Source organism: Heterodontus francisci, unplaced genomic scaffold, assembly GCF_036365525.1.
Source record: "Heterodontus francisci isolate sHetFra1 unplaced genomic scaffold, sHetFra1.hap1 HAP1_SCAFFOLD_56, whole genome shotgun sequence".
Lineage (NCBI taxonomy): Eukaryota > Metazoa > Chordata > Chondrichthyes > Heterodontiformes > Heterodontidae > Heterodontus > Heterodontus francisci.
In genome coordinates, this window is record NW_027141174.1 from 12,363,938 (window position 1) to 12,508,116 (window position 144,179).

Sequence of the window (144,179 nt, forward strand, 5' to 3'; positions counted from 1 at the left end):
GTTTTGTTTAACAATGCCTTTTAATCAATTTTCTCTCTCTCCCTCTTGCCTTCAGGAATTTAATTCTGAAAACTTCATCGTGAAAGTGAAAAGAGGAAAAGTCTGGGACGAGGAATCCTTGGAAGGAGCTTCCTCCAGAGGGGACGGACTGTGACCTTGTCCACAGACTGCACCCAGTGGGCCCATGTGAGTTGTGTCTGTTTATTAGCCCGAGGTTTAATTTCCTCTCTGGGGCCCTGGGTTAACAAGCTCCTGTTAGAATGGGACCCTGGAGTTTTAAACAGGTTGAAAGTCTAGGGTTAAAGGAGCAGCCCAAGGAGGGAGTACCATTTGCCACTTGCTCCTTCCAGCCCTGTCTGTGAGGTTTGCTAGTGTTTTGGGCAACGCTATGAAGCCAACAGTTAAATAAGATGCACAGTGCCCATTGTTAATTTTACTGTAGTTCTGAGGTTAGCTTTCTCTCTGTCTCCACATTCTTTCCCTGTGTCTCTGTCACTCCTCATGCTTTCTCTTCTTTGTCTCTGTTTCACACTCGCCTTTTCCATTTAAAACTTTCATAAATAAAACAACATACCACACACAGCAAAGTGATTTGTCGTTATTTGAAATGGTGCGACAAAATCAGCAGCTTGTTCCCAGTTTAAAGAGGGAGTTTTGCCCTTTCTGCGGACTGAGGGGAAATCTGGCTATTGTCACATTGCTACTTGTGGGATCTTGCTGTGCACCAAGAGCCCTGCAAAATTTTTTACACGACAACAATGAGGACGCTTTATAATTCAGCTTCCTGAGGGTATGAGTGTGGATTTCTTTGGGTTTTTACAGGAAATTTACAACAATTACAAGAGCTGAACCTGAAGCTGTATCAAAGCCTGTTGTAAGTTTAAAGATGAAGTTTAGCATTTGCTGAGGACTTTGATGGGATATCTGGCTATGATCACATTGTGGGATTCTGCTGTGCATATATTCCTGCATTAATTCCTACATTACAACACTGAGGCAGAAACAGATGGAGAGAAAAAGAGGGAGAGAGAGAAACAGCTGGAGGTAGCAGGGTAAACGCAGAGAGAGAGAAAGAGAGAGAGAGAGAGGCGGATTGTAGGTGAGGGAGAGAAGGCAGAGAAAGATGGAGAAAGACAGGGAGAGAGAAGTGAGAATGAAATCCACAATCAAAACCTTGGCAAACTAAATTTTGAAGTGTCAACATAGCTGGGATCTTGCTGTGCACAGCTTGCCTGCAGAATTTCCTGCATTGTAACAGTGACAACATTTAAGAAGGGAATTCATTGTGTGTAAACCTCTCTGGAAGGTCTGGAATTAAAGTCCTGAGCTTGAAGCCACTGTTATTCCCTAATAATGTTGGTGTTTTGGGCAGTTCCGTGAATTTGAGGGTGAAATTAAATGTGCAGCAGCCAGTTGTTATCACACTGCTGCTTGTGGGATCTTGCTGTGCACAAATGGAATGTTCCCTGTTTAAAGAGGGCGCTATACCCTTGCTGGGGACCGAAATCTGGCTACTATCACATTGTTGCTTGTGTGATCTTGCTGTGCACAAATGGAATGTTCCCTGTTTGAAGAGGGCGCTATACCCTTACTGGGGACCGAACTCTGGCTACTATCACATTGTTGCTTGTGTGATCTTGCTGTGCATTTAGTGCCCTGCAGCATTTCCTCCACAACAATGAGGACACTTTAAAATTCAGCTTCCTGAGGGTCAGAGTGTGGATTTCTCTGTGTTTTCCCTCCATCTTGCTCTGCTTTTCTTTCCCCTGCACTTTCTCTATTTTATCCATTAATCAATAGGAGCCACAATGAGACGTGTGGTTATTTTAAACGGTGACAGAAACACTTCAGAGGACGTTTCAATCCAGATGAAATCCCAGATCAAGAGAGAAAAAAAAACAGATGTGGATGCAGTGCGGTGGAGGGTGGGGGAGGGGGGCGGTCGTGGTGGGGCTGGTGGGAGCGGGAGCAAGTCAGGGAGAAGGGTGTTTGAGATTTACAAACTGCAGGAATGTTCCACTCTCTGGGATCTCTAAACTTACATCACAAAAAAACAGACTATCTGTGCATTGTCGTATTGCTGCCTCTGGGATCTTGATGTGCACAAATTGCCCGCAGATTTCCTGCGTTGAAAATTTGACGGCCACTTTAAAAATTAATTCATTGAGTGTTAATTGCTCCTGAATGACAATAATTATAAGAGATGAACGTGAAGCTGTATAAAGGCTTGTTATACGCTTAAAGATGGAGTTTAGCATTTGCTGACGACTGTGATGGTATATCTGGCTCTGATCTCATTGTGGGATCCTGCTGTGCATACATTCCCTGCATCAATTCCTACAATACAACAATGAGGCAGAAAAAGATGGAGAGAAAAAGAGGGAGAGTGAAGAACAGCGAGAGGTGGCATGTTAAATGCAGAGAGAGAGAAAGAGAGAGACAGGTGGAATGTAGGTGAAGTAGGGAAGGCAGAGAAAGATGGAGAAAGACAGGGAGAGAACCAGAGAAAGACAGAGAAAGGAATCCACACTCAAACCCGTGGCAAACTGAAATTTGAAGTGTCACAATTTCTGGGATTCTGCTGTGCACAGCGTACCTGCAGAATTCCCTGCATTGTAACAGTACTACATTTTAGAAGTGATTTCATTGTGTGTGAATATCTCCTGAACGCCTGGAATTAAAGGCCTGACCTTGAAGCAGGTATAATTCCCGAATAATGCTGGTGTTTTGGGCAGTGCCGTGAATTTGAGGGAGAAATGAAATATGTAGCAGCCATTTGTATTGAGAGTGAAGTTTTGAGAGTGGATTTCTCTGTCTCTCTGTATCTCTCTCTCACTCTCTCTCCATCTGTCTCTCTGAATGAGAGTAACAGGACGGACAGAGATGCAAGAGATTGAAGGAAACATGGAGGGAGTCAAAGGGGGAGAGGATGGGCAGCCGGATATTATCACACTGCTGCTTGTGGGATCTTGCAGTGCACCAATGGACTACAGCATTTCCAACATTGCAACAGTGACGACCACTTTAAAAATTCACTCATTGAGTGTCAAATGCTTCCGTGAATCAGCAATGAAATGGCTGAAATGTGAAGGTTTGTAAAGGCTTGATCTCATTCCCGAATATTGCTGGTGTTTTAGGCTGTGGGCTGAATTTGACACTGAAATGAAACACCTGGCGGCCATCTTAATTCAGATTTTCAGGGATGCGAATGTGGATTTCTCTCTCCATCCCTCTACTGGAGAGGGGATGGGGGTCACCAGTGTTTGTGTGTTTTTACAATGAGGCAGAAACAGATGTAGAGAGACACACAGCGAAATAGAGGGAGAGCGAGAAAGATTGCTGGAAATGACAGAGTAAACACATCCATACTTCCCAGTCTCTGGCTCTGTGTCGGGTGATGTGTGTGTAAGGCGGGGAGTCACAGAGAGCTTGTTTTATGTCAGTGAGTGAGAGAAAGTGCCCTGGTCTCTTGCTGTGTTTTATTTCTGCTCAAAAATACTTTGCTTTGTTCGAATCAATTTTATTTCTCTTATCCCCAAGGAGAATCTTTTCAGAAGCTGCAGCTGTGATGATGAAGAGGGCGAATCATTTGGCACGTGGAATCGTCAGACAAGAGCTTTAACCAGAGAGGGAAAATAATAATAAATATATATGTGCCATTGTCAAATTCATTTCTAGATACAGAAAAGAAGACTGTGTCTGTTTTCGGGGCTGATAGAAAAATAAAGTGCTGCAAATGCTCAGTATTACCAGCACGGTTTTATTTCAGATTTCCAGCATCCGCAGTATTTTGATTTTGTGTTTTCGGGGGTCTGTGGATTTTATTTCAAGGGAGGGGCTGGAGGGCATTCCGAAGGAAATAGTTGGGGAAGCACTGCTCCAGAACAGTCAATGTAATCCTGTAGATTTCCCTCTCTCCATCTCTTGCTGCAACTAGTTCCCTGCATCTTCTTGTTTGTTCCGAGCTCCGTTTCTTCACATTTTTAAATCCCTATCTCTGCATCTCTCAACATCCTTTCTATCTCTACCTCTCTCTAGAGTCTCACAAGTTTCCATTTTCATTCGCTTTCTGTGACTCTCTGCATCTTTATCTGTCTCTCTCAGTCCATTTCTTCTCTCACTCACTTCCAAATCCCTGAATCTTTCCATCTATGTTTCTCCTTTCCTGCAAGATTATCTCTGCATTTCCCTCCCCCCACTGTCCCGGGACACCCCTCTCTATTCTGTAAACGAATCTTAGTTCGTATCTCTGCCCCTCCACTTCTTTCTGTCTCGACGTTTCTTTCTCTTTGTCTGCGATCTTTCTCAATATCGACATGGCAGCTGCATTCTCTCTCTCTGCACCTCCAGCTCTCTCTGTGTATGTCTCCATTTCTCTCTCTCTCGGTCTCTCTCTGGATGTCTCCATCTCTCTCTCTCTCTGTATATCTCCATTTCTCTCTCTCTCTCTCTCTCTCTCTCTCTCTCTCTGTATGTCTCAATTTCTCTCTCTCTCAGTGTATGTCTCCATTTCCCTCTCTTTGTGTATGTCTCCATTTTTCTCTTTCTCTGTATGTCTCCATTTATCTCTCCCTATCTCTGTATGTCTCCATTTTTCTCTCTCTCTGTATGTCTCCATTTCTCTCTCTCTCTCTGCATGTCTCCATTTCTCTCTCTGTATGTCTCCACTTCTCACTCTCTCTCTATCTCTCCATTTATCTCTCTTTCTCCCTCTGTGTATCTCTCCGTTTCTCTCTCTCTGTATGTCTCAATTTCTCTCTCTCGCATTGTCTGTATGTCTCCACTTCTCACTCTGTGTTTGTCTCCATTTCTCTCTCTCTCTGTATGTCTCCATTTCTCTCTCGCTCTCTCTCTCTCTGCCCTTATATGTGTTTCTGTCCTCTGTTCTCAGTTTCTCTCTCACTGGTTTCGGACTCCCTGCATGTCATTCTCCATCTCCCTTTCCTTTTATTCCTCTCGCTCTCTGTTCTGTCCTAATCCCGGGATCTGTTGTCTGTGTCTCTATCCCTCTGTCTCGGGGTGGATTTGAACTCGCTGCCTTGGAGTTGTACAGGATGATTGTGAACCGGGATTCTGCTTTCCACCTCTTCCCAGATTTGCTCCCATTGAGGTAAAGAGGGGGGAGATGCTGAACGGGCAGCCTATTCACAACCACCCTCCTCCCCTGCACCCTAGTTTGCACCATTAGCACCAAGTCCAAGTCCAGCCCGGTGTTTCTTTGCCTCTCTGAGTATCTGTTCACCGACTGTCTCTGCCTGTCTCCTTGTGGCTCAATGGGGGAAGGGACATATCAGCCATAATCCAACATTGGTGGTACAGGATCAAAGTGGTGAATATCCTCCTCCTGTCCCAGTGCCATTCACTGTATGCATGTCTGTGTATGTCTCCCTCTGTTTGATTTCATGAAGCTGACTGGGAGAACAGGTGAAACGCCTTTCTGCAGCGAGGGATGTGTCTGGGCTGGGATCTTACTGTGTGTTAAAGGCTCAGAATGCCATTTAGCATCTGGGGGAGTGGGGGGTCATGGCTCTTTGCCCGGCCCTGCTGTTGGCCGTTCACAGATTAAAGGTGCCGAGGGTCTGGGAACCAGTTGATGCATTTCCAGTGGTTTATCCAGACCAGGAATTAAACTGAAGTAAAGAGTGTCGGGAGACGGTACCACACCCAGGAAAGTGATGGAGGTTGGAATTACACGGTGTGGCGTGGGGGCTGTTGGCTGGGATGGGAGGTACAGAGGGAGGCTGGCGGGGATGGCTGTTCACAGGGAGATGATACAGGGTGGGAATTAGTAGAGGGAGGCTTTTATAGGACAGGAAGGTATTTAGAAAGGAGGGAGTGTTTACAGTGGGGGAGCAGGGGGAGAATTAGAGGGCAATATTCACATAGGGAATGAGCTATGTTAAAAATGGGAGGGGGTGATAGATTCTCCAGGTTTAAAATGGGAGGTAGTCATGGGGATTCTCCAGGTTTAAAGTGGGAGGGGACAGCGGGGATACACCAAGTTTCAAATGGGAGGGGGCAGTGGGGATTCTCCAGGTTTAAAATGGGAGGGGACAGTGGGGATACTCCAGGTTTCAAATGGGAGGGGGCAGTGAGGATTCTCTAGGTTTAAAATGGGAGGGGACAGTGGGGATTCTCCAGGTTTAAAATGGGAGGGGGCAGTGGGGATTCTCCAGGTTTAAAATGGGAGGTGGCAGTGGGGATTCTCCAGGTTTAAAATGTGAGGGGGCAGTGGGGATTCTCCAGGTTTAAAATGGGAAGGGGCAGTGCGGATTCTCCAGGTTTAAATGGGAGGGGGCAGTGTGGATTCTCCAGGTGTAAAGTGGGAGGGGGCAGTGGCGATTCTCCAGGTTTCAAAAGGGAGGGTTTAGCGGGGATTCTCCAGGTTTACAATGGGAGGGCATAGAGGGGATACTCCAGGTTCAAAATGGGAGGGGGCAATGGAGATTCTCCAGGTATAAAATGGGAGGGGCAGTGGAGATTTTCCAGTCTGTTCATGGGCGGGGGGCGGGTTAGATGTGGGACTGTTCACCGGCAGGGTGGGTGTTAATTACATGGTGTGCTTTTCACAAGAGGGTACTAGATGGGGTGTCTGTTCCTGGGGGTATTTAGATGGGTGTCTGTTCACAGGAGGGTATTATATGAGGAGGCAGTTAACAGGAGGATATCAGATAAGGGTCTGTAGACCAGGTGTATTTAGATGGGAGTCTGTTCACAGGAGGGGAGTTTAGTTGAGGGTCAGTTACCAGACGGATATCAGATAGGGGTCTGCAGACCAGGGGTATTTAGATGGGAGTCGGTTCACAGGAGGGAAATTTAGATGGGAGTCTTTTCACAGGAGGGGTATTTCGATGGGATCCTGTTCACAGGAGGAGTATTTAGATGAGGGTCAGTTACCAGACGGATATCAGATAGAGGTCTGTAGATCAGGGGTATTTAGAAGGGTGGGGGCTATTCACGGGAGGGAAATATGCAGGGTGGAAATAATGCCTTTGGTAATTTGTTGGGGGGGTATTGGGGTATTTTGCAGGGGGAATATTTGCGGGGGAAATAGTTTGAGAGGGGAATTTTGCTGGGCGAAAAATTAATCTTAGGGGGAATAAATTGTAGAGGGGAAACATGGCAGGGGGGACATTGCAGGGGAAGAATTGCAGGAGGGGGAAAATAAATTGCAGGGGGTTAGATGGCCGAGGGGGATAAATTGCGTGGGCATAAATTGTGGGGTGGAAATTGCGGGGGTGGGTGGAAATTGCGGTGGGGGGGGGGGTTTGCGGGGGGTGTAAATTGCGGGGGGAAATTGCGGGGGGTGAATTTACAGGGGGAATATAAATTGCAAGGGGAATATAATTAGTGGGGGGGGTATAAATTTCATTGGAGGTTAGGGTTAGAAAAAGAAAGAGAAAAAGAAAAAGTCGATAAGAGAGAGAAAAGATGGAAAGAGAAAGAGAGAGAGAGAAAAAGAACGAGACAAAGAACGAGAGAGAAAGAACGAGAGAAAAGAGAGAAAGATAAAGTCAGAAGACAGAAAGAGACAAAAAATTGAGAAAAAGAGAGAAAAGGTAGAAAGAGACAAAGAAAGAGAGAAAAAAGAAAGAGAAAGGACAGAAAGAGACAGAGAAATAGAGAAAAGACAGAAAGTCAGAAATAGAGAAAAGATAGAAAGTCAGATAAAGAGAAAAGACAGAAAGTCAGAAATAGAGAAAAGACAGAAGAGACAGAGAGATAGAGAAAGGACAGAAAGTCAGAGAAATAGCGAAAAGACAGAGAGGGGCAGAGAAATAGAGAAACAGAGAAAAGACAGAAAGTCAGAAATAGAGAAAAAACAGAAAATCAGAAATGGAGAAAAGACAGAAAGAGACAGAGATATAGCGAAAAGACAGAAAGTCAGAGAAATAGCGAAAAGACAGGAAGTCAGAAATAGAGAAAAGACAGAAAGTCAGAAATACAGTAAAGACAGAAAGAGACAGAGTGATAGAGAAAAGACAAAGTCAGAGAAATAGAGAAAAGACTGAAGTATGTCAGAAATAGAGAAAGGGTAGAAAGAGACAGAGAAAAAGAGGAGGGAAAATAGTGGAGGAAAAGAACAGAGAGACAAAGAAATTGCAGGCAGCAAAGAGACAGACAGAAAACCAATGAAAAAGGCACACAGAGAATCACAGAGAGATTGAGAGAGAAGGACAGAGAAAGTCATTGAGAAAGACACACAATCACTCTGAGAGAAACAGAGAGAGAGAGAAACACAAAGTGAGGGGAGAGAGAAAGAGAGAGAGAGAGAGATGGAGGAACACAGAGAGGGAGTTCACAGAGGAAGAGAGAGAAACACCGAGAGAGAGAGAGAGAGAGAGAGAGAGAGATAAACAGAGATATTGAGAATGATTGTGAGGGAGAGATTGGGAGGGTGAGATTGGGAGGGAGAGATTGAAAGGGAGAGATTGAGAGGGAGAGATTGGGAGGAGAGATTGGGAGGGAGAGATTGGGAGGGGGAGAGTGAGAGGGAGAGATTGAGAAAGATCAGAAGGAGGGAGAAAGGCAGAGAGAGACAATAAAGATGTGATGCTCACCATCCCACACGGTCTGCGCTCCATCATTAGACTCTAACACCTTCCCTCCATCAGCTTGTCCATGGGGAAAAGATCCTGGAGAGGGTGATTGGGGTGGGACTTGGAGAAGAGTGTCAGGACTGGATAGAGAGGGGGGGATTCCGAGTGGACTCTCTCACACACACACACACACTGTAATCAGCTCCAATTCACCTGGGCACAGAGACACGGAGACTGAGAAACAGAAACTCACTTTCACTAAGTAGCCGCATGGAAAGAAAGAATGGAGGCTGATGTTGGCCGAATGTATCCCAGTGGTGCAGTGGTTAGCACCGCAGCCTCACACCTCCAGGGACCTGGGTTCAATTCTGGGTACTGTCTGTGTGGCGTTTGCAAGTTCTCCCTGTGTCTGCGTGGGTTTTTTCCAGGTGCTCCGGTTTCCTCCCACCGCCAAAGACTTGCAGGTGATAGGTAAATTGGCTGTTATAAATTGTCCCTGGTGTAGGTAGGTGGTAGGTCATATGGGATTACTGTGGGGTTAGTATAGATGGGTGGTTGTTGGTCGGCACAGAGTCGGTGGGCCAAAGGGCCTGTTTCAGTGCTGTATCTCTAAATAAATAAATAAATAAAAAATAAAAAAACCTGTCACTCAAAACAGACAGTCCACCCAAAATAAAGCTCATCCAACCAGCTCTCAGCTTCCTCCTTCTGGACACTCCCTCCCAGGTATGGGGCAGTCCAAAGTGAGTCTCTGTGTAAGCAGGGAATGGAGGAGAGAGTGATATTCCAGCCATATCCCAAATGGACCATTCCAGACAGAAACCTGTCTGTCTGTCTCTCTCTCTCCCGACCCATAAACCTCATTAACAGTATAGAAAAGCTGCTGTAATTTAAAACATGGAGGGGCCGCTTTGGATAATGGCCACTTAACACAAATTGTATTCAATGTCTTTCACTATTCACCTCCAGTTTACAGGAAGTTCAGAAAATGACTGCAAATGGCTGACTGCAATTACCTTAAAATTCTGGCAAAGAGTTTTTGCTGGAGACGCCTGTTTGACTGCACTATAAACATGCAGTTTTTATTCAGATTTTCAATTCCATTGTGTGACAAAGACTGAAACGAGAGGCAGGTTAATGATGCAGCCAAGAGAACGTTTACAGCTGGTGACATTTCACACAATTCTCACCCATATTTACAATTATATTTGTCAATGAGTGTTTGTCCTTTATTTGATGCTGCTGCATTTATGCATTAGCCTGTAATCAATCGATAAAACCTTAACATTTACCAGTTTAATGTTACAAGGGTTTACAAAGCTGGAAAATGGCGAATTAACCCCAATTGTATGAAAGATCTTCCACTTTTCAGCTCCACTTTATATAAAATTCAGCGATAACGACCTCCACATTCTGACAAAGAGTTTTTGCTGCTATAATAAAGTGTCACTTGTTTCACTTTCCTTCCTGGCTGTTTCTTTCTTCTGCTCTCGTGGGGGATTCATACGGAATAAAAACAAGAAATGCTGGAACCACTCAGCATGTCTGGCAGCATCTGTGGAAAGAGCAGCAGAGTTAACGTTTCGGGTCAGTGGCCCTTCTTAAGAACTCAGGATTCAGAAGGATTTTTGTTCATCACTTGTCCAAATTCAAGAGGTTCCAGCTCCTCTGCAGCTGCTGTCCTGGAGAAATGAATTGCACTCAACATCTTTCGCTCAGTTTGGAGACATGAGGAGTGACTGATTTCACTAGCAGAGGGGAGAAACTAATAGGCAGGGAGTTGTTCTGGTCTGGAATTCACTGCCTGACAGGTTTCTGAAAGCAGATTCAATGGTAACCTTCAAAAGACAATTGGATCAAAACTTCAATTACTTTGAGTTATCGCAGAGAAGATATCAGCATAGAAAAAGTGTGTGTGTGAGAGAAATAGATGTCATAACGCTAGTGATAAAGAACTCAAAACAACTTATGTTGAGAGTTTTTCTCTGTAAATAATTGAGTTTTAGTTGCTGCCGTTGCTTTATTAATGCATTACCTTTAATCAGTCAAAATAATTTTCCAAACAGGAGCATTTTAATGTTACAAAAGCTTACATAGTAGGAAAATAGCCATTTAACACAAACTGTATTGAAATTATTTTATTCAGCATCTCAAGTTTTAATAAAGTAAAGTCCTCAAACTTGTGGAAACTTTCAAACTCTCAGGAACAGCGAATCTCCCATCAGCAATGCCTCAGCATCTCCATCTTCTGGTGTCCCTGTCTCACTGCAGTTACTCCCCCTCTCACCATCCCCATCTGCTGGTGACCCTGACTCACTGCAGTTACTGTCTCCTCCCACCATCTCCATCTGCTGGTGTCCCTGTCTCAGTGCAGTTACTGCCCCCTCTCACAATCTCCATCTGCAGGTGTACCCGTCTCACTGCATTTTCTGCCCCTCTCACCATCTCCATCTGTTGGTGCTCCTGTCTCACTGGAGTTACTGTCCCCTCTTACCATCTCCATCTGCATCTGCTTGTGTACCTGTCTCACTGCAGTTACTGTCCCCCTCTCACCATCTCCATTTGCTGGTGTCCCTGTCTCACTGCAGTCACTGTCCCCCCTCTCACCATCTCCATCTGCTGGTGTTCTTGTCTCTCTGCAGTTACTGTCCCCCTCTCACCATCTCCATCTGCTGGTGTCCCTGTCTCACTGCAAGTACTGTCCGTCTCTCACAATCTCCATCTGCTGGTGTCCCAGTCTCACTGCAGATTCTGCCCCATCTCACCACCTCACAGTGAATGTGATTTACAGCTTCGTCCATTGGCTGAATTTGTTGACAACGCATCCACTCGGTGGCGCTGTACTGGCACATGCGCAAATGTGGCATGTTACACTTAAACGTCATAGGCTGCCACATTCTGGAAGCTGCCAGGACTAAAGGTGGCGCCGATCAAATAATCACAATGGCGGGTGGGGTGCGGGTGATGGAGCGGAGTGGGCGGGCGTGGGGGGGGGTGGGTGCGGAATGGGATTTGGTTCCAGTGTTTGAAACCCTTCAGCTCTTTCTATGATTTCACTAATTTAACAATCAGATTGAGAGGGTATTTCGCGGCCTTCTTCAGCTCCTGTCTGAATTTAGTGCTGGGATTATTCAATGGAGATGGAGGTTTTATTCATTCCCGCATTGTGGAACAGCCAGTAATCGGTGTCAGGGACAGAATCTGGAATCTTGCAATGGAGATCGGGATATGTTCAGAAGCAAATGGTGGAACTCCCTGCTTTCCAGGTCAAAGGAATGAGCATGGATTGCTCACTGCAGGTGTGGATATGTTCATTTCCGCATTGGGGTCAGTTTGTTAATGGTCCAGGGAGAGCAGCTGGGTTTGTTCAATTGTCGAGTGTGATTTGTTCATTCCACGTTCCTGATCTGCTAATTGTCGGTATATGTGAGGGAAGATAGGCTTTTAGGATGGAGATGTGAATTTGTTCATTCTCTATATTGTGGAACTGCCATTCTTGTGTTTCAGAATGAGGAGCTGGGATTGATCACTTCAGACAGAGATTTTCATTCCCGCCTGGTGGAACTGAGTGTTTTGAGGCAAGAGCAAGGAGCTGGGAATATTCAGAGAAGGCTGGGGAATTATTCATTTCCGCATTGTTCTACTGCCTGCTATCCCGGCCAGAGAGAGGAGCAGGCAGTTTTAAGTGGGGATGGGATCTGTTCAGTCCGCATTGTAGAACGGCCTGGTGTCCGGTGACAGAGAGGAACTGTGATTGTTCAATGGAGATTGGGGGTTTATTCATTCCCATATTGGGGAACAGTCTGTTATCCAGATCATAAAGAGGTCTGTGGTTGCACAATGGAAATGGGGACATGATTATTCCTGCATTGCAGAACTGCCTATTATCCAGGTCAGAGAGAGGAGCTGAGATTGCTAAATAAAGGCATGAGATTTGTTAATTGCCGCATTGTGTAACATTCTGGTATCTGGGTCAGAGAGAGGATCTGATATTGTCCAATAAGGATGGGGATTTATTCATTCCAGCATTGTGGAAATGACACTTTTCTGGGTCAGAAAGATGTGATTGGATTGTTACATGGAGATGGGTGACTTGTTCATTTCCGCATTCTGTAAGATCATAAGATCATAAGGTCATAACAACTAGGAGCAGGAGTAGGCCATCCGGCCCCTCGAGCCTGCTCCGTCACTCAATGAGATCATGGCTGATCTTTTCGTCGACTCAGATCCACTTACGCGCATTCTCACCGTATCCCTTAATTCCTTTATTGTTCAAAAAGATATCTGCCTTAGCTTTAAAAACGTTTACTGAAGAAGCGTCAACTACTTCACTGGGCAAGGAATTCCATAGATTAACAACCCTCTGGGTGAAGAAGTTCCTTCTTAATTCAGTCCTAAATCTGCTCCCTCTAATCTTGAGGTTATGCCCTCTTGTCCAAGCTTGACCTGCCAGTGGAAACATCCTCTCCACTAGTATGTTATCTATTCCCTTCATGATTTTATATGTTTCTGTAAGATCCCCCTCATTCTTCCGAATTCCAATGAATATAATCCCAATCTACTCAGACTCTCCTCATAAGCCAACCCCATCAACTCCGGAATCAACCTAGTGAACCTCCTCTCCAGTGCCAGTACATCCTTTCTCAAGTAAGGAGACCAAAACTGCGCACAGTACTCCAGGTGCGGCCTCACCAGTACCTTATACAGCTGCAACATAACCTCTCTGCTTCTGAACTCAATCGCTTTTGCAATGAAGGACAAAATTCCATTTGCCTTCCTAATTACTTGCTGTACCTGAAGACCAACCTTCTGCGATTCATGCACAATATCACCAAGGTCCCTCTGCATAGCAGCATGCTGCAACTTTTTACCATTCAAGTAATAATCCGTTTTACTATTACTCCTACCGAAATGAATGACTTCACATTTATTAACATTGTATTCCATCTGCCAGACCTTTGCCAACTCACTCAATGTATCTATGTTCCTCTGCAAAGTTTCACAGTCATCTGCAAACTTTGCTCTGCCACTCATCTTAGTGTCATCTGCAAACTTTGAGACCCAACACGTGGTCCCCAACTCCAAATCATCTATATAAATTGTAAATAATTGCGGTCCCAACACCGATCCCTGCGGCACACCACTAGTGACTGATTGCCAACCAGAGTAGCACTCATTTATCCCCACTCTCTGCTTCCTGTTAGTCAACCAATCCTCTATCCATGCCAAAAGTTTACCACTAACGCCATGCATCCTTATCTTATGCAGCAGCCTCGAGTGCGGCAGCTTGTCGAAGGCCTTTTTGGAAATCTAGTTATACCACATCCACTGGGTTCCCAATGTCCACCTTGCTCGTAATGTCATCATAGAATTCCAAAAGATTTGTCAAGCATGACCTGCCCTTCATGAACCCATGCTGCGTCTGCCCAACGGGACAATTTCTATCGATATGCCCTGCTATTTCTTCCTTGATAATAGGCTCATGCATCTTCCCCACTGCAGAGGTTAATCTAACCGGTCTATAATTCCCCATCTTTTGTCTTCCTCCCTTTTTAAACAGTGGCGTCACATCTGCTGTTTTCTAATCGGCTGGGACTACCCCAGAGTCCAGCGGATTTTGGAAAATTACCACCAGTGCACCTGCTATTTCTCCCGCCATCTCTTTTAGTACCCTAGGATGCATTCCATCAGGGCCAGGAGACTTATCAATCCTTAGCTCCATTAGCTTGCCCAACACTACCTCTTCCGTAATAGTAATTGTGTCCAGGTCCTCACCTACGTTCGTCTCTTTGTCAATTACTGGCATGTTATTAATGTCCTCCACTGTGAAGACCGATACAAAATAGCTGCTCAATGCCTCGGCCATTTCATCATATCCCATAACTAAATTCCCCTTCTCATCCTCTAAAGGACCAACGTTTACTTTAGCCACTCTTTTTCGTTTTATATATTTATAGAAACGTTTGCTATCTGTCTGTATATCCTGTGCTAGTTTTTTCTCATGTTCTTTCTTACTTTTCTTTATAGGTCTTTTTGTGGCTTTCTGTTGACCTTTAAAGTTTTCCCAATCTTCTAGTTTCATGCTGTTTTTTGGCCACTTTGTATGCCTTTTCTTTCAATTTGATATTTCTTCGACACCCATGGCAGATTACCCATTTTCTTCCAGTCCTTCCTTTTCACTGGAATATACTTTTGCTGAGCACTTTGAAAAATTGCTTTGAAAGTCCCCCACTGCTCGTCAACTGTCCCACCATAAAATCTTTGTTTCCAGTCTACTTTAGCCAAGTCCTCCCTCATTCTATTGTAATCCCCCTTGTTCAAGCACAGGACCCTGGTATTGGATTTTATCTTCACACTCTCCATCTGTATTCTAAATTCAACCATATTGTGATCACTCCTTCCAAGAGGATCCCTAACTATGAGGTCATTAATTATTTCTCAGAGCCGATCGACTGAACTCTGGGATGTGGCTCTCCACGGTCTACACGGCCATTCAGTATGTAAATTCCAACAGTTTGGGTGTCTTTTTCGGGGCTGTTCTACTGCACTCATGGATGTGGCTCTCCTCTGCAACTTCTTTAATCGATAATTAATCTCCAAATTTTTGAACCCTTCTCTCAGACCAGATCTACTGCAATCAGAGATCTGGCTGTCCTCTTTTTCTGTTGCAATTCAATATTGAAATTTCAAGTGGTAAGATGTCTCTCTCATGACTGCACTACTATACTATGGGATTTGGATCTTCTCTATCACTGAGACCATTCAAAAATTAAATTTCAAACGTTGGACCACCACTCAGGACTGATCTACGGCACTCTGGAATGTGGCTTTCATCTTTAACCACGACCATTCATCAATTAAGCTACAAATGTTAGAATACCTCATTGAGAGGTGCTCCACTGTTCCCTGTGATGTATCTATACTGTTCAACTGTGTCCATTTAGTTACGAATTTCCAGAATGTTCGAGTGTCTATTAAAATCTCACACTTCGTTGTGTTAATAACATGAAAAGAAAACGATTTTCAGAGGACTTGGACACCTGCAAATAGCTGGAAGGTTTGGATGTTGACTTTGTATACAATAATAGGAACCCCATTATTTTAAAGAAGTCAGCCAAGGGATTGATCTCCTCAAGAAAACACTTTGAGTAACAGTGAAGACACTGCTATGTTGCTACTTTGAGCCCCAGCAGACCTGTTACAGCACCCCTGCTGAACTACCTATGTGATGCCTGCAGCAGACGAATTGCCCTGAACGCCTACCTATCACAACTGTTCATCACCCTCACTCGGAGAGACTTCACAGAATCGTTATAGCGCAGGAGGAGGCCATTCGTCCCATGGTGTGAGCACTGGCTCTCTGAAAGAACAGTTCCCTCAGTTGCATTTCCCTGCCTTCTCCCGATAACCCTGCACATTCTTCCTTTTCATTTAACTGTCTTGCTCCCTTTTGAATGCTTAATTGAATCTGCCTCCACCACATTCTCAAGGAGCGCATTCCAGACCTCAATCACTCGCTCCATGAAAAGGTTTTTCCCCATGCCACTTTTGATTCTCTTACCAAACACTTTAAATCTCTGCCCTCTCGTTCTCGATCCTTTCACGGGAGAAAACATTTTCTTTCTATTTACTGTGTCCAGACCCCTGATGAGTTTGATTTTTGTTTTCATTCGTTCATGGGATGTGGGTGGCTTTGGCTGGGACAGTATTTCATGCCCATCCATAATACCCTTAAGAAATAGATGGTGAGCCGCCTTTGGTGCCGTTATTGACTTTGCAGCGGTTTGATACAACTGCCCATTTCAGAGGCAATTTCAGAGTCAATCAAATTACTGTGAGTCTGGACTCACCTGTAGATCGGACCAAATAAGGACAGTAGATTTGCTTCCCGAAAGCACATTAGTGAATCAGATGAGGTTTTACAACAATCGGCAATGGCTATCATTAGACTAGCATTTAATTCAACATTTATTGATTGAATTCAAATTCACCGTTTGCTGTGGGATCAGCCCTACTCTTTCTTTTACCAAACTTTTGCTATGTATATGCTTATAGAAAACTGTGGGATTTCCTTTAATGCTAGCTGCCAGTCTCTTTTCATACTGTCTGTTTCCTTCTCTTATTTACTTTTTCACATCCCCTTGGATCTTCTACATTCAGCCTGGTTGTCAATATTTTTTTCTATCTGGCATCTGACATAAGTAAACTGTTCTTCTTTATCGTAATCTCTACCTCGTTTGTCATCCAGGGGGTTCTGGATTTGTTTGCCCTAATTTTCCCCTTCCAAGCAACATACCTTGACTGTGCCCAATCTATCTCTACTTTGCAGGTCGCGCATTGTTCTTCCATCGGTTTTCCTGCCAGCTTTTGACTCCAATTTAACCAGCCCAGCTGAATTCTTACCCCACTGAAGTTGGACATCCCCCAGTTAACTATTCTTGCCCTGGATTGCTCTTTGTCCTTTTCCATCGTCAGCCTAAACCTTATGACACAATGATTATAATCCCCTAAATGCTCTCTAACTGTTACTTGATCCACTTGGCCCACCTAATTTCCAAACACGAGGTCGAGCAGTGCTTCCTTTCTCGTTCGACTAGCAACATACTGTTGCAGAACATTTTCCTGAACACACTCAAGAAGCTCTTGCCCCTCACGGCTCTTTACACTGCAATTATCCCAGGCTATGTTTGGATAATTGAAGACCCATTATAACTACCTTATAATCTTTGTACCTCTCTGCAATTGCCTTGCAAATTTGTTCCACCACATCCTTCACCCAGTTGGTGGCCTATAGACAACACCGAGCAATGTAACTGCACCTTTTTTGTTCCAGAGTGCGAGCCAAATCCAAGTTCATTCTGTCCTCGACCCCTCTCGGACTTCCTTTCTCCCTGGAACTGCAATGATCTCATTAATCAATGCCACCACCCCTCTCTCTTTCTTTTTCTCTTTCCTATCTTTCCTGAACACCTGTTATCCAGGTATATTTAACACCCAGTCCTGCCACTCTTAGGGCCAGGTCTCTGTTATCGCCACAACATCATATTTCCAAATGGAAATCTGCGCCTGTACCTCGTCAGTCTTATTAAGCACACTGTGTATATTCACATGCATGCACATTAACCCTGATACAGACTTTATTACTTTCTCCGTTACTCTGACCCCAACTAATAATGAACAATTCCCTACTCTTGTGCTATCTATCTACCCGAGCATTCTGAACTCTTTGGCATTCCTCTCTGATACTTGCTCCTGCCTCCTACAGCCCTGACAAGTTACCAGTATAACTTTCTCCAATCTGAGCTCCCTCTCAGGTTCGCATCCCCCTGACAATTTGGTTTCAACCCTCCTCAATAACACTAAAAAATCACCTTGCCAGAATATTTGTCCTCGACATGCTAAGATGCAACCCATCCATCATGCACAAGTCCCACCTGCTCCAGAAGCTGTTCTAATGTCGTAGAAATCTGACGCCCACCCTCTTACACCAATTATCCTGCCACGTGTTCAATCGCTCAAGTCTTCCACTCCGATACTCAGTTGCACGTGGGACTGGGAGGAATCCTGAGATTACTGCTTTTGAGATCCTGCTTTTTCATATCCTTCTTCGCTCCGTAAAATCTGCTTTCAGGACCTCATCCTCCCTCTTACCACATTTCATTCGCATTGTTTTTTCATATGCCCGAGTCTCTATCGTCTGAGGAATTTGAAGTTATACCCGTTATATATAAGTCTAGGCAGTGCTTCTAGTACTGACGCCTGGGCAACGCCATTCTATACTCTATGCTCTACCCTCTAGTGTCCAAACAACAAACGTTCACCGCTTCTCTCGGCATTATGTTATTCAGCTAATATCATCTCCATGCTCCCACTACCCCTTTAATCCATGAGGTTCAGAGATCCCAAATGGGTTTATTAAATGTTACTTGATTCCAAGGCTTTTTATCGTCCAAATACAAAGCATCAACCGTGCAATCCTCATCAACTCTCTCCAATGCATCAGCAAAGGGCTAGACGGCCATTGACAGACATGATTTACCATTAACATATCTGTGTTGCTTCTCATTTATAATCTCATGCTTTCTGAAAAGCACAATTTCCTTGTCTCAGATTATAGACTGGAAGGATGTCCCCAACATTTCACCGAGGTTTGCCTGATAGACCTGTAATTACATGGTTTATCACATCTCTCCTGTTTAAAAGAGGGTTTAACATTTGCCTCCTCCAGCCCTCGAGCACCATTTTATTGTGATTCAAGCTGTGTTTGATTGGAAGGAGTTAACTGCACCTGTCTGTTCAGTGACTGTGATTATTGTCAGCCTCCATGGACCCAAATTGTGACACTGGAGATTTCACCTCTACTATTAATAAGGGACTCCTTTCAATGTGCTACCCCATCGTGTTAGAGCGAACACCACCTCTGGCACCAACAGAGATCAGTGGCATCAGAGGCAGGGAGCGAATACATTTGAGTCTGAGAAAAATAGATTGGAATGCTGCAACAATGGGTCAAAATCTGAGAACAATAGCTTGGAATGTTACAAGAATGGGTCATAATCTTAAAACAATAGATCGGAATGCTGCAACAACAGACAGGAGTTTCTCCTGGGAGTTTGACTATCTTTCTGCATACTATGATGAGCTATCTTTAAACTGGCGGATTTTGCTCTCACTTTCGATTATTCAGTACTTTTATTACCCCATCCTGGCTACTGTTGCTGTACCTGGTAAGCTTCGCTATCCAGCTATTGAATATATAAACCATCTTCAACTGCATTACTTCTCCTGTCATTTACTTTGCCCTCCTTGTTGTTGGCATTGCTGGTAAGTATTTTCTAACTGCTCTTCTAAATTACTCTCATCTTTACTCCTGTTGGTGTCTCTGGAAAGACTCTAAATACAGCTATGAGATCTTTAAAAGTGATTCATTATATGCGTAGATCACATTTGAGACAATTACTCTACTTCTCATTTAAGCTTCGTATTTATTTATGTTTTTATTTACTCATTGGATGTGGGCGTCGCTGGCTAGGCAAGCATTTATCACAATTCCCAAATTGCCTATGAGTAGGTGGTTGTGAGTTGACTTGCTGCAGTTCATGTGAGGGAGGTACATCCACAGTGCTGCTGGAAAGGAATGTTTCTGGATTTTAACACAGCGACAGGGAAGCAACGGCGATAAAGCTCCAAGTCGAGATGGTGCGTGGCTTGGAGGGGAACTTGCAGGTGGTGGTGTTTCCGGCATTTGCTGCCCTTGTTCTTCTCGTTGGTAGAGGTCGTGATTTTGGAAGATGCTGCCTAAAGAGCGTTGGTGTGTTGCTGGAGTGCATCTTGTAGATGGTGCACACTGCTGCCACTGTGTGTCGGTGGTGGAGAGAGCGAATGTTTTTGGATGGGATGTCAATCAGCAGGTTTATTGCACTGAAAAAGGCCCTTCGGCCCACCGAGTCTGTGCTGACCAACAACCACCCATTTATACTAATCAAAAGAACAACAAGAACAAAGAACAGTGCAGCAAAGGAACAGGCCATTCGGCCCTCCAAACCAGCGCCGATCTTGATGCTGGCCGAAACTAACACCTTCTGCACTTCTGGGGCCCATATCCTTGTAGTCCCTTCCTATTTATGTATTAGTCAAGATGTCTCTTAAATGTCGTTATCATATCTGCGTCCACTACATCCACTGGCAGCAAGTTCCAAGCACTCACCACCCTCTGTGTAAAAAACTTGCCTCGCACATCCCCTCTAAACTTTGCCCCTCGCACCTTAAACCTATGACCCCGAGTAACTGACTCTTCCACCCTGGGAAAAAGCTTTTGACTATCCACCCTGTCCATGCAGCGCATAACTTAGTCAACCTCCATCATGTCGCCCCTCCACCTCCATCGTTCCAGTGAAAACAATCCGAGTTTCTCGAACCTCACCTGCATTAGACCTTCCGAAAAGCATTACATCACACTTGTCCGGATTAATCTCCATCTGCCATTTCTCCGCCCAAGTCTCTAACCGATCTATATCCTGCTGTATCCTCTGACAATCCTCATCATTATCCTCAACTCCACCAACCTTTGTGTCGTCCGCAAACTTACTAATCAGACCAGCTACATTTCCCTCCAAATCATTGATGTATACTGCAAAGAGCAAAGGTCTCAGCACTGATTCCTGTGGAACAACACTAGTCACATCCCTCCATTCAGAAAAACACCCATCCACTGCTACCCTCTGTCTTCTATGACCGAGCCAGTTCTGTATCCATCTTGCCACCTCCCCTCTGATCCCATGTGACTTCACCTTTTGTATCAGTCGGACATGAGGGACCTTGTCAAAGCCTTTACTACAGTCCATTTAGATAACATCGACTACCCTTCCTTCATCAATCATCTTCGTCACTTCCTCAAAAAACTCAATCAAATTCGTAAGACACGACCTCCCCATCACAAAACCATGCTGTCTGTCGCTATTAATCCTACATGAATCCCATATTCTCTGTCACATCTCCACTATTCTCCTGCCGACACTAGGGGAAATTTACAAGGGCCAATTTACCTATCAACCTGCAAGGCTTTGGCAAGAAACCGGAGCACCTGGCGGAAACCCACGCAGTCACAAGGAGAACATTCAAACTCCACACAGTGCAGTACCCAGAACTGAAGCCGTGTCGCTGCAGCTGTGAGGCTGCGGTGCGAACCACTGCGCCACTGTGCCGCCCGTGTCGTTTCGTCCGGGATGTTCATGAGCTTCTTGAGTGTTGTTGGAGAACTTCTTTCCCTCCGTATCTCACCCTGACCGTTGTTTTGGGCTCCATAGAGACACTGATGCCAGTGCTGCAAAACCAGAAACTACGCAAATGTATGGGACAATCTGCCGGCCATTACCGTAATGTCCCATGTTGTGCTCCATATTGGGCTGTGGATTCTTGCAGCGTTGACACCCGTTTTTGAAGCTTGATCTCTGTGTGTCCATTGACCACCTGTGTTAGTCAGTCTCAGGTCAAAATGCGTTTGGTAGCACCAGGAACGTCCCCTCCAGCATTATTTATAAGGTCCAGGCATTCTGCATGCAGGTGAAGGGCTGATAGCATACTTCTGCTATGGAAACGTTAATGGTGGTACTGTGAATTATTTTATTGCACCGTGTGGGGCGGTGAAGGTGGGAGGAATGGGTTGTTGCCAGTTGTTGCATACACGAGGCCAGAGGATTTGGTGACTCAGTTCTGGACGAGGTATGATACAGTGCATCTGGGTCTGTAGCAGTGATCACGGAATGGAACAGAGGAATCTCTGCAAAGAAAGAAGGGGAGGAGGAGGAGTCAGTCCTACCCAGCCAGCCTTCGCCAAGAGCAAATTTTTTACCTACAACCAACCCAGGATGAGTGTGTGAGGCAACTCCAATTTAAGAAGGAGATGGTCACAGAGCTGTTGCACCTTCGACAACAGGACCTGGAGATTAGAATTAGAATTAGGATTAGAACATGACAGCGCATTACAGGCCCTTCGGCCCTCGATGTTGCGCCGACCTGTGAAACTATCTGACCTACACTATTCCATTTTCATACATATGTCTATCCAATGACCACTGAAATGACCTTAAAGATGGAGAGTCTACTACTGTTGCAGGCAGGGCGTTCCACGCCCCTACTACTCTCTGTGTAAATAAACTACCTCTAACATCTGTCCGATATCTATCTCCCCTCAACTTAAAGCTATGTCCCCTCGTGTTTACCATCACCAGCTGAGGAAAAAGACTCTCACTATCCACACTATCTAACCCTCTGATTATCTTATATGTCTCTATTAAGTCACCTCTCTCCCTCCTTCTCTCCAACGAAAACAACCTCAAGTCCCTCAGCCTTTCCTCGTAAGACCTTCCCTCCAAACCAGGCAACTTCCTAGTAAATCTCCTCTGCACCCTTTCCAAAACTTCCACATCCTTCCTCTAATGCGGTGACCAGAACTGCATGCAATACTCCAGCTGCGGCCGCACCAGAGCTTTGTACAGCTGCAGCATGACCTCGTGGCTCCGAAACTCGATCCCCCTACTAATAAAAGCTAACACACCATCTGCCTTCTTAACAGCCCTATTAAACTGGGTAGCAACTTTCAGGGATTTATGTACCTGGACACCAAGATCTCTCTGCTCATCTACACTACCAAGAATCTTCCCATTAGCCCAGTACTCTGCATTCCTGTTACTCCTTCCAAAGTGAATCACCTCACACTTTTCCGCATTAAACTCTATTTGCTATCTCTCAGCCCAGCTCTGCAGCCTATCTATGTCCCTCTGTACCCTACAACATCCTTCGGCACTATCCACAACTCCACCGACCTTCGTGTCATCCGCAAATTTACTAACCCACCCTTCTACACCCTCTTCCAGGTCATTTATAAAAATAACAAACAGCAGTGGCCCTAAAACAGATCCTTGCGGAACACCACTAGTCACTGAACTGCAGGATGAACATTTGCCATCAGCGACCACCCTCTGTCTTCTTTCAGCTAGCCAATTTCTGATCCAAAGCTCTAAATCACCTTCAACCCCATACATCCGTATTTTCTGCAATAGCCTACCGTGGGGAACCTTATCAAACGCCTTACTGAAATCCATATACACAACATCCACTGCTTTACCCTCATCCACCTGTTCGGTCACCTTCTCAAAAAACTCAATAAGGTTTGTGAGGCACGACCTACCCTTCACAAAACCGTGCTGACTACCGCTAATGAACTTATTCTTTTCAAGATGATTATAAATACTGTCTCTTATAACCTTTTCCAACATTTTACCCACAACCGAAGTAAGGCTCACAGGTCTATAATTACCAGGGCTGTCTCTACTCCCCTTCTTGAACAAGGGGACAACATTTGCTATCCTCCAGTCTTCCGGCACTATTCCTGTCGACAATGACGACAAAAAGATCAAGGACAAAGGCTCTGCAATCTCCTCCCTTACTTCCCAGAGAATCCTAGGATAAATCCCATCTGGCCCATCTGGCCCAGGGGACTTATCTATTTTCACACTTTCCTAAATTGCTAACACATCCTCCTTGTGAACCTCAATCCCATCTAGCCTGGTAGTCTGAATCTCAGTATTCTCCTCGACAACATTTGTTTTCTCTACTGCAAATACTGACGAAAATGATTCATTTTACGCTTCCCCTATCTCCTCTGATTCCACACACAACTTCCCACTACTATCCTTGATTGGCCCTAATCTAACTCTAGTCATTCTTTTATTCCTGCTATACCTTTCGAAAGCCTTAGGGTTTTCCTTGATCCTATGCGCCAATGACTTCTCGTGTCCTCTCCTTGCTCTTCTTAGCTCTCCCTTTAGATCCTTCCTGGCTAGCTTGCAACTCTCAAGCGCCCTAACTGAGCCTTCACGTCTCATCCGAACATAAGCCTTCTTCTTCCTCTTGAGAAGCGCTTCAACTCCTTTCATAAACCACGGCTCCCTCGCTCGACAACTTCCTCCCTGCCTGACAGGTACATACTTATCAAGGACACGCAGTCGCTGCTCTTTGAAAAACCTCCACATTTCGATTGTGCCCATCCCCTGCAGTTTCCTTCCCCATTCTACGCATCCTAAATCTTGCCTAATCGCATCATAATTTCCTTTCCCACAGCTATAATTCTCGCCCTGCGGTATATACCTGTCCCTGCCCATCGCTAAGGTAAACCTAACCGAATTTAGTTTAGATTACAGATACAGCACTGAAACAGGCCCTTCGGCCCACCGAGTCTGTGCCGACCATCAACCACCCATTTATACTAATCCTACACTAATCCCATCTTCCTAAAACATCCCCAGCTGTCCCTATATATTCCCCTACCACCTACCGATACTTGGGGCAATTTATAATGACCAATTAACCTATCAACCTGCAAGTCTTTGGCATGTGGGAGGAAACCGGAGCACTCGGAGGAAACCCACGCAGACACAGGGAGAACTTGCAAACTCCGCACAGGCAGTACCCAGAATCGACCCGGGTCGCTGGAGCTGTGAGGCTGCAGTGCTAACCACTGCGCCACTGTGCCACCCCTTGTGATCACTATCACGAAAGTGCTCACCGACATCTAAATCTAAAACCTGGCCTGATTCATTACCCAGTACCAAATCCAATGTGGCATCGCCCCTGGTTGGCCTGTCTACATACTGTGTCAGAAAACCCTCCTGCACACACTGGACAAAAACTGACCCATCTAACGTACTCGAACTGTAGTATTTCCAGTCAATATTTGGAAAGTCAAAGTCCCCCATAACAACTACCCTGTTACTCTCGCTCCTGTCGAGAATCATCTTCGCTATCCTTTCCTCTACATCTCTGGAACTATTCAGAGGTCTATAGAAGACTCCCAACAGGGTGAACTCTCCTCTCCTGTTTCTAACCTCGGCCCATACTACCTCAGTAGACGAGTCCTCAAACGTCCTTTCTGACGCTGTAATACTCTCCTTGATTAACAATGCCACACCACCCCCCCCCCCTTTTACCATCTTCTCTGTTCTTACTGAAACACCTAAATCCCGGAACCTGCAACATCCATTCCTGCCCCTGCTCTACCATGTCTCCGAAATGGCCACAACATCGAGATCCCAGGTACCAACCCATGCTGCAAGCTCACCCACCTTATTGCGGATGCCTCTGGCGTTGAAGTAGACACACTTTAAACCAAGTTCTTACTTGCCAGTGCCCTCTTGCGTCCTTGTAACCTTATCCCTGACCTCACTACTCTCAACATCCTGTACACTGGAACTACAATTTAGGTTCCCATTCCCCTGCTGAATTAGTTTAAACACCCCCGAAGAGCACTAGCAAATCTCCCCCCCCCAGGATATTGGTACCCTTCTGGTCCAGGTGAAGACCCTCCTGTTTGTAGAGGTCCCACCTACCCCAGAAAGAGCCCCAATTATCCAGGAAACCAAAATCCTCCCTCCTACACCATCCCTGCAGCCACGTGTTCAACTCCTCTCTCTCCCTATTCCTCTCTTCGCTGTCATGTGGCACGGGCAACAACCCAAAGATAACAACTCTATTTGTTCTCGCTCTAAGCTTCCACCCTAGCTCCCTGAATTTCTGCCTTAAATCCCCATCTCTCATCCTACCTCTGTCGTTGGTGCCTATGTGTACCACGACTTGGGGCTGCTCCCCCTCCCCCTTAAGGATCCCAAAAACACGATCCGAGACATCACGAACCCTGGCACCTGGGAGGCAACACACCAACCGTGAGTCTCTCTCGTTCCCACAGAACCTCCTATCTGTTCCCCTAACTATGGAGTCCCCAATGACTAATGCTCTGCTCCTCTTCCCCCTTCCCTTCTGAGCAACAGGGACAGATTCTGTGCCAGAGACCTGTACTCCGTTGCTTACCCCTGTTAAGTCGTCCCCCGCAACAGTATCCAAAACGGTATACCTGTTGTTGAGGGAAACGGCCACAGGGGATCCCACAACTGCCTGCTGGTTCCCTCTCCTTCCCCTGACAGTAACCCATCTACCTACTTCTTTTACCTGAGGTGCGACTACCTCCCCATAACTCCTCTCAATAACCCCCTCCACCTCCCGAATGATCCGAAGTTCATCCAGCTCCAGCTCTAGTTCCCTAACGCGGTCTTTGAGGAGCTGGAGTTGGGTGAACTTCCCGCAGATGCAGTCAGCAGGGACACTCTTGGCGACCCTTACCTCCCACATTCTGCAGGAGGAACATACAACTGCCTTAACCTCCATTCCCACTATTCTTAAGTCCCAACAAATCTGCTGGAAAACCAAAAGAAAAAGTCAAAACTTGTTCGCTTAGCATTCCGACGGACAGAACTTTTTAAATAAAAAGTTTACCTTATCAACACACAAGGGTCCTTTTTTTTGGTTAGAGGAGGAGGGTGGGTGGGAGACAGGACACGTGTAGTGTCTCGGATAGAGCCACTCCCCAAATATATAGTTTTTACTTACCCAGCAGTCCCCTGGTCCTCCGAAAACAAAAGGGAATTAACTTCTAACTTGCACTGAAACTGACCAGCTGCAAGTTTGCTCCGCACCTCCACTTCTGTCAAAGTTGCTGCAACCAAAACTAAAAGATGCGCACCAGGGCAAGGATGTGGCGGCCAGTTTCAGTTTCATTGAACTTCTTTGCACCCGGAGCTATGCAGGCAGGAGCCGGCAATGTATCCAATGAGTCACTGCATACAGTTCATCGATGCGTCCGGGAGACGACAAATGTCATCTATACTCGGTTAGGTGATACACTGTTTCTCCCTCTGCAGGGAGCAGCACGATGTGAGGTCCCATGGCTTTGCCAGGAGAGCGGGATTTGCAATGGTGTACGTGGCTCTGTGGAACCTCATATGTCAATGGGGAAAGGTATAGGATCTGAAAGAACTCTCACACCATTACTGCACAGCCGCCATGTGACCATGCACAATATATCATTTCGGTGAATGTCCACTAATCTGGCAGTAGCCATGATCCCTTCATTCTGAAGCAGTGCATGTTCACAACGACTTCGACCCTCCAAGGAGCACCAAAATGTGGTTTTCCAGAGAATAAGGCCACCAACTCTTTCCATAGATAATGAATTCTCTCCGCCCAAACTCATACCCCTCTGTCCCCAAGCAACCAAAAATAACACAGGTTTAACGTGAAAAATGGAGCCAACAGATACATCGCAGAGCAAGCAATCGGCGTGATGAAGCACTGCTTCCAATGCATGAACCGCTCATGGGGAGCCCTGTAGTACACGGTAGAACAGGTGCACAACTTTGTGTTTTCTGCTGCACACTTCAAATCATTGCCATCGTGACAACAGGGGAATCGGGAGGCCACCTCATGAGGAGGATGTAGAGGATGTAATCTGGTTCCCATCAACACAGACAGGCTGTGAGACAGTTCCTGATAACACTCCAGTACAAATAGGGTAACTTTTATTCCACCAATGGATCCCCCATTCAGCAAGATACATCCATCTGAAACGCCCCATCACAGGAATAGAATTAACAATAGACGTAGACCATTCGGCTCCTCGATCCTGCACAACTATTCAATAAGATCAGGGAGGATCTGTTTGTGTTTCTAATTCCACAATCTCATCGACCCCGATAACCGTTGATTTCCTCACCTAACAGTAATCTATCGACCTCGCCTTGAATAATATTCAATACCCTGCCTCCAGCACCTGTACAAATAATTTTTTCTTGGACATCGAGGTGTCTGACAAACAACCATAGAAAAACTACAGCACAGAAGGAGGCTATTCAGCTCATCGTGTCTGTGCCAGACAAAAAAATACTAGCCGCCCAAGCTATTCCCACCATCCATCAGCTGGTCCATAGCCTTGCAGGTTCCAGCACTTCAGATGCTTGTTCAGGTACCTTTTAAAAGAATTGATGCTTTCTGCCTCCATCATCGTTCCTGACAGTGAATTCCAAACATCCACCACCCTCTCAGTGAAAAACGTTTCCTCATGTCCCCACTATTCCTGCTATAATCACCTTAAATCTGTGCCCCTGGTAACTGACTACTCCACCCGGGGAACCAGATCCTTCCTGTCTGCTCCATCTAGGCCCCTCATCATTATGTACACGTCAATTAATTAACCCCACAGCCTTCACTATTCTAAAGAAAACAAACCTATCTAATCTTTCCTCATAGCTGAAACTTTCAAGCCCTGGCAACATTCTTTTAAATCTCCTCCGTACTTCTTCCAGAGCAATTATGTCCTTTCTGCAATGTGGTAACCAGAACTGTAAGCAGCACTCCAGCTGTGACTCAGCCAGTGTTTTATACTGTTGCAGCATTATATCTCTGTCTTTGTATTCTATCCCTGACCAATAAAGAAAAGCATTCCATGCGCCTTCTTCACCACTCCATCTACCTCTGTACCTCCACCTTCAGCGACCTGCAAGGTCTCTCACCTCTTCTAACCCTCTCAATGCCCTCCCGTTTGCTGTATTTTTTCTTGCGTTATTTGCCCTCCCCAAATGCATTACCACACATTTATCTGTGTTTAATTACATTTGCCACTTTTCTGCCCGGTCAACCAAACCACTGAAATCTTTCTGGAGTCGATCCTCTTCACTGACGACTGCACGGCCAACATTTGTGCCATCAGAAAATTTACCAATCATATTCCAAATCATTCATAAATGCTGCAAACAGCAAAGGACCCAACACTGAAGGTTCTGAAGAAGGGTCAGTGACCCGAAACGTTAACTCTGCTTCTCTTTCCACAGATGCTGCCAGACCTGCTGAGTTTTTTTAACATTTCTTGTTTTTGTTCCCAAAACTGAGCCCTGTGTAACGCCACTGGAAACAGCTTTTCATTCACAAAAACAACGTCAATGACTAGCCTTTGTTTCCTATCTCTGAGCTAATTTTGGATCCAACATGCAACAGTCACCTGCATCCCATAGGCTTTCATTTCACTGATCAGTCTGCCATGTGGGACCTTGTCAAATGTCTTACAAAAATCAATGCGATGCTTTGTGAAGAAGATGTAATTTATTTCTGATTTCCTTTGAAATGCCTGTACGTTATAAACTATAAGCTTTATTTAATGAAAGAAAAAGAAGGATATCTCTTAATTAATGGCAAGGGCTTGCCTTCCTGTCTGAGCTCGCTGACACTGCCACAATCATTAGAGATCCGTTTGTCCAGCGATGGTTATGGTTCCAGGCCAGGTGTAGTACACGCAATGCACCATGCATGTCAACGGAACACCACCACACGTAACAGGCATTTGGCTCTCCAGCCATTTACTGTGGTTAAGTCCTGGTGTAGTACTGACTGTGGCCACGCTCCCTCAGTGACTGACCGCACTTACTTGGTGTCTGGCGATCCAACGATGGGTCTGGTCCCTGGCCTGGTATAGTACAAGAAGTAGGGGCTCCTTCCTGACTGGCTCGCCAGCCCCACCACCCTTACCTGGTGCTGGATCACCAGACAATGGCATGCTCCCAGGCCAGGTGCAGTACCGGCAGCGGCCGCATATCCCAGATTGGGTCTGGTGACCACAATGTAAAGAAATAGTAACTGTGGCTCCAGTGATGGCCTGGTCCCAGGCCTCGTTTAGTCCCATCAGTATTGCATGTTCAGTGACTGGCCCCAGTGAACCCGTCGTGCTTCGCTGGGTTCCAGGTCTCCAGCAATGTTCCTGCCTCCAGGCCTGGTGTCGAATCAGCAATGGGTCCTACTCCCGCACTGATCCAGGCGCCACGCCACACCTGCTGTTTGGGACTCCAGTGAAAGGCCTGGTTCTGAGGGCTGGTGTAGCATCGTCAGTGGCTGCTGCTTGTTAGTTGCTTTTGGCATCCCTGCAACATTTCTCGGGGATTCATTTGCCCAGGTTTTCAGGGCTGCTGCAGTAATGGCAATGGCCTCTACGCCTGAACAGGCCCCAGTGACACCACCACACTTATCAGTGGCCTGGTTCTCTAGCTATGGTCCTAGTCCCAGGCTTGGTTTAGTGATTGTAGTGGCCCCAAACCCAGTTCTGAAGAAGGGTCCCTGACCTGAAACGTTAACTCTGCTTCTCTCTGTACAGATGCTGCCAGACCTGCTGAGTATTTCCAGCATTTCTTGCTTTTATGCCCCATCCCTGTATGGCCCTGGAGATGCTGCGGTACTCAACTGAAGTCTGTACATTTTTTGCTGGATCTTCTCCTCGGGCTGGTCCAACATGGCCTAGGGCCTCCTTTCCCTGACTGTCACTGCTGACCCTGCATTACTTAACTGAAGTCGAGATTCCAGCCATGGTCCTGTTCACGGACCTTGTGTATTGCCAGCAGTGGCTCCCCTGCAGCCTGATGGTTCCCAGCCAGATTTTTTCACTTCCCTGGGTTCCGTGTCTCCAGCAATGCTTCTGGCCTAAATCCTGGTTTAGTACTGGCAGCACCCAACCTCTACTGTTCCCAACAAATCTGTCGCATTTTTATATGGTCCATGGCTCCAGCGATGTATCAACTTTCAGGTCAGGTGCAGTATGAGCATTCGGCCATTCCCTGCCTGGACCCGGTGACCTCGTCATATTTAACTGGAGTTCAGGTCACCACGATGGCCCTGCTCCCAAGGCTAGTTCAGTACCGGTAGTGGTCCCGGTCTCCAGCGATGGTCCTGCTCCGAGGCCTGGTGCTCTAGTGGTAGAATCGCCTGTATCCTGACTGACACTGGTGACCGCACCATATTACCTGGGGGCTGGACTTCAGCAGTAATCTTTTTTCCCAGTACCAGCAGTAGCCCCAACTCACTGACTGGCCCCAGTGACTCTGCTACTCTCACCTGGAGTCTGACGCTCATGCGATGGTCCCAGTCGTAGGCCTGGTGTATTACCAGCAGTGGTTACCCCTACATGATTGTTCCCGGTGACTCCACTGCACAAATCTGGGTCTGTATCCCCTACTATGGTCCTGGCCCATGGTCTGGTTTCGTACTGTCAGTGGACAACGCTCACTGGCTGACGCCAGCAACTCTGCCAGACTAAACTGTGGTCTGGAGCTCCAGCAACCCATCTGCTCCCATGTCTGATGTAGTATAGTTAGTGGCGCCGCTACCTGATATGTCGCAGTTTTGCTGGCACATTCATCTGGAGTTTGGTCTCCAGTGATGCTTCACATCCCAGGCCTGCTGTAGTACCAGCAGCTCCACTGCTCCCAGTAGCATTGCTAATAGAACTGAGCTATTAGTCCTGTGACTGTTTAACTCGTTTAAACAGGCGGGATCTCCATGATTAAATGTACCGGGACCAGGCACCAGGCAGTTAATTGCCCTAGTGCCGCTCAACTGAACTGTGGGATGGTACAAAAGACCGCGGAGGGGTTTCATTCACCTTTTTGTCCTGACATGGGGACCCTCGTTGGCTCCACTAGATTCAGCCGCTGTATCGAGCAGAAAGCCCTGTCAAAGATATAGTAATTTACTCCATCACTGAATGTGCAAAAAATCTACAAATGTCACCAGTACTTCTTCAAACTGCTGCTGTTATTTCCAAACTGGTGTAAAGTTCATCTTCTTTATAGTTAACTTAGTGACAATTGGGATTATTTGTTTAATTGATTTTTCAGTGGACTGATTTCCAATCATTGTTTTGCAATCATTGAATTCCGAACTGCCTGTCTCAGGCGAGGGAATCTCTCTGTCAATCCAGCACTGAACGTTCTGTACAGGACTAAAGTGCAGCAGATGCTGGAAAGTTGAAATTAAAAAAAAAAGAAAGTGCTATAGATGCTGAGCACGTCTGGTAGCATCTGTGGAGGGAGACACAGACTTAATCGTTTCGGTCGCTGACCCTTTGTCAGGACTGCGAGCTCTTTGAGACAGAACAGTCTTGAAACCAGGAAGGGAAAGGCAGAATGGGGAGGATTATAATCAGCGTTGAGTTGAACTACTTCAGCATCATCCTTTTGCCTTTTAATCTCTCCTTCCTTCCAAGTTGTCACAGGTATTCTAATTGTTCCTTCAGTATAAATCAATGAATCGCTAGACACAGTAACACATTTGAAAGTCTCAGTCAGACCTCAATCAAACTGGTAACTTTGCTCACAGCCTAATAAATAATGTGTCTGTTTATTTCCCTTCCTCACAGTTAACTTGATGACGATTGTCATCCTGTCTCGAGGCAAGTGTGGTCTTTCCAAATGTGTCACTCACTATCTGGTGGCCATGGCATCAGCGGATCTACTGGTCAATAGATTCGACGTGATACTGAGGCACATTCCCGTTGTTTACCATGAACAGTTTTATTTCCGGGAGTCCATCCACGTTTGCAATATCCATGCCGTCCTGCTTTATGCAGTCACAGACTGTTCTGTCTGGTTCACCGTCACTTTCACCTTTGATCGATTTGTAGCCATTTGCTGCCAGAAGTTGAAAAGAAAATATTGCACCGAGAAAACGGCAGCTGTGGTTCTGGGAGCAGTGACTGTGCTGAGCTGTTTGAAGAACATTTTCTGGTATTTTATGTTAACAGGTCAGTATATTTTGCACAACCAACCCTGGTTTTGTGCTGTAACAAAGGATGTTGTCTTCTCTCGGGTCTGGGCAACAATCAAGTTCCTCCATAACATTCTAACCCCGGGGATCTTATTTGTGGTGATTCTGCTGCTAAATGCTCTCACCATTAGACACATCTTGCTGAGCAGCAGAGGGCGCAGGAGACTTCGGGCTCACAGCAGTGCCAAGAGTCCGAGATACCCAGAGATGGAGAGCCGATGGAAATCTATCATTTTACTGTTAGTTATCTCAGCCAATTTCATACTTTTATGGGCAATGTTAATGGTGGTTTTGATATGCACCAGAATACGGTATATGAACTTTCATTTTGGGTCTGTGGCTGGAATTCCTGGTTATGTGCGGGAAATGGCCTTCATGCTGCAGCCCCTTAGCTGCTGCTCAAACACTGTGATTTATGCCGTAACCCAGACTCAGTTCAGACAGCAGTTGAAGAAAATGCTGAAATATCCCTTTATGTGATGTTAAGTTCATTCAATGATAAGAGGGACTGTAATCACTCACCGTTTCTAAAAGATTCTCATTTTATTTCACTTTTTCAAACAGCCAGGGGCTGGGTCTGTCACAGCAGGGGCAGGGTCTGTTCACAAGGTGACAGAATAGTTGGGCAGGGATTGTTGCTCATGCTAATGGGGTAGTTTGACCGGGCCTCTTCCACATGCTGTGGAGGTAGTTGAAGGGTATTGCTCCACATGTGGAAGGGGTAGTCCGCCCGGGCCTGTTCCACATGCTGACGGGGTAGCTGGTGGTTATTGCTTCGCATGCTGACAGGGGAGTTGGAAAAGGGCGCATGCTATCAGAAAAGAGCGAGTGTGGGACCAGTCATTATACGGTGACATGGCGGGGAATGGGTCTCTTTCCCATGGTGATGTTTCATGGCCGCGGGGCATGTTCTCAAATGTGAAGTGGGAATGGAGTCGGGACTGTTCTGAAAGGTGACGGGGCAGGGGGTGGGACCTGTTCCACATGGGGATGGGGCTTTGCAGCAGGTTCCTTTTCCCATGGTAATGGGAGCGTGGGGGCGAGTACTGTTCCTATGGTGACCAGAGTGGGGGCGTGGCTGTTCCCAATGGTGAAGGAAGAAGGGACTGGGGGCGGGGTCTGAGGTCCTCAGCCCTGCCCAGCTTGTTCATGTATTGGAGCAGAGCGACAGCGCGAGGGGGACCCGTCAGGAGCAGACCCACCTACCAGCCGTCTCCAAAGCAACTAGGATAAAAACAATTGAAAGAGAAATGATAGTGGGAATCTTCAACCTGAATTCTTCATCAGCACTTACAACACATTAGAACACTTTATAATTCTTTGTAACACTTTTCAATACTTTATAACGCATTATGACATGCTCTAACATTTTATAACACTTTGTTAGCCTTTATAATCCTTTACCATCCTTTAAAATTGTTTATAATCCTTTATCGCCCTTCAGACACTTCTTTGCACATGGTAACCCTTTATGACACCTTATAATCCTTCATAAATAGTTATAGCACAGTATAACACTTTATAGTAGCTAACATCTTTATAAAGCATGGTTAAACTTCAGAATCTTTAGAAGCTTTTCCAGTCTTTCAAATCGTTTATAATCCTTTAGAATTCCTCAAAATTCTTTAACTTCCTTTATAATCCTTTCCAATACGTTTTAATCATTTGTGGCCCTTAATAACCTTCATAACAATTGATAGCAATTTATAAACCTTTGCAGCTCTTTGGCCTCTACTGAGTGTGGCAGGAGGGCACAGAGTGTAAAGAAGGGTATTTGGTAAGTGAGTATTTTTAAGGCTTTAAAGTCTAGTATTTATTGTGTTTACATTTGACAATTAATTGAAATTACTGTTTAAGTTCAGAGGCAAGTGAGGTTTCTTAAAATTTTAAACAGGGATGTGCAAGCTCTCTAAGAGAAGCTGTAGCTCGTTAATTACGTAGCGAGCTTAAACTGCTTTCTGAGCTCCAGCAAAGCTGACAGATCATTGTTTTCAGAGAGTGTAAATTCAGTGGATTCTCAGAGCTGTGCGTTTGCAATGAGTGCTGCTGGAGGGCACAGAGCATGAAGAGGGAGTTTCCTCAGTGATGGAGTTCGGTTATGGGGGGGGGGACTACAAAGTAATTAAAAGGAAATAAATGTTATTAAATTAACAATAACGATGACAAGACAAGTGATATGTCACGTCTGCAGTATGTGGGAAATCCATGGCAACCCCGTCTGTAGGTAGTGTCTGCTGCGTGAGGAGCTAAGGCTCAAAGTCATTGAGCTGGCGGCCGAGCTGCAGATACTTCGATGTATTAGTGAAGGGAATAGTTACCTGGACACTTCGTTCCAGAAGGCAGTCCCTGAGGATAGGGTCACTTGTCTTGGTCAGTGATCAAGGACAGGAGACTGTGACTGCGAGTCAGACGGGGAAGGGGGTCAAGAATAGGTGGCACAGTGGCGTAGTGGTTAGCACTGCAGCCTCACAGCTCCAGCGACCCGGGTTCAATTCTGGGTACTGCCTGTGTGGAGTTTGCAAGTTCTCCCTGTGTCTGTGTGGGTTTCCTCCGGGTGCTCCGGTTTCCTCCCACATGCCAAAGACTTGCAGGTTAATCGGTAAATTGGCCATTATAAATTGTCCCTCGCATAGGTAGGTGGTAGAGAAATATAGGGACAGGTGGGGATGTGGTAGGAATATGGGATTAGTGTAGGATTAGTATAAATGGGTGGTTGATGGTTGGCACAGACTCGGTGGGCCGAAAAGCCTATTTCAGTGCTGTATCTCTGAATTAAAATAAATAAATATAGCAGACTGAGCATGGCACCATGGAACAGGAAGCAGTTCACGTGGCAGGAGAAGAATCAAATGTAGTTGTAGAAGAGGACAGTATAGTGAGGGGATGGACATTGTTTTCTGCAATAAAGGGGGAGAGTTCGGAAATGTGTTACCTGCGTATGTGTCAGGGTTCTGGACTCTGCTCAGGGCTGGACAGGAAGTTCAAGTGGGAGGGGGAGGATCCAGTGATCGTCGTCCAAATAGGTACTAACAACATAAGGAGGGCAAGGAAAGAGCGAGGAACAAGGCAACAAATTATAGAACAGAACCGCAAATGTAATAATGTCATGCATATTACCTGCGCTATGTGTAAACATAAGCAGGGCAAATGAGATTAGTGAAATGAATGTGTGGCTCAAAGAATGTGAGCGAAGTGGAATCCTATTCGTGGGCACTGGCACCAGAACGGGAGAAAGAGGGACAGTCTGCACCTGAACCATGCTGGGTCCAGTGCTCTAGCGAACCGCATACCCAGCAAAGGAGAGAGGGTTCCAAATTAAAGAGTGCAGGCAAGGGAAGAGAGAAAGGAATGAGTATGGAAAAGATAGACAGACCGTGACAGGAAGCGACAGGAAGGACAAATCAAAGCTTAAGTCAGCAGACAAGGCTAGAGTTTACAAAAGTAATAACAGGACAGAACTTAAATTCTGTATCTGAATTCACATAACATTCAAAACAAAACAGATGAGCTGTCATCGCAAATAGAAATAAATACGTAAAATCTGATAACCGTTATGGAGACATGGCTGCAGGATGACATAGCCTGGGATCTGAATCGTGAAGGGTACATGTCATTTAGGAAGGACAGGAAACTAGGAAAACGTGGAGGGATTAACTAATGATGGTATTAGCACATGTGCGATGAATGACCTATGCTCAGGAAACCAGAATGTAACTGCTCCCTGCCCCCGTTTCCTTCCCGCACCGCACCGCCCTAAGAATCAAGCGATGCAGGAGCACGTGGCAGAGTGGAGGGAAGTGGCACCGCCTCGAGCTAGCACTGGAGGGATGGGGGAGAGGGGGGTGGCGAGGTGTGGGGGAGAGAGGCGGGGTAGGCGATGGAGCGGTGCGGCCGGAGAGGGTGGCGCGTAGTGAGGGTTGTGGGGGAGAGGAGCCGACCAGGCGCGTTGCATGACGATGTACACGTTTGTGATGAAGTTGTTGGCGCATGCGGTAACCAGTCCTGGCAATTCGTAGCGCCACGCACGCGCAGAGAACTGGAGCCCATCTGCGCATGGGCGCATTTGGCGCAGACTGATGACGTCAGCGGCTGACTGCGGTGTCTGGAATCACTTTGCTTAAACTTAATTGAGCAATTAAGTAGGCATGGAAACAGAGCGAGCAAACGTGAACTGACAAAGTAGATTAAGAGTCGGTCAAGGGAGATTCGGTTGCAGACTTTAAAGGTGATATTTCAAAATATACAGAATAGATACATTCCAGCGAGAAAGAAAAATTCCAAGGGGAGAACCCACCATCCGTTGTTAATAAAATTAGTTGAAGTTAGTATCAAACTAAAGGAAAAAAACATAATTGCTCACAGTTGGGTAACAGGTCAGAAGATTGGACAGAACATAAAAAGCAGCAAAGAACGACTAAAAGATTAATAAGGAGGGGAAGTTTAACGTACAAGAGAAAGCTGACGAGAAATATTCAGACAGATAGCAAGAGTTTCTTTTTTATTTAAGAAACCATTAAACCAAAAGATTATTGGTCCTATGGAAAGTGCGTAAAGGGAAGCAATAAGGGAAAATAAAGAGGTGGCAGATGAATTGAACAGATACTTTGCATTGGTCTTCACAATAGAAGATAGAAGCAGCATTCCAGAACTAACTGTAAATCAGGAAATGGAAGGGAGGGAAGAACGTGAGAACATTACAATCACCAGGGGAGTGGTTCAGAGCAAATTGTTTGAGTTGCAGACTGACAAGTCCTCGGGTCATGATGGACTTTATCCTAGGGTCTTTAAAAGAAGTGGCTGGTGAGATCATCGATGCGTTGATTATGATTTCCCCAAATTCCCTACATTCGGGGAAGATTACATCAGACTGGAAAATTCAAATGCAAGTCATTTATTCAAAAAATGAGGGAGACAGAAAGCTGGAAATTAGCTGCCAAGTAGCTGAACATCTGTCATAGGGAAGATGTTATGCGTTATTCTTAAAGACGTTATAGAAGGCACTTAGAAAAATTGAACAGAATCAGGCAGCGTCAACATAGTTTGGTGAAAGGGAAAACATGGTTAACCAATTTATTGGCGTTTTTTGAAGAAGTGACACGTACTGAGGATAAAGGGTTGCACTGTACTTAGATTTCCAGAAGGCATTTGATATGGTGCTACATCAAAGGTTTCTGTGGAATATATATGTTCATAAAGTTGGGGGTAACATAATGACATGAAGAGAAGATTGGTAAGCTAACAGGAAACAGAGAGTAGGCAAAAATGGGTCTTTCTTCTGGTTGGCAAGTTGTAACGAATGGTGCACCACAGGGATCAGTGAACGGCCTCACCTTTTCACAATTTATATAGATGACTTGGATCAAGGGTCCAATGATATGGTTGCTGAATTTGCTGGTGACATAAAGATAGGTAGGAAAATAAGTTGTGAAGAGGACATATGGAGGCTACAAAGGGATACAGATAGGTTAAATAAGTGGGCAAATATCAGACAAATTGTGTTAACGAGAAAAAAATTTGAAATTGTCCATTTTGGCAGGTTGACTAATAATTAATTATTGATATAAATGATGAGAAATTGCAAAGTGCTATGGGTGTCCTCGTGCATGAATCACAAAAGGTTAGTTTGCAGGTACAGCAATTAATGAGGAAGGCGAAAATACTTTTATCATTTATTGCGAATGGAATTGCACACAAAAGTAGGTGATGATATTATTCAGCTATGCAGGACATTGGTGAGACTACATCTGCATTGCTGTGTACAGTATTGGTCTTTTTATTTGAGGAAGGACGTGAATGCATTGGATGCAGTTCACAGAAGGTGTACAAGAATGGCCGGGTTATCTAATGAAGAATGGTTAGACAGATAGGCTTGTATCCGCTGGATTAAAGAAAGGTAAGGGGCGACTTGATTGAAACAAAGAAGATTCTGAGGGGTCTTGACAGAGTGGATGTGGAAATGATGTTTCCTCTTGTGGGAGAATCTAAAACAAGGATCACTATTTATAAATAAGGGGACGCCCATTTAATGCATAGATGAGGATTTTTTTTTTCTCACAAAGCATCGTGACTCTTTGGAACTATCTTCCTCAAAAGGCCTCAGAAGCAGAGTCTTTAAATATTTTTAAGGTGGAGGTAGATTGATTCTTGATAAACAAGAGGGTGAAAGGTTATTCAGTGAAGGCAGGAATGTGGAGTTGAGGATACAAATCTATCAGCCATGATCGTATTGAATGGCGTAGCTGGCTCTAGGGGCTGAATGGCCAAACCCTGCTCTTAATTTGTATGCTCGTATGTTCATATGTAACTGGCTATGTCCCTAAATGCCGTTCCAGAACAGCTACAACACTGTCAGCTACGCGTCAATGTGGAAAACTATCCCGCTATGTCCTCTCCACAAAAAGCAGGAACAACTGAACCAGGTTAATTCCGACCACATCAATGTGCTGTCAGTCATCATCAAAGTGATGGAAGAAGCATAGAAACATAGAAAAAGAGGATCAGGATTAGGCCATTCGGCCCCTTGACCCTTCTCCGCCATTCAATACGATCATTGCCAATCATGCAAACTCAGTAACCTGTTCATGCTTTCTCCGCGTATCATTTCATCCCAGAAGCCCTAAGAACTTTTTCTAACTCTTTCTTGAATATATTTAATGATTTGTCCTCAACTGCTTTCCGTGGTAGATAATTCCACAGGATCACCACTCTCTGGTTGAATAACTCTATCCTAATCTCAGTTGAAATGGCTTACCCCGAATCCCTAGACATGGACCACTGGTCTTGGACTCCCCGACTATCGGGAACATCCTTCCTGCAACTACACTGTCGAGTCCAGTTAGAATTTTGTAGGTTTCTATGAGATCCCCCCTCATTCTTCTAAACTCCAGCAAATACAAGCCCAATCTCTCTTCATACCACAGGCCTGTCATCCCAGGAATCAGTCTGGTGAGCCTTCGCTGCATTAACTCCATAGTAAGAATACCCTTCCTCAGATAAGGAGACCAAAATTGCGCACAATACTCCAGACGTGGTCTCACAAAGGACTTGTATAATTGTAACAGGACATCCTTGCTAATGTACTCGAATCCTCTCGCTATGAAAGCCAACAGACCATTTGCCTTCTTTACTGCCTGCTGCACCTGCATGCTTACTTTCAGCGACTGGTGCACAAGGACACCCAGGTCTCGCTGCACCTCCCCCTTTCCCAATCTATCTGCCTTTCTGATTTTGCTACCAAAGTGGATAGCCTTACAATTATTTTCATTATACTGCATCTGCCATGTATTTGCTCACTCACTCAATCTGTCCAAATTGCACTGGAGCTCCTCTGCATCCTCCTTATAGCTTACACTCCTAGCCAGTTTTGTATCGTCTGTAAACTTGGATATATTACATATAATTCCCTCATCTATATCGTTCATATATATTGTGAACAGCTGGGGTCCTTGCACTGATCCCTGCGCTAATTCACTAGTCACTGCCTGCCACTCAGAAAAAGACCCGTTTATTCTTACCCTTTGTTTCCTGTCTGCCATCCAGTTCTCTATCCAAGTCAATACGTTTCCCCCAATCCCATGTGTTTTAATTTTGCACGCTAATCTCTTACGGGGCATCTTGTCGAAGGCCTTCTGAAAGTCCAAGTACATCACATCCACTGCTTCTCCCTTACCTATTCTACTAGTTACATCCTCAAAAAATTCCTATAGATTTGTCAAGCATGATTTCCATTTCGTAAATCCTTGTTGACTTTGTCCGACCCAGTCATTGTTTTATAAGTGCTCTGCTATTTTGTAATGGACCCTAGCATTTCCCGCACTACTGATGTCCGGCTAACCAGTCTATAATTCCCTGTTTTCTCTCCATCTTCTTTTTTAAACAGTGTGGTTACATCAGCTGCCCTCCAATAGATTGGACCTATTCAACAATCTATAGAATTAAATAAATAAAAAAGACCAGCAATGCATCTACTATTTCTAGGGTCACTTCCTTAAGCACGCTGGGATGTTGATTATCAGCTTCTGGGGATTTATCGGCCTTCAATCCCATGAATTTCCCTAACTCCATATCCCTACTAATGCTGATTTCATACAGTTCCTCCTTCTCACTGGACAATATGTTCCCCAGCATTTCTGGGAGGTACATCATGTCCTCCTTTGTGAAGATGGAACTAAAGTATGCATTTCATTGGTCTGCCATTTCTACGTTCCCCATTATACATTATCCCCCGTTTCTTACTGAAAGGAACCTACATTTGTCTTCATTAATCTTTTTCTCTTCAAATAACTGTAGAAGATTCTACAGACTGCAGGCTTACTCTCATACTCTGCTTTCCCCTTCTAAATACATCCCTTTGTCCTCGTTTGCTGAATTCTATACTGCTCCCAATCTTCAGGTTTGCTCCTTGTTCTGACCATTTTATATTTCTCCTCCTTGGATCTAATACTGTTCCTACTTTCTTTTGAAAGCCACGGTTGAGCTATCCTTCCTGTCTATTTTTGTGTCAGACAGGAATGAACATTTTTTGTCATTCAGCCAAGGGCTCTTTAAATGCTAGCCATTGCCTATTCAATATCAACACTTTAAGTAAGTTTCCCCAATCGATCATAGCCAACTCGCGCCTCATACCTTCATAATTTCCTGTATTTAGGTTCAGGACCCTAGTCTCGGGATCAACGATCTCATCTCCATCTTAATCAACAATTATATCATGTTAAGATCGCTCTTTCCCGAGGGACCCCACACAACAAGTTTTTTTAACTAATCTTTTCTCATTACGCAATATCCAGTCTAGAATGAACTGTTCTCCAGTTGGTTCCTCAAACTATTGTTCCACAAAAACCATCACGTACAGACTCCAGGAATTCCTCCTCTACAGCATTATTGCTAATTTGTTTTTTTCCAATCTATATATAGATCAAAGTAAATCAAAATTACAGTGACACCCTTATTGCTTGCAATGGTAATTTCCTGTTTACCATCCTCTACATCACCACTGTTGTTTGGGGGTCTATATAGAACCAACCCCTTAATGTTTCTGAACTCCACCCATACAGAATCCACATCAGAATTATTTGAGCTAATATTCTTCCTCACTATTGTATTGATTTCCTCTTTTGCTAACAACGCTTCTCCACCTCCTTTCACTTTTTGCCTGTCCTTCCGAAATATATCATTACATTGAATGTTCAGTTCCCATCCTTGGTCACCCTGCAGCCATGTATCCGTAATTCCAACTATATTGTATCTATTTATATATATTTGCATGGTTAACTCGTCTACTTTACTGTGAATACTCCACACATTGGGACACAACGCCTTTAGGCTTGTCTTTTCAACATTTTAAGCTATCTTATCATTCTTTTACACTGTGGCCTTATTTGTTTCTTGCCCATGATTTCTGAGCTTTCCACTTTTGACTTTATTGTTTCCTGTCTTTCAATTCTATCCTTGTTTCCTCCTCCTCAGTCTCCCCGCTCAGGTTCCCAACCCCCTGCCATTCTAGTTTAAATCCTCCACAACAGGACTTGCAGATGCCCCTGCAAGGTCATCAGTTCCCGTCCTGCCTGAGTGCAAGCCGTCCCGGTTGAACAAGTCCCACCTTCCCTAGACCCGGTCCCGATGAACAAAAAATCAAAATCCCTCCCTCTTGCACCGTTTTTCCAGCCACGCATTGATTTGGTCTATTCTGCCGTACCGATACTCAATAACACGTGAGACAGGTTAGTAACACTGAGATTACCACCTTTGTGGTCCTGCTTTTTTCATTTAGCTCTTAACTCCTTAAATTCATTTTGCAGGAACCCATTCTTTTTTCAGCCTGTGTCGTTGGTACTGACATGTACCACGACCACACGCTATTCACCCTGCCCCTTCAGAATGTCGCGTAGCCGCTCCGAGCAATCTTTAACCCAAGCACCAGGGAGGCAACATACCATTCTGGAGTCTCGTTTGTGGCCACAGAAACGCCTGTATGTTCCCCTTACTATTGAATCTCCAACCAGTATGGCTCTTCCATTCTTCCACCAGCCACCCCGCCCTCCCCAGCTGTTCAGCAGAGCCATCCTTGGTGCCACAAACTTGGCACATGCTGCTTTCCCCTGGGAGCCCATCCCCCAACAGTATTCAAAATTATATATCAGTTTGAGAGGTGAATGGTCACAGGGCACTCCTGCACTACAAGTCTGCACCTACGACTCTGCCTGGTGGTCAACCATCCACCTTTCTGCCTGTGAAGCTAATACCAGCGGTGTGACAACCACGGTATCTCTCCTTCTCTATCTGTCTGTCTGTCTATCTATCTATCTATCTATCTATCTATCTATCTATCTATCCATCGATCTACCATGTGTCTCCATATTTCCCGAATTTCCATCTATCTACCTGTCTATCTCTCTACCCATCTATCTAACTGTCTACCACATCTGTCTATTTATGTGTCTGTCTGTATATCTATAGCTATCAATTTTGTGTCTCCATCTTTTTTCTGCCTCCATCTGACTTCCTGTCTAGCATTTCTATCTACTTACCCACCTATCATTTCTCTCCATTTAACTGTCCGCTCATCCATCCATCCTTCTATCTATCTATCTATCTGTCTATCTATCTATCTATCTATCTATCTATCTATCTATCTATCTATCTATCTATCTATCCATCGATCTACCATGTGTCTCCATATTTCCTGAGTCTCCATCTATCTATCTGTTTATCTCTCTACCGATCTATCTATCTGTCTATCACATCCGTCTATTTATCTGTATGTCTGTCTATACATATTTATCTATTTTATAATTCCATCTTTCTTGTGTCTCCATTAGTCTAGCTGACTAGCATTTATATCAATCTTCCCCCTATCATTTCTCTCTATTTAACTATCTCTCCATCCATCCATCCATCTATCTATCTGTCTATCTATCTATCTATCTATCTATCTATCTATCTATCTATCTATCTATCTATCTATCTATCTATCTATCTATCTATCTATCTATCTATCTATCTATCTATCTATCTATCCATCTATCTATCTATCTATCTATCTATCTATCTATCTATCTATCTATCTATCTATCTATCTATCTATCTATCCATCTATCTATCGATCCATCGATGCATCTATCCATCTATCCACAAGAAATGCCGGAAATACTCAGCAGGTCTGGCAGAATCTGTGCAGAGAGAAGCAGAGTTAACGTTTCTGGTCAGAGACCCTTCGTCAGAACTGGCAAATATAAGAAATGTAGAAGGTTTTAAGCAAGTAAATCGGGGGTGGGGAAGAGATAACACAGGTGAAGATGCTGATAGGACAGGGTCACCGAGAATAACTGACCAGAAGGTCATGGAACAAAGACAGATGCTATGTTAATGGTGTGCTGAAAGACAAAGTGATAGGATGTGATTGACTGTAAAGCACGGTGCACATCAATCAGAAACATAAAAAACACATTAAAAGAAACAAAACAGTGGGTAAGCACACTGGAAAAAAAACTAAATAAACTGTAAAACTTAACATAAAATAACCAAATAAAAAAGGAAAACGAAAAGAGACGAAAAAAACTAAGCATAAAAAGGGGACCCTTCATGCTCTGAAATTATTGAACTCAGTGTTCAGTCCGGCAGGCAGTAGCGTGCCTAATCGGTAAATGAGATGCTGTCCCTCGAGTTGCGTTGATGTTCATTGGAACACTGCAGCAAATCCCAGGACAGAGATGTGAGCATGAGAGCAGGAGGGTGTGTTGAAATGGCCAGCAACTGGATGGCCGGGGTCATGCTTATGGACTGGGTGGAGGTGTTCCAAAAAAGTGGTCACCCAATCTGCATTTGGTCTCCCTAATGTGGAGGAGACCACATTGTTAGAAGCGAATACAGCATACTACATTGAAAGAAGTACATGTAAATCGTTGCTTCACTTGGAATGAGTATTTGGGGCCTGGGACAGTGAGGAGAGAGGAAGTAAATGGGCAGGTATTACAACTCCTGCGATTGCAGGGGAAGATGCCATGGGAAGGGGACGAGGTGGTGGGAGTAATGGAGGAGTGGGCGAGGCTGTCACGGAGTGAACGATCCCTTCTGAAATATGACAGGGGAAGGGAGGGGCAGATGCATTTAGCAGTGGCATCAAGCTGCATGTGGCGGAAGTGGCGGAGGATGATCCTTGGGAACTGGAGGCTGGTGGGGTGGAAAGTGACGACAAGAGAAACCCGATCGCGATTCTGGAAGGGAGGGGAAGGGCTGAGGGTAGAGGTGCGGAAAATAGGCTGGGCACGGTTGAGGGCCCTGTCAACCACAGTTGGGGGGAATCCTCGGTTGAGGAAAAGGGAAGTCATATCGGAAGCACTGTCGTGCAAGGTAGCATCATCAGAGCAGATGCGTCGGAGATGGAGAAGCTGGGAGAATGGGATGGCGTCTTCCAGAAGAAGTGTAGTTGAGGTACCTGTGGGAGCTGGTGGGCTTTAAATGAATATTCGTAGACAACCTATACCCAGAGATGTAAACAGAGAAGTTGAGGAAGGGAAGGATCGTGTCGGAGATGGACCATGTGAAGATGAGAGAAGGGTGGAAATTAGAAGCAAAGTTAATAAAGTTTCCCAGTTCCGGGCAGGAGCAGGAAACAGCATCGATACAGTCATCAATGTACCGGAAAAAGAGTTGGGGGAGGGGGCCTGATTAGGACTGGAGCAAGGAATGTTCGACATATCCCACAAAAAGACAGGCATAAATGGGGCCGATGCGGGTACCCACAGCAACACATTTTACTTGAAGGAAGTGAGTGGAGTTGAAGGAGAAGTTGTTCAATGTGAGAACAAGTTCAGCCAGGCGGAGGAGGGTGGTGCTGAATGGGGACTGGTTGGACCTCTGTTCAAGGAAGAAGTGAAGAGCCCCAAACCGTCCTGGTGGGGGATCGAGGTATAGAGAGATTGGGCGTCCATAGTGAAGAGGAGGCAGTTAGGGCCAGGAAACTGGAAATTGTCAAAATGACGTCGGGCGTCAGAGGAGTCACAGATGTAGGTTCGAAAAATACTGGACCAGCAGAGAAAAGATAGAGTCAAGATAGGAAGAAATAAGTTCACTGGGGCAGAAACAGGCTGAAACAATGGGTCTGCTGGGACAGTCCTGTTTGCCAATTTAGTGAAGGAGCAAGAAGCGGGCTGTCCGGGGTTGCGGGATTATGAGGTTGGAAGCTGTAGAGGGAAGATCTCCAGAGGAGATGAGATCAGTGACAGTAGCCTGATGTTCGGTGGTGGTGTCATGGTCCAGGGGAGGCAGGACGAAGTGTCTGAGAGTTGGCGTTGAGCCTCGGCAAGGTCGAGGACGGTGTGCCAGACAGCAGCAGCACAACCTTATCTGCAGGTTTGATGACAATGTCGGGGTTAGACGTGACAGAACGGAATGCGGCAAGTTTAGAGGGGGGCAGGTTAGAGGGAGTGAGGGGGCAGAGAAATTGAGACGGCCGATGCCTCGCCGACTGGTTTCAATGAAAAATGAAGAGCGGGTAAGAGGTCAGAGGGAGGGGTCCAGGTGGACGGGGAATGCTGGAGGCGCGTGAAAGGGTCCGCTGGTCGCGGGGACAACTCCTGGTTAAAGAAGTGAGCCAGGAGGCGCAGGTGATCTACGAAGAGCTCAACATCATGCCGAGCAGGGAATTCATTGAGGTGGGGGCATAAGGGAATAAAATGGAGCCCTTTGCAAGAGTACCTGACCTGAAACGTTAACTCTGCTTCTCTCTGCACCGATGCTGCCAGACCTGCTGAGTATTTCAAGCATTTCTTGTTTTTATTCCAGATTTCCAGCATCTGCAGTGTTTTTTTTAATATCCATCCATCCATCCATCTATCTATCGATCTATCTATCTATCTATCTATCTATCTATCTATCTATCTATCTATCTATCTATCTATCTATCTATCTATCTATCTATCTGGAAACAACCAGAGAGCAGGTTATATTAGACTTGGCATTGTGTAATGTGACATGATTAATTAATGACCGCAAAGTAAAGGCACATCTCGCTCGCAGTGACTACAATATGATTGAATTTTGCATCCAGTTTGAAAGAGGGAGCAGTTTGTCTAAGACTTAACGAAGGGCAACTACGTTTGCATGAAAGCTGAACTGGCTGAAATAACTTGGCTACTAGGCTAGCTGATAGATTAATCGAGAAGTAGTGGCAGATATTTAAGGGGATATTTCAAAATACTCAGAATATGTATATGCCTTGTGTAAAGAAAGATTCTAAGGGGAGGACCCACATCTGTCTTTAACTGAGGAAGTTAAGGAAACCATCAAGCTTAATGAAAAAGCATATAAGTGTGCAAAAATGAGTGGATGGTCAAAATATCAAGAATGGCAGATCGTGACTACAAGGTTAATCAGGAGGAAGAAATTAGAGCATGAAAGGAGGCTAGCTAGAAATGTTAACCCAAATACCAAGAGTTTCTACAGGTATTTAAAAAGGAAAAGAGTAAGTAAAGTGAGTGTAGTTGCTCTAGAGAGTGAGAATTGTGAGTTAATAGCAGACAATGAGGAAACAGCGGAAGAAATGAACAAATATTTTATTTTTATGTTCACAATAGAGGATACAAAAACATTCTGGTAATAGCTGCAAATCAGAAGGTGGAAGGAAGAGAGGAACTGCTGAAATTACAATCACCAGGAAAGCAGTACTGAGCAAAGTGATGGAGCTGTGGCCTGGCAAGTCCCCTGGTCCTGATGGGCTTCATCTGAGGGTCTTAAAAGAGGTGCTAAAGAGGTAGTAGATGTGTTGGTGTTAGTGTTGCAAAATTCACTTGATGGAAAGGATCCACCAGAATGGAAAGTAGCAAATATAACCCCACTATTCAAGAGGGTGGGGAGGCAGAAAACAGGAAACTATAGGCCCGTTAGCTTGACGTCTGTCGTGGGGAAGCTGTTGGAATCGATCATTAAGGAGGTTATAGCTGGGCACTTAGAAAAACTCAAGGTAATCGAGAATAGTCAGCATGGTTTTGTGAAGAGGAAATTATGTTTATCCAATTTATCGGAGTTCTTTGAAGGAGTGACATGCGCTGTGGATGAAGAGGAACCCCCCTGATGTACTGCACTTGGATTAGCAGAAGGCATTTGACAGGGTGGCACATAAAAGGTTATTGCACAAAGTGAGAGCTCACGGTGTAGGGGGTAGTATATTAACATGGATGTAAGATTAGCTCGCTGGAAGAAAACAGAGAGCATGCATAAATTGATCCTTTTCTGATTGGCAGGATGTAACCAGTGGAATCCTGTTGCGGCCTCAACCTTTTACAATTTACATCAGTCACTTCGATGAGGGGTGCGGTGGCAAGGTAGCTAAATTTGCAGATGACATAAACCAAGGTAGGAAAGTAAGTTGTGAAGAGGGCATATAGAGCTTGCAGACCGATATAGTTAGGTTGAGTGAGTAGGCAAAAAATCTGGCAGATGGAGTATAAAGTGGGAAAATGTGACGTCGTTCACTTTGGCAGGAAGATAAAAACACCAAGTTTGGCTTAAGCGGGGAACTACTGCAGAATTCTGATGTGCAGAGGGATCTAGGTTTTCCAGTGCATGAGTCACAACAAGTTAGTTTGCAGGTGCAGCAAGTAATAAAGTCGGTCAGTGGAGTGATATCCTTCATTACAAGAGGAATTGAAATCAAGGTAAAGATGTTATGATTCAGTTATACAGGGCATTGGTGCGACCACATCTCGAATACTGTGTGCAGTTTTGATCTCCTTATCTAAGGAAGGATATGGATGCGTTGGAGGCGGTTCAGAGGAGGTTTACTAGATTGATACTGGGAATGAACGGGTTATCCGATGAGGAAAGGCTGGACAGACTGGGCTTGTTTTCACTTGAGTTTAGAAGAGTGAGGGGAGACTTGATTGAAGTATGGAAGATCCTAACGGTCTTGACAAGATCGATGTGGAACGGATATTTCCTCTTGTGGGTGAGCCCAGAACAAGGGGGCGCTGTTTCAAAATAAGGGGTCACCCTGATAAGACAGAGGCAAGGAGATTTTTTTTCTCTCAGAGGGTTTGCGACTTTGCAGTTAGGTGCCTCAGAAGGTTGTGGAGGCGTGGTGATTGAATAATTTAAAGCGGATGTCGATAGATTCTTGTTAGGCAAGGGAATGAACTATTATCGACTGCAGATGGGAGGATGAAATTCGAGATTGAAATCGATCATCTATGATCTTATTGAATGGCGGAGGAGGCTCGATGGGCCGAATTGCCTACATCTTCTCCTAACTTGTCTGGTCTTATGGGCGCGCATTTTGAAATTGCTGTTTTCGGAGCCTTAATAAGTTGCTGCAGTGCATCTTGCATATAGTACACACTGCTGCCACTGTGCATTGGTGGTGGACGGAGTGAATGTTCGTGGATGGGTTGCCGACCAAGAGGAGTTCTTTGTACTGGATGGTGGCGAGCTCCTTGAGTGTTTTGGGCCTACACCCATCAGGGCAAGGGGAGAGTATTCCATCACAACCCTGCCTTGTTTCTTCTAGATGGTGGACCGGCATTGGGGAGACAGGCAATGAGTTACATACTGCAGAATTCCTAGCCTCCGACCTGCTCTTGTAGCCACGGCATTTATGTGGCTGGTCCAGTTCAGTTTCAGGTCAATGGTATCCCCCAGGATGCTGATAGTGGGGTTTCAGAAATGGTAATGCCAGTGAATATCAAGGGGAGATGTTTGGATTCTCTCTTTTTGGAGATGGCCATTGTCTGGCACTTGTGTGATGCAAATGTCACTTGCTACGTATCATCCCAAGCGTGAATGTTCTCCATGCCCTGCTGCACCTAGGCACGGACTGCTTCGGTATCTGAGGAGTCACAAATAGTGCTGAGCATCAGTGAACATTCCCACCTCTGACCTGACGATGGAGGAACAGTCAGGAGTGATTTTGATCAGTCTTTCCCTCTCTCTCTATCTCTGTCTACCCCTTCTCTGTGTTGGTCCCCCTCTCTGTGTTGTTCCCCTCCCCTCTGTGTCGTCCTTGCTCGCAGTGTACCTCTCTTCCTCTCTGACTCCACACTCTCTCTCTCTCTCGCCCCTCTCTCTCTCCACTCCCTCTCTCTTGCTTCTCTGTACTTCACTCTGTACCACCTGTCTGCCCCCTCTTTTACTCTTTGCCCCCTCTCTCTCTGCTCCTTTCTCTGTGCTGTGCTCTGTCTCTCCCTCTTCCTCTTTTTCTGCTCCCACTTTTCTCCCCTCTATCTCTTCTCCCTCTCTTTCCCCTTCTCTCATTCATCCCCTCTCTCTCTTGTTCCCTCTCCCTCCCCCTCTCGTCCCCACCCTCTCTCTTCACCTCACATCTCTCTCCCCACCCACCCTCTATTCTCTCTCTCTGCTCTCCCCTCCCTCTCCCACTCTCTCCCCGACCCTCTATCTCCCCAAACACCCTCCACTCTATCTCTCTGCCCCCGCTCCACTCCCCTTCTCTGTCTGTTCGACTCGCTGTTTCTCTCTGTCCCTCCTCCCTTCTCTGCCTCCTCCCCTCTCTCTCTGCAGATCTCCCTCTCCCCTTCTCTCTCTTCCTGTCCACCCACCCCCCAAACCCCACCCCCTGTCAGGCAAAACCCCACCTGCCAAGACTGATGCACACATGATTTCGTCACATGAACATTAAAACTTAAAATTGCAAACCCCTGACTGTAAGGATATTTGCATATTACTATCAGTGATGGAACAAAAGAGATCCAGTCGTTGCGTCCCCAATACAGAGAAGAAACGGTCAGACCAGTTTATGTCATAAAGGCATAGAGATATACCGCACAGAAATAGGTCTTTGGTCCATCGTGTCCATGCTGACCTTCAAGCACTTATCTCTTCTAATCCCATTTGCCAGCACTTCGACCGTAGTCGTGTATGCTTTGGCGTTCCAAGTGCTCATCTAAATTTTTCTTAAATGTTGCGAGGGTTCTGGCCTATACCACCCCTTCAGGAAGCGTGTTCCAGATTTCCAGTACTCTCTGCGTGAAAAATTATTTCCTCAGATCCCTTCTAAACCTTCTGCCCCTTACAGTAAATCTATGCCCCCTGGTTATTGACACGTCCGTTGAGGGAAAAGTTTCTTCGTATCCACCCTATCTATGCCCCTCATAATTTTGTATACCGCACTCAGGTCCCCAATCAACCTTCTCTGCTCTAAGGAAAGCAACCCTCGCCTCTCCAGTCTATTTTGATAGCTGAAATGCTCAAGCCCAGGCAACATCCTGGTGAATCTCCTCGGCACCCTCTCCAGTGCAATCATATCCTCCATATAGTGTGGCGACCGGAACTGTGCACAGTACTCCAGCTGTGGTCGAACTAGCGTTTTATACAGCTCCATCATAACCTCCCTGCTCTTATATTCTATGTCTAGGCTATCAAAGGCAAGTATCCCATATGCCTTCTGAACTACCTTATCTAACTGGGCTTCTGCCTTTGGTGATCTATGGACAGGTACACCAAGGTCACTCTGGCACTCTGTACTTCCTAGGGTATATTTCCTTTTGTTTTTATTACTTCCAAAATGCATCACCTCACACTTCTCACGATTACGTTCAATTTTCCACTGCTCTGCCCATCTTACCATCTCATCTATATCGTACTGCAGCCTAAGGCTTTCCTCCTTACTATTTACGACACCATCAATTTCCGTGTCATCTGCGAACTGACTGATCATACCTCCTATTCACGTCTAAATCATGAAGGTGCACTACAAACAGCAAGGGTCCCAGCACCGATCCCTGCAGTACACCAATGGCCACAGGCTTCCCAATCGAAAAAACAACCCTCAACCATCACCCTCTGCTTCCTGCCACTAATCTACAGTTGGATCCAATTTGCAAAATTGCCCTGGATCCCATGGCCTCTTACCTTCTTGACCAATCTCCCATTTGGGACATTATCAAAAGCATTACTGAGGTCCATGGAGACTTCAGCAACTGCTTTACCCTTATCTACACATCTCGTCACCTGATAAAATCCGATCAAGTTAGTTGGACATTATCAGCCCCTGATAACGCCGGCGGACTATTCTTGATTCATCCCTGCTTCTCCAAGTGGAGATTAATCCTGTCCCTCAGAATTTTGTTGCAATATTTTCCGTATCACTGATGTTGTTCAGACCACTGGCCTGTAATTACCTGGTTTAACCCTGCTACCGTTGAATAATGGTGACACATTCGCAGTCCTCTAGTCCTCTGGTATCTCTCCTGTGGCCAAACAGGATTTATACATCTGTGTCAGAACCACTGCTATCTCCTCCCTTGCCTCACGTAGCAGCCAGGGATACACCTCAGCTAGGCTTGGGAATCCTTCCACTTTTTAGCCTGCTAAAACCGCTAATACCTCCCCCTTTCAATGCTAATTTGTTCAAGTATATCACAATCTCCCTTCTTGATGCTTACATCTACATCGTCCTTCTCCATACTGAACATAGTCATATTACAAGCTGGCTGTTGAGATTTGAACTTCCAACAAAGGATTCGAACTGAGTAAACTCCTGGCTCCTGGTTTTATAAGACCTCTCACCAATCTGCCCTCATTTCGCTGTCACCAGCTTCGGAAACCAAAGAAGAAATATAACTTCAAAGAGAGAAAATGTCGCCTACGTGAACCAGGTTTAAAAGGAACACTGGGCCCCAACGAAACGCAAGACCATAGCTTCAAACAAGGACTTCAGCGAGATCGAGAAACAGTAACAAGATATTGCCTCTAACTATTTTACTTATCTTTCCTTCTGCTCTTTTTTGTCCCTATTTGGATGTTTATATTGTGTGTGCATGATAGCGTGGGTGCGCCGTATATCCGGAGGCGTTAACCATATTAGTGTTTATGTTTATGGTTCAATAAATTTCATTTTTCTTCTTTAAACCTAAGAAAGCATGTTTGTGCTCATTTTATTGCCCAATCATTGGAAAGCGATGTACAAGGATTCACCAAGGGCGAACACAAAACACAGCGTGTTTAAAATTAAACGCTGTTACTATAAGACCAGGTGAAGACAGTAACAGACCCGTAGACACCTTTATCACATGGCCATAACACCTCCTCTCTCTCGCCTTCTCTCTCCCCTGCTTTCTCTTCCCAGATCTTTCTCTCTTTCTGCCCTCTCTCTCTTTCTCCTCCCCTCCTCCTCTCATCCCTTTCTTTCCCGCCTCTGTTCCACCCTCTCTTCCTCTCTGTCACACTCTCTTTCTCTGTCCCCATCTCTTCCCCCGTCTTTCTCTCATCCCCTCGCTCTCTCTCCCCCACTCTCTCCTCTCCAGCTAATCCACCCTCCCCCCCACCCCGCGCGCCATCCCTGCCCTCTCTCTGGCAGAAGAGACAGAGCGAGACAATATAGACTTAATAGTACAGTTTTAGCGAGTGTGCAGCGACAGAGGGATCGGGGGGTACATGTACTTACATCTTTGAAGGTGGCAGGTCTTATGTAGAGAGTCGTCAGCAAAGTATATGGGATCTTGGGCTTTGATAAATTGTTGTGAGTACAAAAGCATGCAAGTTATGCTGAACCTTTACAAAGCTCTCGTTGGGCCACAACTAGAATACTGCATCCAGTTCTGGACACAATACATTAGGAAGGATATGTGGGATCTTCAGGGGGATCAGAGGAGATGCGAGTTCCAGGGAAGGGACGGTTTAGCAAAGTGAATTGGAAACAGCTACATCAAGTTGTCAGTGCAATGAGAATTAGTGAGGATTGATAACAAATATTTTCCCACAAGAACAAATATAGAGTCCCCTGGAAATCAAGGAGCAAACCGGGTAGGATAAGGTACAAAAGGGAAGCTTATGCCAGATACCGAGAGCTCAATACCACAGAAAACTGAGAGCAGTTAAGAAAGTTGAAGGGAGAAATTAAAAAGCAAATTAGGAAAGCTAAGAGGCAGTCGGAAAATAATATTACCAAGTAAAATCAAATATAATGCAAAGACGTTTTATAAATGCATGAAGAGCGAGAGGATAACTAAGGATAGTGTATTCAGGACCAAAAAGGGGATGTGTGTATGGAGGTTGGAGATGCGGGAATGGTGTTCGTCATGAATAATTTGTGTCTGTCTTTGTATAAGAGGGGGAATGATGCAGACATTGTAGTTAAAGAGGAGGGGTGTGAAATATTGGATGGGATAAACAGAGTGAGAGGGGAAATATGAAGGTTTGGCCTCTTTGAAAGTGAATAAATGGTCAGGCCTGGATGCATTGGAATCAGTTCAGAGAAGGTTCGTTAGGCTGATTCCTGGGATGAAGTCGTTGTCTTGTGAGGAATGGTTGAACAGGTTGGGCCGATACTCATTGGAGTTTAGACGAATGAGAGGTGATTTTATTGAAACCTACAAAATACTTACAGGGATCAACAGCGTAGATGCAGGTAAGATGTTTCCCCTGGTCAGGAGTGTAGAACCAGGGGACACAATTTCAAAAAAACTGGGAAGCCACTTGGGATAGAGATGAAGAGATATTTCTTTACTCAGAGGGTTGTTAATCTTTGGTTTTCTCCACTCCAAAGGTCTGTAGAAGCTCAGTCATTGAGTATGTTTGAAGCAGATCGTGACAGATTTCTAAATACCAGTGATATAAAGGGATATGAGGATAATGTGGCAAAGCGGCATTGAGGTGGATGACCTGCCAAGATAGTATTGAATGGCGAAACAGGCAGGATGGGCTGATGGCCTAGTCCTGTTCCTATGTCCCCAAGCTGCTGAAACTACGCCATCCGTTCCCCTTAATATTTCAACAACTTTGATCAAATCACCTTGATTAGCCTAAATTCCATGGAATGCATCCCTAGTTTGTATAATATCACCTCGTAATTTATCCCTTGGAGTCCAATTATAATTCTGGCAAATCTACGCTGCATTCAAATGGACATGGACGACCCAAGTCTAATTGGATCCCCAGTGTTTCTAGCTTTTCACCATTTATAAAGTATTCTGTTCTAAACTTTTTGCTGACATTGAAATCTATCTACCACAGTTTTGTCCATTCATTTCAGATATTAATATCCCTTTGTAATTTGATGCTTCCAGCTACACTTCTCTCAATGCTGCCTAGTTATGTGTCATTAGCAACATGGGTATGTGGCATTCTACCCCATCATCTTAAATTGTTAATAAATACAGCAAAACTGAGACACACACGGGTTTAGCACGAGTAGACAGGAGTGAATTATTCCATCCTAAAGCTTTTTTTTTAAATTCCAGATTTATGCTTTTTTAAAAGGAAAAAAAAAACATAATTCAAATTCACAACAGCCCAGCGTGGGATTTAAACTCCTGCTTTTTCAATCATCAGTTCTGGCCTTCAAATTAAAACCAGGAAAATATGTTAATTTTCTTACTGCTATTGTCTGTCTGTCTCAGGTTTTGTATATTGTTTCCTTCTCCTCTTCTTCCAAGTGTCTGAAGTTTTTGACGTTTGTCAGAAATTGGTAAACTACTTCATACGGTGTTCTGTAAATACCTTCAATTCTGTGGATCTGCAAGGGACACAATTCAAATTCTCACCTTATTGCATCAACCAAAACCTGCAAGTCAATTCAAACACCCCTATTTCCTGTCTCTGCAAAGATAGCTCACACTTCCACAATGCAGGAATGTCTGAATGGAAACAGCTTTTGACACATTTTCCAACACGTTTGCGAACACTTATCTGGATGAAGCTAAATTCAACTGACAAGATACCAAGCTCCAAATTGAATCTTCAAGATCTAAAAAGTGACACAAATGAAATCCAAGATCTCTCTGTCCCTGCACCCATTTTAACATTGTACCATTTAGTTTATATCGCTTCTCCTCAGCCTTCCTTCCAAAATGCAACGCATTGTGGGGGGTGGGGGTGGGGAGGTTGAGGGGGTGGATTTGCGGAGGGATTTGTGGAGGAGAATTTTGCTGGGGTAGATTGGGGGCGTGGAGCACCCACATTCTCCGTGTGTGGGAGTGGTGTAAGAAATCTAGAAAGACTGGAAAAGCCGCCGAGACAGAGCCAGAGAGAAAGAGAACGCCAGAGAAAAGAATTCAGAGAAACAGCTGCAGACAAGACCAGAGAGAGAGAGAGAGAGAGAGAGAGAGAGTCACAGAAACAACTAAAGGGAAAGCCATTGAGACAGATAAAGAACCAGAAATGAAGCTACTGAGATTGAGTAAAAGAGAAAGTCAGATAGAGAGAGAGAGAGCAAAAGAGCAAATGAAATAGAGAAAGAGCCAAAGAAAGAAAGAAGGACCGAATGAAAGAAAAAAAACTACAAAGAGGCATCAAAAAGGCAGAAAAAGAAAAGAAATACTGAGGTCGAGAGATGAAGAGTCGAGGACAAAGCTGAGAAAAGAGTGAAGGAGTTGGAGGGAGAAAAAAAATAGATAGAAATCCAGAGAAGCGACAGAGCCAAAGAAGAGGGGAAAAGACAGCAGGAGAAAAATAAAGTCAGAGAAAGAGAGAGCTAGAAAGAGATAAAAATCTCGAGAAAGAGAGAAAGCAAAAGAGGCAAAGAGAAAGAAACAGAGAGAGGGAGACAAAAAAAAGCCTGAGAATGAGAGACTTGCAGCCTGAGAGTGTGAGAGAGAAATAAAGAAACGCAGAGAAAGAAAGAGAGAAAGAGCCAACCAGAGAGTCTGCGAGAGCGAGAGAGAGACAGAGAGAGAGAGAGAGACTGAGAGTGAGAGAGAAAGAGACAGAAAGAGCGAAAGCAAGAGAAAGAAAGAGACAGTCAAAGAAAAAGAGGGAGGGGAAGCCTAAAAGTGAGAGAGAGGGAAATGAAGCGAAAGAGAGAGACTCACAAAGAGGGAGAGAGAGAGAGAAAAAGTGGGAGTGAGAGGGCCAAAGAAAAAAGAAAGAAAGGAAAGCCTGAGAGGGAGACAGAGAGACTGAGACAGTGAGAGAAGTGCACACACAGTGGGAGAAAAGAGACACACAAAGAGAGAGACGGAAAGAGATATTGAGATGAGGGAGGCAGAAAGAATGTGAGGGACATTACAGATTTAATACTTACCATCCCGCGCAGCCTTTGCTCCATCGTTGGACTCTCAACCCTTCCCACCATCAGCTCGTCCATGGTGGAAGTGGGGGGAGCATGAACATTGGCCAGAGTGTGATGAGGGTGGGAATTCGGTTAAAAGGTGAATGTAGGACAGAGAGAGAGATGGTCATTCAAGCTGGAATCGCGCTGACACACACACACACACACACACACACACACACACACACACACACACACACACACACACACTGTAGACAGCTCCTATTCACCTGGGCACAGAAACGCAGAGACAGAGATGCAGAAACACACCTTCAGACATCGCATGAAAAAGACAGAATGGGACCTGATGTTGTCCTCATATGTCCCAGAACCTATCATTCAAACACCAAGTCTTCCCAAAGTACAGCTCGTCCAACCATCTCTTAGCTTCCTCCACTTGAACACTTCCTCCCAGGTATGGGACAGTCCAAGGTGAGTCCCTGTGTACACAGGAAATGGGAGAGGGATATTTCAGCCAATGTCGTAAATGGTACAACCCAGGAACCTGTCTGTCTATGTGCATTTTTCTCCCTCCCACAAAACCTCAGTAACAACTGAATGTAGAAAATTAAAATAAATGCTTCAATATCAAACCTGGAGGGACATGTTTGGAAAATGGCCATTTCGCACAAATTGTACTGAATGCCTTTCACGAGACACCTCCAATTTACAGCAAGTGCAGCAATAACTACCTTAAAATTCTGCAAAATTGTTTTTGCTGGAGAGGCCAGTTTGCTGCAGTTTGATGAACAGATAGTTTCTATTAGGTTTCTCAGTTCCATTGGCTGACAAGCCCTCAAACTAGAGCCTGGTAAATGATGCAGCCAATAGAACATCTACAACTGGTGACATTTCACACTGCAATTCAGATGCATTATTTACAGTTGTATCTGTAAATGATTATTGGTATTTCATATGATGTTGTTACATTTATGTATTAGCCTAGAATCATTCAAAGTAATTTTCTTTACATTTACCAGTTTAATGTTACAAAGGCTTACAAAGTTGGAAAACGACCACTGACGACAGATTGTATGGAAGCTCTTTTACTTTTCACCTCCAGTTTTTATAAAGTTCAGCAATAATTACCTCGAAAATCTGGAAGAGATTTTGCTGCTGCAATAAAGTGTCACTTGTTTAACTTTCCATCTTCACTGTTTGTGTCTTCTGCTTTGCTGGAGTATTCAGAGGGATTCTTTCACATGTTGATCACTGTCCAATTTCAGGAGGTACCAGCGAATCTGCAGCTGCCATGGAGCAATAAAAACATTCAAACTCTTTCACTCAGTTTGGATAATTGAGGAGAGACTGTTTCCAACAGCAGAGTTTGATGGTTGTGGTGGTGGTGGGGGCGTGGGGGGGGGAGCGGAGGGTGGTGGTGGGTGGGTAATGATGCGCGGGGGTCAGGAAGCAATGAAAAGAATTAAAATGAATAATAATGGGATAGCAATACAAGGAGCGAATCAGGGGAAATAATTCACATTAAGTTGCTCTGGTCTGAAATTGACTGCAGGACAGGTTGGTGGAAACAGATTTAATATTCGCTATCAAAATACAATTGGATCAATACTTCAATTCCTCTCACTGATCGTAAAGAAGATAGCAGCACAAAAAGAGAAGTGAGCGATGTCATAACTCTCGCCATATCCATCGACTGGTGTCCCTGTCTCGCTGCAGTTGCTGCCCCCTCTCACCATATCCATCTGCTGGTGCCCCTGTCTCACTGCAGTTGCTGCCCCCTCTCACCATCTCCATCTGCGGATGCCCCCATCTCACTGCAGTTACTATTCTGTCTCGCCATCTCCATCTGCTTGTGTCCCTGTCTCACTGCAGATACTGGCCCATCTCACCATCTCCAAATGCTTGTGTGACTGGCTCACTGCAGTTACTGTCACCCGCTTACCATCTCCATCTGCTGGTGTACCTGCTTCACTGCTTTTACAGTCCCCCTCTCAACATCTCCATCTTCTGGTGTCCCTGTCTCACTGCAGTTACTATTCTGTCACAACATCTCCAGCTGCTGGTATACTTGTCTCACTGCACTTGGTTCCTGCCCCCTTCTCACCATCTCCATCTTCTGGCATCCCTGTCGCACTGCTGTTAATGTCCCGTCTCACCTTCTCCATCTTCTGGTATCCCTTTCTGACTGCAGTTACTGTCTCCCCTCTCGCTATCTCCATCTGCTGGTGTCCCTGTTTCACTGCAGTGACTGTCCCCTCTCGCCATCTCCATTTGCTGGTGTCCCTGTTTCACTGAAGTTACTGTCCCCTCTCACCATTTCCATGTGCTGGTGTCCCTGTTTCACTGCAGTGACTGTCCCCTCTCGCCATCTCCATTTGCTGGTGTCCCTGTTTCACTGAGGTTACTGTCCCCTCTCACCATTTCCATGTGCTGGTGTCCCTGTTTCACTGCAGTGACTGTCCCCTCTCACCATTTCCGTGTGCTGGTGTTCCTGTTTCACTGCAGTTACTGTCCCCTCTCACCATTTCCGTGTGCTGGTGTTCCTGCTTCACTGCAGTTACTGTCCCCTCTCACCACTTCCGTGTGCTGGTGTTCCTGCTTCACTGAAGTTGCTGTCCCCTCTCACCATTTCCATTTGCTGGTGTACCTGTTTCACTGCAGTGACTGTCCCCTCTTACCATTTCCGTGTGCTGGTGTTCCTGTTTCACTGCAGTGACTGTCCCCTCTCACCATTTCCGTGTGCTGGTGTTCCTGTTTCACTGCAGTTACTGTCCCCTCTCACCATTTCCGTGTGCTGGTGTTCCTGTTTCACTGCAGTGACTGTCCCCTCTCACCATTTCCATGTGCAGGTGTCCCTGTTTCACTGCAGTTACTGTCGCTTCTCACCATCTCAATGTGCTGATGTCTCTGTCTCACTGCAGTTATTGCCACCCCCCTCCCCTCACCATCACCATGTGCTGGTGTCCCTGTCTCACTGCAGTTGCTGCCCCTGCCACAATTGCACAATCACTGTGATATGCAGCTTTGTCCATTTTGCTGTGGGTCCAGGGTGGGTTTAGTTGAATCCAGCTGACCGTCTCAGTGATGCCTTTTTTGAGAAACACATAATGTATCTTCTGCAGAACCTCAGTAAATCAGATTATCCATATATTATAATCTCAGAATCAGATTTAAAATAATTTCAGGGCTCTGTGCTGTGAATGTAAAATGTACTTTCTGTTCTATGTGGAATGCAGAGAATGGAATATGAAATGGGATTTAGTTCCAGTGTTTCTATGTTCATAGTTCATAGTTTCTATTATTTCACTAATTTAGCAATGAGATTGTGAGGGTATTTCACCGCCTCTTCAGCTCCTGTCTGAATTTAGTCTGGGTCACTCCGTAAATACACGTGTTGGTGCAGGAACGGAGAAGCTACAACATTATTGATGCTTGTTCTGGGATAAAGAGAGGTCAGTGTAGGACGAGTAATACAGAATATGTGCAATATGCGCATAAATGTTATACACAACCCGAATCACCCAGAACAGTATAAAACTGCCAGATATATTGAAGAGTAAAATGATTGATTTTCTCCGATTCTCCATCTCTGGGTACTTGTGATTCTCTCCATTGTTGTGGCCCTGGAATCCCCTGCGGACTTTACTGGCGAATAAAATACGTCTGACAGTCAGAACATTGAGCAGTAAAATCAGAAAACCCGGGAAACAAGGGGATAAATTGCAGTCAAACCATTCAAATCTCCCCTTATGGGGGAAGTAAAGAAGCTTGATTTATGGCCAAAACCCATGGGAACATTATCAATAATGTACTGTTGTTCCAGTGTAATGTACCAGGGGAGAGACTGTAAACAACCCAGCACACTCAGTGTTCCTAGAACCACATCCGCCGCTTTCTCACTGCAATATTTTGTTTTCACCGTCTCACAACAAATGGCCACAAATCGATCAAAGGTGAAAGTGACTGTGAGCCAGACAGAAAGAACTGTGGATGCAGAACCTAGAACGACAATGAGACAATACACGGGAATAAATCTCAGGAATGAATCTGGGAAACACATTCCAACAATCCATTACAATATTGGACCAGTTATAACGATCAACCACTGCCATTCCCAGGTAGAGAGTGATACATTTGGAGAGCCCGCGTTTTTCTCGGGACAGGATCAAAATCGCCACAATGTTAACTGGAAGAGAGATAAAAGGAAGCAGAGAACTTACTGATCAGACCTGGAGACAAAGCAGCGGTTTGACAGAATCTGGGCTGAAATGTACAGCTTTGTTGCTGCATCGAGCAGTTAAAACTGATTCATTGACATGGGAAAGGCTTTGCCACAGTGAAATGTGTGAAGCACAATTATTAATGTATTGGGAAATTGATGCAGAAAGTGAATAAAGTTCGCAATGGAACAAATGAAAGCACTGAGTGAGGATGCAGGGTTGGTAGGTAAATGAGAAGAATGTTTGACAGAGATGGGGTAAATCGGAATTTGTCTCCAGACTGTCGGGGGGGTTTGTGGACAGCGGGAAGTGCAGCTGGTTTGTTGCTCTGGCGTCAGAGAACCGACTAAGACTGTAGTCTAATGGGAAAAGGCTTAAAACTGCAGCGCTGGCTTTGAGTGCTCGTATCAGCCATGATCTAGAATGGCAGAGCAGGCTCGAAGGGCTGAACGGCCTCCTCCTGCTCCTATGTTCCTATGATCCTATCAGGTTGGACGCGGCAGCTGACGGCGGAGCCAGTGAATAAGATTTGGTGGTGAGACAGAGAAAAGGACCTGTTGCATCTGGAAGGGAGACAGGAGCAGATGGTTTGGGAAAGTGGATAAACTGAAGCAATGGATGAGGAGACTGAGGATTCAATCTAGTGAGAGGAGAGGCTGAGATTCACAAGGAGAGACTGCAGCAGAGTGTTAGAGGAAATCAGGTCTATGGATCCCAGTAACTGAACTTAATTAATACATTAAAACAATTATCCCTGTGGTTATTGGTGTTGGCGAACAGTTCATTGGTTATCCAATATAGTCAATACATTTAGTTTGTACAGGCAATTAGCTATGAATTGAAAGAGATTTCTGATATCAGCCTCACTTTTCATTGATTTCAGCAGTAACAGAGATTTTAAATTTCAGTATTTAAATAATAAATTACCATCGGTAAAGAACTGATACTATTCTGTTTATTCAGTGAATCAGTAAGGAATAGGAACTTCCTATAAAAAAGGAAGACCTGACAGAAATAAACACAGAGGATCAAATCCAACAGTAAAATTAACACAATCTGATAACAGATACATTCAGCTCACAGTTTCTGTCACTAATTGTTCTGGATATTCCAGCACTTTATGATAGTGACTTATTCACACTGCTGCTTCATTATATTTCTCTTTACTTTTGTTTATCTCTTCCGCTCGTTTTCGTTTCCCCTGCTCCTTTTCCCCTTCCTTCTGTCAGTCTCCCACCCTATCTCTCTGGAGTACTCACACCCTGCAAACAGTTACTTAATGCTACTTTTCGTGTACGTTTTATTCTTAACATTCTACGCATGTGTTCTGTTCGCCAGGCCCGTATTCAATGATTCTATTCACAGAGGCAGTTTGTTCAATAGTGAAACCTCTGTGCATATTTTAATGTGTCTACAGAACACTCAGATCTCCTGCTCTTCAGCTGCACTCTTCATCCCATCTACCATGCATGGAATAAACAGGATGAAAAGCTTCTTTCAGACAAGCTTCACAATCATTGAAAATCCTTCTCCTGGAATTATAAAGTACACCGCTAGAATGTGAGATTGTTTAATTAATAAACACCAACATCAGCGTGCATCTAATAATGTACAGATAAATGGGAGACTCTTGATTCCAACTGATAGAAAATAAACCAATAAAACATCATATCAATGTTTTATATTTACAATGTAATAAAGTGACAGTGAAGGTTCCAGACTGAAGCAGAGAAGGAGATGTGAAAGAGTCAGCAGCAAACACAGTTTAGTAGCCAGACATCTGAAGCAGCATCAGACACACAGTGAATGGAAAAAAAATATTTTATAACAGTGATAACCAATAAATACTTTGAACTGCTAGTTAAATTGAACCTTGCTATGGGGGAGCGAGGACATTGTGCTATTCCTTGCAACACTAAGACCATGAGATGTCTCATTAATAATCAACGAAAAAGATACATTAATAAATCCAGGACCGGTTTGTTCAACATCATGAAACATTTAAAAGCTCCTGATGAAACATAGAGTCATAGAAAATAGGAGTAGGAGTAGGCCATTCAGCCCTTCGAGCCTGCTCCGCCGTTCATTATGATAATGCATGATCATCCAACTCAGTAACCTGTTCCCACGTTCGCCCCATATCCACTGATCCCTTTAAACCCAAGAGCTATATCTAATTCCTTCTTGAAAACATGCAATGTTTCGGCCTTAACTGCTTTCTGTGGTAACGAATTCCATCGGTTCACCACTCTCTCTGTGAAGAAATTTCCCCTTATCTCAGTCCTGAAAGGTTTACCCCGTATCCTTAGACTATGATCCCTGGTTCTGGACTCCCCCGCCATCGGGAACACGCTTCCTGCATCTACCTTGTCAAGCCCTGTTAGAATTTTATAGGTTTCTATTTGAACCCCCCTTCACTGTTCTGAACTCCAACCAATATAATCCTAACCGACTCAATCTCTCCTCATATGTCAGTCTCACCATCCCAGGAATCAGTCTGGAAAACCTTTGCTGCACTCCCTCTATAGCAACAACATCCTTCTTCAGATAAGGAGACCAGCACTGCACATAATATTCCAGGTGTGACCTCACCAAGGCGCTGAATAATTGCAGCAAGACATCCATGCTCGCATAGTCGAATCCTCTCGCTATGAAGGCCAACATGCCATTTACCGTTTTTACCGCCTGTTGGACCTGCATGCTTACATTCAGCGACTGGTGTACGAGAACACCTAGCTCTTGTTGCATATTCACCTCTCTCAGTTTAGAGCCATTCAGATAACAATCTGCCTTCCTGTTTTTTGCTACCAAAGTGGATGAACTCACATTTATCCGCATTATAATTCTTCTGCCATGCATTTACCCACTCACTCAACTTGTCCGAATCACCCTGACGCCGCTCTGCATCCTCGTCATAACTTGCCCTCCCACCCAGTTTTGTGTCATCTGCAAATTTGGAGATTTTACATTTAGTTTCCTCATCTAAATCATTAATACATATTGTAAAAAGCTGTGGTCCGAGCACCGATCCCTGCAGTACCCCACTAGTCAGTCCCTGCCATTTGGAAACGAAATACATTTATCCCTATCTTTGTTTCCTGTTTGTCAACTAATTTTCTATCCATCACAACACACTAACCCCAATCTCATGCGCTTTAATTTTACATGTTAATCTCTTACGTGGGACTGTGTGGAAAGCATTCTGAAAGTACAAATAAACCACATCCACTGGCTCCCCCTCATCAAATCTACTAGTTACATCCGTGAAGAATTGTAGCTGATTTGAAAGCATAATTTCCCTTTCATAAATCCATGCTGACTCTGTCCGATTGTACCACTGTTGTCCAAGTGCTCTGCTATAAAATATTTGATAAAGGACTCCAGCATTTTCCCCACTACGGACGTCAAGCTGACTGGTCTTTCATTCCCTGCTTTCTCCCTACCTCCGTTTTTAAACAGTGGGGTTAAATCAGCTACACTCCGAACTGTAGGAACTGTTCCAGAGTCTATAAAATCTTGGAAGATGACCACCAATGCTTCCACCATTTCTAGGACCACTTCCTTAAGTACTCTGGGATGTAGACCATCATTCGCTGGGGATTTATCTGCCTTCAGTCCCATCAATTTCCCCAGCACCATTTATCTACTCATACTGATTTCCTTCAGCTCCTCTCTCTCACTAAAGCCTGTGTCCCCCAACATTTCTGGTATGATATTTGTGTCCTCCTCTGTGAAGACAGAACCAAAGTATGCATTTAGTTGGTCAGCCATTTCTTTGTTCCACATAATAAATTCCTCTGTTTCAGACTGTAAGGGACTTACATTTGTCCCACTAATTTTTTTCTCTTCACAGACCTATATAGAATTTTACAGTCAGTTTTTATGTTCCCTGCAAGCTTGCTCTCGTACTCTGTTTTCCCCTTCTTAATCAGTCCCTTAATCCTCCTTTGCTGAATTCCACACTGCTCCCAATCCGCAGGTTTGTTTTTTTTTCTGGCGAATTTATATGCCTCTTCATTGGTTCTAATACCATCTCTGATTGCCCTTGTAAGCCATGGTTTGGCTACCTTTCCCGTTTGACTTTTGCATCAGACAGAGATAAACAATTGTTGTAGTTCATCCATGCTCTCTTTGAATTTTTGCCACTGCCTTTCCACCGTCATCCCTTTAAGTAACGTTTCCCAATCCATCATAACAAACTCGCCCTTCATACTTTCGCAGTTTCCTTTATTATGTTTCAGGACCTTAGTTTCAGAATCAGCTACATCACTGTCCATCTTGATGAAGAATTCTATCACATTATGGTCGCTCATCCCCAAGGGGTCTCACACAACTAGACTGTCAATTACTCCTCTCTCACTACACAATACCCAGTCTAGGATGGCCTGTTCTCGAGTTAGTTCCTCAGTATATTGGTGCTGAAAGCCACCCCGTATACATTCAAGGAATTCCTCCTCTTCGGTGTTGCCCAATCTATATGCAGATTAAAGCAGCCATGATTACAGATGTTCCCTTATCGCATGCGCCCCAATTTCCTGTTTAATGTCATTCCCAACATCACCACTACAGTTTTGGGGTCTATATACAACCCGCACTAACGTTTTTTGCCCATACATGTTCCACATCGTCAGAGCTAATATCTTTCCTCAATGTTGCATTAATGTTCTCTGCAACCAGCAATGCAACTCCACTGCCTTTTGCTTTTTGTCTGCCCTTCCTAAATACTGAATACCCCTGGATGCTTATTTCCCATCCCTGGTCACCTTGAATCCATGTCTCCGTAATCACGACTATATCATACCCATATATATCTATTTGCAGGATTAATTCTTGCACTTAATTGCAGATGCTCCTCGCGTTAAGGCACAAAGCCTTAAGGCTTGTTTTTTCACATTACTTGGCCCCTTTCTTCTATTTTTCACTGGTTCCCCGTTTGATGCTAGCCCTTGATTTCTCTGTCTATCACGTTTCTTATTCCCTGACTTGTCTTTTGCTCTTGTCTTTGATTCCGCCTTCCTCTGACTGCTTGCAAAGGGTCTGATTGGTCTGATGGTCTGAATGTTGATCCTAACTGACACATCTCATTCAAGTGCATTCAATACACAGAATAATCCAGTAACAATGTCATTGTAATTTGAAGCAAAACCATTCAAGACATAATGTAGCTGCTGTCAGACTGAAAGAGTAGACAATTTGGAGATTCCATCCGTCAATTGTTGGAAGTGTATAGCCAGCTGTGTAAAACACACATTGAGAAATAATACGGAGAGCAGAAGCACAGTTCACATCAATTTGCACCATTAAAAGCTGGAAAAGAGGCTGACCAGGAACTCCAGTTGTTCCAAGTACGGGATAATAAATGTGTCGTATCTGATGCATTAATGGATATCCCATTTCTGCCGGAAGCAGAGTTCTGTTATCCGAGAACCCAGAGCTCCAACAGGCATTCTGAGCTGATGGATTCCAATGCGTCCTGATTTATACAGGGAATAGGTATCCCCTGACACAGTTATACCATGATCATTGGTATTATTTACACTCACCTGTACAAACACATTACATTAGCAGCGTTTGCTTTGTTATATATAATATGGTGGCTAAAACACAATCATTACAATGCAAATTACATTTTCTCAGGAAAACCTCTCTCGGGAATAATCCTGAAATCTGTACTCATACTGGTGGGTGCTACAATTATGAGTGGCATCATTTACATTTTCCATATTGACCTTGTACACTCCTAGCGTTTATATTATAAATGTACCTGATCTGTCTTCAGTGTGCACTGAATCCAGGGACAAAATCAATCCACAAAATTTACTCTGTTCCTGCCTTTTCCCAATTAAAATGTGAACGTTGAGTCTCTAATTCGGGACCACACGCAGGGCTACAGCCTAGAATTACTGCTGGTGATATTAGGGGGCAGACAATGTACACATCATGTGGGAGCCAGTGGAGTTGTGATAATATCACTGGGCTAGTAATCCAGACGCCTAACCCAATGGTCTGGTGACGGCAGTTCAAATCCAACTATGGCAGTTGCTGGAATTTAAATACAATCAATGAACAAAAGTCTGCAATTGAAAGCTAGTCTCTTTAATGGTTGCATGAAACTACCATTGATTGTTGTACTAACCCATTTGGTTCTCTAATTCATTTCAGGGAAGGAAATATGCCATTCTTACCTGATCCGGTCTACATGTGGCTACAGAACCAGAACAATGTGGCTGTTACCTAACTGCCCTCTGAAACGGTCCAGCAAGCTATCAAGGGCAGCAAGTGCTGACCTTGCCAGCGGAGCTCACATCACATGAAAGAACATTAAAAAAATCTTCAATCCACTGTTTCACTGCAGAAATTTACCTGTTTGTTCTACAGTGGTTCTTGATTCCCGTGAAATTGGAACTGTGCCAACTCCTGACTCCTGAGCTCCAATTCACTGCTGACCAGACACCCAAATTCCACCTTCCCTCACCATCAACTGATCCAAATCCCTGCTTCCATGTCCAACTCACATCTCGTCCAACACCTTCAGCCTAACTGACCTGCTTTGAATCCCACTCCGTTAAGTAGTTAAATTCATAATTCTTATCATTCGGGTAAAATCCTGCCATGTCCTCACCACTACTCATCTCCAGCCACTCATCCAAACCTCCAGCAAACATGTGTGATCTCCCCAGATCTCTGGCATTGCAATCTTTCATCGTGACTGGCCCCGCCTGGTTCCAATATGACTGATCTGGTTGTAACCAGAGTATCGCCAGCAATGGCCTTTGTTCCCAAACCAACACTATTACCTCGAGTCCCAGAATTTTCCATTGTTCTTTCCTCCTCTTCGTCATCGATATACTGCCAGCTGGCGACACCATGAACAGATATGGGGTTCGCTGCCACATGTGTGCTGACAATACCCAGCTCCAGATCTCCATCAATATCTCGTGACCCTCCACTGCCTCTGTGCTATCGGACTCCAACAGTCTGTTTCCCATGATCTGCGATTTCCTCCAAATAAACATGGGCAGAGCGAAGCCTCCATCTTTGGTTCCACCACAAACTCCATGCTCGTGTCATTGATTCCATCGCCATTCCGAGCTGTTACATCAGGGTAATGATGTGTAAAATGTGATCACTGTCATCCCTGACCTGAGCTTCCGACCTGATGTTGCTTCCATCAGAAATGACGCCTCCTTCCACCTCCATAATAACTCTTGCCTCTGTCTCTGCCTCAGGCCAATCACTCATCCATGTCAGATTATTAGCTTACTAAAAGCTACTAGCCAGGGTACTCATTGTTAATATCTAGTTATTATAACTAACAACTAAAACTAATATTTCGCTTTATTAGAAACATACTTTGCAGTGTGGTAAAGTGGGAAAATGCAGGAAATAGGGCACAGTTTCGACATGATGTAAAGGTAGAGGGATTCTGGGAGATTTTGTCAAGTTTTAAAATGTTTACTTACAGCAAAAGGGTAAGGCTTTGAGAGCAGACAGTGAAAACAGCTTCTGCGTATATTTGTCTGGGACTGAGATAAGGAGCCTCGAAATGTGAAAGCATTGAGATAAAGCAGTCAACTTTATCAAAAGGATACTACTCTTGCCAATGACAAAGAATAGCAACCATCACAGAATGATCCTTGGTTGGTTAAGAAAGGCGTTCTTTAATACAATACTAATCACTGATTGGGAGAGAGGAGGGATAACCGGAATGCTGCCAGGATAAAATAAGTCCTGTCTTTGATATTATATGACAGAACATTTTCTAAAAACAACCAGAGACAAGAGAGAGAGAGAGATCAAACAAAAAATAGACGACCAAAAGCTGCAAGAGAAAGAGTTGTGCACTTTGCCGCACAGTCTCTAAGATGGGTGATATCTGTCTTAGGTTGTTAATTACTGCCATGGGTTTTGACTGTAGTTTACCTGAAAAAAATAACAAACTTGTATTTGCCTTTTTGTGAAGGCCTGCAAATATTTTCCCTTCAAGTTATTATCCAATTTCCTTTTGAAAGCTATGTTTGAATCTGCTTCCACCACACTCTCAGACAGTGCAATCCAGGTCACAACCACTCCCTGTAAGAAAAAAACACTTTGCCTCACATTGCCTTTAGTTCCTTCACCAACCACCTGACATCAGTGTCCTCTGGTTCTCGAACCCTTGCCAATGTGAACAGTTTCTGTCCATTTACTCTGTCTGGATCCTCATGATTTTGAACACCTCTACTAAACCTCCTCTCAAGTTTCTCTTCTCTATGGAGAACAACCCCAGTTTCTCCAATCTATCCACGTAACTGAAGCTCCCCGATCCCTGGAATATTTCTCGTGAATCTTTTCTGTATCCTCGCTAATGCCTCGACATCCTTTCCAAAGTGTGGAGTTCAGAATTGGACACAATACTCCAGATGAGGTGAAACCAGTGTTTTACAAAGGTCCATCATATCTTTCTTGCTTTTGCACTCTATGTCTCTTTTTATAAGTCCCAGGACCACTAATGCATTTTAACCGCCATCTCAACCTGTCCTGCCTCTTTCAGTGATTGGTGCACAGAAACATCCCCAGATCTCTATGTTTCTGCACCCCCTGTGACAATTATATCCGGTAGTTTAGATTGTCTCTCTTTCTTCTTCGTCCAAGTGGAGGTGGAAGATATGGGCATGGTTCATAATGAATACATTGCATCTGCCTTTCCAGAAGTGGGAACGAGTCAGACATTGTCACAAGGAGGAGGGGTTTGAAATATTGCATGGGAAAAACATAGTGAGAGGAAATGTTAAGGGGTTTGCATCTTTCAAAGCTGATAATTCGCCAGGCTCAGATTGCACAGAGGAGCCAGGAAGGAAATAATCGAGGCGCTGACCATCATTTTCCAATTCTCTCTGGTGACAGGAATGGTGCCAGAGGACTGGAGGACTGCTAATGTTGTGTCATTGATTAAAAAGGGAGAAAGGGATAGACTGAGTAATTACAGGCCTTTCAGCTTTTCAGTGGAAGGCAAATTATTGTAAAATAAATTCCTGATAAACAGTAGTAAACGTTATTTAGAAAGGTTCAGATTAATCAAGCACAGACTGCATGGATTTGTTAAGTGAAGACCGTGTCAGACTGGCTTGACGATATTTTTTGTGGGAGTAACTAGCAGGGTCGATGAGGGGAGCAGCTCATCACCACTGTCGAAGGGAAATTAGGCAATAAATTCTGCTCTTGTCAACGCTGCCCAGATCCCGTATATGAATTTAATACAGTGTCAAATACACAAACAGTACACGATGGGTACAAGGGAATGATTCACTCCTGTCTGATAATGTGTGTCTCAGTGACTCCATGTCTGTGTCTCTGTCACGTTTAAAGCACTAACAGTACATTAGTGAGGAGTCAGTCTCTGAAATAAGTGTCCCAATGCTGTGGCAACATAAAATAGCCAACGAGAACAAATCTAAAGTGGCGGACTGATGTTTCTGGATATCCACAGATGTTCTGAGAGAGGAGGGAGAGAGAGACAGACAGACAGAAAGAGAGACAAATAGGGAGAAACTGACCGAGAAGGTGATGCAGATGCAGAGAGTGATAGCAGGATATTTGTCACAGCACAGAGAAAGAGGAGGCAATTTTGCCCCTCAATGGTAGGCTATTGCAGAAAATACTGAAGTATGGGGTTGAAGGTGATTTAGAGCTTTGGATCAGAAATTGGCTAGCTGAAAGAAGACAGAGGGTGGTGGTTGATGGCAAATGTTCATCCTGGAGTTTCGTTACTAGTGGTGTACCGCAAGGATCTGTTTTGGGGCCACTGCTGTTTGTCATTTTTATAAATGACCTGTAAGAGGGTGTAGAAGGGTGGGTTAGTAATTTTGCGGATGACACGAAGGTCGGTGGAGTTGTGGATAGTGCCAAAGGATGTGGTTGGGTACAGAGGGACATAGATAGGCTGTAGAGCTGGGCTGAGAGATGGCAAATGGGGTTTAATGCGGACAAGTGCGAGGTGATTCACTTTGGAAGGAGCAACAGGAATGCAGAGTACTGGGCTAATGGGAATATTCTTGGTAGTGTAGATGAACAGAGAGATCTTGGTGTCCAGGTGCATAAATCCCTGAAGGTTGCTACCCAGGTTAATAGGGCTGTTAAGAAGGCAGATGGTGTGTTAGCTTTTATTAGCAGGGGGATCGAGTTTCGGAGCTACGAGGTCATGCTGCAGCTGTACAAAACTCTGGTGAGACCGCACCTGGAGTATTGCGTGCAGTTCTGGTCACCGCATTATGGGAAGGATGTGGAAGCTATGGAAAGGGTGCAGAGGAGATTTACTAGGATGTTGCCTGGTATGGAGGGAAGGTCTTACGAGGAAAGGCTGAGGGAATTGAGGTTGTTTTCGTTGGAGAGAAGGAGGAGGAGAGGTGACTTAATAGAGACATATAAGATAATCAGAGGGTTAGATAGGGTGGATAGTGAGAGTCTTTTTCCTCGGATGGTGACGGCAAACACAAGGGGACATAGCTTTAAGTTGAGGGGTGATAGATAAAGGACAGATGTCAGAGGTAGTTTCTTTACTCAGAGAGTAGTAGGGGCGTGGAACGCCCTGCCTGCAACAGTAGTAGACTCGCCAACTTTAAGGGCACTTAAGTGGTCATTGGATAGACATATGGATGAAAATGGAATAGTGTAGGTCAGATGGTTTCACAGGTTGGCGCAACATCGAGGGCCGAAGGGCCTGTACTGCGCTGTAATGTTCTAATTCTAATTCTAATCCTGTTCCATCATTCAGAGAAATAATGCTGATCAGTGATCTAAATCAATATACCCGTCGTTGCCCAATATCACTTAATACCTTTTGTGAGCAAAAATCTATCAGACTCAGATTTAAAATTAACAAGTGGCTCAGCATCAATGCTGTTAGTGGAAGTGTGTCCCAAACTGATTACCACACCTGCAGAGTCGAACGTGTTTCTTCATTAAACTACTGAGTGGTTTTAGACTATGTTTAGATTTTTAGACTCCGCCCACAAGTTCAGGATTCCACAGCCATGGGAATAGTTTCTTTCCATCGACCCTATCAGTTTCCCTCAATATTCTGAAAAAATTGATCAAATCACCACGTAATCTTCTAAATTCCAGTGACACAGAGTAAAGCTCCATCTACACTGTCCCGTTAAACAGTCCCAAGCCAATCAGTGTTGGGCTAGACACAGAGTAAATTTCGCTCTGCACTGTCCCATCAAACACTCCCAGGGCAAGAGCAGCATGGGGTTTGATACAGAGTAAAGACAAGGTCTATTGTATTATAAACAGACAAATGGTCACGTGCAGTACAAACTGAGACATCGTAGCGTGGCGACCAGAATTGCACATAATTCTAATGTGGCCGAACTAAAGCTCTGTACAGCTGCAGCATGACTTGCCAATTTTTATACTCTATGCCCCGACCGATGAAGGCAAGCATGCTGTATGCCTTCTTGACTACCTTATCCGCCTGGGTTGCCACTTTCAGTGACCTGTGGACCTGTACGCCCAGATCGCTCTGCCTGTCAATGCTCCGAAGGGTTCTGCCGTTTACTGTATACTTCCCACCTGCATTAGACCTTCCAAAATGCATTACCTCACATTTGTCCGGATCAAACGGGCGGCACAGTGGCGCAGTGGTTAGCACCGCAGCCTCACAGCTCCAGGGACCCGGGTTCGATTCCGGGAACTGCCTGTGTGGAGTTTGCAAGTTCTCCGTGGGTTTTCTCCGGGTGCTCTGGTTTCCTCCCACAAGCCAAAAGACTTGCAAGTTGTTAGGTAAATTGCCCATTATAAATTGTCACTAGTATAGGTAGGTGGTAGGAAAATATAGGGACAGGTGGGGATGTTTGGTAGGAATTTGGGATTCGTGTCGGATTAGTATAAATGGGTGGTTGATGTTCGGCACAGACTCGGTGGGCCGAAGGGCCCGTTTCAGTGCTGTATCTCTAATCTAAACTCAGTCTGCCACTTCTCCACCCAAGTCTCCAACCAACTTATATCCTGCTGTATCCTCTGACAATCCTCATCATTATCCGCAACTCTACCAACCTTTGTGTCATCCGCAAACTTACTAATCAGACCAGCTGCATTTTCCACCAAATAATTTATAAATACCACAAACAACAAAGGTCCCAGCACCGATCCCTGTGGAACACCACTAGTCACAACCCTCCATGAAGAAAAGCACCCTTCCACTGCTACACTCTGTCATCTATGACAAAGCCATTTTTGTATCCATCTTGCCAGCTCACCTCTGATCCCGTGTGCCTTCATATTTTGTGCCAGTCTGCCATGAGGGACCTTGTCAAAGTCTTTACTGAAGTCCATATAGATAACATTCACTGCCCTTCCTTCATTAATTATCTTCGTCTCCTCTTCAAAAAACTCAGTCAAGGTGGTGAGACACGACCTCCCCTTCACAAAACCATGCTGCCTCTTGCTAATAATTTCATTTGTTTCCAAATGGGAGTAAATCGTGTCCCGAAGAATCCTCTCCAATAATTTCCCTCCCACTGACGTAAGGCTCACGGCCTATAATTCCCTGGATTATCCGTCCTACCCATCTTAAACAAAGGAACAACATTGGCTACTCTCCAGTCCTCTGGAAACTCGCCTGTAGCCAATGAGGATAAAGATTTCTGTCAAGGCCCCAGCAATTTCTTCCTTGCCTCCCTCAGTATTCTGGGGTAAATTACATCAGGCTCTGGGGACATATCTACCTTAGTGCTTTGCAAGACACTCAACACCTCCTCCTTTTTTGATCATGAGATGACTGAGACTATCTGAACTCCCTTCCCTGGGATCATCATCCACCACGTCCTTCTCTTTGGTGGATACTGATGCAAAGTACTCATTTAGTACCTCGCCCATTTCCTCTTCTTCCACACATAGATTCCCTTCTCTGTCCTTGAGTGGGCCAACCCTTTCCCCAGTTACCCTCTTGCTCTTTATATACGCATAAAAAGCCTTGGGATGCTCCTTATTCCTGTTTGCCAATGACTTTTCGTGACCCCTTTTAGCCCTCCTGACTCCTTGCTTAAGTTCCTTCCTACTGTCTTTATATTCCTCAGGGGATTCGTCTGTTCGTAGGCGTCCAGCCCTTATGAATGCTTCATTTTTCTTTTTGACGAGGGTCACAATATCCCGCGTTATCACAGGTTCCCAGAACTTGCCAAATGTATCCTTCTTCCCCACAGGATCAGGCTGGCCCTGAATTCTAATCAACTGATTTTTGAAAGACTCCCACATGTCAGATGTTGATTTGCCCTCAAACAGCCGCCCCCAATCTAAATTCTTCTGTTCCTGCCTAATATTGTTATTATTAGCCTTCCTCCAATTTAGCATCTTCACCCGAGGACTACTCTTATCCTTATCCACAAATACCTTAAAACTTATGGCATATGGTGACTGTTCCCAAAATGATCCCCTACTGAAACTTCGACCACCAGGCCTGCTCATTCCTCAATGCCAAGTACGGTACGGCCCCATCCCTAGTTAGACTATCTACATATTGTTTCAAGATGCTCTCCTGGATGCTCCTTCCAAATTCTGTCCCATTCAAGCCCCTAGCACGGGGTGAGTCCGGGTCAGTATAGGGGAAGTTAAAATCACCCACAACAACAACCCTGGCGTTTTTACATATTTTCAAAATCTGTCTACATATCTACTCCTCTACCTCCCGCTGCCTGTTGGGAGGCCTGTAGAAAACCCCCAACATCGTGACTGCACCCTTCCTATTCCTGTGCTCCACCCATATTGCCTCGCTGCATGACCCCTCAGAGGTGTCCTCCCGCAGTACATCTTCGTACAAAGGAAGACATATTTGGTTGTAGGAGATCAGTCATCTCAGCAGCAGGGCATCACTGGAGGATTTCCCCTGGTTAGAGTCCTCGGCCCAAACATTGTCAGCTGCAGCCTCATTGACCTGCCCTCCATCGTAATTTCAGAAGTGGGAATGTTCAATGATGATTACATAGTGTTCACGTCCATTCGCACATCCTCAGATAATGAAACCCTGCAGAACATGGTGGAAATTCTGAGCAGGTCAGACCACATTTGTGGACAGAGATTTGTGGGATAAATTATTGGGAAAATACTGATAAACAGTAGTAACCGTCATTTAAAATGGTGCAGATTAATCAAGAACAGTCAGAATGGATTTGTTAAGTGAAGATCGTATCAGACTAGGTTGATGATTTTTTTGTGGGCATAACACGGTGGGTCGATGAGGATAACGATTCAAAAGTGCCTTCTCAAGAGAAATCGGGGATGGACAATAAATGCTGGTCTTGTCAGCAATGACCAGATCCTGTGAATGAATTTAATAGTGTCAGTTCCGGTGCATGTACAATACGCAATGGTAACAAGGCAACGATTCACTCCTGTCTGGTACTGTGTATCTCAGTGTCTTCCTGTCTGTGTCAATGTCACTTTTAAAGCACTAAATTTACATTAGTGAGGAGTCGTTAGTCTTGGAAATAAATGCAACAGTGCTGTAGTAACATAGAATGGCCACCGTGAACAAACCTAAAATGGCCGATTGATGTTTGTAAACTGATATTAAGTGACTGAATGGCTAATGTTGTGACTGCGTTTTCTTACTGAGGTTCTCAGTGAGGATTTAGACATAAGTTCAGAGAGAGAGAGAAATGGGCGGAGAGTCTGACAAAGAGTGGCAGAGGGACCGAGCGAAGCAGTGAGAGTTAGTGAGCGTTCAGAACAAATATATTCAGCACAAACAGCTGAGCCCCAGCACTGATCCTTGTGGCACTCCACTAGTCACCGTCTGCCAAATTGAAAAAGCTCTGTTTATCCCTACTATTTGCTTCCTGTCCATTAACCGATCCTCCATCCACGTTAATATATTATCCCCAACTCCATGAGTCCTATTTTTTCATTTTAATCTTTCGTATGCCTCCTTTCCGAAATCCACGTATAAAACATCTCCTGGTACCTCTTTAGCTGCCTGAATAATTGCATCCTCAAGAAACATTTCTGTTTTGGAATACCACGTGGCTTTGTTTGATTTACAATGGCACATTTGTCAAGAGTGTGCAAGTACAGAGGAACGTGATGGTAAAAGAGCAGTGATCTTTGAAGCAGGCAGGACAGATTGAGAGAACAATTAATAAAACAGATGTAAGTAAAACAGCATACTGCACTCCAAGTTTCACACAGACATACACACACCAGGTTCACACACACATGTGCGCTCGCGCACACACACACACATGCTTTCACACGCATGCACGCACTCACATGCAAGCACACACACGCACACGCACACACAAGTACACACACGCAAGCACACGCACACAAACACACTCACACATAGACTCATGCACACACACAGACTCACATACACACAAACACACACGCAAATGCACACACATGCATACACGTGCACACATAAACACACATGCATACATGCACACACACGTACGCACAATGATACACAAGCACGTGCATAAGCACACACAGAGATGCTCACACATACGCGCACACACAGACACACACACATGCATGCAAACATGCACATGGAAATCACACAAACACGCACACATGCACGCACACACGCACACACACACACACAAACACATGCGTGCACACACAGGCGTACACACATGCACATGCATACACACCCACACACGCACGCACATGGACACACACACACGCAGGCACACACACACACACACGCACAAATAGAAAGACAAATAGGTCACATAATGGGGAGGGATGGATTTGTCGAATTAGAATCTTGAGCGTTAAATTGGAGTATATAGTGCCGGGAGTTTGGTGACTTAGTTCTCTTCCCGGATGAATTTGGTTATTCTGAGGCTTCGGGCTGCAGATGTGGATAGCATATAGTCATAGGATCATGGAAACATGGAGCACAGTAATAGGCCCTTCGGCTCATCGTCTCTGTGCCGGCCATCAAGCACCTGTCTATTTTAATTGCACATTTTCCAGCACTTGGTTCTTAGCCTTGTATGCTAAGGCGTTTCAAGTGCACATCTAAATACATCCGATATTTTGGGAGGGTTCCTGCCTCCAGGAACCGACAGACAGCATGTTACAGCTCCCAGCCACGCTCTGGGTCATTCTTCTCTCCCCCTCAATTCCGTTCGAAACCTCCTGCCCCTTATTTGAAATCTCTTCCACCTGGCTAAGTGAAACATGGTTATTCCTATCTACCCGATCAATGTCGCTCATAATTTTGTATGCCTCAATCAAGTCCCCCCTCAGCATTCTCTGCTCTAAGAAAAAGAACCCTAGCCTATCCAGTCTCTCTTCATAAATGAAATGCTCCAGCCCAGGCAACATCCTGGTGAATCTCCTCTGCACCCTCTACATTGCAATCACATCCTTCCTATCGTGTTGTGACGAGAATTGTGCACTGTACTTCATCTGTGGTCCAACTAATGTATTATACAGCTCCATTTTAACCCGCCTGCTCTTATATTCCATGCCTCAGCTAATAAAGGCAAGTATCCCACATGCCTTCCTTGCCACCTTATCTGCCTGTGCTGCTGCCCTCAGTGAACTATGAACAAGTACACCAAGGTCCCTCTGACCCTCTGTACTTCCTACTATCCTGCCATTCATTGTATATTCCCTTGCCTTGTGAGTCCTCCCAAAATACGTCACATCACACGTCACAGGATTAAATTCGGTTTGACACTGCTCCACCCATCTTACCAGTCCATCCATATTGTTCTGCAATTTACAGCTTTCTTCCTCACTATTTATGACATACCAATTTTCGTGTAATCTGCGAACTTACTGATCATACTTCCTATGTTCACGTCTAAATCATCAATGTACACTACAAACTGCAAGGGGTCCAGCACCAATCCCTGCAGTACACCACTGGTCACAGGCTTCCACTCGCAAAAAAAACCCTCGACCATCACCCTCTGCCTCCTACCACGAAGCGAATTTTGGATACAATTTGTCAAATTGCCTAGCATCCCATGGGTTCTTACCTTCTTGCACGATCTCACATGTGGGACTTGATCAAAAAACCTTGCAGAAGTTCAGATGGAGAACATCAACTGATCTTCTGCGCACCTAGTCAATTCCTCGAAATGTACAATCAAGTTAGTTAGACACGATCTCCCCCTGGCATAGCCATGCTGATTATCCTTGATTCATCCCTACTTCTCCAAGTGGAGATTAATCCAGTCCCTCCGATTTAATTTTTTCCAATAGTTGTCCTACCACTGACGTTCGACTCACTGGCCGACAATTACCTTCTTTCTCCTTGCTACACTTCTTGAATAATGGTACCACGTTCGCTGTCCTCCAATACTCTGGTACCTCTCATGTGGCCAGAGAGGTTTTGAAAATCTGTTTCACATACCTGCTTGGGATACACCTCATGTGTGCCTGGGGATTTATCCACTTTTAAGCCCGCTAAAACAGCTAATACATCCTCCCTTTCGTATGCTAACTTGTTCAGGTATATCACCCCACCCCTGATCTCTTCACCTACATCGTGCTTGTCCATAGTAAACACAAATGAAAAGTAATCATTTAAAACCTCACCTATGTCCTCCGGCTCCACACACAGATTGCCAGTTTGGTCCCTAATTGGCCCTACTCTTCCCTGGTTATCCTCTTGTCCTTCACATGCTTATCAAACGTCTTGGGACTTTCCTCCATCTTACCCAACATTGTTTTTATGCCTCCTCTTTGCTCTCCTAATTCGTTGTATTAGTACCCCCTACACTCTTTATACTCATCGCGGGCCTCCGCTGTTTGCAGGGCTTTGAATCTGCCATAAGGCTCCTCTTCCTTCCTTATCCTATCCTCTATATCCCTCAGCATCCCGGGTTCCCTGGACTTGTTGGTCCTGCACTTCACTTTTACGGGAACATGTGGGCCCTGAACTATCAGTATTTCCTTTTTGAATGACTCCCACTGGAGTAGTGTAGACTTTCTCACAAGTAACTGTTCCACTTTGGATCGATCCTGTTTTATCATATTGAAATCGGTCTTTCCCAATTCAGTACTTTTATTTTCGGTCCCTCTTTGTCCTTTTCAAGAACGACCTTAAATCTTACAGAGTTATGGTCACTATCCCAGAACTGCTCCTCCACTGACTCTTCTATCACTTGTCAGACTTCATTCCCCAGGATTAGGTCCATTATTGCCCCTTCTCTTGTAGGCAGCTCAATGGGTTGGGTCAAAAAGCTGTCCTGTATGAAATTTAAGAATTCTGCCCCCTTTAATCTTTCTTTTTCACCATGACTATCGAGTTGATCTTGAGGAAGTTGAAATCCTCTACTATTTTTGCACTATTATTTATAAATCTCTTAGAGTTTTGCCGACTCATCTGCTCCTCGATCTTTCCCTGACTGCTGGAGGCCTGTAGTGTACTTCCAGCCATATGTTTGCCCGATTTATGGCCGGAATTTTACTCCACCCCAGTGTGTTACCTCACCAGAGCACGACCGATTCCCCTGGTGAGGCAACACAAACTTACCTTCAGCCCCAGCTCCTTGCTGTCCTCCTCAGTAGACTAGGCTGCAGGCGCTCTGGGTGGCGCGTCTGAGACTAAGAGCTGCCGGCCCGCTGATTGACCAGCAGCTCACTGAGGCGGGACCTCCTCCCTCAAGTGGGTGGAACTCCCGCCTCGGGCCAATTAAAGCCTGGGGATCCGTAAAATAAGGGGATGTATCTCCAGGCTGCGCAGAAGCAGGTTCGGCACCAACATTTACATCGCAGTACGGCTCCCATCTGCCTACTGTAAAATCCTGGCCCATGTTCTGAAGTTCTACGCATTTGACCTCATTTGAGGAACCTTTTAAGATATCATCCCTCCTTACTGCAGTAATTGACTCTTTGATCAACAGTGTAATGCCAGCTCCTCTTTTCCACCCTCCTCTGTCGTGCCTGAAGATTCTATCCCCTGGAATATTGAGCTGCCGTTCCTGCCCTTCCATCAAAATGTCGCTGTGATAGCAATAATATCATAATCCCAAGTGTAAAACAACGCCCTCAATTCATCTCCCTTGCTAGTCAGACTCCTTGCGTTAGAACAGATGCAATCCAGCCTTGTATTACTCGTTTGTGTCTTACCAGGTCCATATCTGCTCGTTCTTTCCAGATTGACTTAGTTTCCATTCCATATTTGACTGTGCATCACCCCCTACTGTACCACCACTCTGTATCCCATCTCATGCCAAATTAATTTAACACCCACCCCCCGCACAATTCCACCCCCCCCTCCCAGTTTTAGGTTTTCCTGGAGTACAGCGACAGAGATTTGTCATTCACAGGGTGCCTATCTGCAGTAATGATAGGCCTAGATGGGTATGGTCAGCAGGCAGTTTTTGAAGCTTGTAAGGTGGAATCAAACAAAGACAAACATACACTCATACACACAGCCAATCTCACACAAACATACATTCACATGCACGCATAACTCACACACAAACATACATACACTCACATAGACACACTCACTCACACAGAACCAAACACTCACATACACACACTCACTGCACACATTCACAATCTATACACACACTCACGGAGACATGCACTCTCATACATATTTAGAGTAATACGCAAACACTTTCAGGCAGACACTCATGCTCAAAATCGTGCTCTCTCTCTCTCGCTGTCACACACATACACACACACATTCGCACACTCACAAACATACATTAACAAACCAGTATTCATTTTCCCCGTTGTCTAGTGGAACTGTTACCCGTTTGTGGGGGAGAATTGAATGGTAGAAATGTGTCGAGGAAGATCGTGGTTTTATTTTCATAATCCCGGATGGCAGGCACATCTACCGTGAGTCTGCAAATACATCCAAAAATGAATGAAAATCATTCATTGCACAGAATAACAGGAGCTAACCTGCTCTGTTTAGTGTGATGAATACTTGTATACATCGAGACATCAGGAGGCCTTTCAGCTTGTTGAGCCTGTTCTGCAATTCAGTGAGATCAGAACAATCCAGCATACCACTTAGTTTCACTGGCGATCAAAAATCTATCCAGCTCAGATTTAAAATGATTAATTGAAGACTAGCATTCACTGCATTTTTCTGGAAGAGGGTTCCCCAAATCTACCATCCTGTGTGAGAAGAACAGTTTCTTCAATTCACTCCTGAATGGCCTGGCTATGATTGACGGGTGTATCCCACTGGCCTGGAATCAGCCACCAGCAGGAAAAAGGTTTCTCTCCATCAACCCTCCCCTCTTCTCTAAATAATCTGCATAATCCTCTATCATATATAGGCCGATACAATCCTTATCTCTGCAACATCCTCCAGGGACGAGATCCCTCCCTATTTTTGTAACCTCCTCGGAACACTTCAATCCTTCTTAACACTGTATCCACCACCATACGCTACTACCCGAGGTTGTCTGCAACTTCCTCCAACCCCTGCACCCCTCACTATCACTGTAACCTCCTCCACCACGTAAACCCACCTTTTCTCTGTATCATCCCACAGCACTACAGCGCTCCCTATCTCTGTAGGTTCCTCCAGGCCCTCCACCCGACCCTATATCTATAACATGCTCCAGCCGCTCAAAGCTCCCTATGGCTGTAACTTGCACCAGCCGCTAGAACAATTCCTTGTTCTGCAAACTCTTCCACCCTCGACAACCGCCCCCCCCCCGATCACCAGAATCTCCTTCAGTCCCTGTCACCATTCTTACTTCTGTAACGTCTGCGAGCAACTACTTCCCTCCCTATCTCTGCAACCTACGCCAGAGTCTACAATGCGTCACATCACTATAAACTCCTCCAGCCCTGACAACACTCCCTATCTCTGTAGCATCCTCCAGCCCCTGGAATTCTCCATATTTCTTAATCCCCCTCCAGCCCGCACAACCCTCCCTGTCTCTGAGAACTCCTCCATGTCCTACCGCTGGCACAGAAATTACATGTATTGAGATCCTTCAGTCTGTTATTCAGGACTTAAAATGAAGTTGAAGAGCAAGACCTCGAAGGTAGTAATCGCTGAATTACTTCCAGTGCTATGTGCTAGTGAGTGTAGAAATAGGAAGATAGGGAGGATCAATGCATGCCTTGAAGCATTCAGAAGGCAGGCTTCAGATTCTTCGGGCATTGCCCCAGGTCTGGGCCAAGAGGCACCTATTTAAAAGAGACAGGTTGTGGAGAAACAGGACTGGGAGCAAAGTCCTCATGGGGAGATTCACCAGTATGCTTGGGGAGTGTATAAACTAAATTGACATGGGCGCGAGCATATAAAAACGAAAATCCAAATAAGGTGCAAACTGTGAGAGTGTTAAACAGTATCAGAGAAGGGATTTCCTACCACGATATCTTCGGGGTTTTTCCTGCAAATGATTTAGGCAGTCCCAAAAAGGTGACTTGTTCTTTCAGTAACTGAGCATTTCGTGAATTAACCTTAAGACCAGCTTGGAACAATATAGTTAACATTTCGTCGAGACAGAATAAATGTTTGTCTACAGTAAGGGCAGCCAAAAGCAAATTATCCACGTACTAAAGCAAACTCTCTGGTCTTGAAAATCCCTTCAGTGTCTTTGCCAGACATCTGTGGAAAATAGTTGGGGCATGATGAAATCCCCGAGGCAAGCATGTCCAATTATAGCTTTAAAGGTAAATACAAACTTTTACTGATCCACTTTCTCAGCTGGAATACTCCAAAATTCATTTGAAATGTCCAGTGTCGAAAAGAACTTACATCCCAGTGATATCTGTTACAAAAGTGTTGGCGTTTCCCTCCCGACCAGTGAACAGACTGGTGTTACAAAATAAAGCGTGCTGTATTCAATAGTCAATCTCCAACTGCTGTCCAGTTTCTTTACAGGCTAAATAGGTGAGTTGCTCGTGAAAGTAACCGGCGCTAACAACACCCTGCTGAAGGAGGGATTGAATAGTATCCCTGACAAAAGGGTAACTCTCCAGATGGACGGGGTATTTTTCGACTGGTGTGTATGGGGTCCCATTTTTGGATTCCTCCCAGGTCATTCGGCTGCAATCATGCTTACACGTGATGAACAGTAGATGGTGCTGATCGGTTGGTCCCATCGCCCCAGCATCACAGTGGCTCAGAGGATCGGAGGGAGAAGGTTCCTTAATCGCGAACAGCGAATGGACATCTGAGATCTCGATGGTATGCTGTTCCCGAACAGCAGTTATTGTTATCATCAATTATAGCTCCGTATTGGTTCAGCACATCAGTTTCCAAATTTCCCCTCACATCTGGAGTGGGCATTAAAACAGGGGTCGGAGGGTTCCAGGTCAGGTCTCCCACACCTAGTTGAGAAGCATCTCCTGTATAAGCTGAATTTATCATATTTCCATTGAAATATTCCATTTCTGTTGAACCCCGTGATGTAAGTGAAATGTTTGATGCCCCAGAACATGGTTAACAAATGCCCTTCACCAACAGAATGAATCAGTTCAGCCCAACACACAATTCTGGAGTCATTCAGAATGGGGAGCAGTTCCTCCTGGTTTTCTCTACATAGGACAGCAGCCAGGCTTTTCTCTGTGCCCCCCACTACCATGTAAAATGTCTTGTCAGGGTTAGGTCAGATACAGCAAGTTGCCTGGGTGACTGATTTCTTCAACTGTGTCACTGCTTCCATGTTCTCTTCAGTCCAACCGGGTTAAACCTGGTCATCATCACCATTTGGAAGTTCATAAAGAAGACTCGCAGTCTCTGCAAATCGTGGGATGAGGGTGCACTGATAGGCCACAAGGCTACGGATAACACACAGGGCATTCTTTGAGGTGGACCGGGGATTTGCTGGATGAGGGTCCATTTACACCATTCCTTCCCTCAGCAATCTTCATACATTCCATCCAGAACGTGCAAATGCTCTACTTTATTGTGGCACAGTAAGCGTTGCATTGAAAGGGGTTAACTGAACCTGTTTGTTCAGCGACTATAATTAATATCAGTCTCCACGGACCCTAATTTTGTCACTGGAGGGTTTGCCTCCTCTATTAATAAGGGAATGTTTTCAATGTATTATTCCATAGTGTCAGTGGGAGCATCAGCTCTGGCACCAGCAGGAATCAACGCCTGCAGTGAAAGGGAGAGGCTAGATCAGAATCTGAGAGTAATGGATTGGAATGTTACAACAATGGACAACAGGAGTTTATCCTGGGAGCTTTACCTTCTTACTACAGATAATGATTGGTACTCATTTGACCAACGGATCGGTCTCGCAATTCACATTATTCAATACATTTATTATCCATTTCTCGCTATTGTTGGTGTCCCTGGTAAGTCTCTCTATCCAGCTATTAATTATCTAAGCCATGTTTACCTGAATTACTGCTCCGGTAATTTACCATGTCCTCCTTGCTGATGTTGTTATTCCTGGTGAATCTCTGTCGCCAGCTATTAGCTCTATGAACTCTATTTCAGTTCTTGTAATTTACTCTCTCAGCTTTGCTGCTGCTGCTGTCTCCATTTCCAGCTTTGAGATCTGTAAATGCTGGATCTCTGAAATACTCTTATCTAATGTAAATTTTGGGGCGACTGAAGCCAGTGTCATTTGTCTGCATCACGTGGACTTTAGTAAGGTATTTGACAAGGTTCCACATGGCAGACTGTCAGTAAAATGAAAGCCCATGGAATAAAGGGGAATGTGGCAGGTTGGATCCAGATTTGGCTCAGGGAGAGGAAACAAAGGGTAGTCGTGGATGAATGTTTACTGTGAGTGGAAAACTGTTTCCAGTGGCGAGCCAGAGTTCAGTTTAGTTTAGAGATACAGCACTGAAACAGGCCCTTCGGCCCACCGAGTCTGTGCCGACCATCAAACACCCATTTATACTAATCCGACACTAATTCCATATTCCTACCACATCCCCACCTGTCCCTATATTTCCCTACCACCTCCCTATACTAGGGACAATTTATGATGGCCAATTTACCGATCAACCTGCAAGTCTTTGGCATGTGGGAGGAAAGCGCAGCACCCGGAGCAAACCCACGCAGACACAGGGAGAACGTGCAAGCTCCACACAGGCAGTACCCAGAATTGAACCCAGGTCGCTGGAGCTGTGAGGCTGCGGTGCTAACCACTGGGCCCCTTGCTGTTTGTGGTATATATTAATGATTTAGACTTAAATGTGGGAGGCATGATTGGAACATTTGCTGATGACACAAAAATTGGTCGTGCAGTTGAAGAGGATGGCCATGGGTTGGTTGAGTGAGCAGAAAAGTAGTAAATGGAATTCAATCCAGAAAAGTGTAAGATAATGCACTTGGCGAAGGCAAATAAATTGAGGGAATACACAATGAACTGCAGTGTATTGAGAGGCGTCGAAGAAGTGAGAAACCTGGCTTGGAGTGCATGTCCACAGTTCCCTGAAAGTGGTTGGACAGTGGTGAAGAAGGCATGCAGAATGTTTTCCTTTATTGGCCGAGGTATAGAATTGAAAAGCTGGGATGCAATGCTTGAACTGTATAAAACGCTGGTTAGGCCACAGTTGGAGTATTTCATAGAGTTCTGATCACCACATTACAGAGACGACATAATTGCTCTGGAGAGAGTACAGAGGAGATTGACAAGATTGGTGACAGGGCTCGAAAGTAGCAGCCAAAAGGACTTATTGGGAAGATTAGTGTTGTTTTCCTTAGAACGGAGGAGGCCGAGGGATGACTTAATTGAGCTGTACAAAACTGAGGAGCCGAGATAAAGTAGACAGGAGGGACCTCTTTCCCCTGGCGGCTGATTCAATTACCAGGGGGCACAGAATTAAGTTGATTGATAGAAGGAGTAGAAGGGACATGAGGAAAAACGTTTTCACCCAGAGGTTGTTGGGCGTCTGGAATTCACTGTCAGGAACGGCAGAAACACTCAGTTTTTTATTCATTCATGGGATGTGGGCATCGCTGACCAGGCCAGCATTTCATGCCCATCGCCAATTGCCCTTGAGAATGTGGTGGTGAGCTGTCGTCTTGAACCACTGCTGTCCATTTGGAGTAGGTGCACCTACAGTTCTGTTAGGAAGTGAGTTCCAGGATTTTGACCCAGCGACAGTGAAAGAACTAAGATATAATTCCAAGTCAGGATGGTGTGTGACTTGGAGGGGAACTTGCAGGTGGTGGTGTTCCCATGCATTTACTGCCCTTGCCCTTCTAGTTGGTGGAGTTTGCGGGTTTGGAAGGTGCTGTCTAAGGAGCATTGGTGCGTTGCGGAATTGAATATTGTAGATGGTACACACTGCTGCCACTGTGCATCGGTGGTGCTGGGAGTGATATTTGTAGATGAAGTGCCAATCATGCGGGCTGCTTTGTCCTGGATAGTGTCGAGTTTCTTGAGTGTTGTTGGAGCTGCACCAATCCAGGCAAGTGGAGAGTATTCCATCAGACTCCTGACTTCTGCCTTGCAGATGGTGATCAGGCTTTAGGGAGACAGGAGTTGAGTTACTCGCCGTAGGATTCCTAGCCTCTGACCAGCTGTTGCAGCCACGGCATTTATATGGCTACTCCAGTTCAGTTCCTGGTCAATGGTAGCCCCTAGGATGTTGATAGTGCGGGATTCAGCAATGGTAATGCCGTTGAATGTCAAGGGGAGATGGTTTGATTCTCTCTTGTTGGAGATGGTCATTGCCTGGCACTTGTGTGCCGTGAATGTTACTTGCCACTTATCAGCCCAAGACTGGATATTGTCCAATCTTACTGCATTTCTACACGGACTGCTATAGTATCTACGGAGTCATGAATGGTGCTGAATATTGTGCAATCATTGGAGAACTTCCACACTTCTGACCTTATGATTGAAGGAAGGTCATTGACGAAGCAGCTGAAGATGGTTGGACCTACGACACTCCCCTGAGGGCTTCCTGCAGTGATATCCTGGAGCTCAGATGATTGACCTCGAACAACCACAATCATCTTCCTCAATTTGTTTCAAAGGTACCTGGAAATGCATCTGAAGTGCTGAAACTGGCAAGGCTCTGGACCAGCTAGAAGGCGGGATTAGATTGGGCAGCTAGTTATCTTTGGGCCGGCACGGGCACGGCGGGCTGAATGGCCCCCTTCTGTGCTGTAATTGTGCTTTGGTTCCATTGCTTATCCTCCAATCCCTATCTGTGAAACACAAATCCCAAGTTTTACAATGTCTGAGGCTGAAGTAGGCTGTCTGCAACCTCTGTGTTCCACTAAAACCTGAGCTGAGTTCAACTCCATATTCTCCCCATCTCCAATCCTGCATATTACCACCTCTGCAATATCACCCGTATCCACCTCTGTCTCAGCCAATTTGTTGCATAAGCCCTCATCCGTACATTTGTTAAATCCACACTTGACTATTCCAATTCTATCCTGGTTGCCCTCCCAGTTGTAAACCTTCATAAATCACAGCCCACCCAGAGCTCTGCTGCCTGTATTCTAACTCACACCAAATTACGATATTCTATCACTCCTGTGTTCATTGAGCTACATTGGCTCCCAGTCTGGCAGCACTTTAATTTTAATATTCTCATTCTTGTGTTTGAATCCGTCCATGGCCTTACCCCTCCAATTAGTCCCATTCCTCTGTCCATTCCCATATTCCTGTAAGTATTTTGCCTTTAAGTCTTCATTCAATTCTTCTTTTAAAGTCAATTGTTTTTCCCTCTGCATCTTTCCCTCGCTACGGTTTTCGACTCCACAACACATCTTTGCTGGCGGGACGGAAGCTGGGATCCATAATAAGATGTGAACCTCACAGCCAGCCACTTCTAGTGTGGCCTGAACAGTGCCCCATGCTGGGCAGGGCTGTAGCCCAGTCGCACCCTGAATGTGCTGCTCATATAGGGTGGTATTTCAATGTGACGTCAATGTACCATTCAGACAACATTGATGTACGTCTTTGAAACTTGGTCTGTGCATGTCCATTGACCGCCTGTGTTAGTCACTCTGAGCTCAACATGCATTCAGCAGCACGAGGAACCCCCTCTGCGGTCAATTAAAAGGACCAGGCATCCAATTTTCACAATGGCCGTTTGACTTACTTCTGATATTTTAAACTTATTGGAGGTGCTTTGGATATTTTTTTCTGGAGTTTGTGTTGTGAGCTGCTGCGGACATTCAGGGAGGACAGTGGATTCTGTGACCCAACTCTGGACGAGGTATGGGGACTGCAGCTACAGTGTCTCTGGGTTTGTAACATGACCAAAAAATGGAGCACAGGCTGTCGAGAAGGCGAACTCTGTAAAGCGGGAGGAGGAGAGGACTGTGCCCGACCCACTCCGGATTTTACAAGAGCACTTTCCTATATACACCTTACCCAGGAGCAGGGTGGAAGGTGACTCTGATTCAATAGGCAGATGTTCACAGGGCTGCATCACTTCCTGCAACACGACCTGGAGCCTCCCACCAGGGTGAGGATGGAGCTGTCTGTGGCTATTGACGTCACAGTTTGTTGCTCTTCACTGCATCCTGATCTTTCCAGGCAGGCGTGGGCGGCATATTCAACATAGAGTCACAGAGAGTCATAGAGCCATTTACGCTACCGAAGGAGTCTATGCAGTCCATCGATTCCATGCCGGTTCTCTGTAGAACGATTCAGTCAGGCCCACTCACTGCTCACTCCCCGTAGCCTTGCAAGTTCATTTCCTTCAAGTGCTCACCCAATGTCCTTTTGAAATCATAATGGTCTTGGCTTCCATTACCTTCATGGTCAGTGAGTTCCTGCTCATTATTATCCCCTGCATAAAAATATCTTCCTCATATTCTCCTTCCATCCTTTACCCAAAACAATCCATCTGCGTTCCCCACTGCTTGTTCCATTAGTTAATGGGAACAATTTTCCTGGTCTACCTTCTCTAAGCATGTCAAAACAACGTAAGAAATAGGAGCAAGAGTAGGCCATTCAGCCCCTCAAGTCAGCCCCGCCATTGAATACGATCATCGCTGATCTGTCCCAGGCCTCAACTCCTCTTTCGGGCCTACTCTGCATAACTCTCGACTTCCTGAGTGTTCAAAAATCGAGCCACATCCTCCTCAAATTCATTAAGTTACCACAACTCTCTGATGTAGACATTTCCAGAGATTCACCAGCCTCTGAGAGAAGAAATACCTTTACACCTCAATTTTAAATGTTTGATCTGTTATTCTGTCACCATGGCCCCTAGTTCGAAATTCTCCCATCAGTAGAAACATATTGTCAACATCTACCCTGTCAATCCACCTTAGAATCTTACATGTTTCAATCAGATCACCTCTCATTCTTCTGAACGCCAATGGGAAAAGGCCTAACCTGTTTAGCTGTTCTTGATAAGACAACCCCTTCATCCCAGGAATCAGCCAAGTGACAATTTTCTGAACTGCCCCCAATGCTGCTAATTCCTTCCTTTAATAAGGGGACCAAAACAGCACGCAGCACTCCAGGTATGACCTCACCAACACCCTGAACAGTTGTAACAAGACTTCCCTAGTTTTAAACTCGATCCCCCTAGCAATAAAGGTCAGGATTTCATATGCTTTCCTAATTACTTGTGCACCTGCATGGCAACATTTTGTGTTTCATGTACAAGAACACCCATATCCCTCTGTGCTGCAGTATTTGGTAGTCTTTCTCTATCTAAATAATAATCTGACTTTTCATTCTTCTTACCAAATTGTATGACATCACACTTTCCCAAATTGAACTCCATCTGCGAAGTTGTTTTTCCCCATTCACTTAAGCTATCTATATCCCTTTGCAGATTCTTCGTATCCTCATCACAACATGCCTTCACATCTACTTATGTAACGTCAGCAAATTTAGATACACTACACTCTGCCCCTTCCTCCAAGTCACTAAAGTAGAAAGTAAATAGTCGAGGCTCTGGGACAGATCCTTGGAGCACCCACTAGATACGGCTTTCCAACCTGAAAAAGACCCATAAATCCCAGCTCACTGCCTTCTGTGTGTTAGCCAATCCTCAATCGATGCCAACACATTATCCCCAATATCCTGAGCTCTTATTTTGTGCAATAACCTTTGATGTGGCACTTTATCGAACGCCTTCTGAAAATCCAAATGCACTGCATCTACCAGTTTCACTTTATTCACTCTGCTTGCTATATCCTCAAAGAACTCGAACAAAATTGTCAAAGATGATTTCCTTTTCATAAAACCATATTGGTTTTGTTTGATTGCATTATATTTTTCTAAATGTCCTGCTGTTTCTTCCTTAATAATGGACTCTAGCATTTTCCCAATGACAGATGTTAAGCCAACTGGTCTATCGTTTCCTGCTTTCTGTCTATCCCCTTTATTGCAGAGGGGCATCACATAAGCATCTTTCCAATCCGCTGGTATCCGACCGGAATCCAGTGAGTTTTGATACATTCTGACCAATGCCTCCACTATCTCTGCAGCCACTTCCTGCAAAACACTTGGATGCAGGTCATCAGGACCTGACAATTTTTTTGCCTTCAGTACCAGCAGTTTTTCCAGCACCTTTCCCCACGTGGTACAGGTCGTTACAAGCTCCCTCTCCCATTTCCACCTTTTTCATTTATTATTGTTGGGATGTTTATAGTGTCCACCACCGTAAATACCGAAGCAAAATATTGGTTTAAATTGTCGGGCATTTTCCTGTTCCCTGTTATTAATTCGACAGTCTCATCCTCTAAAGGCTCCACACTTATATTATCGACTCTCTTGTTTTATATATACACGTTGAAGCTCTTATTGACATTAATGTGCTGTTGTCCATTCACCAGGAAAAATGCCGTGAACAACGGATGCCACCGCCACCCCCCCCCCACCCCAACCCCCAACGTTGCCTTGATAGATGTCACCAAAGCCTTTGACCTCGTCCGAATACGTGGTCTCTTCAGGCTACTAGCAAAGATTGGATGTCCACCAAGATGCTACGTATCATCACCTCATTCCATGACAATATGAAAGACACAATTCAGCATAATGGTTACTCATCAGACCCCTTTCCTATCCTGAGTGGCGTGAAAAGGGGCTGTGTTCTCGCACTTACATTGTTTGGGATCTTCTTCTCCCTGCTGCTCTCACATGTGTTCAAGTCTTCAGAAGAAGGAATTTTCCTCCACACAAGGCCAGATGGCAGATTTTACAACCTTGCCCATCTTGGACCGAAGGCCAAAGTACAGTAAGTCCGAATCAGGGAACTCCTCTTTGCTGACGATGCTACATTCAGCACGTCAGAAATGTTCCATCCCACAATATCGGCTACCACACTCTGGAAGTGGTTCACGAGTTCACCTCCGTGCGCTCAACCATCACCAGCAACTTATCTCTCGATGCAGAAATCAATAAGCGCATGGGAAAATCGTCCACTGCGATATCCAGACTGGGTAAGAGAGGGTGGGAAAATGACGCACTGACACGGAGCACAAACGTCCAAGTATTTTAAGCCTGTGTCCTCAATACCTGTCTCGATGGCAGCGAGGCCTGGACAACGTCTATCAGCAAGAGCGACGTTTCAACTCATTCCAACTTCGCTGTCTCTGAAGAATCCTTGGCATCAGGTGGCAGGACAGTATCGCAAACACAGAAGTCCTCGAGCCACCATCCCCAGCATTTGCGCCCCTTTGAGCCAGCGGTGCTTGAGATTGCTTGGCCACGTTAGCTGCATGGAAGATGGCAGGATCCCCCAAGGACATATTGTAAAGTGAGCTTATCGCTGGTATCTGACCCACCAGCCGTCCATGTCTCCGCTTTCAAACGCGACATGAAGTCTTGCTACATTGACCAAAAGTCGTGAGAGCCAGTTTCCAGCGATTGCCAGAGCTGGTTGACAGCCATAAAGGCGGGGCTAAACAGAGGTGAGTTGAAGAGACTCAGCAGGTGGCAGGAAAAGAGACAGCAGTGTAAGGAGAGAACCAACTGTGTAACAGCTATGACAACCAACTTCATCTGCGGCACCTGTGGAAGAGTCTGTCATTCGATAATTGGCCTTTTTTAGCCACTCCAAGCGCTGCTCCACAAATCACTGAACACCTCCAGGCGCTTACCATTGTCTCGCGAGAGAAGGAGGCCAAAAAGGAAAGACGCTGTTACTTTTTTATATATTTCTTGTCAAATTACTATCATAAACAATTTTCTCCCTCTTTATCAGAATCTTTAGTCATCTGATGCTGGCTTCTAAAACAAAATCCTAATCCTTTCGTCTACCACAAGCTTCCGCTGCTTTGTCTTCCTTTATTTTTGATTTTCCCCGCCCGATTTAGACAACTCTTTTGTCATACCTATGTAATTGCACTTGCTTAAATTGAAGACACTAGGTTGAGACCCGAGTTGCTCACTCTCAAATTGCATTTGAAATTCTACCATGTACTGATCGCTTCCCCCTGGAGGATCCTTAACTACGAAATCTCTTATTGACCTACCTCACGACGCATTACCAACTCTAAAATTGCCTGTTCCCGGGTAGATTATTCAATTATTGTTCTGAGAGACAATCCCTGATGCATTCCACAAATTTGTCTTCCCATGCTACCCTTGCCAATTTGATTTGTCCAGTCTGTATGCAGATTAAAATCACCTACGATAATTGCAGTGCACTTCTTACACGCCTCCATTATTTACTGGTTAATATTTTGTCCTACAGGGAGGCAACTCATCGGGGGCCTATTGACCACTCGACAAGTGATTTCCTTCTCTTGCTATTCCTTATTTCTATCCAAACTGATTCGACATCACGATCGATTACACCTATATCCTTATTCAAAACTGCACTGGTCCCTTCTTGATAGCAAAGCAACCCTACCTCCTTTTCCTTTAGGTCTATTCTTCCAGAACGTCAAATATCCTTGAATTTTTAGTTTCCAGTCCTGGTCATCCTGCAACCACGTCTCTGAGATAGCTATCAAATCATTTTCATTTATTTCTACCTCTGCCGTCTTGTTACAAATGCTACGTGCATTCAGATAAACAGCTTTATGCTTTGACTTTTTAATATTTTTACCAACTCTGGTTCGAATTTCTGCTGCACTCTTATGCTTGTATTCTCTGTCCCTACCTGACACACTCTGATTAATGTATGTCCCTTCACTACCCTGCACCTCTGCACTTTCGATACTTATGACTTTTTAAACTTCCCTTCAATTGAACCCCCCCAACGATTTCGTTCAAAGCCTTATCTGCAATACAAGTTGCACAGTTTCCCAGGACACTGGTCTCAGCATGGTTCAAGTGAAGCCCATCCCAACGGGACACCTCTCTCTTTCCCCAGTACTGGTGCCAGTGTCTCATTAATCATAACCCATTTCACCCACACCAATCTTTAAGCTACGCATTTACCTCTCTAATCTTATTTACCATCCGACAATTTCAACTTGGTTCAGGTAGTAATGGGGAGATAATTACTTTTTTGGTTCTGCTTTTTAATTTAGCCCCAAGCTGCTCGTAGTGCCTCAGCAGAACCTGTTTCCTAGTCCTACCTATATCATTGGTACCTACATGTACCTACATGGACCACAGGAACTGGATTCTTCTCCTCCCAGTCCAAGTTCCTCTCGAGCCCAGGAAATTATGTCTTTAACCTTGTCACCAGGTAAGCAACACAGCCTTCGGGACTCTCTATCTTTGCTGCAGAGTACAGTATCTATTTACCTGACTATGCTATCCCCTATTACTGCTATATTTCTCTCTTCTCCTCTGCCCACTTGAATGGCACTCTGAACTACTATGCTGTGGTCAGTTTGCACATCCTCCCTGCTGTCTGTGCCCTCGTCCACACCAGGAGCATGAGCCTCGTACCTATTGGACAAGGGCACTGGCTGAGGCTCCTTCAAAGCTAAAGTCTGGATCCTCATACCTGCCTCGCTCACAGTCACACCCTCCTGTCCCTGACAACGCTCCAAATGTGATGGAATTAATCTAACGGGTGTGAATGTCTCCTGTGTAAGGTAGCTCTCCCCTTGCCTGGTGTGTCGCAGTGTCCAAAGCTTGGACTGCGAAAGAACATAGAAACATATGAGCTAGGAACAGGAGTAGGCAATTCAGCCCCTCCAGCCAGCTCCACCATTCATAATGATCATGGCTAATCTCATCTCGGCCTCAGCTCCACTTTCCTCCCCGTGCTCCATAACCCGTAAACCCATTATTAATTAAAAATATGTCTTTCCCCTGCTTAAATCTACTCAATGTCCCGGCATCCACTGAACTCTGGGGTAGTGAATTCCACACACTCACGACCCATTGAGGGAAGTACATTCTCCTTATCTCTCTTTTAAATCTGCTACCCCTTAACCTAAAACTATTCTAGATTGCCCCACAAGAGGAAACATCCTTCCTGCGTCTACTTTGTCAATCCAGTGAATCAACTGATATACGTCATTTAGATCTCCTCTCATTCTTCTGAACTCCAGACAGTAAAGGCCTAAACCGCTCAATCTATCTTCATAAGAGAACTCCCCCCCCCACCCCCTCCGCCACCCCTACCGCCATCTCTGGAATCAATCTAATGTACCTCCTCTGAATTGCCTCCAAAGTAATTACATCTCTCTTCAAGTAAGGGGACCAAAACTGGACGCAATACTCCAGGTCTCACTAATACCTTGTACAGTTGCAGCAACACTTCCCTTCTTTTATATACTATTCCTTTTGCAAAAAATTCCAAAATTACATTTGCCTTCCTTATTACCTGCTGTACCTGCACGCAAGCTTTCTGTGATCCCAGCACGGGAACACCCAGATCCCTCTGCACCAAAGCACTCTGAAGTTTCTCTCCATTTATATAATAATTTGCCTTTCTAATCTTCTGACCAAAATGGATAACCTCACACTTAAACTCAATCTATCACATTTTGGCCCATTTTTTAATATCCATATCCATTAAAAAAAATAATTCTTTCTTGCTTCATCTCTGAACCAAAGGTCCTGGAGCAACTAACACTTGCTGCAGATATGGTCACTGTGGATCGAACAGGCGTCCACCAGCTCCCACATACTGCAGCTGCACAGATCGCCTGGCCAGTCTTCTTCTATTTAATTATTTAACTATGATCTCAGTATTTAAAACATGAATTATTTAAGTGCACTCTTAACCTGTAATGACGTCTCCTAATTTAAATCACTTGGACAAAACAAAAAGAGACATGGAAGAAATACCCACCAATCACAGATCAGCTCCCATATGACGTCATACTTCGTGTTTTATTTGTTGGTCAAGCAGGCCCACTGTTCACGCTCTCGCCGCCACATCTGCCTCTCTCTCTCTCGCTCTGTCTGGTCTCCGACCCTGTTCCTTTTGGTGCGCTTTTCAAAGCTCTGCTTCCGCTGTGTTTTCTTTCTGTCTCTCATAATCTTGTACACTTCTATCAAATCTCCTGTTAATCTCCTTTGCTCCGAGGAGAGAACTTACAGCTTCTCCAAAGTAACCTTGCAACAAAAATCCATAATCCCTGGAAGCATTCAGGTGGAATCATAGAATCACAGAATGCTTATGGCACGGAAAGAGGTCACTTGGCCTATCGTGTCTGGGTCGGCCGACAAGTTATCCACCTATTTAAATCCCACCTTCCAGCATTTGGTCAGTAGCCCTGCAGATTGCGCACTTGCGGTGCAAATCCAGATTCCTTTGGAAAGGCACAACTACCCTTTCAGGCACCATACTTTGGATAGAAAACGCGGTCATCATCGCCATGCTATTTTTTCTGCCAGTCAGTTTAAATCTATACCTCCTCGTTGCTGACCGATGTGTTAAGGTGACTGGAGCCTTTATCCAGTATACCAATGCAGCTCAAAATTTTGTACATTTCAATCAGATTTCCAAAAACCTTCTCTGTTCTAAACAGAACAACCTCAACAGATCGAATCTTTCCTCAGAGCTGCATTTTTCCAGCCCTGGCAACATCCTCATTATTCTCGTCTGTACGGTCTCTCGGGCAATTTACATCCTTTCTGTAATGAAGTGACCAAAACTGCACAGATTACTCAAGTTGCGGCCTAACCAATGAATTATACAGTTCCAGCATACCTCCCTGCTCGTTTATTCTATACCTTGGCTGATAAATGAAAATATTCCATATGCCGTCTTAACCACCATATCGACCTGTCCTGCTCCCTTCAGCTATCTGTGGACAGTCGCTCCAAGGTCCCTCACTTCCTCTACACTTCTCAGTACTTTTCCATTTATTGTGTATTCCTTTGCCTTGTTTGACCTTCACAAATGCATCACGTCACACTTCTCCAGGTTGAATTCCATTTTCCACTATTCTGCCCATCTGGCGAGATCATCAATACCTTCCTGCATCCGAGAGCTATTCTGCTCGCTATCAACCACGCGACCAATTTTTGTGTTCCCTGCAAATAACCTCATTGCCTCATATATTTAGATCAAAATCGTTAATATGTACAACAAAAATCAAGGTACCATGTACAGGACCGTGCAGAGAAACCCTGGAAAGAGCACTCCAATCACTAAAATACTCGAAAAAAGCTACCATATGCTTCCTGCCACTGAGCCAATTTTCAACCCAGCTTGCTACATTCCCCTGGAATTCAAATGATTGAAGTTTGCTCACCAGTCCACCACGTGGGAGATCGTCAAACCCCTTCACAAAATCTATGTCGACCACATCACCTGCACTACTCGCACCAATCTCCCTTGTTAATTCTTCCAAAAACGCAATCCAATTCGTCAGACAAGATTTTCCCTTAATAAATCCATGATGTCTGTCCTTGATTAACCTGTGCCTTTCAATGTGACAGTTTATACTGTCTCTCAGAATAGATTCCAATAATTTGCCCGCGTCTGACTTTGAACTCCCTGGCCTGTTGTTATTCGTTCTATCCCTCACTCCCTTTATAAACAAAAGTACGATGTTAGCAGTTCTTTAATGCCCTGGCACCGAGCCTGTATCCAGTGAGAACTAGAAAATGATAGACAGACCCTCTGCTAATTCTTCTTTTTTTTTTGGCAGCCGAGGGTAAACTTCATCTGGCCCTGATGATTTATCCAATGTCCAGGATAATAATCCATTTAAGACATCCTCTCCTCTCAGGTTCATCACATCCAATAGTTCACACTCCTCTTCCTTAACTACAGCAAATGCATCATTGCCCTCTTTTGTGAAAACATATGCAAAGTATTAATATTGAGCCATACCATCATGTTCCATCTCTACAAATAGGTTACGTTTTTGGTATTTTATGTTCCCTACTCTTTCTTTAGTTATCCTCTTACGCTTCACTGATGAAACATCTTTGGTTCACACTGATTTTCCTTGCCAATATTCCTTCATGCCCTCTCTTTTGTTTGCTACTTTCCTTTTTGATTTCACCGCTCCACTTTCTATTCTCCTCTCAGCTTTCTGGAGTATTCAGCTCTCTTTGTCGGACGTAAGCTTTCCTTTTCTGCCTTAACTTACCCTGAAGGTTCCTTGACATTAAAGGGCTCTAGATTCGACCATTTCACCATTTTTCGTTCTGGGAACATGTTTACTCTGAATCCTCCCGTTCAAATGCTCCCACCTGCTCTGACATAGTCTTACTATCACGTGGCTCTTTCCAGTTCACTTTCGTTAAATTATTCCTCAGTTTAGTACAATTGCCCTTGCCTCAATTGAGAACTCTAACTCCTGTTCTATCTCTGTCTTTTCCAGCATTATGTTCAGACTGATTGATTTATGATGGTTACCATTTAAATGCCCTACCATCAAAATGGGCTCCCATTGTCACTCCTACCACCTGCCCAGTTTCATTTCTTAAAACTATATCTAAAACTGCACCCTCTCTTGTTGCATTTGCCACATACTGGCCATAAGGTTTCTCCTGAGTACTGAGCAAAAATGGTTCCTTATCATCGCCTGACTTTGCCCCTGTCTCAGCTCCTGTGATCAAAACATTCATTCATGCCATCGTTGCCACTGAACTTGACCTTTACAATGCCCCCCTGCTGACCTCGCACATTCTATTCACTGTAAACTGCTGGTCATCCAAAACCCTGCTGCTGATGTGTTAACTCACAAAAAATCCGGTTCACATATCACTCCTGTGTTCGTGAACTTAATTGGCTATCGATTAAGAAAAGTCCTTTATTTAAAATTCTCATCATTATTTTCAAATTCATCCCTGGCCTCAGTACTCCCTGATTTGGATTTTATGGGTCCCCATGAGGTCGGAGGCGGGGGAGACCATGGAATTGCAATGGGCAGTAAGGGCAGTAGTCCCTTCGTTCTCCCATCTTCAAGTGAACTTGATAAGTGCAGGATAGGTCGACGATGACCTTCCAGCCCAGTGACCAATTGAGACCCTCAAGTGGCCACCACCGCTGTTGGGATCTAACTAGTGATGAGTTAATTCTGTCACTTGGGGAGGGCGCCATGTATAAAGGGACACTCTTCCTGTGGGCTTGGGGTTCTCTCTCCTCCCTGGGTAATATGTGGCCCACATATGGCACCGGTCAGGAAACAATGACCCTCCCAGGATACCCCTCCCCCATGGGACTTATTGCTTCTGCTCCAGTCCCCCGTACCTGGGGGCTGGGTCTCAAAGACTGCTCCTGATCCGGGTGCAGTACCAGCAATGGCCCCTGCTCCCAGACTGACGACGGCTACTCCACTTAATTGCCGTTAGGTCACTGAATTGCATCGGCTGTAAGTTCCCAATAACTCGGACTCGGTTCCCCTTGTATTTTCGTACCGCCGTTAGGAACCAGGCTGGCTCCACTAAATTCAGCTCCCTGCCTCCAGCAGACATCCCTATCACTGGTACAATAATTAGATGCAGCAGGACAGTGGTAACCAATATACAAATATCACTGTGCACCCCTTCAAACGGTTCTTTCTGCTCCCAAGTTGATGTATCATTTCGTCATAAATTTCCTTGTTTACAGTTAACTTAGTGACGATTGAGATTACATTTTTTCACTAATTTATCAGTAGTCTCATTCCCAATAATTGCTTTGAAATATTTGAATTCCGTGCTGACTGTCACAGGTGACGGAATCTCTCAGTCATTCCAACATTTAACTTTCTATACAAGAACAAAGTGCTGCAGATGTTACAAATCTGAAATAAAAACGTAACATGTTGGAAATATTTAGCAGGTATGGCAGCTTATGTTGAGTGAGAAACAGAGTTAATATTTCAGGTCGGTAACCCTTCATTAGAACTGGGAGAGAATAGAGATGGAACAGTTTGTAAACCAGACAGGGAAAGGAGAGGGAAGGGCATTATGATCAACATGAGTTTAACAATTTCAATATTATCCTCCTTTTATTTAATCTCTCCTTACTTCCACCGTATCACAGAACTTCCAATTTGTTCTTTCCGTTCCAATCATTCCAATACATCATTGGATACAGTAACACATTTATAAATCTCAATAGCTCCTCAATCAAACTGGTACCTTTGATCCTGCCTGATGTATAATTTCCCTGTGTATTTTCCATCCTCACAGTTAACTTGCTAACGATTGGGATCTTTTCTCGGGGAGAGTGTGGTCTCTCCAAATGTGTCACTTGCTACCTGGTGGCCATGGCAGCGGCGGATCTACTGGTCATTATCATGGACCTAATATTGAGGCACATTCCCATTCTTTACTGGGAACAGTTTCAGTTTCTGTGGGACATCCCAATGTGTAATATCCACGCTGCCCTGCTTTACGCAGCCACTGACTGTTCTGTCTGGTTCACCGTCACTTTCACCTTTGATCGATTTGTGGCCATTTGTTTCCAGAAGCTGAAAAGTAAATATTGCCTCAAGAAAACAGCAGCTGTGGTTCTGGGAACAGTGACTGTGCTGAGCTGTTTGAAGAACATCATCTGGTATTTCATGTTCTCAGTGCGGTATTTGATGTTGAACCTCCCTTGGTTTTGTGCTGGAACAGGATATGTTCAGTCCTCTCGTGTCTGGGTAATAATCGAGTTTCTCCATAACATTCTAACACCGGGAGTCCCATTTGTGGTGATTCTGTTGCTCAATGCTCTCACTGTTAGACACATTTTAGTGAGCAGCAGAGGACGCAAGAGACTACGGGCTCACAGTAGTGGGGAGAGCCGCAGAGATCCAGAAATGGAGACCCGAAGGAAATCCATCATTTTACTGTTAGTCATCTCGGCCAATTTCATCCTGTTATGGTCAGTGTTTATGGTGTATTCGATATGGAACAGGATGCGATATTGGGGGGATCAGTCTATATTTCTACCTGATTTTCTGCAGGAATTGGGTTTCATGCTGCAGCTCCTGAGTTGCTGCACAAACACTGCCATTTATGCCGTGACACAGACTCAGTTCAGAGAGCAGTTAAAGATAGTGCTGACATATCCCTTTATTTTAATTATTAAATTCATTCAATGATGAGAGGAGCTGAATCACTGACTGTTATCAGCAGCGGGGGTGGGATGGGGTGGGGTTGGAGGCGGTTGTCACTGTGGTGACAGAGCGAGGACGGGACCTGTCGCATGGTGACAGAGGTCACAGTGCACATCATTTAAAGTGACCCCAGTGCATATCATTTAAAATAGCCATAGTGCATCTCAGTTGAAATGGCCGGGGAACATAGCATTCATAATGGCTGGACAGCAGATGACTTTAAAAGGCAACAGCAACTGTCACATAAAATTGCCAATTGCATCCCCAGTCAGTATAAGGCCTCATCGAGAGAGGCAAAGACAGACGAACAGAGCAGGAAATGCCTAATTCGATCCCCGCCCTGCATTGAAACACACAGAGACACACACAAACAGAGCAGGAAAAGCCTCCATCTATTTACGATCTTTATTAACCATGCCGAGAGTTAATGGGAATACAAAAAGGGCAGGAACAGAATACGTTCATCCCTGGTCTGTATCCAACCGCAGAGACACAGACGCAAACAATCAGACCAGGGCAGGCCTAAATCTGTCAACAATCTGCGTTGAACTAAGCAGAGAGATACTAAGACAGACAAACAAAGCAGGAAAGGTCTAATTGCAGCCCCAGACATGAGGAAATCACACAGAGAGATACCGAGTCACACAAGCAGCAAAGGAAATAACTAATTCTGTCCCTGGTCTGTCCTCAACCATACTGAGTGGTTCTAACACACGCATACTGAGCGGAAAAGGTTTAATTGTATCTGCAATCTGCACTAAACCATACACAGAGATACTGAGAAACACACACACAGAAGGGAAGGCTTGAGTCTATCCCCGATCTGTATTAAACGGTACAGCGCGGTAATGTGATCCACAAACCGAGCAGGAAATGTCTAATTTCATCCTCGGGTCCATATTTAACAACACAAAGTGTCACTGAGACCCACAAGCATATCATGAATTGCCTAATTAAATAAACGGTTTGCGCAAAAACATGCAGCAAAACACTGAGATCTACAAACAGAGGAGGAAAGGCCTCAATCCATCCCCGGACTTATGAAGCAATGCAGAGAGATACTGAGGCACTAACCGAGCAGGAAATGCTTACTTCTATCCCCAGTCTGCATGAAACAAGACAGAGAGATGTTTAGATGGACAAAGAGAGCTCGCCAGCAGTAGATCTTCATTTGTAAGCCCACAGGGAAACTGCAGAAATAGAACATTTGAGAATGGAAAACGGTGATTGCTTTCGGGGAAAGGCAAAAGCTCTTCTGGTCAATATAAATAATGGCAGAATGGATACAAGTGATGTAAGGAAACCAGCATGTTCCCATTGCCCTAAGCCAGGACATGTAAAAGCACATTGATGGAAGCTGAAAGATAAATGAATAGGAGTATTCAGAAGCCACAATACCAGTAAAGGAAACAGATGATAAAACAGTAGCAACAGTATAAATGCACAATGTTCCCTCAGAACCTACCAGAAGGTTGATGTAGCCTCTGAAGATTGTCAAAGGCATGGCAACATTTATACTGTTGAAGTGAGTCGGGTTACTAGAGATATCGAGGTATTGTCTCGAAGGAATAAGTGTTCCCTACTCCTTCAAGTAAACAAGTAAACCAATTCATATCGTGAGGGATACTGGAGCAGTTTAGTCATTTATTGTGGCTGATGACATGATCTTTCTTTCTGATGACTTGTGTGTTCACAGGAGTTGTGAACTTGAATAAAGTTAGCTTCTGAAATAACGTAGCAAACAGAATTGTTACTGTTGAGGGTTTCCTAATATATTTATTGAAGGGCTAGAGTTTATGCTCGGAAATTATTTGACAAGTTTGAGAGTATCAGCATCGGAACTTAGGAAGATAGGAACACGAGGAGGCCCTTCAGCCACTCGAGCCTGTCCCATCATTCAATGAGATCATGGCTGATCCACGGCTTAATTCCATATACCTCCCTTTGACACATATCCCTTAATATCTTTGCTTAACAAAAATCTATCTATGCCAGATTTAAAATTTACAACTGTTCTATCTTCAACTGCGGTTTGAGGGACAGAGTTCCAAACCTCTACCACCCTTTGCGTGGAGAAGTGCTTCCTAACATCTCTCCTGAATGGCCTGGCCCAAATGTTTGGACTATGCGCCCTAGTTTTAGAATCTCCAACCAGTGGAAATAGTTTATCTTTATCTATCCTGTCTTTTCATATTAATATCTTGAAGACTTTAATCAGATCACCCCTTAAGCTTCCAAATTCTAGCGAAAACAGGCCTAATTTGTGTAATCTCTCCTCGCAACTTGACCCCTGTAGGCAAGGTATCATTCTTGTAAACCTGCACTGCATTCCCTCCAAGGCCAATATATCCTTCCTAAGGTGCGGTGCCCAGAAGTGCTCACAGTACTCCGAGTGGGGTCTAACCACGGTTTTGCACAGCTGCAGAATAACCTCTGTGTCTTTATACTCCAAAAAAGGCAAGCACTCAATTAGACTTTTTGATTATTTTCTGCACTTGGTCGTGGCATTTTAAAGATCTATGCAAATGGACCCCCAAGTCTCTTTCGACATCCACAGTACTTAACCTCTTCCCATTTAGAAACTACCCTGATTTATCATTTTTTGATCCGAAAAAGGTAACCTCAAACTTGCCCGCATTGAAATCCATCTGCCACAGTTTTGCCCACTCACCTAGTCTGTCAACATCTCTCTGCAATTTTATGCCATCATCTAGACTGTCTACAATGCCGCCTAATGTTGTATCATCAGTAAATTTAGATATATGACTTGCTGTGCCATCATCCATGTCGTTAATGAATAATGTGAATAATTGAGACACCAACACAAATCCCTGCTGTTCACCACTAGTTACATCCTGCCAATCGGAGTACTTACCCATTATCCTCACTCTTTGTCGCCTACCACTCAACCAACTTTCTAACCATGTTAATAATTTGCCCTCAACTCCATTTCCAAGCGTTTCGAGAAAGCAGGTTGAGGTGTGAGAAACTGAGATTTTTCAGGAGGAACATCATAGATTGTTTACAGATTTTTTGGAAATTAGGTCTCAAGCTCGTAAGTCGAGACAGAATGACGATGAATCAATTGACAGAGAGGATGATTCCAGGTGATCGGTTAGCTAGGTCTTTTAAATGAGGATAAAACTCTTTAAAACAGAGAGCTAAATGATTGAGCTGGTCTTCATTGATTGGGGCCTTACAGGCAGATCCTGGTTTCCCGGGTTTGTCTCAGTTAATGTATTCTGAGGAAGAATCAGAAAAAATCTCTGAATGCTATTAATAAAAAGGACAAGTTAATGAATCCTGAGAAATGGATGAATAAGGAGTGGACAATAATCCATAACATTGTTGTCCCTCATGGTTGCCACAGGGAAATTTTAAGAATTGCCGTGATATTCAGATGAAAGGTCATTTAGAAATAATAGATACTCGGTTTTAAAGTATTGAATTATGTCTGTCGGCCAGGAATGTAAGTAGGTGTGTTTGAATTCTACAAGATATGTCACTCATATCAAATGATTGGGAAGCACCAGCCGTCAATTAAGCCAGCTCCATTGATCCCTACTTCAACGCTGAATAAACCATTCAGTCGGGTTCTAGTTGATTGCGTGGGACACCTGCACAAAACTAAAACGGGGTATCAAAATCTGTTAATCATCATAGATTATGTTTTTACTCGGTTCCCAGAGACATTATTCTTAAGAGGGTTGACTGCAGATGTGATAATCGAAGGTTACGTTTAGTTTTTCACTAGTTATGGGTTTCTCAGAGAGGATCAATCTGATAATGAATGAAGTTGTATTTCCAGAGCATTCCGGGAGACAATGTGTTGCTTAGGAATAAAGCAGTTTAACTCATCTGCATAACATCCATATTCTCAGAGGGCATTGGAAATATGTCATCAAACATTTAAAAAGTGTGATTAGACCTTATTTCCATGAAAATCCCGCAGATTGGAATAAGGGAATTTCATTGTTATTATTTGCCATTAAAGATCACCCTATTGAGCCAAATGGTTTCATTCAATTTGAGTTAGTCGATGGACATGTGGCAAGGAGAAAATTTCGATTTATTAAAGAAACATTATGGCTTGGGAAGAATAAATTTATTTTTGGAATACTTGTCCCAGTTTCGAGAAACAATGTTAAAATTATGTGCAGTAGCTTAGGAGCATCTTCAAGTTTCCCAACAAGTAATGAAAAACCGATTGGATAAGGCAGATGAAAACTGGAACTTTTAAAGCTGGGGATAAAGTTCTTGTTATCTTGCCTTTGCCGAGCGAATCACTGAAGGCTAGGTTTAGTGGACATTATTATGTTAAAAATAAACTTAACGGGTTAAACTATGTAATTAGCACTAGAGACAGAAGGGAAAATTAACAAATGCATGATGTAAATACTTCAACGATATTATGATAGGGAGGCTAGAAAACTAGCGAGTTTACTGCAGGTAGTATGGAAGGAAATGGTGATATAACTGCAGCAGACGGTTCAACTGATACATCTGTGACTGAAAGTCCTCAATTCGAAACCTCCATAATAAGATTAGCCAATGCAAAGTTGTTAAATAATCTGGTGTCTTCCAGAGAAGTCCCGGGGTGACTGAGCCAAGCTGCTAAAGAACAGGAGACAGTATGAACAGATAGACCAGGGAGAACATCTTTGGCATTGCATGACCTAGATCTGGGAAATGCAACACACATCAAACAAAACCCAAACCGACTCAAACCTGGAACATTCATTATGACTACGGCTGATCACCCAACTCAGTAATGTGTTCCTGCTTTCACCCTCTGATCCATTTAGAAGCAAGATGAGGAGAAAGAGACAGAGGAAGATTGTGGCCAGCATTGGCAGATGGATCTTTACTCTGTATCTAACCCCGTGCTATACTTGTCCTGGGAGTGTTTGATGGGGACTACGAATAGAGAGCTTAATTCTGTATTTAATCCTTTTTTTTAATCAAACCCCTTTTTTTTATAAGTTGGCCTTTAAACCCCAGGCATCTTTTATAATTTAACGTCGAGGGGGCCTTTACTCCTCAGGCCCCTTTTTCTATACATATTTATGTTTTAAACTTTGTGAAAGACAGATAAATAAACAAAAAAACGGAAGCTAAAATGCCATTCTCGGCATTGACAATGCACTCCAGTCCCTGCAGTGTCTACTGGTCGCGGAAGCCCTCAAGCGTCCCGGTGGAAACGGCATACTCCTTCTCCAGGGGCACCCAGGCGCGAAGGTAACCGCAGAAGAGGGGCAGGCAATCGGGAAGGACTCACCCCCCGACGGCCCGCAGCTTGGACCTGTGAATTGTCACCATGGCCAGGCTCAGGAGCAGACCGACGAGCAGTTCCTCCTCCCAGCCCACAGCCCTCCGCACCGGGTGCCCAAAGATCAGGAGCGTGGGACTGAAGTGCAGCAAGAACTTGAGGTGCAGCCCCTTCAAATATTCAGATATTGAAAGAGGGTCGGCAACCTTGCACAATCCATATGTACATGGAATACAGACTCGTCTAGGCCTCAGAAATTACAAGCAGCCTGGGAGTCCGTGAACCTACTTAAAAGTCTGTTCGGGACTGCCCTGTGCAACACCCTCCACACCAGGTCCCCAATTTAAAGGGGGAGGATTCCCGCATAGAGAGACCTCCATCGGGGTTTCCCCTCGCTGCCAGATGGCAACACGGACTGCCAGGGTGTGTTCGGCCAGCTGACGAGGGCGAGGAAGTGGAGAGTGTGCAGGAGCAGCCCGTACAGGAAACCTGCTCCGCGCCGATTAAAATGGCACAGAGGGCATTTCCGAGTTGCGGCTTGGGTTGTGCGGGACCGGCTCCCGAGGAGGGTTTTGGGACCTGGGTCTGATGAGCAGTTCCGGCCGAGCGGTGGTCCGTTCGGCCAACAGCGCTCCGCAATCCCGAGTCCCCTTACCACTCGCAGTGAGGGGCGTCCCGGGGGCTTCGGCTACTCCTCCACCTGCCGGTCCGCCCCCAGAGTCAGCCGCCCGGACAGCCGAGGCACTCTCCGCCACCGGGGGCTGAGTGCCCCGACAGGAGGCGACGATGATCCAGACTCGGAATAGATCTTGGTAAAAGACAGGCAACTCCCTCAGAAAGGTGTGGCTAATGGACTATGCCGGGAACTGCCTATCATCTTTAAGGCAGTGACACTGGCGGAAAAAGTACATCGCCAGTGCGCACCATCTGGAAGCATGCTCGACTTACATGTGTCTCTGCAGGGTCCGGAGGCGGAGAGTCGCAGTCTGGGTGCTGACTGACACCAACGACTGGCCGCCCGCCTCGAAAAGGAGAATCATGATGGCGGCAGAGAGCCAGTGTTTCCTCATTCCCCAGAAGAATTCGACGAACTTTCTTCTGCATCTTGGTGGCAAATGCAGGGGACGGGGCCAAAATTACCAAGCAGTACTACAGCATCGAGGCCACCAGTTGGTTGATTAACAACGCTCGGCCCCTGTAGGAAAGCACTCGGAGCAATCCTGTCCAGCGCCCCAGCCGAGTGGTGACTTTCACCTCCAACTCCTTCCAGTTTGCCGGCCAAGCTTCCTCAGCGGGGCTAAGGCGGACTCCCAGATAAAGGAGGGGAGTGGTGCTCCAGGCAAAAGGACTCCGGCAGGGAGTCCACCCGCCACTGACCCACCAGGAGACGGGAACATTTCTCCCAATTGATCCTCACGGAGGACGCGGCAGAAAAGGTCAGCTGGTAGTTGCGCATCCTCCACAAGTCAACGGGATCTGTGACCGCGAGGAGCATGCCGTCAGCGTAAGCCGAGAGGACGACCCGCATGGCCGGCTCGCGCAGAGCCAATCTCGTCAACCTCCTGTGAAGCAGGCACAGGAACGGCTCCACGCAGATGGTGCACAATTGGCCGGACATGGGGCATCCCTGACGCACTCCTCTCCCAAAGCGAAGGCGCGCCGTCAAGGACCTGTTAACCCTGACCAGACACTCTGTGGCGGCGTATAAAAGTCGGACCCAGGCCACGAAATGCGGTCCAAGTCCCAAAAAGGTAACATTGATCCACCCTGTTAAACACCTTCTCCTGATCGAGGGAACGAAAGGAAACCGACCGACCGAGGAAGTGCAGCGGCGCCACCCTGAGCTGCCGAGGTGGAGTTGGCAGCGGGGAGGTTGGGGCAGTTCATACAAGCATGCCCCACCCCCTTGCAGACGTGACATGGTGCCTCGTCCAAGGTCCAGAAGATTCGGGAGGCCCTCCCCTGGAACAATACATTGAAATGGCGCTCTGTGACTTCCTCCCACGTCAGCTGCATGAATAGCTGGCGGCGGAAAGAGGACACTTGCTGGATGCTGTTCTTCCGAAGACCGAGCGGGACTGAGGTGAGCCCGACTTTACGTCCCCCAGATGGTGCAGGTGGGGAAGGAGGAGCTCACAAGGAATGAAGGGTGGGGCATTTGACAATATGACTCTTTGTGCAGTGGCCTCCAGGGTGCCCACTGGCAGAAAGGTCCCGCCCACGGTGAGGCCTTGGCTCAGAACCAGGGACACCGCCCGCTCGGTGTTCAGGAAAAACATTGGCTTCCCATATATTTTAGGGGCTGAAACAATGGTCGAAGGGCCGAGAACCTCGGCCATTGCCTTAACACATACCTTTATCGTCATGTTTGGATGGAGGTAACTCTTGACCCCATGCTTTGATGTTATTAGTGCAAACGATGATGGGGCAACAGCTGCAGTATTCACAGCAGCACACGTGCGAGAATGCCCCGCTACCGGTGAAAAGGGACTTGCCATGGGGTCGCAGAGCCACGGCCACCCTTCAGAAATAAACGCACAGTTTTTAAACTAAAGCAATATGATGGGAGGGGTGGGGTTAGAGCAGAATAGGGGTGCAAAGGAAATGGGCAAGGAGTGGAGAGGATAGACAGCCGAGTGTTGGAAGGAAGAGTTGACCAGTGAGGATCTTGCTGTGCTTCGGTAGTTGGAGCACTTTATTTCGGAGTTCACAGTCCTGTCTTCCAGTAATGGGAGGGTTCTTCGCCCGGGCCAGTTAGAGCCGCCCAGTTCTCCTTTTCCACTGTTCTGTAAAGACTGTGAAGACTTTCTTCAGCCGGGCAGTTCCAGCCTTCCCGAGCCACACAGTTGGCGGTGGGGAGGGAGCCTCTTTTGTGCAGAATGGCAGATAAATACAGGAGCAAATACAACTATCGGGGCTACAGAATGTGGCAGCCCCACCCCTAGTTCTTCCCTCACCCAAAAGTTCAAACAACAAACAGTTATCTCGTGCTCCAACACCCACCTCTCCAAAATGACTTGCAGGTATTTTAGTGTTGAAAAAGTGCAACAGTTCCAAAGTAAATGCAGCTGGCTCCACATTCTAGTCACCTCTTTGCAGTTACTCCACTCTGCGGTCTCCTTTCCAGTTATTCCACTCCAGTTGCAGTTGCAGCAACACAAGCGCAGCTGCTCCCCCTGACTGCAGACAGGAAGTGCTTCCCAAATTGCCCAGCCAATCCCAGTGCTCGACCTGTCCTGGTAGTGTTTGATGGGGACAATGTGGAGGGAGTTTTACTCTCACCTAAACCTGTTTTTTTTTGTCTTTCCCTATTTTTATACGGCGGCATTTATACCCCAGGCCCCTTTTATATATTTTATGTCGAGGGGCCTTTATTCTCAAAACCCCCTTTATACATATTTTATTTAACATATTTACTGGAACAAAACAGATAAATAAAACAGAACTCAGCTAAAAAAATCATTGTCGGTGTCAATTATTCACTCTAGTCCCCGCGGTGTCCACTGGCCTGAGAAGGCCTCAAGCGTACCGAAGGATATCGCATGCTCCTTCCACTTGAAGACAGTGGCGCGAACGTAACCACAGAAGAGCGGCAGGCAATCAGGGAGGACGTACCCCTCCCCACCCCCTTCCACGGTGGCCGCATGTGAATTTCCCCCTTGTCCAGGCCCAGGAGCAGACCGACGAGGAGATCCTGCTCCCGGCCTACGCTCCTCTCCACCTGGTGCCCAAAGCTCAAGAGCATGGGGCTGAAGTGCAAACAAAACCTGAGGAGCAGCCCCTTCAAATACTCAAACAGGGGCTGCAACCTCGCACACTCCATGTATACGTGCAATAAGGACTCGCCCTGGCCGCAGAAATTAAAGGCGGCCTGGGAGTCCGTGAACCTACTTAAAACTCTATTGCATGGGACTGCTCTGTGCAAAACCCTCCACACTGGTCCCTAATGTAAAGGAGGAGGACTCCCGCGTAGAGAGACCTCCACCGGGGTTTCCACTCGTCGCCAGCTGGCAACACAGACCACCAGGGTGTGACCTGACGGCTGACGAGGGCAAGGACATGGACCGTGTGCAGCACCAGCCCGTACAGGAAACCCCTCCATACCGATTGGAATGGCACGGAGGGCACTTCTGAGAGGCGGCTTGGGTTGTGTGGGACCGGCTGCTGCAGACGGTTTTGGGGCCTGGGTCTGAAGAACCAGCTCCACCGGGAGCGCTCCGCGCTCCCGAATCCCCGCGTCACCCACAGTGAGGGGCGTCCTGAGGACTTCGACTTTTCCTCCGCCCGTTGACCTATCGCTGGATCTGGCCGCCCACTGAGCCGCGGCGCTCTCCTCCGCTGGCAGTGGAGTGCCCTGACTGGAGACGACCATGTTCCAGACTCTGAATAGATCCCGGTGAATGACAGGCAACTCTCTCACAGGGGTGCAGATAATGGACTCTGCCGGGAGCTGCGTGACAGCTTGAAGGCATTGCTACTGGTGGAGAAAGTTGCCCAGCGCACGCCATCTGGGAGGACCCTCGACATAGAGGGAGAAGAGTTTGGTGGCAGAGAGTCGCAGCCTGGGTGTGGAAGCACAAAAGTGAATGGCCGTCCTCCTCGATCGGGAGACTCAGGACCACAGCAGAGACCCAGTGTTTCCTCTTCCCCCAGAAGAAATCGACAAGCTTCTTCTGGATCTTGGTGGCAAATGCAATCGGTGGGGCCACAATGACTAATCGGTACCACAGCATCGAACCCACCAGTTGGTTTATGACCAATACTCGACCCCTGTTTGAAAGCACATGGTGCTGTCCTGTACAACGCCCCAGCCATGTGGTGACTTTCGCCTCCCGGCCCGGCCAGTTTTCTGGCCAGGCTTCCTCAGCGGGGCTAAGGTGGACTTCCAGATTCAGTAAGTGCGTAGTGCTCCACACAATAGGTGTCAACTCCTCTGGCAGGTAATCCACATGTCACTGACCCACAAGGAGACTGGAAACTTTCTCCCAATTGATTTTTGTAGAAGACGCGGCAGAAAAGGTCTGTTGGCAGTTGCAGAGCCTCCACAATTCAACGGGATCTGTGACCACGACGAGCACATCATCAACCAAGAGGGCTACCCACATGGCCTGCTGGCGTCGACCCAATGCCGTCAACCTCCTGCGAAGCAGGCAGAGGAATGGCTCCACACAGATGTTGTACAATTGGCCAGAAATGGGGCGTCCCTGACACAATCCTCTCCCAAAGCGAAGGGGCGTCATCAAGAACCCGGTAACTTTGATTAGACACTCTGCGGTGGCGTATAAAAATCGGACCCGGGCCAAAAAATGAGGCCTGTGTCCGAAAGACTGCAGAGTCCCGTAAAGGTATTCGTGATCCACCCTGTCGTATGCCTTCTCCCGTTTGAGGGAGAGAAAGGCTGCCGACAGACCAGTCCTGTGGGTCAGACGCATTAGGTCCTGGAACATTGTGGATGCTGTGTTTGGATGGACTGGCATGTGACTGTGTAGGACTGGTTGGGGTGGATCATGTGGGCCAGCACGGAGGCCAGGCAGGTAGACATTGCCCGGGCAAAGATCTTATAATCCGTGCTGAGGATGTAGACTGGATGCCAGTTTTTAAGCAAGTAGAGATCGCCCATCTTCGGCAGTAGGACAGTGACCGCCCGATGCTACAAGGAGGGCATTCGACAGTAGCCAGGCTGTCCTCCAGGACCCGCACGTAATCGTCTGCCAGGACATCTCTCCTTCGTGACACTACTGTCAGTCAATTCCTGCCACTCCTAAAATCCCCATGCCCCACTTCATTTGACATTCTGTCCCAGTGGGTTCTGTCTCAGGTGCAGCCTCTGAATGGGACATTTTGCATCAGAGACTTGGTACAGACCTCAATCAACATTTCGTCTCCATGTGTCCAAACTGGTCAGGGTCTGTAGTGTGCGCTGTGCACCGACAAAGGGAATAACACCCTCCTTCCAATTTTGTTAATGCTTTCTGATTTTGCTTATTCACTGCCTCCCGTTCCTCAGTAAGAGGTATGTGGCTTCAGGACACACACACACACCAGAAACTCAAGAGACTAGTACGGCTCAAACTCCCCAGCTCCCAGTGCTGAGCGACTTTTGCACAGTTGGAGTGACAGTACAGAGGGAGAGTTGCACTGTCGGAGAATCTGTACTGAGGCAGGTCCACATTGAAGGATGGTCAGTACTGAGGGAGCGCCACACTGTCAGAGCATCAATTAGTGCACTGCACTGTGGGATGGTTCGCAATGAGGGAGGGTCGGAGGGTCAGGACTGAGGGAGAGCCACGCTGTTGGAGGGTTAGTAGTGAGGGAGCGCAGCACTGTCAGAGGGTCATTACTTAGAAACGCCACAAGTTCGGAGGGTTAGGACTGAGTGAGCGCCATATTGGTGGATGATCAGTACTGAGGGAATGCCGCACTGTCCGAGGGTCAGTACTAAGCAAGCGCCTCCCTGTAGGACGGTCAGTACCGAGGTAGCACCACACTGTCGGAGGGACAGTACTGAGGAAATAACACACTGCCGGAGGGTCAGTACTGAAGAAGCACCACACTGTCGGAGGGTCAGCACTGAGGTAGCGCTGTACATTTGGAAAGTCAGTAGAGGAGGAAGGCCGCAATCTCAGAGGGCCATTGCTGAGGGAACGGTGCACTGTTGGAGGGACGGCTGTCGGGGAGCACAGCGCTGTCGTCGGGTCAGGTCTGAGGGGTTCCTGTACTATTGGATGGCCAGTACTGAGGAAGCACCACACTGTGGAGGGGTCAGTACTGAAGAAGAACCGCACTGTGGGAGGGTCAGAGCTGAGGGAGTAGCGCACTGTTGGATGGTCTGCAGAGGCGGATCACCACACTATCAGAAGCTCAGTTCTGGTGGAGTGTTGCACTGTCAGAGGGTCAGTACTGAGGATGTGCTGCTCTGTGGGACGCTCAGCACTGAGGGAAGCCTGCACTGCCATAGTCCAGTCCTGAGGGAGAGCTGCACTGTTGGCGGGTTAGTACTGAGGAAACACCGCACTGTCGGTGGGTTAGCACTGAGGGAGCACCATACTTTTGGAAGGTCAGTACTGAGGGGTTGCGATGCTGTCGGGGGGCCAGTACGAAGGAAGCATTAGACTGACGGAGGGTCAGTATTGAGGGAGCAGTGCACTGTTGGATTGTCAGTACTGAGGGAGTGTTGCACTCTCAGAGGGTCATTATTGAGGGAGCACCACATATGGGAGGGTCAGTAATGAGGGATCGCTACACTGTCAGAAGTTCAGGCCGAAGGACGAGCCGCACTGTCGGAGGGTCAATCCTGAGGAAGCACAACACTGTGGGAGGTTCATAATGATGGAGAGCCACACGGTCAAAGGGACAGAACTGAAGGCGCGCCATACTGTCGGACGATCGGTAGAGGGAGAATGCTGCACTGTTGGAGGGTCAGTGCTGAGTGATCAGCACACTTGTGGACGGTTCGTTGTGGGGGAGAATGTGCTGTCAGAGGGTCAGTTCTGAAGTGTTTCTGTACCATGGGATGACTAGTACTGAGGATGGGCCACACTGTGGGAAGTTCAGTTCTTAGGAAGAACCGCACTATGGGAGGGTCAGTGCTGAGGGAGCAACGCACTGTTGGACGGTCTGCAGTGGCAGAGCGTCTCATTATCAGAGGGTCGGTTCTGGAGGAATGTTGCACTGTCGGAGGGTCAGCAGATGGATCACCACACTATGGATGGTCGGTTCTGAGGGAGCGCTGCACTGTTGGAAGGTCGGTACAGAGAGCGCTGTACTGTTCAGGTTTAGTACCGAGAGTGCCGCACTGTGGGAGGGTCAATGCTGAGGGAGCAACACACTGTTGGAGGGTCAAGTAGTGACGGAATTCCAAACTGTCAGAGGTTTAGTACCGAGAGCATCGCACTGTCGGAGGGTCAGCACTGATGGAGCACGAAACTTTCAGAAGGTCAAGTAGGGAGGGAGTGCTGTACTGTCAGAGGGTCAGTACTGATGGAGTGCCCTCTGTTTCAGGGGCCATGTTTTGAGGTAACACAGGCTCTCATCTACCTCTCAGGCAGGACTAAATGACATCCTGACAGCTATTGGAATCAGAGCGAGTTGGAGGAGAGAGTTGTCCCACGTGTCCCGGAGCCCAATATTTGCCCTGAGATGGGCTCTTGACTGCCTGGCCCCGGGTGACTTTGCATGAGATCGCATCATTGATAAATAATAATGCTAATAGGATACTGACCTTGTCCCAACAGGACTGGAAAGCAAAGGTGTGTGTGTGTGGGGGGGGGGGGGGCAGGGGGAGCAAGGGTCGGATGGAGGAAGGGAACTCAAGTTACAGTGGTATACAGCAGCGATTGACATAACTTCTGAATAATTGCATTCAATTCTGGGCTCCAAAACAGAGGAATGATCCATCAGCCTTGGACGGGGTACAGTGCAAACTCACCAGAACAAACCCGAGGTCTCAAAGAGTTTTAACACAAGGACAGGTATATAGGTTACAGAGAGCAACAGTTCCCTCTTGTAGGCACCCAAAAGCAGGGCGAGCAGATTCTCAAAAATAGAGCCGGGCCATTCAGCGTTGATGTCGGCCAACACATATTGGTGCAAAGGGGAGAAGAAAGGGTAGGTGGTGGCGCAGTGGTATTATCACTGGACGAGTAATCCAGAGACCCAGGGTATTTCTCTCGGGACATGGATTCGAATCCTACCACTGCAGAAAGTGCAATTTGAATTTAATTAATATATCTGGAATTAAACGCTAATCTAATGATGGTCGTGAAACCATTGCCGATTGTTCATAAAAACCCATTTGGTTCACGAATGTCCTGTGAGGAACGAAATCTGCTGTCCTTACCTGGTCTGGCCTACATGTGACTCCAGACCAACAGCAATGTGGTTGACTCTTACATCCCCTCTGAAATGGCCTAGCAAGCCGCTCAGTTGTACCTAACTGCTACAAAAGTCACTAAAAAAGGAATGAAACCAGACGGACCACCCGGCATCAACCGAGGCACCAGAAACGTAAACGCCAACCCCAGCCATGTCGACCCTGCAAACTCCTCCTTCCTAACATCTGGTAGCTTGTGCCAAAGTTGGGAGAGCTGTCCCACAGACCAGTCAAGCAACAGCCTGAGATAATCATATTCATGGAACCATACGGAACAGACAATGTCCCAAAAACTGCCATCACTATCCCCGGGTATGTCTTGTCCCACCGGCAGGACAGACCCACCAGAGGTGGTGGCACAGTGGTATACAGCAAGGAGGGAGCAGCCCTGGGAGTCCTCAACATCGACTCCGGATCCCATGAAGTCACATGGCATCAGGTCAAACATGGGAAAGGTTACCTCCTACTGATTACCAGCTACCACCCTCCCTCAGCTGATGACTCAGTACACCTCCATGTTGAACACCACTTGGAGGAACTCTGGGGGACTTCAATGTCCATCACCAAGAGTGGCTCAGTCGCACCACTATTGACCGAGCTGGCCGAGTCCTAAAGGACGTAGCTGCGACACTGGTCTGCGGCAGGTGGTGGGAGAACCAACATGAGGGAAAAACATACTTGACCTCGTTCTCACCAATCTGCCTGCGGCAGATGCTTCTGTCCATGATAGTATTGGTTGGAGAGACCACCGCACAGTCCTTGTGGAGATAAAGTCCCGCCTTCACATTGAGGATACTGTCCATCGTGCTGTGTGCCACTATGTACGTGCTAAATGGGATAGATTTCGAACAGATATAGCAATGCAAAACTGGGCATCCAGGAGGCACATTGGGCCATCAGCAGCAGCAGAATTGTACTCAACCACAACGTCATGGCCCGAAATTTCCCGACTCTACCAGTACCATCAAGCCAGGAGACCAACCCTGGTTCAATGAAGAGTGCAGGAGAGTATGCCAGGAGCAGCACCAGGCATACCTCAAGATGAGGTGTGAACCTGGTGAAGCTACAACACAAAACTATCTGCGTGCCAAAGCTTTTAAGCACATGTGATAGACAGAGCTACGCGATCCCATAACCAACGAATCAGATCTAAGTTCTGCAGTCCGACCACATCCAGCTGTGAATGGTGGTGGACAATGAAAAAACTAACTGGAGGAGGTGGCTCCACAAATATCCCCATCCTCAATGATGGGGGAGACAAGCACATCAGTGCGAAAGAAAAGGCTGAAGCATTTGCAACAACCTTCAGCCAGAAGTGCCGAGTTGATGATCCATCGCGGCCTCCTCCTGAAGTCCCCAGCATCACAGATGCCAGAAGTCAGCCAATTCGATTCACTCCGTGCGATATCAAGAAACGACTGAAGGCTCTGGATACTGCAAAAACTATGGGCCCTCACAATATTCCGGCAATAAAACTGAAGACCTGTGCTCCAGAATTTGCCACGCCCCTAGCCAAGCTGTTCCAGTACAGCTACAATACTGGCATCTACCCTGAAATGTGCAAAATTGCCCAGATATGTCCTGTACACAAAAAGCAGGACAGGTCCAACCCGGCCAATTACCGCCCCATCAGCCTACTCTCAATCATCAGTAAAGTGATGGAAGGTGTCGTCAAATGTGCCATCAAGCAGCACTTGCATGGCAATAACATGCTCAGTGACGCTCAGTTTGGGTTTCGCCAGGGCCACTCAGCTCCTAACTTCATGACAGCCTTGGTTCAAACATGATCAAAAGTGCTGAACTCAGGAGGTGAGCTGAGAGTGACTGCCCTTGACATCAAGGCAGCATTTCACCGAGTATGGCATCAAGGAGCCCTAGCAAAACTGAGGTCAATTGGAATCAGAGGAAGACCCTCCACTGGCTGGAGTCATATGTAGCGCAAAGGAAGATGTTGTGGTTGTTGGCGGTCAATCAGCTAAGCTCCAAGGATATCAAGAGTTCCTCAAGGTAGTGTCCCAGGCCGAACCATATTCAGCTGCTTCATCAATTTCCTTCCTTCAATCATAAGGTCAGAAGAGGGTTGTTCGCTGATTATTGCACAATCTTCAGCACCATTCGTGACTCCTCAGATACTGAAGCCGTCTGTGTAGAAATGCAGCAAGACCAGGACAATATCAGGTAACATTCGCGCCACACAAGTGCCAAACAAGGACCATTGCCAACAAGAGAGAATCTAACCATCTCCCCTTGACATTCAATGGCATTACCATCGCTGAATTCCCCACTGTCAACATACTAGGGGCTACCATTGACCAGAAACTGAACTGGAGTAGCCATATAAATACCGTGGCTACAAGAGAAGGTCAGAAGCTAGGAATGCTGAAGTGAGGAACTCACCTCCTGACTCCCCAAAGCCTGTCCACCATCTACAAGGCACAAGTCAGGAGTGTGATGGAATACTCTCCACTTGCCTGGATGGGTGCAGCTCCAACAACACTCATAAAGCTCGACCCTATCCAGGACAAAGCAGCCCGCTTGATTGGTACCCCATCTACAAACATTCACTCCCTCTACCACTGATGCACAGTGGCAGAAATGTGTACCATCGACAAGATGCACTGCAGCAATGCACCGAGGCTCCTCAGGCAGCTCCTTTCAAACCCGCGAACTCTACGAACAAAAAGGACAAGGGCAACACCACCACCTGCAAGTTCCCCTCCAAGTCACGCACCATCCTGATTTGGCACTATATCGCCGTTCCTTCACTGTCGCTGGGTCAAAATCCTGCAGCTCCCTTCCTAACAGCACTGTGGGGGTACCTACCCCAAATGGACTGTAGCGGTTCAAGAAGGCAGCTCACCACCACCTTCTCAAGGGCAATTAGAGATGGGCAATAAATGCTGGCCTGGCCAGTGATGCACACCCCCATGAATGAATGAAAAAGGGAACTCTCTCCCCTTCAAACGGATGTGGATGCCGGGGTAGAACTGGAATTTTGAAGGCAGATGTTGATAGATTGTTTGCTCGGAAAGGATATTCACGACAACGGAACCAAGGAGGCCAGATGGATTTCAGATACAAAGCAGCTGCAATCGAATTGAATGGCAGAAAGAAAATGTCGAGGGGCAGAAAGGTCTCTTCCTGTTCCTGCGAGTGATTGGCTCCAGAACAATATGCTGACCTATGAATGAAACTGTAGTTGTCTCTTCCTCTTCGGCAGGGATGGGCTGTACAAGCACCAGGACACCAAAAACCAAGAGCAGTTTCCTCATCTTCCATTGAGCTGCTCAGAAACACAGTGAGATGCCTGGTGTACAGAACCTCTTTATACGAGTTCGAAGAATATTCAGCAGATAATAATAATGCCCAAGCAGTGGGGATTGGCTCTACCTTGGCACGTTAAAGGGACATTCCACTAACTGAGACCAATTGTAACTGGAATCAATGATTAAATCAATCTCAAAAGCTGCTTTCTCATTAATAAACGGAGGGACCGTTCTGAGTAATGATTGAGCTGGTGAATGTTTTATGCAATTCTAAGGCTGTTTTCAATTTAATCGACTATGTTCAGTACAGTGATAGCATTCAGTGCAGGGACAGTTGTGATGAGAAATAGGAGTTGTAGTCGGTGTTCGCCCTCTCGAGCCTGCTCTGCAATTGAACATAATCATGACTGATCTTTGACCTCAACTCCACTTTCCTGCCCCCTTTTTATATCCCACAATTCCCTTGCAGTCCAAATATCTATCGATCTCTGTCTTGAAAATACTCAATGATACAGTGTTCACACCCATCTAGGGTGGAGAATTCCAAAGTTTCACAACCCTCTGAGTGTACACATGTCTCCTTGTTGCAGTGAGAAATTACCGCTCCTTTATCCTGAGACTGTGCCCCCGTGATATAGATTCTCAGCTAGGGAAAACAACCTCTCAGTGTCTGCCCTGCCAAGCACCTTCATAATATTGTTTCTCTGAGATCACGTCTCATTGTTCAAAACTTCATAGAGTATAGGCCGAATTTAATCAGCCTCTCATGACAGGACAACACTCTCATCCCAGCGACCAGTCTAGCGAACCTTCGTTGTGCAGCCTCTATTGCAAGTAAATCCATCCTAAAATATGGAGATCAAAACTTCAGACAATACTCCAGGTGTGGTCTCACCAAAGCCCCGTACAATTGTACTAAGACTTCTTTATTATCGTACTTCAATCCCTTTGCAATAATGACCAACACGTCTTTTGTCTTCCTAATTGCTTGCTGTACCTGTATGTTTAAATTTTTGTGTGACTTGTCTGAGTCTCTCTGAACATCAACATTGACAAGATTCCTCGTTAAAAAAAAACTGTTTTTCAATGCTGTGTGCCAAAGTGAAGAACTTCAAACTTCTGTACATTATACTCCATCTGGCAACTTGTTTCCCACTCACTTAACCTGTCTATATCTCTTTGCAGACTCTGTCTATGCTTCCCACAGCTTGCATTCCCACCCAGTTTTGTATCCTCAATAAGCCTAGATACATTACTCTCCATCTCTTCGTCTAAGTCAATAATATAGATTGCAAATATTTGAAGTCCCAGCACTGATAATTGCGACACTCCACTAATTAGTTTGGCAACCAGAAAACTCAACCCGACTCTCTGTTTCATGTGAGTTAATCAATCCCATAGCCATGCCAATACGTTACCCCCCATTCGATGAAGTCTTATGTTGTGTAACAACCCTTGCATGGCACCTTTTGGTAATCTGTATGTACTGCATCAACTGGTTCTCCCTTATCGACCCTACTTTCTGTATCCTCAAATAAAATGAACTCTAACAGATATCTGTGCGGTCTAACAGTACAGTTACTTAGTTCCCCAATATTTTTGGAATGGAGTTTCTCTTTCTCAATGGAATGCAGGTTTAGACAGGAATGATGCAATATTTCTTCAAATGTTTTGTGATTGGTTATCTATATTATCAACTGATCCTTCATTTCTATGCATTTGGCTTTACTTAAGTCCAGTGCTCTGATTTCCGACTAATGTTCATCTCTCTCAAACTCAATTTTGACTTCACCAGATTCTGACCGCTCTTCCCCACAGCATCCCTTTCTTCAAGATCACTAATTTACTCCGTCGCCTTGCACAAGTAAGACCCACAAGAGCCTCTTTTCTGATTGCTTCCATGACATACAGATCCAGGAAACTGTCATGAATGCATTTCTCCAAATTACCTTGCTGAATTGTTTTGTCCCATTTACATGGAGACTAACGTCACCCAGGACTAGTGCAATCTCTTTGTTACAAGCTCCTCTTATGTCTTGACTATTGTTCTGTCTAACAGTAGTTACTGTTACGCTACTGAGAAACTGCTCCCCCCAGCGCTTTCTACTTCTTGTTATTTCTAATCTCCACTGATACTGATTCTACGACACATTCTCCTGAGCAGACAGCATTTATCATTAATGCCCTGATGACATGCTTTATTATCCAGTGATAAAGCACCCAATTATTTTTCCATTTTGTCTGCCTTTTCGAAATGCTGAGTATTATGGATTTTTAAAAATTTTATTTAGATGTTGCCCATCACTAATTGCCCTGGAGAGGTTGGTTGTGAGCCGCCTACTTGAACTGTTCCAGTCCATGTGGTGTGGGTACACCTGCACTGCTGTTAGGGTGCGAGTTCCAGGGGTTTGACAAAGTAACACTGAAGGAACAGTGGCTACATTTCCCAGCCAGGATGATGTTCTTAAATGCATCCATTTAATCTCCTCTTTAGCGTTTTCCTCTCTAAGGAGAACAAAACCAGCTTCTCCAGTTTAGCTATAATATCCTCACTTTTGTGCACTGTTGCTAAAGCCAATATTGATATATGTAAGCCCTCTTCAATTTTCTGGACTTTGCTGTCAGTCAATTCCTGTCTATAATGAATAGAATGAAGCTCACCCTTTCCTTGTTGCACCTGTGCCAGTGGTGTGTAATAGAGGAATGAAGTGTTCTGTTCGTCTGTTATTCCTGGTTAACGTTTTACCCCTGCATCAGTCTGTTAGATATCGAGTTGTTTTGAGGAACAACCGATTTGGAGACCGAAAGTCTGGCCTTCATAAGACTGAGCAGAGGTGGTCTGGCATCAGCTGTCCTGAACAGTGCAGCGTAAGGCATGCCAGCTCGTCCCAGGTTCCTGGAATAGTAGAAAGCACCTCAACTGCATCATCTAAATTTTACTTTTATTTTAGTGTCCAAATCCGTCAGTGGTTGCAATGATTAACTCTGGTACTCGTTGTTTAGAACACCGTGTGCTCATTCCATCTTAGCTGGCGCTGTTCTCAATATTTAAGTTGCTACATTTAGCTTTGGTTGAGACGCCATTTAACCCCATGGTTGCTGATTTGTTTTTGCTTTTCATGCCTACTGGTTCGAGAGGCTTCTCACAAGCAATCGCGAAAACGTGATTTTCTGGGGGTAATATAGTGTGAACATATAGGGGGAATACGAAGTAGATGATGACAGTACAGCAATGCTGTCTGTCTCTCCTTATTCACCCAACACTTCAGCAGCGACATAAACGCATTTGTGCCCCATTGTCAACTCCTGTGCAGATGCTGTATGGTCGGTGTATGTGTGTCTCAGCGTCAGCTCCTGTGCATGTACAGTACACAAAGTGGTTAAAGGGGAGTGATTCACTCCGGTCTCGTGCTGTACGAAGAAGTGTGCCTGTGTCACAGTGCCAGCTCTTGTACATGGACAGTACAGACAGAGGATAAAAGGGAATGATTCACTGGCATCTGCTACAGTACTGTTGGTGTGTATGTGTGTATCAGTATCAGCTGTTGTATATGTGCAGTACACACAGTGGTAAAAAGTGAATGATTCACTGCCATCTGGTACTGTACTGCCTGTGTGCATCACAGTATCAGCTCTTATCCATGTACACAGTGCATAGAGGGGAATGATTGAGTCCCATTTTGTACTGCACGGTGCATGTGTGTGTGTCTCAGGTTCAGCTCCTTCACATTTACAGTAAACACAGTGGGTAAAAGGGAAAGATTCACTCCCGTCTGGCAATATATGGTTCCGGTATGTATCTCAGTGTCAACTCCTCGAAATGTGTGCGTGTGTGAGAGAGAGAGATGATGATCAAGTGGCAGAGAAACAGACAGAGATAGAGGGAGAGAGAAAGATGGAATGAGATAGCAACAGAGAGCAATAGAGATAGACAAACAGAGACAGACAGACAGAAGATTAGAGACTGAGAGAAACAGAGAGAAAGCCAGAGAGTGCTTTTTGTTTCTATGATGTGGTTTCTCTCACCACCTGGTGCAGGCCCCGTATGGTCGCTATGTTCTTCAGTACTTGGCCAGCTCGGTGGCACTACCATCATTCCTATCTAAACTGTTAGTGATGGGCATTTCGGAACCCCCTCCATATCTAGAGTACATTCCTTATCGAAATTCTCACCCGCTGTTTGGAAAACCCTCCCCTGACAATCTCGGGGACCAGTGTTTGCCTGCTTGCTGAACTAACCACAGTTATAGAAACACTGATTTGTCTGGCGCAGGCAGGTCTCTACGTTTTCTCTTTCAATGTCAAGTTACAAAATCACAAAGGGTTTCCCCGTGACAATGTCTCCGTCAAACATGTACGGAGGGCACTGTGCTCGACCTCTCACCTCCTACCTTCTGTAATCTTCAGCTCATCCAAAACTCTGCCGTTCCCGTGTCTTATCGAACCATCGCCCCTGAGCTCGCTGACTCACACTGCTTCATATTCAACCATTTTTTGATGAAGTCGTTCATGGAATGTTGGTGTCGCTGGCAAGCCAGCATTTGTTGACCATCAGTAATTGCCCTTTTGGTGAGGTGACTCTTGAACCACTACAGTCGGTGTGATGTAAGTACACATACAGTGGAGTTCCCGAATTTTGACCCAGCCACAGTAAAGAAACGGCTGATATGGTTTCAAGTTAATATGGTGTGTGTGGCTTGGAGGCGAAATTGCAGGCAGTGGTGTTCCCACATATCTGTTCTCCTGTCCTTCTAGGTGGCAGATGTCATAGATTTGGGCGGCGTTGTCGAAGTAGCCTTGACAAATTGCTACAGGACATCTTGTATTTGGTGCACACGGTTGTCCCGGTGTACCACCGGTGGCGGGAGTGCATGCTGAAGGTTGATCCGGTGCCGATCAAGCGGGTTACTTTGTCCTGCATGGTATCGAGCTTCTTAAGCGTTGTTGATCTGTACCATCCAGGCAAGTGTAAAGTATTCCATCACACTCCTGACTACGCCTTGTAGTTTGTGGTGTCAGGAAGTGGGTTAGTCAAAGCAGAATACCCAGCACCTGAGCTGCTTTTGTAGCCACAGCATTTATGCAGTTGGTCCAGTTCAGTTTCTGGTCAATGGTAACACCTGGGATGTTCAGGATAGGGAGTTCACAATGATAATGCCATTGAATGTCAAGAGGAGATGGTTAAATTTTCTCTTGCTTGAGATGACCATTGCCTGGAACATATATGACGTGAGTGTGAGTTACCACATATCATTCCAAGCCTGGATGTTGTTCACATCTTGCTGCATTTCTAAGTGGACTGTTTCAGTATCCAAGGCATTGCGAATTGGTATTGAACACTGTGCACTTATCAGAAAACATCCCCATATCTGACATTATGATGGAGGTAAGGTCATTCAGGAAGCAGCTGACGATGCTAAGGCCTAGGACCCTGAGAACACTTGCAGCGATGTCTTGCACTGAAATGATCGGCCTCGAGAAACCAGAACCATCTTCCTTTGTTCTAGGAATGAATCCAACCAGGGGAGGGGAAGTTGGTTCCGCTTGATGTCCAATACTTCAAATTTAATCTCCCTCCTTGATGCCACACTTGGTCAAATTCTGCCCTGGTGTGAAGGTCTGTCACTCTGACCTGATGTCTTTTGTCCATGCTTTGACCACGGCAGTAATGTGGTCAGGGACCGAGTGGCCCTGGTAAAACCCAAAGTGAGCCTCAGTGAGAAAGTTATTGCTGACCAAGTCCTGCTTGATAGCTTTATTGACGACACCTTGCACAATTTTGCTGGTGATTGAGAGTAGACTGACAGAGTGGTACTTAGCCAGTTTGTCCTGCTTTTTAAGGAAAGGACATACATGAGCAATTTTTCACATTGCCAGGCCGATGCCAGTATTGTAGCTTTATTAGAACAGCTTGGCTCGATGCGCAGGTTGTCAGTAGTGGATACGTGGGAATAATTGGCCAAACATTGCATAGACGCAGCATAGGTATCATGGGCCGAATGGCTTCCGCCTCTGCTCTATGTTTCGTACAATAAGCACTGCAAATAATTCCTTTAAACCTTCAGCAATTCATTCATTAGTCAGACTGGTCCCTCCCTTTATTAATTTGAAAAGCAACCAGCTTAGGAGACACACTCAATGTTTGATTCCAGTTACTGTTTGTCCTAGTTAGTGCACTGCCCCTTTAACATGCCAAATATGGAGCCAATCGCCTCCGCGTGTTGGTGTGGTTATTAATTACTGAATATTCCCTGAGCTCATATAAAGATCTGCTGTACTTCAGCCATCTCATTGTGACTGAGCAGCTCAACAGAAGATGATGAATACAGTGCTCCTTGTTCTTGGAGTCCTTGGTATAGCCCATCACTGCGATGGAAGAGAATAAACATCTGCCAGCGAGAGGTAAATAAATCTTGCACTAGCTAAATTTTAGGACCATTCGTAGGAAGACAAGGAAGCCAATCAGCCCCTCAAGCCTCTTCCATCATACAACCAGCTCATGTTGATATGCATGCTAATTCCATCTATCCACCTTGGTGCTCTGACACTCCACTCCGTTTCCCAATCAGAATACAACCGTCTCCGTTTTGAACGATTTCAAAAGATTGCAATTTTCAACTGTATTAATTATCCCCATCAACTTCACCTTTTTATCCCCCCACTCACCAAGGATTTACCCTTCACTACCTCGTATTTCACATCTTCAAACTACCCCTTGGGACATCGCGCAAAGATGCAGCATTGGTTTTCACATGCATGTTGACGAAACCCTGCTCTACCTCACTACCACCACTCTCGACTCTTCCACACTCTCTACTTTATCATATTGCTTATCCGACACACACTACTGGATGAGTAAAAATCTTCTTCCGTTAAATTTGTGAAGACTGAAGGAATTATCTTCTGTCCCCATCACAAACTCGGTTTCCCAGCTACTGATTCCATTCGATTCCCTAAAGATTGTCTGAGGCTATACCCCGAGAAGAGATTCCATATACTTGAGTTCATCCAAAAAACTGCTGCCCACAGATCCTAACGTGCACTGTGCCCCATTCACCCTTCATCCCCTGTGATCGCTGATCTACACTTACTCTCAGTCCGCAGTGCCTCTAAAATACCCATCCTTCTTTAAAAATACCTCTATTGCTCCGAGACCCCCCCCTTTCTATGTGACTTCCTCCAGCCTCGACAATCCTCTGATATCCCTGCACTCCTCCAATTCAGGGCTCCTCAGCAGACTTCAGCTGCCTGGATCCTTAAGCTGTTGAATTCCCTCCCTAAACCTCTCTGTCTCCCTCTCTCCTCCTTTAAGACGCTCCCTTAAACCGACCTCTTTGGCTGAGCTTTTGGTAGCCTGGCCCTAATATCTCCTTCCATGGCTCGGTGACTGATGTTTTTCGGGTTTTCTCCTGTCACACAAAACGTCGTGGGACACTTCACGATGTGACGCTTGCTATATTAATTCACATTGCTGATGTTGCATAACATACAGAAGACAGAGATAGAGTAGACGTCGGGAAGGCGTTTTCACTTGCGGGTGAGACTGGAACTGGTGGCATGGGCCCTCAGCATAAGGCAGTCACTAATAAATCCAATGGTGAATTCAGGAGAAACGTCTTTACCCAGTCAGTGTGGAGACTATGCAACTCGTTACCACAGGGAGTGTTGAGGTGAATAGTATCGATGTATACAAGGGAAGTTAGTGAAGCACAGGAGGAAGAAATACAAACTTGTGCAATACCACCACCTCCATGTGAGTGAAACACTGATTAGGGACGTGTTCCTTACTGGGTTTCAGGTAATATTTTCGTAAGTGACAACATTGGCTGTACTGTGCAGAAGGCCTGTGTCAGCCAAATGAGCTCGATTTCGATCGGAGTTGTTTGGGCAATTTCAGGTGCTACAGGAGCATATGATGCACAATCCGGGGATATGTACCACTATGGGGCATCCACAGAAGCTGACATTAATTCATGCTCCATTTGATTGTGCAGCTCCCACTACCTCTCACTCAGTACTGCCTGCATCATGGAAATAAAACACTTTGGGCTCAGCGTGCCGCCAGATTGACATTGAAATGGGTGTCAGTAATTGCTGGGGCCTCGTCAGTCTCACGACAGGGCCACTGTAACTGAGAACGGACGGGGCACTCGGGAAAAGGGAGCGTGTAGGCACATGGAACTAAGAAATTGGGAGTGGGTTGGGCGTGGGGGAAGAGGTAAACGAAATGGCAGGCAGCTGGAAAGGAAGGGAGAGATTGGAGATGAGTGTGGAAGAGGGTTTCTGAGTGAACTCAGTCATACCTGGGGTCGGGAGAATATTCACAGATTGCAACTAGTGATGCACGTAACACACCCCATAAACAGGTCACGGTTCCCGACACTGAACACAGCTCCTACAGTGAACGGTTGGAGGCGGTACAGTAGCATAGGGGTTAGTTTCGTGGACCATTAATCTTGAGGCCTGGAGCAATGATCTGAAGACAAGATTTCAAATTCCATCAGGACAACTGAGGGATTTTAAATTCAGTTCATTCATACATCTGGAATAAAAAGTACGATCAGTGAGGTGACAATCAAAATACCAAATTGTCCGAAAAACCCATCTGATTCCCTAATTTTCTTTAGGGAAGGAAATCTGCCATCCTTACCTGGTCTGGCCTACATGTGACTCCGGACCCACAGCAACGTGATTCATTCTTAACTGCCCTGTGAAATAACCAAGTAAGACACTCATAGCATGAAACCCCTGTAGACAATTCAAATAGAACTGGACACAACAGCGGATATGACATCAGCACCGAAAACGACAATGGTTTGCACTGCCCAATCCACCCTGCAAAATCCTCATCGCTAACATCTGCGGATCTGTGAGAAAATTGGGAGAAACGTCCCACAAAGCAGACAAGCAACAGCCTGCCCTAGTCATTCTCACCGAATGATATTTTACAGTCAATGTCACAGATTCCTCCATAACTGTTCCCGGGTATGTCCTGTCCCGCTGGCAATGCCTACCAGAGGTGGTGGCACAGTGTTGTGCGCTCAGGAGGGTGTTCCCCTGAAATTTCTCCACATTGTTTCCTGATCCCATGAAGTCTCGTGGCATCAGGTCACACATTGGCAAGGAGACCACCTGCTGATTGCTACTTTCCCCACCTCAACAGATGAATCATGGCTCCTCCACCTTGCGCAACACTTGGGAAAAAAGCACTGAGGGTGGCAAGGGCACAGAATGTCTTCCAGTGTTAATGCTTCCAACCGATGATAGTTGGACACTCAAAAGTTGTGGCTTTGTGTATTGTCCGCAGACAGGCAGTGAGGTGCTGATTCATATTCAGGGTAAATTCATTCTTCACACCGTGCCCAAGAGAGTCAGATTGGACAGCAACTGGAGGCCAGTCAACTCTGCGTTACAGGCAAATGTTTAACAAAACGACAATGGCTTCAAAGTTGGAATAGCTCACCACCCCATCAGGTGAATCAGGCAAGGTAACAGAGCACGGAGAGAGAGAGAGCATGAGGAGGAGATGAAGAAAGAAAAGGTGTCAGGAGGAGATGCAAATGATGAAAGAGTGGAACTGAGCGAGAGAAAGAAACCGTGACACAGTGAGTAAGATAGATGGGTGACAGAAAGTGATGGAGAGACAGCGAGGGAGGAGAGAGTCCAATGGCATTTGCTACAGCCTTCTTACTCTCCGTTATTAGCACTGATATGCTGCGCTTGGAACATTGCATCTTCGTTTGCAAACTGGGCCCTGTAATGTAACCAATGTGAATGCCTCAACACTAGCATGTCACCATTGGCTCTTTTGCCAATCGCCTTAAATCGGTTCCCTCTGGTTCTTGAGCCTTCCATCAATAGGAATAGTTTCTCCCTATCTACTGTGAACAGACCCCTCATGGTTTTCAACACATCTATCAAACCTCCTCTCAACCATTCCCATAGCTCACCGTGTGGTCCTCGTCTCCCTCTGTCTCTCTCTCTCTGTCTATGTCTGTCTCTCTGTCTCCTAACTTCTTAAATTATCAATTAAGTCAATTCATTACTTAAATTTGCGTCCAGTGGTACAAGTTTCTCCTCATAATCTTTCATAATTTAGCACACCTCTATTAAATCTCTTCTGTTACAACAGCATCTTTCCAGTAGTTTAACTGGTTGGTACCATACCTGATGTAAAGAAAGATGCCTGTTGAGTCACACATCCGGTGGTGATCTGGCATTCTTCTTAGCACTGGGCGGCTTTATGACGGCTCTGGGGTTGCCTCGCTTGCCAGGCCCCTGTTGGAAGACAGCCAGAACCTCAAAACTGAGCCGAGAGTCCGCTCCTTAATAAGAACATAACATAAGAAATAGGAGCAGGAGTAGTCCATTCGGCCTTGTGAGAATGCTCCACTATGTAATAAGATCATGGCTGATTTGATTGTGGCCTGAACTCCACTTTCCTGACGATCCTCAGAAATCTTTGACTCTGTTGTCGATCAATAATCTATCGAACTCAGCCTTTAATGTATTCAATGACCCAACCTCCATTGCTCTCTGGGGAAGAGAGCTCCACAGGATTAACGACCTTCTGAGAGAATAAATTCCTCCTTGTCATCGTCTTAAATGGGAGACCCCTTATTCTGAATCTGTGCCCCTCTAGTTTTAGATTTCGCAAAGAGTGGAAACATCTTCTCAGCATCTCACCTGCCAAATTCCCTCAGGATGTTACAAGTTTCAATAAGAACACCTCTCATTCTTCTATACACCAATGAGTATAGACCCGACTGCTCAACCTTTCCTTTTGAGACAACCCCTTCATCCCAGGAATCAGTTAGTTACCTTCTCTGAACTGCCTCCAAAGCAAGTACATCTCGCCTTCAGTAAGGAAGCCAAAACTATAAACAGTACTCTGGTTCCAGTCTCACCTATACATTTACTGTTGTAGCAAGACGTATCTACTTGTATACTCCATCCACTTGCAAATCCACCTCCATTCAATTTGCCTACCGAATCACTTGCTCCACCTGTAACTTTTGTGATTCATGTACACGATCCAAGTAGAAGCCTGCAATCTCCCTCGATGTTAAAAAAATCTGCTTTCATATTCTTCCTGCTAAAGTGGATAACCCGACATTTTCCCGCATTATAATACATCTACCAAAGTTTTGGCCTTTCACTTGCCCTACCTTCATCCCTTTGCAGACGCTTTTGTGACCTCTTCTCAACTTGTTTTCTTCCCTATCCTTCTCTCTCTCTCTACAGAGGCTGCAAGAGCAGTCGAACAATTGCAGCATTTTGTGTTTTCGCTTCAGATTTTCTGCCTCAGCAGCACTTAGTTTTTGCCTGCTCAATATGCAGCCAACTCCCCCTCATTTACACTGCATGTAATCCAAACCTCTTGACATAATGATTTTGAAAATGAAAGGTCCAGCTAACTTCACCTCAACCAGTGCCAAAGAGACAATTACACAGCTAAAGAGGCTTTATCCCGTCGAAGGATCACGCCTAAGTTTGTACGTGGAATGGGTAGTAAAGGATGTGCCCATAAAATTGTAAAGGTGAAATAGGAAATCTGGCATTAACCTTAAACCCACATGGTGGTGGATTGTTTAAAGCACAGCAGGCACTGACTTGGACCCAAATGATTCTGCACTGTTCTAATTCCAAAACTGAGTTGTCAGACAATTGGTGCTGCTCATTTCTGACACCGTTCCCGGCATTGAGTTCAAACTAGAAACAGGCAAGGAGGTTGCGCCCAACCTCGCTATTTATTCTATTTTTGGTAAGTCATGAGCCACATGACTTTTAACAAATAAATCCACTTGCTATCTTGCAGTTAGTGCAATATTTTCTGAAGCAATATTCGTTGCAAAACTTCAAATCGGAGCTATTAGAGGAGCATAGGAGATTCAAAAGAGGTGTGCTAAATGCTGAGGGTCTGTGAGGAGAAACTGGTACCAATGACAGTCGGATCAGGAACCACTGAACACAGATTTAAGGAAAATAGTTGATTTAATTGATAATTTAAGAGAGCCAGGACAGCGAGAGAGAGGTGAGGAATGCACGGCGAGCTTGAGAATGTTACCAGGGATGTGGGATTTCAGTTACGTGGATGGATTGGAGAAGCTAGGGCAGTTCTCCATGGAGAACAGAAGGTTGAGAGGAGATTTGATAGAGGTGTTCAAAGACATAGGGGATATTGACAGAGTCGATGGGGAAAACCAACGGATACCTATTTAAGGCAAATGGCAAAAGAAGCATTGGCGACAAGATGATTTTATTTATTCAGCGAATGGTTTGGATCTGGAACGCACTGCCTGAGATTGTGATGGAGGAAGATTCATTCGTGGTGCTCAAAAGGTAATTGGATAATTATTTGAATAGATAAATTTGCAGAGCAATGGGGAAAGGGCAGTGAAACGGGATTGGCTGAGTTCCTCCTCCAGACAGCCAACACAGACAAGTGGGGCTGAATGGTCTCCTTCTGTGCTTTGACCGTTCTATAAATTTGGTGGCTGGAGTACACTGCAGAAATGGACAGTCGGAGGAAGAAAATGCGACAGTGACTATTGAAAGGGCGTTGGATAAATACTTGCAAAGGAACCTCATGCAGCGTATGGGGAAAGAACAGGGAGAATGGAACATTATTGGATAGCCTAGCCGAGCACGGGCACGATGGCCCAACTGGCCTTTCTGTGTGCTCTAAGAAGGCACAAGATCCAACATATTTAAAGGGCAACTTGCGTGGAAAACTGTTGACATTATTTACCTGTACTGAAATGTGCTTTGACCACACATAGAGCAATGCACATATTTGTGGCCATCGCATTATGAGACGGATATAATGGCGTTCGAGATGGTGCAAATATTATTTACGGGGAGGCGGTGGCGTAGTGGTATTGCCACTGGTCTATTAACCCATAAACCCAGGGTACTGCTCTGGGGACATGGGTTCAAATCCCACCACAGCAGAAGGTGGAATTTGCATCCGATTTATAAATGTGGAACTAAAAATCTAGTCTAATGATGGCCATAAAACCATTGTCGATAGTTGCAAAAACCCATCTGGTTCATTAATATACTTTAGGGAAGGAAATCTGCTGTCCTTACCTGGTCTGGCCGACATGTGACTCCAGACCCACAGCAATGTGGCTGTCTCTTACATACCCTCTGAAATAAACTTGCAAGCCACTCAGTCGTATGTAACCGCTACAATGTCAGAAAAAGGAGTGAAACCGGACGGACCACCCGGCATCGACCTAGGCACCGGAAATGACAATGGGAAAACCAGCCCTGTCGACCCTGCAAAGTCCTCCTTGCTAACAACTGGGGGCTTGTGCCAAATTCGGGAGAGCTGTCCCAAAGACTAGTCAAGCAACAGTCTGACATAGTCATACTCACGGAATGCTGTCTGACATCAATGTCCCAGACACTACCATCACCATCCCCGGGGATGTCCTATCCCACCGGCAGGGCAGACCCACCAGTGGTGGTGGCACAGTGGTATACAGTCGGGTGGGAGTTGCCCTGGGTGTCCTCAACATGGACTCTGGACCCATGAAGTCTCATGGCATCATATCAAACAAGAACAAGAAAACCTCCTGCTGATTACCGCCTGCAGTCCTCCTTCAGCTGTTGAGTCAGTACTCCTCCATGTTGAATGGCACTTGGAGGAAGCACTGAGGGTGGCGAGGACACAGAATGCACTCTGGGTGGGGGACGTCAATGTTCATCACCATGAGTAGCTCGGTCGCACCACTACTTACCGAGCTGGCCGATTCCTAAAGGACATTGCTGCCAGACTGGATATGTGGCATGTGGTGAGGGAACCAACAAGAGAGGAAAACATACTTGACCTCATCCTCGCCAATCTGGCTGGTGCAGATGCATCTGTCCATGCATGGGTAGGAGTGACCACCGCACAGTCCTTGTGGAGACGAATTCCTGTCTTCACATTGAGGATACCGTCCATCGTGTTGTGTGGCACTACCACCGTGCGACATGGGATAGATTTCGAACAGATATAGCACTGCAAAACCTGGCAATCATCAGGTGGTGTGGGGCATCAGCAGCAGATGAATTGTACTCAACCACAATCTGTGACCTCATGGCCCGGATATACCCCACTCTACCATTACCATCAAGCCTGGAAACCAACCTTAGGTCAATGAAGAGTGCAGGAGGGCATGCCAGGAGCAGCACCAGGCATACCTCAAAATGAGGTACCTGGGGAAGCTACAATACAGGACTATCTGCGTGACAAATTGCGGAAGCAGCATGTGATTGACAGAGCTAAGCGATCCCATATCCAACGGATCAGAGCTGAGCTCTGTAGTCCTGCCACATCCAGCCATAAATGGTGGTAGACAATTCAACAACTAACTGGAGGAGGTGGCTTCACAAATATCCCCATCCTCAACGATGGGGGAGGCCAGCACATCAGTGAGAACGATAAGGCTGAAGCATTTGCAGCACTCTTCAGCCAGAAGTGCCGAGTTCATGATCGAAGCCGGCCTTCTCCTGAAGTCCCCAGCATCACATATGCCAGACTTCAGCCAATTTGATTCACTCCGCATGATGTCAACAAACGATTAACGGCACTGGATACTGAAAAGGCTATGGACTCTGACAGTATTCTGGCAATAGTACTGAATATCTGTGCTGCAGAACTTGCTGCGCACCTAGCCAAGCCGTTCCAGTACAGCTGCAACACTGGCATCTACCCTGCAATGTGCAAAATTGCCCAGCTATGTCCTGTACACAAAAATCAGGACATGTCCAGCCCAGCCAATTATCGCCCCATCAGCCTACTCTCGATCATCAATAAAGTGATGGAAAGAGTCATGAACAGTGCCATCAAGCAGCACTTGCTTAGCAATAACCTGCTTAGAGACGCTCAGTTTGGGTTCCGCCAGGGCCACTTAGCTCCTGATCTCATTACAGCCTTGATTCAAACATGGAAAAAAGAACTGAACTCAAGAGATGAGGTGCGAGTGACTGACCTTGACATCAAGGCAGCATTGGATCGAGTTTGGCAGCAAGGAGCGTTAGGCAATCTGAGGTCAATGGAAATCAGGGAGAAAGCCCTCCGCTGGCTGGGGTCACACCTAGCGCAAATTAAGATGGTTGTGGTTGTTGAAAGTCAAACATCTGAGCTCCAGGACAGCACTGCAGGAGTTCCTCAGGGTCGTGTCCTCGGCCCAACCATCTTCAGCCGCTTCATCAATGACCTTCCTTCAATCATAAGGTCAGAAGTGGGGATGGTCGCTGATGAGTGCACAATGTTCAGCACCATTCGTGACTCCTCAGATACAGAAGCAGTCCTGTAGAAATGCAAAAAGACCATCACAATATCCAGGCTTGGGCTGATAAGTGGCAACTAACATTCACGCCACACAAGTTCCAGGCAATGACCATCTCCAACAAGAGTGAATCTAACCATGTACCCTTGACATTCAATGACATTACTTACCATGGATGAATCCCCCACTATCAACATCCTAGGGGCTACCATTGACCAGAAACTGAACTGGGTTTAGCCATATAAATACCATGGTTGCAAAAGCATCAGAGGCCAGGACTCCTGAGGCGAGTAACTCACTCCTAACTCCCCAAAGCCTGTCCACCATCTCCAAGGCACACGTCAGGAGTGTGATGGAATACTCTCCACTTGCCTGGATGGGTGCATCTCCAACAACACTCAAGAAGTTCGACGCCATCCAGGACAATCAGCTCGCTTGGTTGGCATCCCATCTACAAGCATTCACTCCCTCCACCACCGACGCATAGTGGCGGCAGTGTGTATCATCTACAAGATACACTGCTGCAATGCACCAAAGCTCCTTCGACGGAAACTTCCAAACACGCGACCTCGACCAACTGGAAGGAAAGGGGCAGCAAATGCATGGGAACACCAGCACCTGCAAGTTCCCCTCCCAGTCGCATGCCTTCCTGACTTGGAACTATATCGCCGTTCCTTCACTGTCGCTGGGTCAAAATCCAAGAACTCCCTTCCTAACAGCACTGTTGGTGTACCTACTTCACATGGGCTGCAGCAATTCAAGAAGGCAGCTCACCACCACCTTCTCAAGGGCAATAAATTCTGGCATAGCCAGTGACGCCCATATCCCATGAATGAATAATAATCAAAAGATATCCGGGAAATGCGTGGGTATACCTATCAGGAAAGGATTAAATAGGCTGGGGTTCTATTCTCATCGAAAGTGAAGGCTGGCAAGTCATCTAATGGAGGTCTTCAAAATTATGAAATGTTTTGAAAGCGTGGATGCCAAGAGAAATATATTCACTGGTGAAGACGTGCAAAACTAGCGTTCAGCATTACAAGATCATTGACAATAAACCAAATCGGGAATTCAGGGGAACCTTCTTTATCAGGGGAATAGGAAGAATTTGGAATTCGCTGCCACAGGGAGTGGTTGAGGTGAATAGAATCGATGCATTTAATGGGAGACTGAGAAAACATGACGGAGAAAGGAATGGAGGATGACATAAGCACCTATAAAATAGGGCAGCGATAGACCATTCGTCCCCTCCAGTCTGCTTCATTCTTCATGGCAGAACTTTACCAGCTCAACTTCCCCGTTCACTCCAAAGATATCTCGATTTCTTGACAAATCAAAAATCTATTAATCTCTGTCTGAAATATATGGAATTCCCACAAGCCTCTGTTACAGAGAATTCCTAAAATTCACAGCCTTTGTTGGGAGGTGGGGGGGGGGGGGGGGTGGGGCTGTGGTGAATGACCTCATGTGCTTATGTTCCTGTATTCTTTCGGAGCCGTTGTTTGGAGCACCGATGTCGGAAATGACCTCCTGGACTGATTGGCTTAATTCTGTACCATCGTTAATCTGTAGTTTTATGTAATATGATAAACCTTTACAAAACATTGGTTCGGCCACAGGTAGAGTATTGCATCCAATTCTAGGCAGCGCACTTTCGAAAGGATGTCAAGGTTTTAGAGTGGGTGCAGAAAAGTCTTACAAGAAGGGTTCCATGGACGAGGGATTTGGGTTACATCTGAACATCGGAGAGCCTGAGGTTGTTTATTTATTTTTTGGTACAGCACTGAAACAGGCCATTCGGCCTACTGTGTCTGTGCCAACCAACATCCACTCACCCATGCTAACCTTACATGAATCCCATATTCCTACCACATCCCCACCAATTTACAACGATCAATTTACTTACCAACCTGCAAGTCTTTGGCTGTGGGTGGAAACCAGACCACCTGGTTTGCGGCTGACCAGCGGAAACCCACCTGATCACAGGGAGAACTTGCACACTCCACTCAGACAGCAGCCAGAACTGAACACACGATGCCGGAGCTGTGGTGCTGTGGTGCTAACCACTGCGCCACTGTGATGCCCGCTTGGTGAAAGTTGGAGAAGAGACAGTTGAGCAAGATTTGTTAGAGGTATTCAAAATTAGGCGGGGTCCTGACAGAGCAAACAGCAATAAACTGTTCCCATTGGTGGAAGGGTCGAGAACAAGAGGGCTGTGCTTCAGGTAATGGACAACAGAAGCAATAACAGCACGAGAATAAATGTTGTTATGATGCTGAATATACTGCCTGAGAGTGTGGTGGCTTTCAAAAGGGAATTGAGTTACTATCTGAAGGGAAAAGAAAATTGCAGGGCCATGGGGAAAGTCTTGAGGAGTGGGACTCACTGAGTTGTTCTTCTGGAGAGCTGTCTGACTTGTGTCTGTGCTCCACCGCCGCACCCCCGTCTCCACCCCGCATCCACTACATGATGAAGGATTGAATTGGAGAGCAATCTTTACACACTTTTGTTTATGTACAGAGATAAACATTGCATGCATGTACCTCCTAATCCAGCAGCCAGAGCTTCAGTCTGTTCCTACTAAAAAGGGCTCGGCTGAGTCCCATTTATTTCTCAATTGCTTGTTGACAACTAAATATACTTAACATACAATTAATAACCGCTTCTGCCAACACATCGAGCAGTAAATGGATTATCTCTGTTCTCTTGCAGACGATAATTATACCTGTCTGATGTTGAATGCTGTGTGCCGCAGAGCTGCTTGCCAAAGTGAAGAGGTTGGAATTCATGCCATGTGCCATCACGGGATGCAGTGCTGTCGGAACAAAGAACTAATGAGGCTGGACGCCCTGACCGCCCAGACTCTCGCTGTTTTCAACTCATGAATCCTTCAATTGCAGCAAACAGCTCCCCTGCCCCCATCCCCACCCGTTCAGCCATGTTAGCACACCCACCCCCTCGCTGCGACTTCTGATTCCTCGAGCGCCACTGCACCGTGAAAGCCAATAAAAGCAAAGAGCCTTAACAACAACCTCCTCTCTTTGTATAATTCCTCGGCCCGCTCATTGAGAGAGAGTTGAATCAGCAAGTGGGCCTGGACGTGGACGAGCGGGGAGTGGGGGAGGGGGTGAGCCGTTTGGGCACGGCCGGGGTAGTGAGGCACGATGAGATTGACAGCACATCCCCAATTGCATCAGCCTGTGGGTGTGAGATACCCATCAGAGTATTGATTCATGTTTTATTCGTTCATGGGATCTAGGTGTCGTTCGCAACGCTGGCATCTATTTCCCATCCATAATTGCACTTGCAATGGTGTTGGTGAGCTGCCTTCTGCCGCTATAGTCAATTAGTCAATGTGGGGTAGGAAGATGCAGAGTGCTGTTCGGAAGTGCGTTGCAGGATTTTTATCCAGTGGCAGTGATAGAACGGCAATATAATTGGAGGGGAATTGCAGTGGGTGGTATTCTGATGCATCTAATGCCCTTGTTTCTCTGGGTGATTGAGGTCGCAGAGTTGGAAGTTGCTGTCTCAGGAGCCCTGGTGCGTTGCTGCAGTGCACCTTGTGGATGGTACACAATGCTGCCGCTGTGCATCGGTGGTGGAGGGAGTAAACGTTTGTAAATGGAGTGCCAATCAAGCAGGCTGCTTTGTCCTTGATGGTGTAGAATTTCTTGAGGGCCCGGAGATGCATGGGAAGACAACCACCACCTGCACGTTCCCCTCCCAAGACACACACCGTACTGAATTGGAACTATATTGCCATTCTTTCACTGACCCGAGGCAAGAATCCTGGAACACGCTTCCTTATCGCACTTTTGGCGCACCTACCTCGCAAGCACTGCAACGGTTCAAGAAGGCACCTCACCACCCCCTTCTCAAGGGCAATTAGGGATGGGCAATAAATGCTGGCCTCACCAGCGACACCCACATCCGATGAACAAATGCAACATACAAGCCTCCTCAATTTGTCTTTTTATTCATTAATATATTTCTGGCAGCAAAGGAGGCCATTTGGCCATCGATTTCATGCCGGCTCTCCACCGACTGCTTCAATCAGTCCCATCTCTCCTGCTTGATTCCTCTAGCCCTGTGCGTTTGTTTGTCCCAAGTTCCCATCCACTTTCCTTTGGAAATCACTGATCCTCTCTGCTTCCAGCACCCTCATATGGAGGGAGGTCTAGATGATCATCATTCGCTTTATTAAAAAGGTCTTCCTCACGTCCCCGCTGCATCTCTTGCTGAAAACAGTCCATCTACATCCTCTCGTCCTTGTACAAACAGCTAATGGGAATAGATTTTCTTTGTCTACTTTATCTAAATCTCTTAGAATCTTATACCATTCTATTAAATCTTTCCATTAATCGCCTTTATTCCAAGGAGAACAACCGAGCTCCTCCAACTAAATATTTTCACTAAAATGCCTCCTGTTTGGAACCATTCTGGTAAATCTCCTCTGCACCCTCTCAAGGACCGTCTCATCCTTCCCAACGTTTCGGTACCAGAACTGGATGCAACACTCCAGATGGGGCCAAACGTGACCTTCATAACGATTCAGCATAATCACCCTGTCTTTGTACTCAATGCCTGTAAGCCCAAGATTACATATGCTTTGCTAACCAATCTCTGAATATGCACTTCCGCCTTCATAGTACGTTGGCAGTGGCTGTCAAATTCAGTGACTGCCCAGCTGGAATCTGGGTCTTGTTAGCTATGGCTGGCAACGATGCCAAATGCCTCAGCAATAACGCCAGTCAAAACTAACTATTCAGTTATTTTTAATAACATGGACGACGGGAACGATTGTATTGTAGCCAAATTCGTGGACAATATAAAGATAGTTGCAAAATCAAGATTTTTGGGGGACACAAAGAGTCTTCAAAGGGATTTAGACAGGTTATGTGAGTGGGAAAAACATTGGCAGATTGAGTATAATGTGGGAAAATTTAAGGTTATCCTGTTTCGAAGGAAGAAGACAAAGCAGAATTTAATTTAAAAGGAGAGAGAATGCAAAACTCTGCGGTACAGAGGGATCTAGCTGTTTTTGTACATGAATGAGGAAAGGTTAGCAAGCAGGTACAACAAGGAATTAGGAAGGCAAATGGGATGCTGGTGTTTATTGCAAGGGGTCTAGAGTTTAAAACGTAGGACAGTCTTGCTTTGATTGTGTTGGTGAGACGGCATCTAGACTACTGCCTACAGTTTTGTTCTCTTTACTTAAGGCCAGGTATAAATGCATTGGAGGCAGTTCAGAGAAGGCTCACCACGCTGATTCCTGTGATGAAGGGTTGTCTTTTGAAGAAAGGTTGAGCAGGCTGTAACGATACTAATTGGAGTTTACTGGAATTATAGATGATCTCATTGAAACATGCAAGATTTTGAAAGGTTTTGACAAGGTCTATACTGATAGAATGTTACCCCTCGTGGGGAAATCGAGAACGATGGGGCACAGTTTCAGAATCAGGTGTCTCCCATTTAAAACAGAGACGAGGAGGATTTTTTTCCCACAGAGGATCATTTCTCTTTGGAATTGTCTACACCAGAAAGCAGTGGAGGCTGGAACATTGCATACATTCAAGGCCGAGTTAGATCTTTAGAGTCATACAGTACAGAAACAGGCCCTTTGGCAATTATTTGATGTACAAGGGAGTCAAGAGTTAATTCAGGCAGACAGGAAAATGGAGTTGAGACAACCATTAGATCTGCCATGATCTTATTGAATGGTTCAGCAAGCTCGAGGGGCGGAACGGCCTGATCCTGCTCTTATTTCCGATGTTCTTATGTTCTGTGTAACGCATGTGACCATGTATTCTCACCCTCACCCTCAGAACAATCACTTAGAAACCCGACAAATGCTACATGCATGTCAGAAAACCATGTGTCATCAGATTTGAATATTTGGCTTTCTCTCCCATCATCTGAATCGTTAAAGAATAGAGTGAATAGTTAAGGCCCCGGCACAGATCCTTTCGGGATACACAGAAAGAAAGCAGCAAAGTAACTATAGAGAGAGGAGTTTATAAAGTGTGTGGGAATCACCAGCAGAGGCACAGCAGCAGATCACATCTGGAGAGAGTTTTAAAAGGATGCGGCAACGTCATGCAGAGACGCAACAGCAGAGAGTCATTGGTAGAGAGGTGTTTAAAAAGAGAGCATAGACCAGCAGCAGAGACACGTCAGCAGAGGAATTCAGGGGAGAGTAGTATAAAAATAAGAATAGGGAAGGAAAACCGGATCAGTCTCCAACTTTGAAAAGATGGAAACCAGGAGTTATACCAGTAAAGGTACGTCTGATATGTTTTCAGTGTGGGAAATCAGGGCATGTCAGGTCACATTGTTAAGTTTCTGAACAAATAACAGGGGGAGCTTCAGTTAAACCAGTGTCCAAGTCTATGAAAGTGTTAAGCAGGTGTTTTAACATAATACAATAGCAGAACACATACCCGAAGTTTTAGAAAAAAATATAAACGTCTCCTTTTATACACAGGCACATGGCAAAGTAATAATTAAAAAAATCCACAGGGATACCAGTCTAATAAAAAACTACCGGCAGTCAAGTTTAAAAAGAAAACACTGTCTTGTTTTTAAAAAAAACATCTTACCTTCTGGGAGCAGAGCGGACAACAACAGCAACGTCAGAGGAGAGCAGTGACCTGCTTGGCTGGTATGGAATCTGCACTGAATTTGAAAATAAAACATTGATAAACTAATTAACGCTAATTAACTAATTAATTAATAAGTAGAGGAATAACGAAACCGGAGGTAGTTGATTACTGTATTTAGCATTTAATATTTATAGTAGAAATCTAGCGCTCGGGACCATATAGTGAATTGTAACTTAACTTAGTAAGGATTTAATAAGTGTTTATTTTAAATTAATCTATTAATTAGTGCTAGTAATGTCAGTTAGAGGGTAAAGTGTTTAATGTGGGAGGTCCGTGATGCTTCCAGCATTCCGGGAAACTATACCAGCAGGAAGTGTACCCAGTTGCAGCTCCTCATAGACCGCATTGATCGGCTGGAGCAGCAATTGGATGCACTGAGGAGCATGCAGGTGGCGAAAAGCACCATAGACAGGAGTTTTAGAGACGTGGTTAAATCCAAGGTGCAGGCAGATAGATGAGTGACCGCTAGAAGGGGCAGGCGGTCAGTACAGGAATCCCCGATGGCTATCCGCCTCTCCAACAAGTATGCCGTTTTGGTTATGGTTCGGGGGGATGGCATATCAGGCGAAAACAATAGCTGCAGTCAGAGCAATGGGACCATGGCTGGCTCTGTTGTTCAGCAGGGAGGCACAAAGCGCAGAAGAGCAATCGTTATAGGGGGACTCTATAGTCAGGGGCACAGATAGGCTCTTCTGTGGGCGTGAAAGACTCCAGGATATTATGTTGCCTCCCTGGTGCTAGTGTAAAGGATGTCTCTGAACGGGCAAGGGCACTCTGAAGTGGGAGGGTGAACAGTCAGTAGTGTGGTACTCATTGGTGTGAACGACATAGGCAGGAAGAGTGATGAGGTCGCGCAGGGGGAGTTCAGGGAGTTAGGAAGTAAGTTAAAAGACAGGACCTATAGCGTAGAAATCTCGGGATTACTCAATGTGCCACGTGCCAGTGAGGCTAGAAATAGGAGGATAGTGCATCTAAAAACGTGGCTAAACAGGTGGTGTAGGAGGGAGCGTTTCGGATATCTGGATGATTGGAATCTCCTCCGGGACAGGTGGGACCTGTACAAGAAGGACGGGTTGCATCTAAACTGGAGGGGCACAAATATCCTGGCTGAAAGGTTTGCTAGCTTCACTCGGCAGGGTTTAACGTCGTGTGGCAAGGGGGTGGGAACCAGAGCAGTAGGTCAGCAGGTGAAATAACTGAAGGAGAACTAGTGAATAAGGCCAGTATGACTGAGAGGAATAGCAGGCAAGGAGATGTTGCTGAGCACAGCGGGACTGGAAGTCTGAAGTGCATTTGTTTCAATGCGAGAAGTATAGTAGGTAAGGCAGATGAGCTTAGAGCTTGGATTATTACTTGGAACTATGATGTTGTTGCGATTACAGAGACTTGGTTGAGGGAAGGACAGGATTCGCAGTGAAACGTTCTGGGATTTAGATGCTTCAGGCGGGATAGAGGGGCATGTAAAAGATGTGGGAGAGTTGCATTCCTGGTAAAGGTGTATATCACAGCTGTACTGCGGGAGGACACCTCGGAAGGATCATGCAGCGAGGCAATATGGGTAGAGCTCAGGAATAGGAAGGGTGCAGTCACAATGTTGGGGCTTAACTACAGGCCTCCCAACAGCCAGCGGGAGGTAGAGGAGCAGATATGTAGACAGATTTTGGAAAGATGTAAAAGCAACAGGGTTGTTGTGGTGAATGATTGTAACTTCCCCTATATTGACTGGGACGCAATTGGTGCGAGGTGCTTGGATGGGGCAGAATTTGCAAGGAACATCCAGGAGGTCTGCTTGAAACAATATGTAGATAGTCCAACGAGGGAAGAAGCCGTACTCAACCTGGTATTGGGGAATGAATCCGGCTAGGTGGTAGAAGTTTCAGTCGGTGAGCATTTCGAGAACAGAGAACATAATTCCATACGTTTAAATGTACTTGTGGACAAGGATAAGCGTCGTCCTCGGGTTAAGGTGCTAAATTCGGGGAAGGCTAATTATGACAATATTAGGCAGGAACTGAAGAATTTAGATTGGGGGCAGCTGTTTGAGGGTAAATCAACATCTGACATGTGGGAGTCTTTCAAACGTCAGTCGATTAGAATCCAGAAGCGGCATGTTCCTGTGAGGATGAAGGATAGGTTTGGCAAGTCTCAGGATCCTTGGATAACGAGGGATATTGTGAGCCTCGTCAAAAAGAAAAAGGAATAATTCATAAGGGCTAGAAGGCTGGGAACAGACGAAGCCCTTGCATAATATAAAGAAAGTAGGAATCAACTTAAGCAAGGAGTCAGGAAGGCTAAAAGGGGTAATGAAAAAGTCATTGGCAAACAGGATTAAGGGGAATCCCAAGAATTTTATACGTAGATAAAGAGCAAGAGGGTATCCAGGGAAAGGGTTGGCTCACTCAAGGACAGTGGAGAGAATCTATGCGTGCAGCGAGAGGGAATGGGCGAAGTACTAAATGAATACTTTGCATCACTATTCACTGAATAGAAGGACTTGCTGGATGATGAGTCCAGGGAAGGGAGTGTAGATAGTCTGGATCATGTCGATATCAAAAAGGAGGAGGTGTTGGCAGTCCTGTAAAACATTAAGGTAGATAAGTCCCAAGGGCCTGATGGGATCTACCCCAGAATACTGAGGGATCAAAGGGAAGAAATTGCGGAGGCCTTGACAGAAATCTTTGCATCCTCAATGGCTACCGGTGAGGTCCCAGAGGACTAGAGAATAGCCAATGTTATTCCTTTGTTTAAGAAGGGCAGCAAGGATAATCCAGGAAATTACAGGCCAGTGAGCCTTACGTCCGTGGTATGGAAATTATTGGAGAGGATTCCTCGGGATGCGATTTACTCCCATTTGGAAACAAATGGACTAATTAGCGAGAGGCAGCATGGTTCTGTGAAGGGGCCTCTCTAACTTGATCGAGTTTTCTGATGGAGTGATGAAGATGATTGTTGAAGGAAGGGCAGTGGATGTTTTCTACATGGACTTCAGTAAAGCCTTTGACAAGGCTCCTCATGGCAGACTGGTACAAAAGGTGAAATCACACGGGACCGATAGTGAGCTGGCAAGATGGATGCAGAACTGTCTCGGTCATAGAAGGCAGAGGGTAGCAGTGGAAGGGTGCTTTTCTGAATGGAGGGCTGTGACTAGTGGTGTTCCGCAGGGATCAGTGCTGGGACCTTTGCTGTTTGCAGTGCATATAAAATATTTGGAGGAAAATGTAGCTGGTCTGATTAATACGTTTACGGATGACACAAAGGTTGGTAGATTTGCGGATAGTGACAAAGATTGTCAGAGGATACAGCAGGATGTAGATTGGTCGGAGATTTGGGCAGTGAAATGGCAGATGGAGTTTAATCCGGAAAAATGTGAGGTAATCCATTTTGGAAGATCTAATACAGGTGAGACGTATACAGTAAATGGCAGAACTCTTAGGAGCATTGACAAGCAGAGAGATCTGGGCCTACAGATCCACAGATCACTGGAAGGTGGATAAGGTCGTGAAGAAGGCAGACGGCATGCTTGCCTTCATCGGTTGGGGCATCGAGTATAAAAATTGGCAAGTCATGCTGCAGCTGTACAGAACCTTAGTTAGACCACACTTAGAGTATTGTGCACCATTCTGGTCGCCACACTGCCAGAAGGATGCGAGGCTTTGTGGAGGGTACAGAAGAGGTTTACCAGGATGTTGCCTGGTCTGGAGGGCATTTGCTATGAGGAGAGGTTGGAGAAACTCAGATTGTTTTCACTGGAACGACGGAGGTGGAGGGGCGACATGATAGAGGTTTACAAAGTTAGATTAGATTAGATTAGAGATACAGCACTGAAACAGGCCCTTCGGCCCACAGAGTCTGTGCCGAACATCAACCACCCATTTATACTAATCCTACACTAATCCCATATTCCTACCAAACATCCCCACCTGTCCCTATATCCCTACCACCTACCTATACCAGTGACAATTTATCACGGCCAATTAACCTATCAACCTGCAAGTCTTTTGGCTTGTGGGAGGAAACCGGAGCACCCGGAGAAAACCCACGCAGACACAGGGAGAACTTGCAGACTCCACACAGGCAGTACCCGGAATCGAACCCGGGTCCCTGGAGCTGTGAGGCTGCGGTGCTAACCACTGTGCCACTGTGCCGCCCCTTATGGGTGGCATGGACAGAGTGGATAGTCAGAAGCTATTTTCCCAGGATAGAAGGGTCAGTTACTTGAGGACATATGTTTAAGGTGCGAGGGGCAAAGGTTAGAGGGGATGTGCGAGGCAAGTTCTTTACACAGAGGCTGATGAGTGCCTGGAATTTGCTGCCGGGGGGTGGTGGAAGCAGGTACGATAGCAACGTTTAAGACCCATCTCGAAAAATACATGAATAGGATGGGAATAGAGGGATATGGACCCCGGATGTGCAGAACGTTTTAGTTTAGACAGTCATCAAGATCTGCGCAGAATTGGAGGGACGAATGGCCTGTTCCTGTTCTGTACTGTTCTTTGTTCCTTGTTCGTTGTACCCCAGGATCAGTGATACAGACACCGTGTGGCCTGTCCGCTCTCCACCAGGCTCAGTGATAAAGATACAGTGGGTCCAGGCTACTCTCCACCAGGGTCAGTGAGGCAGACAAAGTGCAGTAACGCTGTTCTCCCCCAGGCGCAGTATCACAGACATAATAATGCCGGTCTGCTCTCCCCCAAGCTTAGTCATATAGACACCGTGAGGCCAGTCTGCTCTCCCTCTGGCTCAGTGATACATTCAGAGTAGGGCAGGTCTGCGCTCCCTCTGGCTCAGTGATACATACAGAGTGGGGTCATTCTGCTCTCCCCTCACTCATTGGAGCCAGTCATCTCTCCCCTGGATCAGCAATACAGACACAGTGGAACAGAACGTTTCCCCACAGGCTCA

At 45.6% G+C, this 144,179-nt stretch overlaps 1 protein-coding gene across 1 annotated transcript; it reads left to right on the forward strand.

The window, feature by feature from the left end:
• Positions 1-18,864: 18,864 nt before the first annotated feature.
• LOC137362386 (probable G-protein coupled receptor 139) lies at positions 18,865-99,909 on the forward strand. The gene is made up of 4 exons (XM_068026796.1): positions 18,865-19,267; positions 32,104-32,691; positions 47,862-47,869; positions 99,607-99,909. Exons 1-4 carry the CDS (start codon positions 18,865-18,867, stop codon positions 99,907-99,909), a joined length of 1,302 nt encoding a protein of 433 aa, XP_067882897.1.
• The last annotated feature ends 44,270 nt before the right edge of the window (positions 99,910-144,179 follow it).

Coding starts and splice junctions, on each gene's coding strand:
- LOC137362386 (XM_068026796.1), top strand. CDS start 18,865: ATGGACCCAAATTGTGACACTGGAGATTTCACCTCTACTATTAATAAG. Junction 19,268..32,103: donor GGCTACTGTTGCTGTACCTG/GTAAGCTTCGCT, acceptor CCTTCCTCACAG/TTAACTTGATGACGATTGTC.